Source organism: Sarcophilus harrisii, chromosome 2 (genome assembly GCF_902635505.1).
Source record: "Sarcophilus harrisii chromosome 2, mSarHar1.11, whole genome shotgun sequence".
Classification (NCBI taxonomy): domain Eukaryota; kingdom Metazoa; phylum Chordata; class Mammalia; order Dasyuromorphia; family Dasyuridae; genus Sarcophilus; species Sarcophilus harrisii.
Window position 1 is genome coordinate 351,394,599 of NC_045427.1, and position 144,179 is coordinate 351,538,777.

A 144,179-nucleotide genomic window follows, 5' to 3' on the forward strand; every position below is an offset into this window, starting at 1 on the left:
TTTGGAAAGATCATTGGATTGGACATTCATTGGCAACTCTGGAGCTAAACTTAATACATGCTAGTTGATTAAGGGAAGAGAAGACATTGGGTCCTTTTCCTAATCAACTTCATTCTTGGGTTCCTTCCTCTAGTCTCTCAATTTCTTCACTTAATTTTTCTTCCTGTTCCCTTCTCCCCATATAGACTTTCCCTTCTTTTCTAGACTCACAGAAAACGATCTTTTTCTATGTTCAGGAAGTAATCTGTTATATGGATAACATCCAAGACTTAGAAGTCAAGGGACCTAAGTGCAAAAACTACCACCACTAATTTGGCTAAGTGACTTTGGGCAAGCCATTTTTCATTCTCTTCTCATCTATAAAATAGGGTTTGAGATCCTTACTTTGCCTCTCAGGGTGGTTATGACAATTAAATGTGAGATTGTATCTTATTTTGCAAAGGAGTGCTATTCAAATAGGATCTGGTGGTATTACTCATTAGAGGAAAGACAATATTAAAATCCCTACTTTAAAATTACTGCTGCTTTCATTAACAAAGGGTCCAAGAATAGCGCCCCCTTTTTTAAAAGCAAAAAACCCCCTGAGAAATAAGTCAAAGTGAGCTGGTAGGTCTGGAATGTACTCTTTATAGGATCTGCATTGAAAATTCAGTAGCCAGCTTTCTGTGAATATAAAAATAGTTTTTCATGATGGAAAAATTAGGGTAATCTGCTTTCATAGCACCAATCTTTAAAAGTTCAGAATCTCATCTTGGTTCAAGAAAGAAAAGATGACAGAAATCCTTTTTTATATAGCTATACTGGTTCGGGGGCCAATCATTGCATGCAGGAATATCTCAATCCTCAGAATTACAGAATATCAGAACTAGAAGAGGCCATAGAGATCAGATGATCAGAGGGTCATAAATCTGGAGCTGGAAGAACTATGGAAACAAGTTCAACCTTTTTATTTTGCAAATAAGAAAACTAAGGCGTTATATATGTGTATATATTTGTGTGTATATAAAAATATATATGTGTATATAAATATATTTGCTCAATTATGCCATTTCGTGTCAAAGATGAGACTCAAGTCCAGCACTCTATTCTCTATTCCATATGCTTCCTAATCACCTAAAATATGTTTATTTCCCAGATGAAGAAACTGAGATTTAGATTAGTAGAAGTAATTGCCTGTAATCAAAAAAAATCTCTGCTTTCAGCTTCAGCTTCTCCATCTATCAAATTACTGAGTTGGTCTACTGTTATTCTGAAACCTAGACTCTCTCATTCCCTACTATACTTCAGCAGACCTCTCACTACAACCAGTTGTCAGGGCTCTACTTACTCAGTCTCTAAAGTCCAGACATCACTTTTAAGAGTTTCTTGGACATCACTTACCAGAATCTTGTATGTATTCATGGTGTGCACACACCTTGTATGTGAAAAATTGAGATAGAAATAGTAAGAGAAATAGACAAGCAGAGATAGAGACAAACAGGATAGGACAGCAGGAGGAGATTGTATTTAGGGAAGTGTCATAAACTCTGCAAAGCTGAGCAAATCATGTATAAAGGTCAGATCCTGGGAATTATGTAAAAAAAAAAATCCATGTAATCTATTATCTATAGTCAGAATTTAACTCAGACCAAATATGTTCCCTTTTCCAACAACTTTGCTAATGATTTTCTAATGTCTTACCCAAACTCTTTGATCTGTAATTAAACTTCATTCCTTGCCCTATTTTTGATGGAGATGTCACTCATTTTCCAAATTTCTCTCTCCTAGACTAGCAGCATCAATTATATTAATTTTAAAAAGGGACTCAGGTTCACTGGCCCTGAAATCTGACCTGAGTGCAAATCCTGCTTCTGATATTCACTGTGGGACCACAAATAAAGTTATAAATCTTGCTGTGAGGACAATAATACCTTAAGTTCCTACTTCTAAAGGATATGGTAAAAATTAAATGAGATAAAAATGTATGTAAAGAGCTTTGAAAATGCTGACTCTGTTAGAAATCTTTTTTCTGTTTTTATAAAAATGTCTTGGAAAGAAACTACAAAACAGAAGTTTAAAATCAATGCTTCCTCAGGTGTGATATGGTAGAAAGTGACCTATACTAAAAACTAGGAAATTAACTTTAAAATTTTAAGGGAAAAAAAAGAGCTCAGCTGAGCTGATTGGGGACACAAACCTGGGAGTAAGTCTCGTGGGCCCCAGAAGTCTTATGGAGGTGCTCCCTCCATCAGTAGAAATGTCTCTGGGTTTCGACTGCTTTGATCCAAAAAGCCCAGTACCTGACTGAAATTTTTCCAAAATACCTTAAAAAGGATTGTCTACATCAAAAACTAGGAATATTTCCGAATAAACATGTTAATAAATGCAGCACTGCTAAGCAATGTTTTGGCACCTAGCATGGTACAGGAGAGAGCTAGGTAGCTCAGTGGATGGAGTGCTTTGAGTGGAGAAAGAAAGACCTGAATTCAAATATGACCTTTGATACTTAGAAGAAAGTTGAATGATCCTGAGTAAATTACTTAAATCTCTGTTTACCTTAATCACTGGAGAAGAAAATGTCAAATCATTGCAATATCTTTGTTGGGAAAACTCCATGGAGACTATTGACGTACTGTGGTCCACAGAGTCCCAAAGTTTTGGATGCTACTAAACAATGATGTTCTGCACACATCTGGTACTCAACAATTCAATAAATATTAAGCATCTACTATGTCAAACACTATGCTAAGTTCTGAGGATACTAAAGGAGGCGAAAAAGTCCCTATGCTCAAAAAGTTTACAATTTAATGGAAGACCCACTATGATCCATAAAGAAATGTGTATAAAAAACAATGAATGCACATATATAATCAATAAAAAAGAAAAAATCAATGGAAGAAATATGTGAACAAGTATGCAAAGCAAGCCATATGCAGAAAAAAAGAAATTAAAAAAGGGAAAGCATTGGAATAAAGAGGGGTGATGGAAGGATTCCTGTAGGTGGTAAGATTTTAGTTGAGCCAGAGAGATCAATAGTTGGAACAGAAGAGAGCCATGGTTTGTACAAAGGCATGGTTTGAATCTTAAACAACTCATTTCCACCTCTTTAGAACTCCCCAGTACCAGCCCAGAGTCAAGCATGGAGTTTATAGAAGAGCCAGATCATCAATGTCTAATCTGGATGTCATTGGATAATGCTTGAATGAAGACTGAATGACTCATTCCTGAGATTGCTGATGCCCAAAGTCAGTGGTATTTCTAAAGCTGGAGCCCAGGCAGAATCCATTCAGTGCCAGGGAAAAAGTCCTTGGAGTGCCAGGGGAAAACTGGGACAAATTGGCTGACAATGTCCATGAATTCTTTATCTTTTGAAGTGTGAGAGGAAAGTCTCATTGGCCCCAGAAATGGAGCCCAGAAATGAGGAGGAGGGAGGATGGAGGTGCTCCCTCCATCAGTAAAAAGCATGGCTGAATGCTTTATCAGTCAAACTTTCCTGCTATTACTATGTAGCTTTTCTCAGGAGGTTACATAGTTGCACTGAAACAAATTTTGGACACCTGTGGCCTCCTCTTCCTCCTCTGCAAAGTGAAAAGCTGGTAGCAACCCCAAGCTGAGAAAAAAAGATTAATCTATAGAGCAGAATATGGTGCAATTTCCTACACTGGAACTTTGTTGTTGATTTTTAAAAGGTTTCATTTTCCTACTTGTGTGATTTCACAGGAAAATTTTAACCTTTTTTTCTATGAGACATTGTCTGTCCTGGAAGTGATGGATAATCAGATGGCGATGATTTTTAAAATTACAAAATCACCTTCTTTCCTTTCATTTCAGCAATTTTGAATCTATAAATACAGACATCTCAGATCAGTCACACGGTTAGCTTCTCTTGGTAAATTAATGCTCAACTGTTGTGACTTTGCTGATAGAGATCTGAGAATGGGTCTCACATTCCAACTGATACCAACTTTGTTCTGCCTGTTAACATGTACTAGTGGTGTTGTCCACGGACAGAGAAGAAACTGCCGAAGCACGGTTAGAGAGATCATCCTCTCTGCGAGCTCTCTCACCACGAAAAAGGTACCTAGGTTATGGTTATTGGGCATCTGCTCTTGTCGGTGTCTGAGTAAAAGATTCTGGTATTAGAAAAATCCAACAGCTTCTAGAGAAGACAATGGATACTTCTGGCGATAGAAAACAATTTTTAAAAAATCTAAAAGTTGCTTTCACCTAGCCAGACTAGTTTTTTTGTTTTTTAAATAACTGGGGATTCCTATAATTCAATGATTATTTCTCTGTAATTCAATGACTTTCTATTTTCCCTGCTAGTTTCTCTGCTCTGAGATGGAAGTGCTAGACATCTTTGAGGATACAAAGGTAAGAGTACTATATACTGGAGTTAAAGAGTATCCTACAAAGAATCCCATGTAAAGCTATGTAGCAAATGAATTGTGAAAAATCTGCCTTCAGAAAAAGGTGATATTTTGATTTACTAAAGGGAATGTTGATGTTTATTTTGATTATTTGGGGGAATGAGTCAGAGAAAGCCACAATAATTTATATCAGACTCAAAGTACTAATAGAACGTACTTGGTATGTTTCTGTCAATTTGTTCAATTTCTCAGACAAAATTCAACCAATAGAAACAGGTAATTATGTTACAGAATAAGAGAACTTTTCCTTTAGCTTAGCAATGGTATGTAATAATCGAAATGTTGACAGATTCTCACTTTTCCTCTTTCTTCTCTGGTCATCTAAAATTCATTTTCATCAAGGCTGGCTTAATTAGAGCAATTGCGACTTTAACTGTCTTAGCAAAACATTTTGAAGGCTTTATAGAAAAAAATCTTAAAAACTCATCATCCTAGCAGTGCAAAGTGGTCTCCTTAATCCCTCTTCTTCTATAGTGGGAGGACACAGATTTAGCAGCTGATAGTGAATTTTCTCTGACAAACACTAAAGCTGTATCAATAGTTTTGTGCTCTTCAGTTCCTGTTTTCATGGAAACATGACCAAGACTGAAAGCCCAAAAGTCTCAATTTACTATTGTTTCTTATTTAACTGCTTGTTTTCTATGCATTCCTGAATGATGGGCAGAGTGAGTCCTGAGGCAGGATTGCCTATGATTAGATAACACCAATACTGACACTTTATTCTCAACTTTAATTTGAAAGCATTACACAATCATCCTACATACAGATAGATGACCCATAACTTGGGCTTGGGCTTTGAAGGAACATTTATTTGATGTCAGATAGGTTTAGTTAAAAATCTGTTTCTGACATTTGTGACCTTGGGGAAAGACTTACTTTCCTCATCTCAAAACAGAGAGTTGTACTGCCTACTTCATAAGGCTATCATAAGAAAAAATATTATATTTTATGACACCAGTATCAAGTGATTGCATAGCTCTTGTTTCCATTGGGCTTTTCTTTATCAGATCTCAATCGTGTCATGCAAGAGGAAAAAAAACTTACTAAGACAAGGTCCCTCTACCCATCTTTGGCAGCTGAAAGTTGTTTTATAAGTCTCTTTTCAGCAACACTACAAAAAAATTAGTAACAAAATTCTAGAACTTGCCTAATTGAAGACAAGAGCAACCTCTCTGTAGCTTCAAGGCACTGAAGGAAACTTATGTAAATGGTGACAAATACTTGATGTAACCTCCTTTTACATGACAAGGTTGAAAACATATGATGGGAAGTGGCCTGGGCTAGAAAAAAACTATTTTGTTTTCATCTAAGTTCTGCCATTAACTTGTAGTTTTTAGTGAGTCGTCTCACCTCTTTTGTTTCTAAATGAAATCAGTCCTACTAAGGTACAGGGAACATGGCATAACAACATTTGTAAAGATGCTTTGAAAAATGAGCAGTATCTTACAGGAGAAGATACTCTCCCATATTGTTCCCAATAGATGTAGGCTGTGGAGGGATAATAATTAGACCAATTGGAACTTTATCTTGGGTACTCAGAAAAAAAAATTCTTTGAAGAGATAAAAGTCAGTGGAAAATAGAGAAATAAATGTGAGTGACAAAGTACCGTAACTGAAGGACAAAAGAATGTTTTAGGATGGTACCATATAATAGTCTGTCAGTGTAGAGACGCAACAAGTGTGGCAGGCAGTGAACAGACTGCATTCAAGAAAGAAAGCCATAATCTCTCTCTGATGGATTATTAGATTTATACAAATAAGTTATTTTCTAAGGAACTAAAATAAATAACAGTGAAAATTTAGGGCATTAACCAAAAATAGGGGAAATATATATATATATGCATTTATTTGGTCCATTGTAAAGAGTAAAAACTCTCTTTACTGATATGAATCAGTCAATTGTCTATGACTTAATAGTCTGAGAGACCATTAAGCTGTAACTTAATAGTTTGGGGTGCTGCATAGTTAAGCAACTTGTCCATAGTCACATGTATCCAAGGAAAGACTTGAACACAGATCTTCCTGATCCCAGTCAGCCTTCTTACCACACCATCACCTGTAAACAGTGAGCCAAAGTTAACATTTTAAAGATTAAGAGAAGCAAAACATTTACTATTGTGCTTAAGCTCGCTTTGCTCCTTTTATGTGTTCAGCATGCTTCCATTCCAATCCATGGCAAACTCCTTATATATCTTAAGTACACAATTGGCTTATAAAACTGGTACTTTCCAGCATAGTGATAATTTGTGCCTCTCATTTCTACCATTAGAAGATTAGCTCTTTTAGAGTAAGAACTATGTCTCCAAGTTTAATTTTGCATTCTTTATCTGGAAATAGGATCTGACACACAATAAATATTTTTAAAAAATATATCAGTGAAACAACTGTAAATTATTCATGATTCTAAGTCTCATAAATATCAGAGTGGCTCCATATAAACTTCTATAGCAGAGGTGGCAAACATGTAGCACGTGAGCCACATGCAGTCCACTAAATTTCCCCATGCTGCCCAAACCAGGTTAAAATGGAATTGGGAAACATTTAACAAAATAAAAATACAATAAAATAAAATGTTAATATATGATTTTCTAAGTGAATATGCAGTTCACAGGGATACTTATGTGTAATTAAATGGCTCCTGCTTTTGACAATATTTTGTTTCTTTTTCAACTATGTATAAGAATTTATTGAGTTTGGTGAGTCCAGACACAGTGGCTGTAACTCATAACCCCTTTAATATCACACTTTCGAATCTCAATGTATGATCCTCATTGTTTGGTATAGCCAGTTTGGGAACCCCTGTTTTTAACAGTCCCCAAGTTGTTGAACATCTTCTAAAATAATTTCAGTGTATTCTTTCTTTCATCCTTGTTTTATTTTTCTTCTTTTAATTGGGTTAATTTCTGGAATAAAAAGTTTATTTCAAAAAAAGCAAAATATCTACAGCTGTGTCCAAGAAAGGCAGTATTTGTAGGAAAAAGTGTTTTTTGAATACTCATAATAACTTTAAATAATTCAACATATTGGATTTGTGTGTGTGTGTGTGTGTGTGTGTATGTGTCAAGAATTCCAGTACTCGAAAGTTGTTACCTGAGATGTCCTCATGTTCTCAGCTGGCCATGGTGAGTACAAATCTCTGGTATAGAGTAATAGGTTATTTGATTTTTATAGAAAGTAGTGATCTAACAAATAGGTAGAGAAATGGGTATATAGATTGAACATTTAGTAAATGCTAGTAAAAATTTAGTAAATGCTAGGCATTGTGCTAACTACTGGGGATACAAAAATTGACAAGACAGACACTCCTCTCAAGAAGACAACATATAACTGGGGAACCTTTGGTTATATGATACATAGAACGCCAAGAAGTAACATGGAGATCTGCATCCTGGTAAAATAAGGCAAAAGCTAACATATCAGAGCCTAGGAACCTTGGCATAGGCTTGGTTACCAAATGGGGAAGATGATTATGGTCTGAGTAGAGATGTTAAGTACTTGATGAAATCCTATCTTCTACTAGAAGACTTCTCAATCTCTCTTAGTTCTAATGCCTTCCCTCAGTTATATTTATCCTATATGCAACTTATTCATTTACCAGATGTCTCTCAAATCAGATTATGAGCTGCTTGAGGGCAGTGGCTGTTTATATTTTGCCTTTCTTTGTATCTCCAGTATTTAACACAGCGCCTGGTTCATAGTAGGCACTTAATAATTGCTTACTGACTTGACTTGAGGACCAAGAAGGTCCTGGAATTCCCTGGAATTCAAAAGAAGTGAAATAAGCAAATTAGAAAGCAAATAATGACTAAATTTGTGAAAAGGTGAATTTAGATCTGAGATCTGCTTAACAATTAGAGCATTTCAAAAGAGGGCTGTTTTACTTTGGGGGCTTCCCCTCATTGGAAATCTTCAGGAAAAGCTGGATGACCACTTATCAGGGATGGTATAGAAGGAATGCCTATTCAAATGTAAGGTTAAATTAGATGAAGTAATTTTTGATTCAGAGATTCTCAATCAATATATAGTGAGCTATTCTCACTCAATATATTGTAGGCTTTGATATGAAACATAACTAATACAAACATCCTTTCAAAGGGATTCACAATAGAGAAACTCCTGTCCATAAAAGAACTGCTTTTTAAAACTCAGAGAATTTCTATTTGTTAAGCTGGCATTGATTTCACTGACAGAATGGCAATGCTAAAGTTAACTTAAGATCAGCAAATACAGATTTTAATTATTTTGGCTCTGAAATGAGATTGCAAGTACCCAAGTTTAATAAAGATATCAGGATATATGACTAATATTGGACCCCATGCCATAAACAGTTATATTTTATGCTGTCTGGCCTATATTTAAAGCTGTTTTCTTTAACATAATTAGAAATAGTATTCTTTAATGCTAATATCTCCATGATGTGACAATGGTAAAGTTCTAAAATCCCTGTCTGCTAATTACAGAAACAGAAGGCTCCAGTTTTGTTAAAGAAAAGCTAAAGATCAAAGTGATCTTTGACTAATACTTACACCATTCCACTATGTACGTCCTTGGGGGTAACATAAATCTAACAATATTTAAGAGAAATAACCTTAAAGCATGTTTTCATTTTAACATATACAATCCTTTAGCTCTATTTTTATCCAAAAAAGGCTTTAGGTAGTCAAAATATACTTGATATTTAGATAAGCAAACTTACATTCTCCTTAGAAAATGATCTCCTTAGACTTACACGAACTGATGCTGAGTAAAACAAGCAGGACCAGGAGATCATTATATACTTCAACAACAATACTATATGATGACCAGTTCTGTTGGACTTGGCCATCCTCAGCAATGAGATCAACCAAATCATTTCCAATGGAGCATAAATGAACTGAACCAGCTATGCCCAGAGAAAGAACTCTGGGAGATGACTAAAAACCATTACATTGAATTCCCAATCCCTATATTTATGCCCACCTGCATTTTTTATTTCCTTCACAAGCTAATTATACAATATTTCAGAGTCTGATTCTTTTTGTACAGCAAAATAACGTTTTGGTCATGTATACTTATTGTGTATCTAATTTATATTTTAATATATTTAACATCTACTGGTCATCCTGCCATCTGGGGGAAGGGGTGAGGGGGTAAGAGGTGAAAAATTGGAACAAGAGGATTGGCAATTGTTAATGCTGTAAAGTTACCCATACATATAACCTGTAAATAAAAGGCTATTAAATAAAAAAGAAAAAAAGAAAAAAGAAAATGATCTCCTTAGGGAAGAGGGGGAGACGGGAAGAAGGGGAGTAAGAGAGATAGAGAAACTATGGGCTTCTATGACAACTATTTCTCTTTCTAGACAGTGAATGACTTTGAAACACTATGCAGAGCTGTCACTGTGCTTCAACAGGCCTCCAACAGCTGTCCAAGACAAGAGCTAAAGAAAATGTGTAGAAACCTAATGCATTTAGTGAATCAGGTCAGTGATGGCTGCATGCATTTTTACTGCTCACCTTCATCATTCAATCTACTGTCCAATTCATCATTCAGTCAGTCACTATTTTCACAGACTCCATCTAATTATTTTCATATATTACTGTGACCCTAATTAGGCAAGCCATTTCCTTTATCATAGGTGTTATTTATTTCGTGCAAAATTAGGAATTGGGCGTAGATGATCTCTAAGGCCCCTTTTGCTCTTAAAATGTTTATGATTCTCATACCACTTCTACTGCATAGGTCCCACCTACCATCCATGCATTTTTCCTCAAACTTTTACAGCATAACAGGATAAATTATTCACATCCTCAACAGCATATTTCTTGGAATATTAATGGAAGTAGCTACGAATGTGACAGAGATGTTTAAAGTTGCCATTCAAAATGTCATGCAAATGTGAATTTATCTTCCATTGGTAGAATAGTATGTTGCTAAATTATAGCCAGTCATCTGTTTTATATGTTTGATGTAAATATGAGCGTTGTTTTCAATAGCCAAAATTGTTGATACAAAACATAAGTGAATGATCTCCTGCTATTCCACTAGTAGACATAAGGCCCAATTATAAGAAATTCATAATATCCTGGAAAACATCTACTTATAGCTTTAAATGAGATGCCATGAGGGTCCAAGAGTCAGGAGCTAAAAATATGTTTGTCCCCAAGTAAATAGAAATAGTGGCAAAAGTAGAATAATGAAATAAGCTGATGTATAATGTTTCCCTTTACAGACCAAATGTCCTGTGAATGAAACCAAGATTACTAAATTGCAAGATTTCCTGAGCAAACTAAAAACCATCAATCAGAAGATATTTTCAAAAAGCACACAATTTTAGAGAATAAATCTTAATTTATAATTTTCTAATAGTTATATATTTTAAACAATCTATTTATATATTTATAATGTATAATTAAATAAAATATACATTAAGGTTGATATTTTATTTTAATCTGTATTAGCTATTTTTATTAGTTAATGGTTTCTATTTTTTGAGAAATAAAGTGCCTATTATGGCTCTAGAATTGGATTCGGTGTTATGACAGATCAAAAAAAAAAAAAATGCATGACAGTCCCTGACTTTAAGGAAGTTAAAATCTAGTTGAGGAAAACAAAGCAGATAAAATTAGGAAACTGTTTACAAGACAATATAACCATCAAAGAATTTGGTATTGGAATCTCTGAGAAAGGCCTAATATGAATTTAAGGGATGCTAAGTCATTACACACTTGTTTAAACACACTTTTGAAAAAAAAAAATTAGATCTAATATCAGGGCTCTTTTATTTATAGTCTCCTATTTCATATACTCCCAGAGCCACAAAACCCAATTCAAAACTAATTTGTGACAGCTGTGACACATCTAGATATAATTTTAAATAAAATGCCACCAGTGGAAGTGATAAAATATAGTATTTTTAAAAAGGGGGGAATCATTAGCCCTCAAAAAAATTAGGGGAAGGGGGGAAAAAAAACCTAAAACTAACCCTTTTAACCACAAAAGATCAGTCTAGAAAGTGATTATGCAACCAGGAATTGAGAAAGTCATTCTCTTAGGGCCAGTGAGAAAGTACACAAGAAAGTGTTGTTTTTGTCTTCTAATTTTTCAATTCATCTTGTTAACCATTTAAGAATCAATATGAAAGGGAAAGAAACAAGCTTAAAAGTTAGGTGCCAGGAACCATACTAAGCACTTTACAAAGATTTTCTCAATTGAACCTTACAACAATGCTAGGAGGCGAATGCTCTTCTTATCCCTTTTATAATTGAGGAAACTGAGGCAGAAGTTGACTTGCCCAAGGCCACACAGCCAGTGTCTGAGGTCAGATTTAACTCAGGTTTTCCTCGCTCCAGACCCACTCTAACCACTGTACTACCTTAGTTCATCCAGAGATCACAGACTTGGGTCTTTATTAGGGTCTCCTAACCCAATCAGAAGCAGGGCTTATACTTGTTAGATGGAGAAAACACAACTAAGAATCACTTATGTGATAAAGATGTGGGAGAACTGAAATCTACACTAGTGAAGGATATATAGCAATCAGTTAATTCTTTAAGTCAGCAAATTTAATTGACAGGCTACGGGTAAGATACTAAGTGAGATAAAAAGACAAGAATAAGTCCCTAACCTCAAGGAGTTTACAGTGAGTAACAACAGTAAAAAGTCAGAATATAATGCCATAAAAGTTGAAAAATATTATGGTAATTCAAAGGAAGGAAAAGGGCAGAGAGGACAATCAGGGAAAACTTCAGAAAGGAGGTGGCTTTTATGCTGCTATTAAAATCAGAGGATTTTTAAACTGAGATCAATGAACTTGTTCTTTAAAAATATTTTTATAAACTATTTCAACAGATGTTAACCCTGATGGCTTAACCCCGATTTCAACACTTAATCCTGATTGCTTGTCAAAAATCAAACATAAAAACATTATTCTGAGAAGGGTGTCATAGGCTTAAACTGATTGCCAAAACATCCGCAAGACAAAACAACTTAACACCCTGCTTAAAAAAACCAGTAGGATTTTACCTACCCAGCTAAGATGCAGAGACTGGGAGAAGAGGACCCTTCATGCAAAAATAAGTGCACTAGGCACTGCACCATAGAGATGTAAATGGAGAAGTGTGGCAGCTCTTCCTCTGAAGGAGCCATTCTTGAAGTGAGAGGAGACTATACACTAAAGGACAGATGGACAACTCCAGGGACTCCTGGGGGCAGTAGTAGATAACATGACTAAGCCCAGGAGGCCTGAAGGTACAATAGGTCAAGTGGCAATACTAAGGGGTCCAGAATGCATAGCATCAGAGCATATGTTAAGGCACAGTGCACCTTAGCAAGTGATGGCAAGTTTCCCCATCTTACCAGGATTGCATTGTGACTTTCTGTTCATTTAAGCAGTGTGGCCATGTCAGTCTATCAACAAGCATTTATTAAGGACTTACTATATACCAAGCATTATGCTAAATGATGTTTAAAAAAAAAAAAAGAGGCAAAAAACAGTTTCTGCCCTCAAGAAGCGTACAGTCTAGTTGTTAAGACAACCTATTTACATGTCCCTATGAATGACTGCTGGTACAGGGCTGGACCCAAGCATTGGAGAGGGGTTCTGGGCTACCTTCAGTGCAAAGCCTTATCAGGGAGAGGGTATTCAGTACCTGGAAGGACAAAGGCAATGGGGTTGGGATGTGGGAGAGGAAGGATAACATGATAATAATACCTGAAACTTGTCTAGTGCTTCAAAGTTCACAAAGTCCTTCTGTATACATTATCTCATTTGAGAAATAATTTCATTTAGAAAAGGAGGCCAATTGACTGAATTGCAAAGTTTAAATAGGGAAAGATGTCACCAAAGGAACATCATGGATCCCCTGAACTTAAATTTAAGCAAGCAAATAGTATTTCCCCACTTAAATGGAGAACTTAAGGATGAATGGAAATGCTTTACCCACTTTCTCTAGTTTTTTACCTTTGTTCCTATAAGCACATCTTTTTGTCTATTTTCTAGATGAATCAAACTATTGTCACACAATTTTGATAAACAAAAACATATTGATCACCTATCATGTTTTCAGCAATCCAGAATTACAGAAATATATTAAGACATGGTATTTGGCTTCAGAAAATTTATGATTTTGTTGGGGGAAGACAAGCCAACTACAAAACAGTACAAGGTGGCAATGTAATGAGATACTAGATTGTTATGGTATCAGCTCTAAGTACTGCAGAAGTTCAGAGGAAAGTAATCAACTTTTGATTTATTATATAATATTTTCAATCTCACAGCATATAATTACCATAATCAACTTTTTGAGGTAGTAGGATAATCATTATAGGCTCAAACCTCTCTTACCTACACTGGAATAGAAAGCGAAGTCCCCATGATTACTCTGTAATACAGCTTGTATTTTTCGGTTAGGCAATATCCTCTTGCTAAGATTTTTATCAACTCTGATAAACATTTTATTAGTTGTAAAGTCCCAGGTAAGTGCCTTTCTACATAAATGCATCTTGTCTCCAATTAAACACTAAAATTTTCCCAACCTCCAAAAGTGGGAGTAACTGATCTTTATTAAAGAAATTCAAAGTTATACAAGTTTTGAGAATGACAATATGATGTTCAGATAACATTGATAAAAGAAATGAAGACTGGGTCACAGGAAGCCCAGCAAATGCTAAGAGGAAACTAGCTTTTTTTGAAGTAGCCTTTTCAGATTCATTTTCCCACACATTCACTTATTTAGCTTCCAAAGCAGGACTGAATTATCTGTCTTTGAGAATGGAACAACTTAGCAGTCATAAGTTCAAATAATTTTACCAAATGTGTTAGCATAAAAAGTTTTAAAAAAAGTTTTAGGTTTAGACCCTCACCTCAACTATGCTATATATATTTATAACTATAAATCTCAGTTCACTTACTGTCTTGTATAAATAATGGTAATTCTTTGTTGTTTCCAGATTTTAATTCTACAGGAAATTTTACTTATAGTAGTAAGCAAGAAAAAGTAGGATGAAGATCCATGTAAATGGTTCTCAGTTCTCAGTGTAGCTCTTTGCCTACACACTACTAGAAATTTTAATAATCTAAAGTACTTTTTAACACTTTTCAAAAATAAGATGAACTCACTAATTTCAGTGAATTCAGTAAGAGTAATAACCTAACTTATTTTGTAACTCTTTAGCTTTTCATATTAAATTTAGTAAACATTTGTTAAGTAATCAAAAAGGACATACATAGTGCTAATCCCTGAGAAAGATACAAAGTATAGGTATGTTATCATAAACTTGTAGTCTAGTAGGGAAATGACATATATACAAATAACCATAATATAAAATACATGACGAAATTAGAGAATTACAAAACTAAATATTACATAAGGTACCCAGTAAAAAAGATCAATAAAAGGGAAGTTAACTATTGAGGGATTCAACTGAAAAGAAGGAGGGAGGGTGTTCCAATCATAACGAATAGCATAACAGGGAAATGAAGCTGGGCGGGTTTGGAAAACATGTAGTCTGAAGAGTACAGCATTATGCTAAGGAAAGGAGTTTGGACGAGATCAACCAAATCATTTCTAATGGAACAGTAATGAACTGAACTAGCTATGCCCAGAAAAAGAACTCTGGGAGATGACTAAAAACCATTACATTGAACTCCCAATCCCTATATTTATGCCCACCTGTATTTTTGATTTCCTTCACAAGCTAATTATACAATATTTCAGAGTCTGATTCTTTTTGTACAGCAAAATAACGTTTTGGTCATGTATACTTATTGTGTATCTAATTTATATTTTAATATATTTAACATCTACTGGTCATCCTGCCATCTAGGGGAGGGGGTGGGGGGGTAAGAGGTGAAAAATTGGAACAAGAGGTTTGGCAATTGTTAATGCTGTAAAGTTACCCATGTATATATCCTGTAAATAAAAGGCTATTAAATAAAAAAAAAAAGGAAAGGAGTTTGGAGTTTACTTAGCGAATAGCCAGCCATTCCAGGATTTTGTTCGGCTTGAGATGACCACATCTATACATAAGGAAGCCATTCTGGAACTTAAATATGATGAATGGGAATAAAATGGAAGGAAAACATGTGAATCAATAAGGCTTAGTGACTAGTTAGATGTGAAAAATGTCAGGAGTGAGGAATCAAAAACAAGGTTTTCAACACAAAAGTGGAGGGCAATGTAAAACTGACAAATATTTTAAGCAGGCCAATTTAAAATTTGACCTGTGTGAAGACACATGTTCATTGGATGTTCAGGCTAATCTGAGCTCTTACAATTACTTTACCAGTCATTTGTGAGCACACCAATTTCTTAAAAAATGAAAAAAATCTGCATATGAATAATATCATAGGATATTAGAATCTGTGAATGAAAAGATAGCAATCTTGAATCTTATGTGCATATTCAGAAAAGTCTTAGTAATTTAGCATTTAATTCAATGAAGAATTGTGTATAGTATGAAGAATGCCACTATATTTTAATAGCCTAAAAAAGTTACGAAATCACAAACTATAAAAGATAGTAATCTTGATCCTAGAGTACTGTTGTATAATAGACCTACAGATGTAATGAGTATTTAAAGTATAATTTTCTGAACAAATTTTTTTTTGAAGTTCCACACCTTTTTGGATTTAAAACGAGTCAATCCTCTTTCTCTATAGCACTACTGATGGAGTAGCAAGGTGGCAAAGCATTGGGCCTGGGATCAGGAAGTCCTGAGTTCAAACTTGAGAAACTTATTAGTTATATCATCCTGAGCAAGTCATTTAATAACCCTTGTTTGCCTCAGTTTTCTCAACTGTAAAATCAGGATAATAATAGGACCTACTTCAAAGGGTTGTTGTGAGGCTCAAATGAAATATTTGTAAAGTACTTAGCACATTGTCTGGCACAGAGTAGATACTATTAAAATGGTTATTCCCTTGCCAATAAAATGATTTACTAAGCATAAAAATATATGGTGCCTATAAAATATCCAAAAAAGGGAATAATATGCATTAAAAGAATTGAGAAGGATCAGATCCACATTAACCTTAAGATTTTTATTCATCAGGATGAACATGCTATTATGTATACATACAATACTGGTATTTACAGCATAAATAAATTTTTTACATAAAAATTAAACAAATAAATACTTTCAAAATTAAAGAAATAATACAAATGAAGCTAACTATACAATGTTTATTTAGGGCTCATACACAGCATTGTTGCTAAAAGTTTATATATGTTTAGACTAAAGTGTAAATTCATCAAAGGCACTAAAGGAGATGATTTTCTAGCACTTTAGAACCAGGAATAGTTAAATAACATTAAAGTATAAACATACGTTAAAACTTGACCAAACATCAATATGTTCTAATGGGAAAAAAGATTTTTCCTTAACTTTAAGCCTTGAAGGGAAGGTGGGGGGAGGAAGGAAGATTCCTTAAGATATGATTTTAGGGGAAAGAGAAATTATTAAAAACATATTATAAAGCAAAATAAAAAGGCATAACAAATATTAAAACTAAAATGAGTGTTATAGATAAAATGGATCACAGAAAAAACAAAATATTCAAGGCAATAAGGGCTTTAATTGAAACTAATTTTTAAAGTATCAAAATTTTTTATTAAATAAAAAATAAAAATTATTCTCCCTCCCACCCAAAAAGTTTTCACAAACATGTCAACTAACAACTGTGATTGAGAGAAATACACATCATCTTGTGTGCATATTCAGAAATGTCTTAGTAGTTAGTTAACTAGCATTTAATTCAATGAAGAATTGTGTATATTATGAAGAATGCCACCATATTTTAATATCCTAAAAAAAGTTATGAAATCACAAATTATAAATTAATAACCTCCATCCCATCAATGCTACTTTTAATAACTAATTCTTATTACTTTTTAAATCAAAGGGAAAACATAAGAAATATTCAAGAGCCTAATTATTTATATTTTAGACCAAGTTTATCTATATAATGTATAATCCATTCATTTCAAGAATGTCTATGTGTTGTGCACTTTCATGGAATTTTCACTGAAGTCACTACAAACTCAAGCCTGTGGGTTTTTAAATGTAGTGAGCCTTATGAGTTTATTTCACTTTAGCATATTAGTTATGTAAACTTTATCATAACTACTGATTGGCCCAAAACTCAGTCCCTCTCTTGCTTCAAAGCTTCCTGGTCAATAAATCTAATGTCAATATCTTATAAAACTAAGAAAATTATGTTCATTTAACATAAGGAACTCCAGGATAAACACTTTAATTTTTCTGTATCATTGAAAACATAACCATTTTGCTTTCATAGATATGAGTTGTCTTTTGAGGGAAAAACTGACATGGTACGAAGTAATCTATGTTCTAGTTCAGTGTATTCAGGGAGTATTAAAGTCAGACATACTTGAATTCAAATCCTGTCTCTGTATGACTTTAGACAAAATACTACCTACCTCTCAGAATCTCAAATGTGTCTTCGGTAAAATGGGGATAATAATAATAATATGAATACTCCCTACCTCAAAAGATTGTTAAAGACAAATAAAAGTGTATATAAAGTGACTTGGGAATATCAAAGAACTTTATAAATGTAAGCTATTATATGTTATATACTTTTATATTCAGAGATACTTCCTTTATTAAAGCACACTTTTTTTTTTCATTGAAAAATAATGTACTCACAAAAGGAAAAGAAAAATATTAACTATACTTCTATTGGACAAAAAAGATTTCTCTGCAGATATTACTCCCAGAATTCAGAACTGTTTAGATTTAAAGCTAGAAAGAGGCCAGAGGGGCTACTTAATCCAACACCCTCATTTTATGGATGAAAAAAACTAAGGCTCAGAGAGTTAACCACTTTGCTCAAAGTCAGAAGGTGATTAGTCTCAGGCCTAGCTTTGAACCCACACCCTCTGACTCCAGATCTACCACTCTTTCCTCAGTGCCACTTGGCCTCTAGTACATGATAGGTCTCTGAAAAACAGGTAAATTTTTTTTGCTGAGGCAATTGGGGTTAAGCGACTTGCCCAGGGTCACACAGCCAGGAAGTGTTAAGTGTCTGAGTCTACTTTTGAATTCAGGTCCTTCTGACTTCAGGGCTGGTGCTCTATCTATTGCACCACCTAGCTGCCCCCAAACAGGTAAATTTTTAAGGAATCTTACTGACACTGTTTTTCAGGACACAAATTCAACTCAAAGTCTTCACAGTATTTTAGCTATAAATTCTAAATGAGGAAGGTATTGAAGATTTTAAAATTTCTCACATACTACCAAGAAAGAACACAAATTATTCTCATCACACTCAGGAACTTTAGTGCTCCTTCTTCTTGAAGGTAACTTACCAATTTTTCACCCCTTTAGGTCCAAAAAAATCATAAATGAACATCTAAAATACTTATTGAAATCATGTTAAGTCAACAAATACTGTTTTTTGAGGATTTGAGACATCTACAACCATTGGGATTTAGCATTAGCTAACAATGACTTCTTTAAGTTTAAAAATTCACACAAAAAAATTAAAATGCTAGTGGTTAGTAGAAGTTCAAGTTTCAAAAAAAAAAAAAAAAAGTAACTATACATTTTGTAAGTAGCTGACTACCATGAGGAGAATAATGAATGAGTTTCTAATAAAGTACTTTGTACATTTTTAAAATCATAACTAAAAACCAACCAGTTTTAAATAGGGAAATGACCTCACTCAAATGACTGTGTGAGAAGAGGTAAAGATGTATGCTCCACATTTCCGAATCCAGGAAATCTGAAGAAGGGAAATAAAAGTCTCCGGCTTAAAGAATGGGCTTGAGAAGGAAATCAGTTTCCTCTAAACATCTTCCAGGTGAGTGTTTTTATTTGGCTTCTAACTCAAAGGCAACACCAACTGCATCTGCAAAGCTCTCAATTGATTTCTTTTATCAATGGTTAATTTCTAAGTCTGCTTATTCATTAAGTGTGGAGGGTTTTCTGAAGAATGAGAATCTTCTTTCACTCCAAAAGTAAAGAATAATTAAAATCAAATAGACTTAGATACCATCAAAACATCAATTCACCTACCCATACATTAAATAGATTTCAAGAGAGTCAATACAATGGCTATTTAAATTATTAACTTATTTGATCTCATGATTTCTCTAAGTACTTGTTATAAAAAATGTGGCACCCTTAAATTAGCGACAATTCACTGAAAATATAAATCCACAGGCTTTGCTATTTTTATTAGCCCAAACAAAAATGTGTTTCATTTGAATTTAAATTAACAGTAAGACAATGGGGATACAAGACTGAAGAGGAGGAAGGAGTACATTGTCAGTGTACATTATTTGTTGACATGATAAAGATGTGTTCTGTTTTCGTTAGATGAGCTGCTTCATTTCATACTTTAACTACAGCAAATACTACCATTGCAATGAGCAAATATTCAAATAGTGAAAGAGAGCCATATCATAAATGAAAGCTACCACATTCAAACACAACAGTACAACACAGGATACTTGAAGCTGCCAGTTTCTATGTGCAAGGCATGACATGACATTTAACTTTTTCATGTCTTAAAATTCAGTTTCTCTCTATGAAGGTACTGGGTAAATAGCTTGTCACTTTACATATGCATTGTACACTGTCACTGTGCACTATGGTCTTTCAAATTTTCCTGCACAAAACAAATAGTAGTAGTGCACATTATGACAATTTAACAACTACTAGTTATGCTGTTTGAACACATTATATTACATAACATATACAGCATAATAGTATTTGGACAAAAGATAATTTCTAATTCTTACTCCAGAGTAAGGCATTATTTTATAGCCTTGGTTGTATCAAATTACAGAAAAATCCTCAATATTCTCAGGTAAACTAAATAGCTAGGCCAACCATTAGAACATGTACTAATTTTATTGTGATTTCAGATTTGTAAACGTTTACTGAAGCAAAGAATCAATCACAGTCTCAGGCTTCGAAGAACGCTTTCTGTTTTGGAGAGAAAACAAGAAGAAAATGAATGTTTTCTCAAAATGCCAAAATGTGAGCATTTATACAGTGTGATACATATTTCATATTTCATACAGATAATCTTTAAAATTATTACTTCTATCAAGCTGACTTACTTCTCAGGCAGTGAAGTGGGGGGGAAGGATTCTAGAATAAAAAGTAGACTGTCTATTCCTTAGAAGCATCCAGTAAGGTTAAGTCAAAAATATGTCAAAGTTAGTACTTCTTCAGCATGTATACATAATTAGCTTTATATCAAGTTCAATTCTCAAGAAATGAAAATGTCATAAAGACACAAAATCACCATGTTTATCCTTCAAAATACTGAAAAATCACGCTTCTCACTTCCTGTCTTGATAGTATCACTTATAGATATTAAAAACAAAACAAAACAGGATCATTTTGGACATGGAGTTGGAGAAAAAAATTAGAAAAAAATGAAAGCTTAACTCATGGGACTCTTACTTTTTCTTGATAAGCTACTTATCTCTATTATGCCAGTTGGCTGATGAATAATGTAGCTGCTAATACAACTTCCATTTGACACAAATATTAAGAAGATAGAAACTCAAAGAAGAAAACACATAGACATGGAAAGGGATATTTCCCTAAATTGAGAGAAAATGGGAAGAAATCTATCAGAAATGGTCTATTAAGAAATACCTCTCTTAAACAACTGATTTAGCAAAAGAGGCATCTCACCAGAAGAGATTAGTTATAAGTATTTCTCATGACTCAAAAGATTTTGAGACTAAGACAATGCAGGAGATTTCTGTGGTGTTTACAAAGAACAAAGGGAGACTCAGTACAGTCTTAAGTAAGTCAAGAGGGCTAGAATAATTCAAACATACAATAATATGTCCTTTTAAATTCCTTTGATCAGATATATTATGGCTGGAAAAATCAATGCAATATTTCTTAATGAAACAAAATTTTAAACCAAAATCTTGGTTGTATTAACAGAAATAAAAACAAAATGTGTGTCTTAATGACTAGAATAACTTAAGCCCAGGATTTATGATTCAATAATGTTCTTACCTTCTTCCAGTTTTGGGCCTTGATTTTCCCTTTGAAGTGCGTGGTCTCTCTAATTTCATCAAAGATTGTCTCAGGCTTTCTTCAGTATAAGCTAAATACACATGGGAAAGGTCCACTTCAAAGGGCTAAGTAAAAGAAACAACATGGTACAATTTTAATTCCATTTCAATAAATATACTCTATTGAATATCAAATTCTATGAAAGTCACAAAAAAAATGCAATTCAAAAAGATGTCTTCTACACAAGCAACTTGACATTCTTATCCTAAGTCTAGTGAACAAAGAATGATCACCAAGTGCTGAAGGGCAAAAAATAAAAACCTCTGATGTGTGACACATTTCTCTAGAAATAGATATGACAAATCCTTTTCTCTATCACTGTTGCATTTCCCTGTTGGCCTAAAACCAAAGCAGCAATTAAAGAAATCATTACAGACATATTTCAGATTCCAAAACAGTCTGAAGATCCTCTATCTACAGATAAACATCAGAGGAATAAAGTTAAGTCACTAAGCCACAATGAGTGTTACCTGAGTACTCGCCCTACAACAATCACTAGAATATCCCTTCGAACAATACTCTTCTTAAAAGGCCTTCATCCATAGGGTAATGGGCAACATGGCCATATGGCTGGCTGAACAATGTAATAAACAAGATTCTTAAACCAACAGTAATAGCAACAAAAGTAATGAAACCCTTACATCTTTCTCTTTTTTATCAGGTACTGGAGTCTGCTTCCTCATATTATTTCCTGTGTAGGCAACACATTTCTTGAATAAAAAGAAAATAATTAATTAGCAAACATGGGACTAACAGGTTATTCTAATGTTAATGCTTGTAAAAGTATACTTACTAGCTGCCATTCTCCAATATCTTCATTCCAGTGAACATAATTTTCAATCATTTCCTTTGAAAAGATGTAAAGATATTCTGCTTAAAATATTAAACAACTTTTTTTTAAAGTTTACAGGGAAAATGGGTTAGTTCCACCTGTACCTTTCATGAATATCTTCAAGCAACAATTCTCAAAATGCTTTATTTTCAATGCTTTCTTCAAAAATTAAAAGTATTGAAAATAAAGCATTTAAAGCATCCTCAACAAATATAAGTTCTTTGTCTCAAAGAGGACCATTACATTAGGAAAGTGATGTCATGACTTGCAAATGAATTGAATTTAATTAAGTACCCTGTGCAAGGAACTAGGAAAAAAGTTTAATTTCAACAGGAAAGTTTAATTAAAACAGGATCCCTTGTATTCTGATGGAAGTGGATTTCTTCGACAAAGAGAAGATCTAACTCAGTTTCAATTGATCAAGGATGGATAGAAGCAGCTACACTCAAAGAAAGAACACTAGGAAATGAATGTAAACTGCTTGCATTTTTGTTTTTCTTCCCGGGTTATTTATACCTTCTAAATCCAATTCTCCCTGAGCAACACATATATTGTATCTAAGATCTACTGTAACCTATTTAACCTGTATAGGACTGCTTGCCATCTGGGGGAGGGGGTGGAGGGAGGGAGGGTGCAAGGGATAATGTAAAAAATTACCCTGGCATGGGTTCTGTCAATAAAAAGTTATTAAAAAAAAAAAAAAAAAACAAGATCCCTGCTTTTTTAAATTTGAGAGCCTGGTAAAGACAGCTTTCTGTCTTTAGACAGAACACAACAAAAAGAAATGGTGAATGCATCAAAGAGCTATATGACAAGAGAGTAAATGTGATTGCAGACCTGGGGACTTTATGAAAAGTTTCTGAAAAGGCAGTATTTAAGCTAGGCTTTAAAGGATGCTTTGGAATTCAGAAATTAAGCAAGGATTGGTTACAACTGGTGGGGATTCCAGTTATAGAGCAAAGTGTGAGCAGAGGAGCCAGTAAATGCAGGTCAGGTCAATTTGACTGAGATGAAGAATAGGTGAAAGAAACAATGTGAAATAAGGCTCAAAAATAGGGAGACATCCAATTACAGAGGACCTTGAATAACAGAAAAAAAGCTGTTTTTACAAGATCTCTGATGTCAATATGTAGAAGATATGTTTAGCAGTGGCAGCAACAAGAGTTTAGAGGCTGGAAGTAAAGCGATTGTGCAGAAAAGTGGTATTGAGGGGTTATGTGGCATGAAAGCAGGAGGAGCTAGATCACATACTGCAAAAGTATAATGGAAAGGACTTGCTAACATAACACCAAGTTATTCTGAACACATGACATTGCGAATGGTTGTGCCACTGACACATACAACCAAGTTAAGAGAAGCAAAACAAAGTTTCGTGAAAGATATGTGGAATATCAAGTACTGGTGGGCAATCCATGAGCAAGTTATGGAACTGGAATGCTGAAAGCAGAATTGAAAAAATGGATTTGGGAGTTATTTGCATAAAGGTGACCCCTGAAAAGATAGGAATCAGATTGTCAAGGAAGCTTGCATATAGAGGCAGCAAAGACAGAATGTTTTGAAGGAACAACCACCTCAGAGGTCAAGAAGAACTCATGAAAAGGTCATAATGGAACAGTTCAGAAATAAGAGATCCAGATGTGAGAGTTGAAACCAAGTCCAGAAGGAGGTATCGTTTATGTCATAGTAGTCAATGACAGCAAGTGAGTCCTTACCCAAGTAACTCATTTTTTTGGCATTATCAAAAACTAGGATCCTCTGTTGTATATCTCATGTGTTACAATAGCAAGTTACAATTAATTCTGAAAATTAATGCTTTGTAGAATAGTTTGAGATGTGTGACCTTTTGAACCATTCAATGAATTTTGTTTTCTTTTAGTTCTAAAAAGTAATTCTTTGCTAGTTTAATTGGCTCAGTCTAGAAAGATTATATCTCCAATTATTTAGAATCCATATTAATCGTTAAAGATCCCTTTGTGATTGTATCCATAGTAGTTCTTACATGTGTTTTGGTGGGTAGACCTGTCTGCCAGGTTTCGGTGGTAATAAAGAGAAATGTTTATCATGTATATGATTTTATTTTATATCTTGCAACTTGGAAGAAGTTGTTTCAAGTGATCTTCAGTTGTTTGAAGTTCTCTATATAAACCATTGTATCACCTATAAAAAGCAGTAGATTTATTTATCTAAGTTTATTCCCTTGACTCCTTGTCTTAGTGGTATAGTAAGCATTTCTTTTGAAAAATAGTGAGGATAATGAACACTTTTGCTCTACTTTTGATGTTGCTGGAAAGACTTTAATTTATCCCCATTACATGTAATACTACTACTGATTTTAGGTTAATTCTACGTAACATATTAAGGAAAAATCCTTTTGTAAGAATAGAAATTCTTTCATTTGCATTATGGGCTTAATGTTTATAGGCAAGAAAGGGTAGTTAGCACATTAATTAGGATTATAATTGTTTTAATTAAAATTCTTATTGATGTCCTTGATCTTTACATCATAATCATTTCAATTCTCCCCTCCCTCTTCCCTAAATTTTATTTCACTTAGTAGTCTACTGAAGCTATTCTCTCAAAGTTCCCTCATGACATCCCAAGTCAGAAATTCTTAACTTTTTTTGTGTCATTCCTTTGGCTCTATGCTGAAACCTATGGCCCCTTTCTCAGAACAATGTTTTGAAATGCTTAAAATACATAATATTGTAAAAAAAGAATTATACTGAAATCCAGGTTAAGAACCATTAAATTTAATAGCCTGTTTTCAGTTTTCATTCCTTTTTGACCATGCTACAGCTTTTGTCACCGTTAACAACACCTCCCTACTGGACACTCCTCTGGTTTTCCTCTTGGCGGCAGCTAAGTAACAAAACAGATAGAGCAGTAGACCTGGAGTCAGGAAGACAAGTTCAAATATGCCCTCCTGAGCCATCGGTTTTCTCACTTATCATAGCACCTATCTCCCAGAATTGTGATAATTTAAATGAGATAACAATGAGATGATGTTTGTAAAATATTTAGCACAGTACTTGCTACATAGGAAGCACATACTTTTCTTGTTTCAAAGACTTGTTTGAAAGTCTGGTGAAGCTTATTGATACTCTTCTCATAATATATAGGATTACAAAGGAAACAAACTCCATTGAAATAAAGATGTTTTCCCTTTAAGTTCTTGGATCCTCTGATGTTGCAGGGGGACTTATGTGAACCTCAAGTTAAGTATCCCCAAGTCTGTCCTTGTCATTCTTCACTCTGCACTCTCTTGGCAAATTCCTTCACTCCCAAATTCAACTAAATTACTACTATAATGCAGAGGATTCATCAAGTGTATAATCTTCCAACCTAGTTTTCCTTTTGGGATTTAGTTTCCCATCTCCAAATGTTTACAATAATACATCTTTACCAAGATTTACCAAAAACACCTCAAACTCAGAATCTAAAACTGAGTTTCTTTGTCCATAAGACTGCTTCCACTTTTTACCCTATTTTTGCATAAGACCATCATTGTACCATCTTTGAAATGTAGGCACCATATTTGGTTCTTCCTTCTCTCACTTCCCATGGGGTATCACCAAATCTTACAGATTCTGCCTCAACAACTTCTCATATTCTTCCCTCTCTCTAATCCCACTGCAACTATTATAATACTAACCTCACTGCTATCTGCTGTGACTATAATAGTCTCCTAACAAATGTGTATTAACCTCACTTTAACCTGACTTTCATACAAATGAACAGAATAATCTTATGTAAAAAAAAAAATTCAGATGCTTTATTGATCCATAATAGTTCTAGCTAAACAGCGATTGGAAATAAGATCCCAGTGCACAACATAACTAAAATCCAACTACTAAAAGAAACAAATGATGTCATTTTCATCAAAGTACATTTTGCCACAGGATGATCTTTCTTATGCATCTCTTCTCTGCTTAAAAATCTTCTATGATTCCCTGCTGCCTTCTGAGTAAAATTCAAGATTCTCTGACTAAAATTTAAGACCTTACATCATCTGATATTTCATCACTCTGTTATCATTCTTCCATGCTCTCTAGCCAAGACTATTCTCTTTCTCACAAACAAAAACACCCCCCTCCTCCCTTCTCCCTTTGTGCTGTTCTCTATGGCCAGAAATGGACTCCTTCCACATCACTTCTGGCTGAAATTTTTAATTATTCCTTAAAATCTAACTCAAATATTGCCTTTTCCATGAAATTTTCCCTGAAATACTCAGTCTACAAAGACCCTCCTTGGATTGCATATAGCAATTTGTTTTGTAATTCTAATAACATACTTAATATAGAATACTATAGCGACCGTGTGTTTTTGTCTATTTCCCTATGGATAAGTTGTTTAATTTTTTTCTCTATTCTTATTACAGTGTTCTGTGTACAGAGGGGATGAGTGAATTGAATGAAGTATGACTGTCTTAATTTTTTAAAAAATCCAACTTACAACTGATAATCATAAATGTTATTGGATCATTATTCTTATCCTGCTCCCTATGGGGTATACTCCAAAATTCTGTCCTGAGTCCTCTTTTCTCCACCTTTCCTCTCCTCTTTCTCTCCAACCCCTTCTACATATATATCTGTCCTTCTAGCATTGTCCTCACCAATGGCCATGGAATTAATTATCACTTCTACGCAGATGATTCTTCAAATCTATATATTTATACCTAGTCCATTTTGCACCATGCATTTCCCACTGAATAGCCTGAAAACAAATCAAATTCAACATGTCCAAAAGAGAACAAATTATCTTTCTCCAAAATCTACTTCTTAACTTTCCTATATCTGTCTAATGTACTGCCATCTTTCTAATCATCCAGATTCACAAACTCGTAAGGAATACAGTCGCTTCTTAGACCTACTAAATTAAAAAAAACCTTGGAAAGCACAAAAATCCAACAGGGAAGATAAATCACCCTTTTGGAATAAAAGACCAACTCCTTTTCTTAGAGATTAGTTTGAATATAAACTAGCCTCAAATTCAATAGGATTCTTTCCTCCCCCAATTAAAATGAACATCAGCATTCCCAGATCAAGGTTCTTTGCTTCTTTCGCCTAATGCCTGGAGCTGCTAGACTCAAGATAAAAATCCAGTAAAAACCCACTAAACTGTACTGGTAAAGGAGCAGTGATCCCAGAAGGAAACCCAATTCCACATGAAGACCCAATAGATCTTTTTCCATCATTCTCCCTGACAGCCTTTTGTTTTGAAAGTTTCTATTCTTGGGCAGAACCAAAATGGTGGAGAGTAGACAGGATTTTGAGTTCTTCTTGGCTTCCCTCAAATCAATACCAGACCAAGCCTCTGGACAGATTTTGGAGTGACAGAACCCATGAATATTTGGAGTGTAACAAATTTCCAGCAGAAGATATCTTGGAAGGACTTCAGGAAAGATCTGTCTCAATTAGACAAGGGGGGGATACAGCCCAGTGCAGGCCCAGCACAGGAAGGCCAGGGCAGAGAGGCCCTGTGTAGGGAATCTAGAGGAAGGCTCACAGTCAAAATACAACAGTATTGACTATGCTGTCTTGGTTCAGAAGGTCAAAGGATCAGCAGACTAGCTGTGAGACTGCCAATGCAACTACAGAAGGCAAATAGTGAACCTCTGAATCCCAGCATAAAAGGCGGGACTTGATCACACCTACCCAGCACAGTGGGAAAGCTGCAACACCAGCCTCTGCGCAGCTGCTGCTGCCTTCTAGCTGAAGCTTGGGACAATTTCTCCTGTGCCCTAGGAGCACACCTTAACCTTTAAAAACGAGCAAAAAAGTCAAAAGAGCTCTCATTATGGAGACAGGAAAGAACAGAACTCAAACCTTGAAGACACTAAAGGCAAAACACTTCCAGATGAATTTTCAAAGGGGAATGTGAGCTGGTTTCTAACTCAAAAGGCTCTCTTGGAAAAATTTTTAAAGGATTTTAAAAAAGAGAAGAAAAATGGAGAAAGGAAATAAGAGCTTTACAGAAGAGTTTGGAAAAGGAAACAGAAATTAACTGAAGAAAACAACTCTTTAAAAATACATTTGATGAAATGGAAAAATATATACTGAAGAAAACCACTTTTAAAAAAATAGATTTGGCAAAATGGAAAAAGAAAACAACTTGGAAAAAACAGAACTAGTGAAATGGAAAAAAAAATCCAGTGAACAAAACAACTCCTTTAAAAGTACAATTAACCAAATGCAAAAGGAGATGAAAGATTGTATGTTACAATCTTTTGAGGGCAACGACTATTTCAATTTTGTCTTTTTATCTTCAGGGTTAGGGAGTGTGTCTTAACTACAAGTGCTCCATAAATGATGAATTTCTATACTTAATAAAGTTTCTAATAGTTTTTCCTCGTATATTCTTTACAATCCTCAAACCAAAGAGTAATGTTGTATATATCATTTCAAGACTGAATACCCTCCATTCCATTTCGACAGCTCTGCCATCAACAGGGTAAATGTACTGCAAACATGAAAGCACGACTAGGCTCACAAACTAACAAAGTAGAAGGCCAAGCATTCCCTAGGCACTGAGATGAAAGGGTACTTACTATGAGGTGAAGTAGAGAAGCTAGGGTGGTCAAATAAACCTTATTTTCCCCAAGAAGGTCAATATCCCAAAGAATATTGTGCTGAAATTTGAGCCTAAAAGAAGATCTAAAAGAATACTTGGTATCTCGTATCCTCCCAATTAAAAATGTTTATATCTTTTAATATCCAATATTTTTAATTATTCAATGAAAAGTTCTAAGTTTCATCTTTTTTCATTTTTATAATTAAAACACTTAAAATGTTAAACTTTTATTTTTTACTCTTTGATCTTATAGTTTGTCATATGGGAAGACTTGAAATTTAACCAAATTATGTGAAACTTTTTCCTGGATAGGAAAAGCTAATTAATGCTTGAAGATGTGATCAGATACTGAATCAATCTGAAATGTAATTCACAGAAAAGTGAATTTTAGTTCAAAATCCTTTGTCATTCAGAATTCACAAATAGGGATTTCTGGAGGTTTTTTAGGCTAGTATTATAGTTAAAATCACTTATTGACTGTCTACTTCCCCAGGTATATAGACATAAAGAATACAAAGTATTAAAATCAGAGGCACTTTATAATCACAGGGTTTAGTCACATTAGCATTAAGCAAATCTGTATTGAATTCATCACATTTAGGGGCTTGCCTACTTCAAAGTATTATCTTAATGAAGTAGCTATTTCTCATGAATACAAGAGTCAATGCACAAAAAGAACTACTTAAAAACAACTGAAATGGCTGGTATAGAGGTCATTAAAAAAATGACTGGTTGAAGAAGCTGATGGTGGTGCTAATTTTCTGATAAAGGACAATAGGAATGACAGCTGTTTAAAAAAAAAGACTTGTAATAAAAAAGTTTTCTATGGAGGTCACTATAATATTACTATATTTTATATAAAAATTATTTGTATACCTAATAGACTATGAAGTTCAAAAGAGCTAAGTAATGTCTGTCTTGATTTTTTTAATCTTTTCCCAGTGCCTAACACAATGTTCTTCACAAAACAGGTGCTTAATAAATGTTTTAAGTGAACTAAAAATAAAATTAGATACCCTTACTATTTACCTGATAATCCTGAGGAATAAAATTGTCAATAATAAGCATCTGAAGTCGAAGTTCCCTGCTAAGCTGTCTAATGTTTTCTAGAAGACCTTCAATTTCCCTCTGATGTTCCTGCTGAAGATCCGCCATCTAAAGTCACAAAAGTGTTAAAAACAAATTGTAATTTTGGTCCTATTTCACAGCAAAAAAATATTCTAATTATTCATTTGCGGTCTTATCACTTTTACAAAAGCTTTTTTTTCATAAAAATAAATCAAGGAAATGAGAATTAAACATTTTTAGGCTAACAGAAGGCAATAATTATACTTTAATAAGTAACATAAAAAATAAGTAAACTTCAACAATAAAAAGAAATGATTTTGTTCCTTTAAGATTAAAGGAATATTTTTTGATTCCTTTATATAAATGAGCACCATGTAAATAAAGAAGTTATAAAAAAAAGAAAAAAGATACATCTTAATAATATTATTTTTATTTGATGCACTGATTAGTTTTGCCAATTAAAAAATTATTCCTTATAACAAAAAGAGATGGTTCTCTGAGAAGTGAAAGGGGGAATGACAGAAATGTTAAAAGATTTTTAATAGCTAAAAGTAATCTGTTAAAATTGACCAATTTGCTATTTTATTGTTTCAGCAGATACTGCAAGATCAGTTTGCATTACAATAATTTCTTCCAGCATCTGTTTCTAATTGCTTTATGATTGAAAAAAAAAAAAAAAGACTTGGAAGAAGTCTCTTTATCTTATTTGACAGGGGATATATGGTTCCTTTGATCTAGTGGAAATGACTGTGCTAATAAAGATAAATTCTTTCCTCTGTAATTAGTAAAAACATCCTTTACATGACCAAACAGTATCCTTTTTCCGCACACTCTTTCTTTCAAGTAGGTTTGAAAGGTGGAATATTATGTCCCTTACTGAATTATGACAGACACTTCTGATGGAGAGTGTCTCACTCTGAGTTAATTAACTGCAGTTAATTTTTTTTGTAACTGCAGTTAATTCTTTTTGCCTCTCAGATTGGTTAATGGCAGGGTGAAGTCGATGGACTCTAGAACAACTTTTGTCACAGGAGGAAATTTAGACAATATAAAAACAAAACCAAAAAAAAGTCAGTAACTATTTTTTACAAGTTATTTTTAAATAACTGACCTCTGACTTTGCAGCCATTAGCATAGTCCAAACTTTCTTTAATTTCTTGGTCTTTCCCTGAGCTTCTTCCTGTAAACTAGTATACTTCTCTTCAATATCCAGGCGTTCTTGCTAAGGCAAAAAATATTCAAGTTCAGAAAATATTGTTTGTGAAAAAAGAATGACAAAAATTATAAAACTACTGACCAATTATTATTTTTCAATGAGATTCCATACATGTTAGCATATGTTAGCAAACTATCCAACAATGAATAAAAATTCACTATTACCTCTTTTTCTTCAAGCTCTCTTCGAAGTTGTTCTGCTCTTTTCCTTCTTTCTTCTAGTTCCATATTAGATTCCTCCAGAAGTTTCTCTTGCTCTTCAGCCTTGGCCAATAAGTCAACACCTCCAACAATCACTTTTTTCTCCAGTGCAGATAATTTTTCCAAAAGTGATTGATGCTCTTGTCTATTAATGTAAAAATACAATATATAGTTAAATATCTATTATCCTAACATTTATGATTTCCGATAAGAAATTTAAACTAATTTAAAAATTAAAAGAAGATCACAAAATTGGAATGTTAATTACTGAGCTCCTTCATTGCCCTTGCCTTTTTTGGTTCCATCAAACTTCAGTGAATCACCACCAAATTTCTTCTTCCCTGTAGTCATAGGAGAGAGAACCCTACATAATAAAACCAATTTCTTTTTTTATGTCCTTCAGCTATGTGCTTGATTTCCTGCTACCTTCTCTAAAACCTTGAACCAGCAAAGTAAATCTCCCTCACTGGCTCCTTCCCATCTGCCTTGGTTCTCTTCTTTTCTCTCACTATACAATACTGTCTCTTTCTTGGGAATCTCATACACTGCCATGCCTTTAACTATGGACTCTATGAATATGACTTCCAAATTTATTATCTGCAGCCTTGACTTCTCTTTCTAAGCTCCAAACCCACAAAGCCAAATGCTGAGAAAGACTATACATGACTATACATCAATCAATTAAAAGGCATTTAAGTGCTCCTTATATGCCAGGGACTGTGATAAGTCCTGGGAATATTTTTTTTTAAAAAAGGCAAACACATAAAAAAAAAATTAAAAAAAAGTAAAATAAATAAATAAAAATAAAAAAATTAAAAAAAAAAAAAAAAAAAAAGGCAAACACAGTCCCCAAAAGCTTGACTTCCAATGAGGGAGGACATATATAAATACCTAGGTACATGCAATACATACACAAAGCAGATGTGAAGTAATCTTAGAGGAAAAGGCATTAGTAGTAGAGGAAGCTGGGAAAGGCTTCTGCACAAAATGGGATTTGAGCTAAATCTTGAAGGAAGCCAAGTGGGCACAGGGCACAATCATTGCAAGGCATGATCATAGGAAAATTGGCTGAGGAAAAGCAAATAGGCCAATAGAACTTGACTGTAATGTGTAACAAATCTAGAATGGGAAGATTCTGGGAAGATGACAGAATAGGTCAAGCTTTCCAGTTTTCTCCCACAAATAAGACAAAACTGTGACTCAGGCTGAACACAGAAAAGTTAAAAATAAATGAGAGTTGGAGTCTGCCCAAAGTGATCCTCCTAGGGTAATAGGAAGTTTGATCCTATAAAAGGCATTTACCTCCAGGCTAGCTCTGTTGAGTATCTTGGGGTTATCTGAGTGGGGAGATAGCCTTGGCTCCAGCCACAAGAACTCTCACTTCCCGAAAGTAAGGCAAGTCTGGAATCTGAGTCTGGGAAGACTGAGAGAATCTCTGCTGATAAGGAACAGCTGACCAAGCTTCGTTGGGGGTTCTAAATTAGATAAGAGAACTGAAGGAGGACTTGAGGTCAGAGGAACCATCCCTCCACCCCAGGTCTAGAGGTAATTACACCAACAAGCTCTTATTTAAAAAAAAAAAAAATGAGCAGGCAAAGAAAAAAGAACCCAAGAAAGTTACTATGGGAATAGGGAAGACTGAGGTTCATCTTCAGAGTAAGATACTGAAGTAAAAAAAAGCCTTTCCTACCCAAAGGGTAATGTTAAATGTTACCTGCTCCAAAAAGAATTCATAAAAGAACTCAAAAAAGACTTTAAAAATCAAATGAGAGTAACTGAGAAAAAACTAAAAAAGCTAAAATAAAATAAGAACTCAAGAAAAACAAGATTATAAAAAGGTCAACCAACTAGAAAAGGAGATCCAGAGTCTTGAGGAAGAAAACAACTCTTTGAAAATTAGAAATGGGCAAGAAGAAGCCAGTGAAGTTACAAGAGACCAAAAAATAATAAAATAAAATATAAAGAATGGAAAAAAATAGAAGAGAATGTTGTTTTTCTCAGAAGAAAAACAACAGATCTAGAGAACAGATCAATAAAACATAACTGAACAACCTGAAAGCTATGATCAAAAAAATAAAATCTTAAATACAATAAATAAAGAAAATTGCCCCAAAGTGTTAAAACAAGAGGGAAAAGGAAAAATAGGGAGGGAAACCCACCAATCACTACTTGAAAAAGATCCTATGAGGAAAACCTACAGGCACATCATTGCTAAATTTTGAAATCCCCAGATCAAAGATAAAAATTTTACAAGCAACAACAACAACAACAACAAAATTAAATGTGCTAAGATTACAATAAGAATCACCCAAGATCTATGAATGGCTACAATAAAAGACAAGTCTTGGAACATTATATATTAAAGATCAAAAGAACTAGGACTGCAACCAAAAGTATTGCATCCAACAAAACCAAGCATAATCCTGATTGAAAAAAAAAAAGAATTTTCAATGAATTGCCAGACTTTCAGGATTTTGTTGCAAAAAAATCTGAACTTAGTAAAAAGTTGGAGATATGAGTCAAGAGAAATATAAAGTAAGCATCAAAGACTAATTTCAAAGACAAATAATAATGACAATGACGAACTTTATTTTTTATATACAGAAATGTAAACCTTATGTCTAAGATTGTCATTAGTAATTGGGTAGCAGGTAAATTGGGGAAAAATTTTGCTACAAGTTTCATCAATGAAAATCTCATTTCCAAGATATATATGGAATGGACTAAAACTTATTATCAGTTCATAAATAATCAAAGGATATGAACAGGAAGTTTTTAGAAGAAATCAAAACTATCAACATTCATATGAATAATACACTAAATCATGAATAATCAGAGAAATAAAAATTAAAAAGTAAGATTGGTTCTGCTTCACACTCAGCATACAGTATAACTGATAAAACAGGAAGTGACAATTGCTATAAGGGCTGAAAGGAAAAAACATACATCACTGCACCACTAATACAACTGTGAACTGGTTAAGCCATTCTGGAAAGTAATTTGAAACTATATCCCTTGACTCTTTAATACTACTACCAGGTGCACATCCCGAAGAAATCCCAAAGAAAAAGGAAAAGGACCCATATGTATAAAATTATTTACAAGAGCTTAAAATAACTAACCATAATTCCAAGAAGACTAATATTCAAACATGATACTCATCTCAACAGAAAGTTTAAGGGTTCAGAGTGAAAAATGACACAATTTTTTGCTGGATATAGCCAATGTGGAAATTTGTTTTGATTGATTTTGCTTACAAGAGGGCTTGATGGGGTTGAGAAGTATGAAAGCATAGAATCCTGCTGATTTAAAAAATGTACATATAATTTTTAAAAAATGCCTGTGTCTAACTAAGTGGCCAACAAAGCTCTTGTGAAATTGATTTAGTATATAACAGCAATGTTTTCCCCATAGACAAAATGAAAAATAAATAAATTCTGAATTTATTACATAATGGTATTCTTGTGTATAGCTAAGAAACTATTCTTTTCCAAAGAACCAGAAACTCAAATTGGACATATGAATTTTTAAATTGGAATCAAATTCTTATTGATTACAATAATTACAAACAACTGACATTTATCTAGAACTTCAAGGTTTTCCAACTGCCTAAAATACATTATCTTATTTGAGACTTTGTTACAACAGATTATATATAATACTCACTGGGCTTTGAGAAGGTCTTTCTCCCTTTTTTCCAGTTCAGCTCTGGCTTTATTTCTTTCTTCTTCTTCCATATCAAGTTTGGTCTCAAGTGCTTTCCTTTCCTCATCAATCTTTGCTTGCATTTCAACCATCTTATCTGGGGAAACTTTCTTTTTACCTATGTGAGTTTTATTCAAATAAAATTATCACTAAAGTAAGAGGGGGAAGAAAGAGTTGTAAAATAATATGGTGAAATGTTCCTCAGTTTAAAAAAAAAAAAAGAATATCGACTAGATAATTATACTTTATTTTCTATATCACGAATTCCCAGAATAGCCTTTTTAAAGCACTCTCCAAATTCAAGGAGGCAAAAAGTCAATAACCATCCAAGTTGAAAAAAAGAGGCAAGATAGATCCATCATGAAATGGGATAAGAAAACAGATTAAAAAACCAAATAAAAAATAAATATAACTGTATATATGGATGAGTATTAAATAACCTCAAACATGCAAACTATGTGCTCTTTAATTCCTTATCTTAGCATAAGGAATAATTCCAAGAAATTTCTTAATTTAGCCCGGACAAATAACTTGCTAAATTAAAACTATATTTCAATGTAAACCAATACAAAAACTAGCTAGCTAGACACAGCAACAAAACTATGTGACAATCAATTCTGATGGACGTGGCTCTTTTCAACAACGAGATGATTCAGACCAATTCCAATAAGACTTATGACAGAGAGAGCAATCTGCATCCAGAAAGAGAACTGTGGGGACTGAATGTGGATCACAACTATCTTTGCATATATTCTGAAAATAAAAAACTATTATTTTTTTAAAACTAGCTAGTTTTTCAAAACTAAATATTTTTAAAACTTTTTTTTTTTTTTTTTACCATCAACTGAACTTGTTTAATGAAAATGTAAAGTTTTCTGTAGGGGTACAATATATATTTTAAAACAGCTTATGGTAAATAAATTTTATATTGATGATACTCTCCAATGTTTTTTAAGTTGGTTATTTAAAATACTGAATAACTTTTCAATGAAGACAACATTATACATGGTTAAGGTGAGACAGACAATGAAGAAAAAAAAAAAAGAAAGAAGAAAATGAGAAAAACACAGCCAGTAAAATGTAATTAAAAGAACACTGGATTTGGAATTTAGACAGCATAACTTTTTAAAGGGAGGAACTATGTTTTATTTAAACTGTGTATCTCTCCCCCTAGGTTATAGAAAAATGTAATATATACAGGTTCCCTTCCCAGTGTATGTCTTCCAACAAAAGCCAGATAGATGACTACTTGTCAGATGATACAAAGGGGATTTCTGTTAAGAGTTGGACTAGATGGCCTCTAATGCCCCCTTTCAACTTCAAGGTTATATGATTCTATAAGTACTTCCACTGCATATGCATACATTCACAGTAACTGACTTATTAATATGACTAAACTTACCAGATAGACAGAATGGTATAATGGAAAGAACACATTAGAATCACAACATTTTGATTGAATCACAAGAGCCTAGTTACTTAAATCACTTTTTAACTTCTATGACCTTCAGTTTTCCCATCATTATTAATATAGGAATGGTAATATTTCAATGAACAACTTCATAGGGTTGTTATGAGAAACAAATGGGAATTATTATTTTAAACCAAAAATGTTATATCAATATAATCTACTATTAGTATTTTTAGGCCTTCTTAAATGACTAGTATTAAAATGTGAGCATTAAAAAATATAAGTTCAGGGAGTAGCTATGTGGCACAGTGAATAGAGCACCAGCTCTGAAGTCAGAAGGACCCGATTTCAAATGTGGCCTCAGACACTTAACACTTCCTAGCTGTGTGACCCTGGGCAAGTCACTTAACTCCAGTTGCCACAGGGAAAAAAACAAACAAACAAAAAACCAAATATAGATTCATAAAGTTCCAAGGATTCTTAAAGAGCCTGAGAGTTCAACCTCTTCATTTATATAAGGAAACTGAGGCCCAAGAAACAAATGACTTGCTTGAGATATAACAGTAACAGTAAAAAGCAAACTTGGAATAAAATCCAGATATGCTCTGACTTCAAATGCAATGCTTTATATGAAAAGAATTAGAATGAAAAATACTTTTTCATTTAAAAAAAAACTAAAGAGAAAGAAAATTAAAGTTAACTTTACAAAGTTACTTGTGAAAATGAATACAAAAAAATCCAATTCAAGTAATACAACTTTGAAATGTTTTCCTTCAGAGAATAAATACAATGTATCTGAAGATTGATTTGGGGCACTCCTAAATGCTTACCATTATTGATTTCTACCCCAAAGTTCCACAGAAAGAATGTCAAGTAGATATATAAACATTAAACAATTGACCTCTCTACCCGGAGTCAAATCACCTCTGCTATAAAAAGGAAAAAATACTATAGAGAATACAGGTAAAATATCATTGCACAGGGTACATGTCTTTACACACATATTTTCTCTGGTTTCTTCAAGGAAGTTTAAAAGAAAATCTTTAGTCTCCATGATCTCAAGAAAAGGAGTTTAGCAATCAATATAAAATTTTAAAGCAAAGATGACATTCTATTTCTACATTTCATACAGCTCATAAAGAAATTCTACTGAGCAGTAGCACAAACAGGATGAATAAGAAATTAAATAATAGTATTGATCCAATCATTTATGCTCTGGTGTGGTGTGATTAATTGCAGTCCAGAAGTTAAAATTAAGAAGTGACTTCTATTGACCTCTTTGGTCTAGTCACCTTAACTTTACTTTATGAATTCCAAAAGGCTAAAAACTTATTTTTATAAAGTAACTCCTAATTCCAAAGAATTTTTTCAAGGATTTCAACATTTTTATCACCTTTTTCTCAGAAACAAGGATGGGGAAAGAGTTGCAGAGTATTAACATATAAAGGAAGACTAAAATTTGAATCAGATGAAATTTGTGTTAATTGATATAAAGAATATTATGATAGGACAAATATTGATGGTAAAAAGGGAGTAATATGACCAATGTTTGGGAATGTATTAATTTTATTAAGTCTATATGATATTTATTTATCTTTCTATAATAAAAATTAAAACATAAATCACCTGATTTTTATAAATATAAAATCAAATAAGTGAAATAGACATAAATCATAGGGATGTGTTTAAATCATAAATATAAACTGGGCACAAAATAAAAATTAGTTTGGAAATTATATTGTATTCCTAAATTTTACTTCCAAGATTCAATTCTGTGATTGTTTCCCAAGGTAGATTTTAAAGAAAAATTCAGTGCATGCCCAGAACAAAGAGGAGAAATACATCCCAAGCTTGATAAATAGTAAAATAGTAGCAAAGGTCCAGTTCAAAACTAAGGAATAAAAAAAAAAAAACTTTAATACCTTCTTTATATTCCAATAAATGCATGCTATCAGAAGGGGAAAATAATATTGGCACTTCAGATTAACTATCATTATTACATGAATTTCATAAGTAAATATGAATCATCCAGGTAATTTGCTGAACTACATATTCAGGTAGTGCAAACTTGAGTTATACTGTGTTCTCTATAACATTTTCCTCAAGGAATTTTATGTATTCGTCTTTTTTTAAGTCCCTTTTTAATAATGGATTACTGCAGCCAAAGTTAATTTCAGTGTCAAAATTTAAATCGTTAGTCCTCAAGCAGAGAAGAAAGAATTCTGATCACCTTCCTGCATAAATTTTTACAAGCATCATATTGTTTTAAGTAAAGATGCATTTTAGAAATTTTAAATGTAGTTGTCAAAAGTCTTGTGCTAATCTATATTGTACAGTATTAGAATAAGGAGTGTTTAGTGTTTTTCTTTTTTTTTCTGCAGGGAAGAGGTACTTTCTAAGACAATAAGTTGTGGAGAAGGTACCAACTTACATTAGGTGAAAGAGTTTACTTATGTAGGATTACCATTATCAATCAAATCACAGTTATAGTTCCTAACCCTTATTCAGATGGACATGTGAAAGAATTTCATTCAAATAAAATGTAAAATGTCTGAATACAAGGATTATTTTATTTTGTCTTTAATTCAGCACTTGGAGTGATACTTTATAGTAGGCATTTGCTTAAATGTTTATTCAATTGAAGTAAAATTGGAAATAAAAATTAAAATATTAACAGTGTTTTACTCCCTCCTTACCTAGGAAAAATAAAAATATAGCTGGAGGTTATAATATTTGCATTTATAATATTAATTTGGTTTATTGAATTAAGAATTTAGAAATCAAAGGCTTAAAAAAGATTTTAACTTCTCCCTGAAAAAATTAAAATATCAAATACTTACCTTGTCAAAATAAATTATTGTCAGTAATTTCTTCTCAATTAAAAAAAAATAACTTGAACAAGTCCTTTACAAGATCAATAATTGTACCATGTGGAGTGCAAATCAATCACACCAACCTGCTTGATCTTGCAATAAGCAGAAGTAAGTAAATCGTAGACAGGAAGCATGTGCATAGAGATGAGGAGGAAAAAAAGAAACATTATTTTTTATAAAACAATAAAATATGTAAAGGTATTAATTTATATTGTAGCTATCGAAAAAAATAAAATAACTACCAAAGCAAGAAGAGATTCCCATAAGGTTCCAGGTATACCTCCCCATTAACATCCTTTCATGTTCCCAAAGTAAAACAAATCTATAAGGGACAGTTAATATCTAAAGGAACAACGTTATAGATATATTATGCATGGATAATTGGCAGTTGGATTTAATTATACTATCATTATTACAAAACAGTATTGTATTGGGCACAATTTTATGCAGAGTATGCCTGTATATACAGTTAATAGTTATAATTTAATTAGGATTAGAGAGAATAATAATTTAAGCTTATAATTTTTTTAAAAATCTATTAACTTCAGCAGCTCACTTTATCAAAAACGGTCACCAATATCAAATTTAGGATTATGTGATTGTACCTATATTACACATGAAAAAAGAAATTGTTAAGATAAATGCCCAGAAATAATCCAAAATTGCATGTTTATTGAAAACTGCCCATTTTACTTACACTTTGTTTCTATAAATTCACAATTTTAATGTTCCTTGGCAGGATAATGACCAAATGTGTGTTCCACTTGAAGAAAACCAGATATTTGAAATTTATGAAATATAAATATTAGCTTATGAGTCATCTACATTAAGAAAAGATTCTTTGTCTCACCAAGCTTTCAAGTTATTTTTGATGCACATTTAAAAAATGATTCCATTTTTCAAAATTTATCTATACAATTTTGTCCAATTACATTTCAGAAGAATATTACAGAAAGGTAAACCCCTATGTCAAAAGTCATCAAATTTACACTCAGCATATTAGTGGGTCATTAATTGTAATTGCTACAATGCAACTACAGAAGTCAATCCTAATCAGTTAATTAAGTATTTAAAACTTAAACAAAAAATGAATCTAATTTTTTAAAGAGGAAAATGCACAACAAATGCATGCTGGGGAAAACAATAAGTTTAATATTATCGTTTAACTGGAAGGAAAACCTTCCAATGTACAAATTTGTGAGAAAAAAGTTAATCTAAAGTACTTGAGTATTTCAAGGATTTATAATTTTGTTGATGTAATGTCAACACAGTTTACAATCATTATTTGCCCTAGGAGATGGTTTAAAAAATTAATCATCTGAATCATTTGATAAGCCTCTCCAATGCCTTTACATTTTGGTAGAACCTGCCAGAACTCATACTCAATAGGTATGTGCCTTGAGAACCCCAAGATGCCTCCATGTCACTAAGAGACATTGCAAAAAGAATTTAATAGAGGCTAAGTACAAAAATAAATTATAATCAAATTGATGAATTAAATATAATCCATTCCAAATGTCTCAATTTCATTAAAATTACTATTTTTAAATCCAGCAAAGAAATTGTTTTCAATCAGTAAATGAAATTAAGATTACAAATTGTGGTCTTCCATTCAGATGATGTTTTCTATTTTATTTTGTGATAATGCATAATATCATTGTTTAGTATATAGGGAATCACTCTTATACATACTAATCCAAAAAAAAGAGGTGCTAATGTTTTTGGTTTGGCAAAATGCTGAATAATTGTCAACAGAAAAAGAGCATTTCAATATTCTTGAAATACTTCTTTTAGCAGAGACCTACAACCAAGGGAACATTTATCCAGTCTTTTAATTAGTTTAGAAAAAGTTAAATCTATAGACAATGTTTTAAAAGTAAACTGCAAGCTAGTCTGAGAAAGCACTGCTCCCTCTCTCTTTTCTATGAATTTCTCTTGAAATAAAATAAATCAAACATGTTTTTCTTTAAGGAAACAGTTTCCTTTATATATAGTTTAAAGTAGGTTCTGCACAAATTTTTCCACAGCTCTAAGTCTGTTACAGCATTTTTCTCTTATATCAAACTGTCAAAGTAGTATCAGAGATCCTATTCTCGTCCACTTAAAGTTACTTTTTACCAGAAAGTTTTTTTAAACTAAATGTCAGAGGAAGCAAGATAATATTGTATACATTTCTAAATAGCTTCAGAACTCTTATACATCTCTTCTCATTTTTAATCTAGAGCTAATGCTAAGTTTGGTAGAATTCTTCAGAAGATTAAAGCACTAACAGGTTGCTTTTAATAAGCTCAATTATGCTTTTAGGGCCACGATTTGACTTACTAGTACAAGAGATTAATAAATCAAGTCATAATGGGAGTTCTAATATAGTTTCAATTTCAGATTACTTTGACAAATTATGTAAATAAAATAACCCACTAATACAGAAGAGGTAATTAACAAATTAACTTTCATATACAACTTATTAGTTCTCTTTACATTACTCATTTGTAAAACAAGAATTTATAGATAACTCAAACTAAACTTAGTAATAAGTTTAATATTATTATTTAACTGGAAGTTTATCAGAAAAGAAAAAACTCTGCATGCTTTGGTCTACTGCAAAATCCTCAGGTACTTGTTTTTGTTTGTTTTGTTTTTTATGACAGGGAGCAGTGCAGCATTTGTAATATGAAGCACAAAAGTTAGGGTAAGGCCAAAGCTTTGTTAGAGGATTTTAGGAGCTCCCACTCACTAGTCAAGGATTTATCCAAGGGTTTCTCTACGACAGAACATGTAGAATCTGAACTACTGCTCCTGCTACTGCCTGGAAAACAAAGAAATGAACCCAAGGGAAAAACAAAGGAAGAAAAAACAAGAAAATGAAAACACAGAGAAAAATTCAGTTACAGAATACAGAATGTGAAAGACCTATTAAGTGTTTTAAGACTGTACTACATATTTTTCTTTAAAAATAGTCTCAGAGAAGTATCATTCACTATATTTTCATAATACCAAAACATTGTAACACTAACCTTAGAAAAATAACCCATTTAGTAATCTACTAATACTCATTACTCACCTAAACATATTAATTCAGTAAGCTGGAATGGAGATTAGCCACTTCTGACATCTCAGTCTATTAACTATCTCTAGATTACTTTAAAAGAACCAAGTTTTAGTAAATACAAAACCAAAATTATTTTAACGTATTAACTTTCATTTTGTCAAACAGTGTTTTTGTCTTTTCTTTCTCACTTCAGAAACACTGCTTGTGAAAATCTAGAGCTTTTTACAGATTTTCATTTTCATAGTCTATTGCTGAAAAATTCTCAATTTTTCAGGAAGGAAATTATTCTCATTTTAAAAAAGTAATTACTACCTATAGAATTCATCTTCACATATTACCTGTATTAGAATTAAATGGGTTAGTTTATATATTTTAAAAAACAAAAATAAAAAATAAATTAAGATTTTCTACCTTTATGTCTTAAAAATTCATAAGAATTTGAAAGAACATAATTTTAATGATGAAGGGAAACTAGGATAAAGTTAAATTTATATTTATCAATATGATTAAGGGAAGGAAAAAAAAGCTTGAAATAATGATCAAAATAAATTTTTGGAAAGTTTTGGGATAGAAGAAGCAAAAAAAAAAAAAAAGTCTTTTTTTGTTTTATTTCATATTCTAGGAACCAACCTTTCACTTCCTGTACTATAGGCCCTTGGGGACAAATGCCAGGTTCAGATGAATACGAGGGTATAACTTAGAATTATAAAAGGAGAAAGGAATTAAGACATATATAAACTTAAATATGTATATATTTAAAATGTAAAAGCATTTAGGATTTTCACAAATATATCTAAAAGACTACTTGCTTACAAAATACTCCACCAACCCTAATTATTTTTATTAAAAAAAAAAAAAAAAAAAAACTAAAAAACCCTTGGCTTCCACAGAACAGTTAGAAAGTTCAATCAAAATTGGTTTCAGCTAAAATCATGTAATATTTAAAACTGGCACATCTTGTAGAATATCATTAACAATAAAGTATAACAAGAAAATTATATATGGGGTTTTGATTGATGCCAGTCAATATGTTTCAGTATTATAATATGTAGATCAACTTGCCATAATCATGAAATCACTGTGGTAAAACATACAAAGCTATTCCAATGTAGCATATTTCCCTAATCTCTACCTGATTTTTTTCCTTAAAAAAAGTTGTTACACACAAGATGATTAAAAAGTTACATGAATATAACATATAAAAACCAGTATAAGGAAGCGACCAACTTTGTTCCTATAAATTTTATTATTAAAACATCTTACCCCTTCTTTTTTTCCTTTTTTCTCCATGTTCTCCAACCTCAGCCTCTTCATCTTCATCATCTTCTGATCCACTGATATCAGAACCTGAAATCTCTTCCCCTGGACAGAAATATATTTAACATGTTTTTGATACTATATTCTAATTCACAGGCTATTTTGGTATTATCTATACCTACAACATGCATTTATCTGTTGCATGTAATAGGATTTAAATACAAAGGCAAGTAGTATTTTGTAACTACCTTCTAAGGAATAAAACAAAAATTTTATTGAACTTCTCTAGTTCCATTAAAGATTCCTTACCCTTCCAGTCTCTGAAGTTCAAAAAACTGGAATTATCTTTAGCTCCTGACCCTTTCTGACACCACATATCTTATCAACTACCAAAATTCATCATTCCTACCTCTACAACAACTGTCACATCCAAACCCTTTTCAAATTATTTATACATCCATCTTCCTAGTTCAGGCCTTCATTATCTTCCAGATTATTAAAAATAGCCTAGGCTAGTCTCCCTGCCTCATGTCTCTCCCCATTCTAACTTCCATATATCTCCAAAAATACAGGTCTGCTCATGTCCCTCTTCTATTAAATAAACTCCACTAAGCCCTCCTGCTTTAAATCTCATCAAATACAAATTCCTATTGGGCATTTAAATCCTTTGACAACTTGGCCCCAACCTATCTTTCCATCTTTATTCTGTAACTCCTCTTTCTACACTTTACAATCAAGTTAAACTAGACTTACTGCTATTCCTCACATAGCCTTTCCACTGGCTACCTCCCATGCCTATATGTATATCTGAACATACCTGCTTCCCCAAAAGAATAGAAGTTTTTTAAGAGCATGGACTATTTCATTTTTGTCTTTATGTTCCCTGTGCCCGGTACAATGCCTGGCACATAGCAATTAATTGCTTAATAAATACTTGTTAATCGATAACTGGCATAGCTAGATGTGCTCCATATAAACACAGATTTTATTTATAGTTTATCAGAATTCTAGAATTTTAGACACAAAGAATTGCTATGAATACTGGCTATAAATACCATCTAGTGGTCAAATTAAAAACCTAAACTTCTTATAAGTATTATTTGAAGACAGACTAGCTAAATGGCTGCCTTAATCCCATAAATCCTGTTTCTAAATTTACATATAGCTTTTTTCTACAAGATATTTGCTTTGTTGATATCTTTGATTCTTATTAGTTGATATAATTATATCAACAACTATAAACAAATAGCTCAATTCCTTCATATTTCTTTGATTAAAAGGAGCCTTATGTGAAATCTGAAGGTTTAACTTCTGGTCTCTTCCCAGGAAGATGTGAAAAGATCATAATTTGGTATCAGTTACAGAAACATTTATTCTCAAGAGTAAAATTGCAGAGAAGAGCAAAGTAAGTAAAAGAAGACTAAGAAATTAAAGAGCTGGAAAATAACTGTTTGGACATGTATACATATATTGTATTTAATTTATACTTTAACATATTTAACATGTATTAGTCAACCTGCCATCTGGGGGAGGAGGTGGGGGGAAGGGGGGGGAAGTTGGAACAAAACGTTTTGCAATTGTCAATGCTAAAAAATTAACCATGCATATATCTTGTAAATAAAAAGCTATAATAAAAAAAAAAAGAAATTAAAGGGCTGGGGCAGCTAGGTGGTACAGTGGATAGAGCACCAGTCCTGAAGTCAGGAGGATCCGAGTTCAAATCTGACCTCAGACAAGTGTCAACACTTCCTAGCTATGTGCCCCTGGGCAAGTCACTTAACACCAATTGCTTCAGCAAAAGGGAAAAAAAAATCAATGATGAAAAGGACAAGTTCCCTAGTAGAGCATGGTTTTCAGAATATAGTTTCGTTATTTTTTGGAAAGAGAATCCTTATCATCTAACATACCTAATGGATTACACCTACATTCAAATCAAGGTATAAAAAATATTTTTCAAAGTCAAATGCAAAGAACTTCCGGAATATATGCTATGCAGGCTAAAATTCATGTTTTTGTTTTGTCAATATCAAGAATAACTAAGAATTGAGTTTTATCTTATTCAAAGCCACAAATATATTTTCCACTATGTATGTACTATAGACGGTTAAAATTCTGAAGACCTTCACAGTAAATACAAGCAAACAAAAAAGCTCACAACCATCACAGGGTGATCTCTTAGTGTTAAATATTTATTTCAACTAACATGCAGATCAATTTGAAAAACAAGGATTAAATTATTTTTCTTGTGTATTGTAGAAGTATAAAAAAGCACAAATGTTTACTTAAACAATACAAGTATACACTGCCTTCTAGAAATGTTTTCTAAAGGGTCAATCTCCAGTGTAATTCAGTTCAAATTTCAAGGAATATTTTATTTATTTATTTATTTATTTTGCTGAGGTAATTGGGGTTAAGTGACTTGCCCAGGGTCACACAGCCAGGCAGGTTAAGCATCTAAGGCTAAATTTGAACTCAACTCCTCCTGACTTCATGGCTGGTGCTCTATCTACTACACTAAATAGATGCCCCATCAAGGACTATTTAATGTTATTTATATAAGAGTTCTCAATAGATATGCTAAAATGCCAAGCTCCACATGAGAAACAATGTAATTACCTTCTTCAAGCTTTTTTTTGAGTTCTTCTATTTCTTTCTGAAACTGGCGAAGCAAAGCATCCTTTGGATCTTCATTAATTCTAGCTTTATTCTTAATGTTTTTGGCACGGTTAGCATATCGCAATGTACTAATAGTCTCATCATAATTGTAGTCTGCAGGCCCAATATTTGCACACTGTTATAGTAGGAACACAAAAACCAGTTATTTGATATTTGGTACATTTAATAAAAATTTTACTGTTATTAATACCAGACTTGGAGAAAGCAAATAAGTTATATATTGTAAACAATTTATAAAATGCTAATTTTATAGCATTTTATCTGTTTCCAACTTGTTAAAAGTTACACTATCAGTATTTTAAAATATCAACAAATCTGTCATCTCATCAAGATGAATAATATCCTCCTGCCTCACATCATAACCCATTTACATTTATTTACCATGTTATCAGATTTTTTTTTTTCCACGTTCGCCCAGAGACCAGGAAGAGGAATCATCCAAAATATAGATTTTCTTTCTTTAGATCTCTTTCTATGTAGTGTAATGTTTGGGTCATACACCTATTATCATTCATTCTGTCTACATAAATTGTCCCATTTCCTTTTCAAATAAAATATCTCCTAAGTGACATCCATTATTACACATTTTGTAGAGTCATTCTTGATATGTTCAAGCCATCTTGCACCCAATATCCATCTCTCCATTTACCACTCGTTTGCCCAAAACTGTGATTAAGATTTACAACTATATGGAAAACAAATGATATGGCATTTTATACCAGAAAGCAGCTTGCAAATGTTAAAAGCATGGCACAATTTCCAGTATATTATTTATATACAACTTTGTAGGACCTGCATGACAGTAGCAAGGCCTCTAGGAAATATTAAAGTGTTTATCACTTCATATTATGCATTGCTCAATTTTAATGAGAAACTTTGCTGAACTGGCTCTTCTCTGTAATTGCATTTTATATACACATGCACAATAAAGGGTCCTTGTTGGAAGAGGCCTATTTTGCTTTTGTTTTTTTAAATAATCAACAAGTAAACATAAATGAATCTAATTTTCTCTATACCTTTCAGTTAACCATGTGGCTATAAAAATAAGCTGTACTGTAATCATTTGAAAAATCTTGTTTGTTTTCATTTCATTATTTTCATTAAGGATACCATTGATAAAATTATCAATCGTTTGCATAAAAATATATGAACATGAGAAAGTAGTAAGTAAACAATGACTTCCTCTCAATAAGCTTGTGATATTTTATTTTCCATTCTTTAAGTCTCCTCCCTAAAATAATTTACAAAAAGATCTCTTGATGCTTTCAAGACCGTACCACTTATTGTTCCTATCTCCTAGACACTATCTCTAGACTAGCGTGGCCACTCTTTCCAACTTTGTATTAAACATAACTGCCTCAGGGACTGAGGTATTAGCAGTCTAAAAGGATTGGTTCTGTTTTCACAAATAATAAAGACTATTATAGAAATGATAACAAATATGTTCAATTTTCCACTTATTGTCTTTTCTACTAGCTGCATTTATGAATGTTCTTGGGCAAAGTAGTTCCACTTAAACTCTAATCAAATATTCTGTGTTTATTTTACCTTTGCAGTTTTTTTTTTCCTACTATATGCTTATTTATGTATCCATCGTCTCCTCTAAGCTCCTGGAGGGCAGGAAGCATTCCATTTTTTTCTTTGTATCCCTGGTGCTTAGCACAGCATGTGGAATACACAAAATGTATTGACTAATTTTTAACATATTTTCATCTTTGCTATTTTCTGAAGTAAAGTTCTTTGTAATTTTCTGTAATTTCCATGATGTTTTATTAATGATTTTACATAAAGAAGCTGGGCTCTTCTGATACTGTCTTCATATTTGGCATTCAGAGCAAGTATTTGCTGGCTAAAATAATTTTTAGGCCCTTTTGACCTCCTCAATATAGAAACTATTTTGTATCTTTTGTAAGAAATGAATGGTTAACTTCATTTCCTTTCTTCTGATCTGATTCACATTTTGACTTTTGGTCCAATCAACCAATGGTGTGATTCCTATAGAAATATCTAATATATCCTATAGAAATATCTAATATCTAAATTCGCGCTGATTAAACAGACTTCATCAACTATATTAAAAAAAAAAAAAGCAATTGTAATAGGGTACCAAGAAATGCATGAGTTCCCCTCACCCTAAAAACTCCCATAAACAAACCTAGAAAATGTATCAAGGCCAAGTTCTGATTAAGAAATCAAAGAAAAAAAATCACAGTGAGTTTTTCTAGCCCAGGTTGGCAAAAGGGGATAGAAATGTGCAGACAATAAGAACATGATTTGACCAAATACATACCATGCACAGGAAGGGGCTGTATACCGAGGCAAAAAGTCCCAGATCTATTCTAGAGGGACCTAAATTATATGAATGCAGAAGAGTTGATAACTGGCAATTCTGTCATTCACTATTCATTTCTGTGTCACAGATCCAGGACAGACTGAGAAGAGGACTTGAACCCTGATGTGGACCTTCTCGGGTGAAAGTGATCATGGAACCTAGGCTGTGAACCAAGCAAAAAGCAAGTCCAGCAGCTAATAGTAGCAGAGTGGACTCCAGAAGAGGAGCAAGGTCTCAGTTCTGAATTTTAGCCTACTCTGACAATTGCTTATTTTTGCTATTAGTGGCAGTCTAATGAACCTCCAAAAAGGACAAACTTATTTTCCTGTTGCTCAGGCCCAAATCCAGGTCAGGAACTTGAAAGATTTAGACCACAGCAGCAATGATCAGACTTTACCCTAGATCAAACAATTTGGGACCTTCGAAATATTCCAGATCCTCAGCCTAAGTTATCACTAAGAGTCTGGAATGGCACAACATTCAGAATGCCCCCCAAAAAAACCCAGCAACAGGAGTAATAGCCTCCTATTAGGATGATTTTCCCTCCAGAAGTTGAAGAGTATGACTTTCAAAATCTAAAATCAGTAGACTGAAAGATGAAAAAAGAAAAAAAAAAAGAAAACCAGTATAAGCAAGGTTTAAGAGGGAAATCCAGAAAAAAATTACTCTGAAACATCCAAAAATTAAGGCTCAAAGTAAAATATAGCTGGGGAAAATACTTGGTAATCATAATCATGAAAAAAAAGTATGTTAAGTTTCTCTGATTTCTCATTTTTCAAATATATAGAGAACTGAGTCAAATTTATAGAAATAAAAGCCATTTGTTAACTGATAAATGGTCAAAGGATATGAACAAATAGTTTAGTCATATGAAAAAATGCTCTAAAAATCACTACTGATTACGGAACTGGAAATTAAAACAATTTTATCAGATTGATTAATATGAAACAAAAAGAAAAATGACAAATATTGTAGGGATGTAAAAAAACTGAGACATTAATGCACTGTTGGTGGAGGTATGGACTAATCTAACTGTTCTGTAAAACAAGTTGGAACCATGCCCAAAGGTCTATAAAACCATGCAGACCCTTTTACCAACACCTCTTAGTTCTGTATTGCAAATTTTTTTTAAAGGAAAAGGACCTATATGTATAAAATATTTGCAACAGCTCTTTTGATAGTGGCAAAGAATTTGAAATTGAGGGAATATCCATCAATTGGGGAATGGATAAACAAGTTGTGGTATATGATTGTGATCGAATACTACTGTATCATAAGAAATACAAGTAGGATGCTCTCAGAAAAATATGGAAAAACTTACATGAACTGATGCAAAATGAAATGAGCAGAACCAGGAGATCACTGTATAAAGTATCAGCAGTACTTCATGATGTCAGCAATATAGTGACCCAAAGCAATTCTAAAGGACTTAAAAGATAAAAAATGCTATCCATCTCTAAAGAAAGAACTGGGGGAGCCTGAATGTAGATCTCAAAACATACTTTTTCTTTACTTTCCTTATTTCTTTTGGATTTTTTGGTTAAATTAAAAAATTAATTTTTAATTAAAAAATATAATTTGTATATTATATTAAAATAAATTAAAATTTATTAAATTAAATGAGAATTATTAAAAATATTTTAAAATAATGTTCTTAATTAAATTAAATAATTTATTTAAATTAAAATTTAAAAATAATTTTATTTAACATTTTAAGTTTCAAAAAAACTTAAGGCTCTGAAGGAAAAAAAAAGTTTTCCTTTCCTTTTCTCCCCCAGATGTAAGCAAATATAGGCAAATCATGTGAAATTATGTAAAACAGTTCTATATTAGTCATTTTGTGCAAGAAAACTCAACTAAAAGAAAAAAAAGTGAAAAATAGCATTCATTATTCAGTCTATATTCAAATATATTTCATCATTAGCACTTTGGAATCATCTTGGATCATTGTATTGCTGAGAATGGCTTAGTCATTCACAATTCATCGAATAATATTGCTGTTACTATATACAATGTTCTCCTGGTTCTATTTGCTTCACTATTTATCAGTTTGCATAACCCTTTCCAGGTTTTTCTGAAATCATCCTGCTTGTTATTTCTTATGGTACAATAATATTTCATTACAATCAAATACCACAGCTTGTTTAGCTATTCCCAATTGATGGACATCTCTTGGATTTTCAATTCTTAGCCACTACAAAAAGAGCTGCTACATACACACACACACACACACACACACACACACACACACACACACACACACACTTTGTACAGATAAGTTCATTTTCCCTTTTTGTGGATATCTTTGGGATACAAACCTAGCAGAGATATTGTGGGATAAAAGGGCATGCACTGTTTTATAGCCCTTTGAGCATTATTCCAAATCTTTCTCCAGAATAACTGGATGAGTTCACAATTCCAAAATGCATTAGTGTCAGGGGCAGAGTCAACATGACAGAGTACAGTAAACAGATCTTTGTCTGAGTTCTTCCTAGCTTCCCTCAGATTAACACCAGATTCAAGCCTCTGAATGAGATTTGCAATGACAGAATCCACAAATATTTAGAGTATTACAAATTTCCAGCAGAAGATATTTTGGAAGAACTTCAGGAAAAGTCTAATCTTAATTGGGCGGTGGGGGTGGTGAGAGGAGCTTGCAAGCTAGTGCAGCACAGTACAGTGCAGGGATATCCAGGAAATTCTGCATACTGGGGGAATCTAGTGGGAGGCTCCCACCCAAAATACAACAGCGTTTGTTACTCTGTCGTGATTCAGAAGCCAATGAATCAGCAGATTAGCTGCAAGAACCCAAATGTAACTACAGAAAGCAAATAATTAGTTCCTGAACCCCAGCATAATGCCAGACCTGGCTATGCCCACCCAGCACTGACAGCACCAGCCCCAGGGCAGCATTAAGCTGCTGTTGCCTATACAGGAAGCTTGGGACAATCTCCCCTTTGTGCATAAAATAGAGAATGAAAAGATCAATAAATTGGGCATGCAACTAAAAAAGGATAGAAAAAACAAATTAAAACCCCCAGTTAAATATCAAATTTGAAATTCTGAAAATAAAAGGGGAGATTAATAAATTTGAAAGAAAACTACTGAACTAATAAACAAAACTAAACATTGGTTTTATGAAAAAAACCCAATAAAATAAGTAAACCTTTAAAAGTTAATTTAATTAGAAACATGAAAGAAGAAAATCAAACTTTTAGTATCAAAAATGAAAAAGTGAACTTTCCACCAATGAAGAGGAAATCAGAGCAATAATTAGGAACTATTTTGACCAACTGTATACCTATAAATTTGATAATGTAAGTGAAATGGATGAATCCTTTCAAAAATATAGACTGCCCAAATTAACAGAAGAGGAAACAAATTATTTAAATAGTCCCATTTTAGAAAAAGAAATTAACCAACTATTGATCAACTCCCCACGGCCAGATGGATTTAAATGTGTATTTTACCACATATTTAAAGAACAACTAATTCCAATACTATGCAAATTATTTGAAAAAATAGGGAAAGAAGCCCTACCAAATTCCTTTAATGACACAGATATGGTGCTGATACCTAAATCAGGTTAAGATCAAAATAGAGAAATAAAATTATAGCTCAATTTCCCTAACGGATATTGATGCAAAAATTTTACATAAAATATTAGCAAACAGATTACAGCAAGTTACTGCCAGGATAATATGCCATGACCATGTAGGATTTATAACAGGAATGGAGGGCGGTGATTACATCAATAACCAAATTTAACAAAAATCATATGACTCTCAAAAAATGCAGAAAAAGCATTTGATAAATCCAACAACACCCATTCCTATTAAATATGCTAAAGTATATAGGAATAAATTGAGTTTTCCTTAAAATGATGAGTAGTGTCTATCTAAAACCATCAGCAAACATCATATGTAATGGGGATAAATTAGAACCATTCCCACTAAGATCAGGGATGAAACAAAGTTGTGCACTATCACCATTATTACTCAATATTGTATTAGAAATATTAGCTTTAGCAAAAAGAGGAGAAAAAAGAAACTAAAGGAGTTAGAGTAAGTAATGAGGAAACCAAATGATCACTCTGAAGATGTATGATGATATAATTAGAGAATCCTAGAGAATCAACTAAAAAAAAAAAATGCAACTTTAGCAAAGTTGCAGGACACAAAATAAATCCACTAATTCATCAGCATTTCTATATGTTACCAATAAAGTCTGGCCACAAGAGATACAAAGAGAAATTCCTTTTAAAATTATTGTAGATAATATAAAATATTTCAGAGTTCTATATTATATGAATATAATTACAAAACACTTGCCACACAAATAAAATCAGATCTAATCAACTGGAAGAATATCAAGTGTTCATGGGCAGGCCAAGAAAATATAATAAAAACGACAAGTCTACCTAAATTAATCTGCTTATTTAGTGCCATAACAATCAAACTCCCAAGAAATTATTTTACAGAGGTAGAAAAAAATAATAACCAAGTTCATTTGGAAAAACAAATTTCAAGGGAATTAATGAAAAAATGCAAATGAAGGTGGCCTAGCTGTACCTGATATAAAACTGTATTATACAGTAATAGTTATCAAAACCATTTAGTACTGGCTAAGAAACACAGTAATCGATCAGGGAAATAAGTTAGGTTCATAAGACACAAAAGTCAATGACTCTAGCAATCTAGAGTTTGACAAACCCAAAGACCCCAGCTTCTGGAATAAAAACTCATTATTTGACAACTGCTGGGAAAACTGAAAATTAGCATGGCAGAAACTAAACATTGACCACACTTAACACCTTATACCAAGGTCAAAATGGGTTAACAATTTAGACATAAAGAGTAATACTATAATCAAATTAGAAGAACAAAGAATAGTTTGCCTCTCAGATCTGTGGAGAAGGAAGAAAGATCTGTGGCCAAAGAAGAATTAGAGAACATTATAGAATGCAAAATGGATAATTTTGATTACATTAAGTTAAAAAGTTATTGTACAAACAAAACTATGCAGACAAGATTAGAAGGCAAGCAGTAAACTGGGGGGGCGGGGGGGAATTACATCCAAGGGTTCCAATAAAGGCCTCATTTCTAAAATACATATAGAATTGACTCAAATTTATAAGACTACAAGCTATTCTCCAATTGATAAATATCCAAAGGATATGAACATATAATTAATTTTCATAAGAAATTAAAACCATTTCTAGTCATATGAAAAAATGTTCTAAATCACTATTGGTCAGAGAAATGCAAATTAAGACAATTCTGAGGTACCACTATACACCTCTCAGATTAGCTAAAAATGATAGGAAAAGATAATGATGAATGTTGGAGGAGATGTGGGAAACCTGGTTCACTAATACATTGTTGGTGGAGGTGAACCAACCATTCTGGAAAGTAATATGGAATTAGACCCAAAGGGCTATCAAACTGTGCATACGCTTTGACCCAGCAGTGTCTCTATTAGGCTTGTATTCCAAAGAGATTATAAAAAAGGAAAAGGACCCACATGTGCAAAAATGTTTGTGGCAGCCCTTTTTGTAGTGGCTAGAAACTGGAAAATGAGTGGATGCCTATCATTTGGAGAATGGCTGGATAAATTAGGCATATAAATATTATGGAATATTATTGTTCTATAAGAAATGACCAGCAGGATGATTTGAGAGGCCTGGAGAGACTTACATAAACTGATGTTAAGTGAAGTGAGTAGAAACAAAAGAACACTATACAAAGCAACAAGATCATATGATGATCAATTTTGATGGACGTGGCTCTTTTCAACAGCGAGGTGATTCAGGTGAGTTTTAATAGTCTTGCGATGAAAAGCAATCTGCACCCAGAAAGAGCACTGTGGGGATTGAGTGAGTAACACAACATAATATTTTCACTTTCTTTTAGTTGTTTGCTTGCATTTTCTTTTCTCTTTTTTTCCTTTTTGATCTGATTTTTCTTGTGCAGCATAATTGTGGAGATGTATAAAAGAATTGCACATGTTTAACATATATATTGGATTACTTTCTGTCTAGGGGAGAGTATCGGGGGAATACAGAGAGAAAAAAAACTTGGAACTCAAGGTTTTGCAAGGATGAATATTGAAAACTAAGTATGTTTTGAAAATCAAAAGCTTTAAAAAGAATGCATTAGTGTCCCAGTTTTTCACATCCCCTCTAGCATCCATCATTTTCCTTTTTGACACATCAACCACATTGATAGGTATATAACTTTCATAAAGATAGCTTGATTTCTTTCTCCTAAAACTGCTTGTTCATTTCTTTGGCCATTTGTTGATCAAGGAATAATGTGTAGATTCAGTTCCTATATATTTGAGAAATGAGGCCTTTATCAGAAATACTTGTTGCAAACAATTTTCCTCAGTTTTCTTTATTTATAATTCTAGATGTAATCAGTGTTAATAATTTCAAGTGTTTTTTTTAATTGATTCTCTAGGATTTTCTAAGTGTAACATCATATCATCTGCAGAGAGTCAAGTTTTGTTTCCTCAATGCTTATTCTAATTCCTTGGATTTTTTTCTTCTCATTACTACTGCTAACATTTTTAGTACAATATTAAATAATAGTAGTGATAATGGGCTTCCTTGCTTTACTCTTATTTGTAGTAGGAAGGCTTCTAACTTATACCCATTACATATAATATTTGCTGATGGTTTTAGATAATACTTATCATTTTAAATAAAACTCCACTTATTCAAAAAAACACATCTCTAGTGTTTTTAATAGGAAGGGTTACTGTATTTTATCAAAGACTATTTTTACATCTATTGAGACAATCACATGATTTCTGTTGGTATTGTTATTGATATGGTCAATTATACTGGTAGTTTCCCTAATAATAAATTAATCCTACTTTACCTTGGTATCTTCTCTTTGCTAATATTTTACTTAAATTTTTTTTGCATCTACATTCATCAGAGAAATTGGCCTACAATTTTCTTTCTCTCTTTTGATTCTTACTGGTTTGGGTATCAGCACATTTGTGTCACAAAAGGAATATGGCAGGACTCCTAAATTTTCTTTCACAATATGAAATATGTTTTGCATGACTGCACTGTATAACATATATCAAACTGCTTGCCTTCTCAATTGGGAAGAAGGGAGGGAAAAAAGGAAAGAATTTGGAATGCAAAAAAAATTTTAAAAGAAAGTTTAAATTTATTTTTATATGTAATTAGGTGAAAAATTAACAATAAATAAATATTTGCTGAAAAAATAACAAGTATCCACCAATCACCTGAAAGAAATCTCAAAATGAAAACTTCTCAAGAACATTATGGTCAAAATCCAGAACTTCCAGGTCAAAGAAATAAAGCTAAACACCGTCATAAGGAAAGAATTCAAGTGCCAAGGATCCACAGTCAGAATCACACATGACTTAGGAGCCCTTACTATGAAAGATCAGTGAGTTTGGAAAACAATATTCTAGAAAGCAAAGGATACTACTGAGAATAATATACTCATAAAAACTGAGTATAATCCTACAGAAGAAAAAAAATGAATCTTTAATGAAAGAGAAGACTTCCAAGCATTAATGATATAAAGACCAGAGATGTGTAGAAACTTTGAAGCAGAAACATGAGAGGCAAGAAAAACACAAAAAGTTAAGATAAACAATCATAAAGACCTAAAGCATATAGAATGACAGGGAAAGATAATGCAGAATGATGGAGGGGATGTGGGAAAACTGGGACACTGATACATTGTTGGTGGAACTGTGAATACATTCAGCCATTCTGGAGAGCAATTTGGAACTATGGTCAAAAAATTATTAAACTGTGCATACCCTTTGATTCAGCAGTGTTTCTACTGGGCTTATATTCCAAAGAAATCTTAAAGAAGGGAAAGGGACCTGTATGTGCAAGAATGTTTGTGGTAGCCCTCTTTGTAGTGGCCAGAAACTGGAAACTGAGTGGATGCCCTTCAATTGGGGTATGGCTGAATAAATTGTGGTATATGAATATTATGGAATATTATTGTTCTGTAAGAAATGACCAGCAGGATGATTTCAGAAAGGCCTGGAGAGACTTACATGAACTGATGCTGAGTGAAATGAGCAGGACCAGGAGATCATTACATACTTCAACAACAATAGAATATGATGATCAATTCTGATGGACGTGGCCATTTCCAGCAATGAGATGAACCAAATCAGTTCCAATGGAGCAGTAATGAATTGAACCAGCTACACCCAGGGAAAGAACTCTGGGAGATGACTATGAACCATTACATAGAATTCCTAATCCCTATATTTTTGTCCGCATGCATTTTTGATTTCCTTCACAGGCTAATAGTATACTATTTCAAAGTCCGATTCTTTTTGTACAGCAAAATAAGTGTTAGGACATGTATACTTATATTGTATTTAATTTATACTTTAACATCTAACATGTATTGGTCAACCTGCCATCTAGGGGAAGGGACAGGGGGAAGGAGGGGAAAAATTGGAACAAAAGGTTTGTCAATTGTCAATGCTATAAAATTACCCATGCATATAATTTGTAAATAAAAAAGCTATGATAAAAAAAAGACCTAAAGCATAAACTGCTTATATTCTAAAATGCAGAGATAATATATGTGATCTCTCTGAATGTTATGATCTATTCATAACCAAACTTCACTTTCACTTATAACATTCCATTTTCTTTTTAATATACTGAAATACTTGTTTTGTGATAATCAAGTTCAAAATAAAAAGAATGCCAATACTGACATGGTTTAGTTCTCTTCTTAAAAGACTTAAAGTGCTCCTTCTAAAGAGAATCTCTCAATCTGAAGTTCCAGAACATCCATGGATAGATACTTATGGAGTCTATGAAATTTTATGGGAAAAAATTTACAAATATTTCAGCAAATAAATGGCTTTGTTTATAATCCTTTATCTTTTTATTAATCTGAAAACATTATTCTTCAAAAAGGGATTCAATAGTCTTCACTAGACTGCCAGAGAGATCCATGACACAAAATTAGAAATACTTATTCTAAAAGCAGGTTGATTTTATTGGTCACAGGAAAAAGATGCCACATTTAGAATACCAATTTACTAAAGTTTATAGACTAAAGAATGGACCTGTGACTTCACAAGAGCAGAGTGAGGAAATTCCCTCTGTTCTGAATTACCCAGGTGAGCAAATTAAATCTACCAATGCAGGTCAACACCTTTATAAATTAAATCTTGAGAGACTTGTCTAAAGAAGGGAGAATTTAAAGTGCTTTTCACAAGGTTTCATAGCATGTGTCAAAAGCCAGACTCAAAATCAGGCTTTACTGGCTTCAAGACTAGCTTTCTATCCACTGGGCCATACTGCCTACCCCTCTGTTTATGGATGTTCTAAAAACAGTGATTCTTCATAGCTTTTTTTAAGCCACTCTACCATCATTACTATGGAAAGGGGATTTGCAGGACTGAGGATCACATTAATTATTTTCTGCTTTATGAGTAGCCATTGCCAAAGAACTGTCCATTAACTAATGACAAATCTATTTATGATGTACTTACTAGATTGTTCTTCCAAAAGATTCTATCACTAAGATCATATAAAAGTCAATCAGTGTAGAACATGCTAGAACTTATGCTTTGTTGTCATAATCTTTAAGAAGTTACCCTATGTTCACTTCAGCAGCACATATACTAAAAGATTACCATGTACCACACAAGGATGACATGAAAATTCAAGACACACTCCATATTTCTCTTCTTTTTCTTGCTTTTTATCTTTTGGAATATGGCTAATGTGGAAATTTGTTTTATAAAACTCTAATATACATGTAATGAATTCTATTCTTTGTAATTTTAATGGCTGGAAGAGGAGTATAGAAAGAAAATTTGAAACTAAAAATAAAATTAAATTAAATTTGGAAAACAAAAAAAAGTACACTACACCAAGAACTTAAATCTCCCAAGTCATGAGGAGAGAATGAGATTAGACTCTGTCACCATTATCAATAGATGTAGGGAATTTCACGAAGATTAAACACATGGTTAAAAAGGGGGGGATACATTTATTCACTTGTTCTAAAATGAAATTCACTACTGAATCAAAAAGTTATGTATAAATCAACACTGAGTCAAACTGATCAATCATCTATTTCTTACCATCATGGTCTTTGAGTTTCCTCCTAAAGAATCCTGAAGAAGACGAGTCAATTTTGAATTTCGATAAGGTACATGAGTGCTTTTTCCATCAACCAAGGCAGAAATGACATTGCCCAGAGTGGAGAGTGAAAGATTAATTTTTGTTGCTTCTTTCAGTCGCTGTCCAGTAGCTCCAGTTTTTGCCTGTCTTTCTGAACCCTAGTGAAAAGAAAGGAGTTAAGATGAAATAACATAGTAAATTCAGAAGAAAACAAATTTAAAAATTATCCATTGAAAAATTAAGTGAACAAAAATCTGAAAAACTTAAAAAGTAAATTATATCACTGACTCTTTTCATTTGTTTAAGGAATTTTGAAAATTAAAGTGGAAATGATCCATTAAAATTACTAGAGAAAAATCTCCTCCTCAATCAGCATCATAATACTTACAGCAAGATCTACAAGGTGTAGTTTGCCCATCCGAACATGCATATTTCCATCAATACCTTTTTCACTACATTCAATAGTAATTGTAAATATAGCATGGGAACGGGAACTGTGTTCATTCATATTAGTTGCACCAACCGAACCTTTAATATAAAAAGAAAATCACTAAAAAAGGTAATGTTAAAGTTTATCTCAAAAACAGAAATAAAATTATTAAATAATAATTTAAAATGCATAATTTTATTAGATATATAGCAAAACAAAAGAAATCCACATTTCTGAATTACCCAGAGAACAATGGATTTATATTATCATTATTAGAAATCTGCCAAGGGTTTCGATGTTCATTTTGAAAAAAATCTGTTGTACCATTCATGTTTGAAGTAAAATTTTGAAACAAAATACTTAATTTTAATCACAAATGTCATTCACTGTTTATCGAAGTGTCAAAGTTTAAAAAGTTATATTGTACATAAAAATTCAACATCCCAACTAATTAAGCTGTGCTTTTAAAAAGTATTAAAATTATGTTCCTTTTACCAAAGTAACAATCTCATTCTAAGATCTCATTTCATAAACTCAGGCAGAAGTAACCTACAAGAAGATATAACAAAACTTAAGAAAAACAAATGATAAGTGTTTTAACCAAAGGCCTACTTATTATATTATCTTACTATAAAATGGAAATGACATTTAGTATCCCAAATACCTAAACACCTAGCACCAGCAGAACACAAACTTTTGGAAGTTCTTATGTCAAACTGGAAAGGATTACATACATAGATCAGAAATCAATTGTCTAAGAAACAAACAATTTAATTAAGTCAGTCTCAGTCATAGAAAATCATTAAGCCATCTACTGAAACACAGAGAAATTGGGATTTGATAAAGAGAATACTCAAACTAGATGAAGTCACAGATGTCTGAGATATTAAGGAAGGCAAGTATTTGATTTATGCCATAAAATGAGAATCTAATAAAGTGCTATTTCCTGGTCTACAGTCATTTCATAGACTAATGTACACATAGAGCAAAATGTAAACTTACGTTCTACATAGTAGTGAATTGGATTTTCTTTAAAGCAAAACAATATAGATATTGGCATTCTCAATTTTTAAAAATTAAATGTCCACCTTTACTAATAAAATGGCTTTAATTTTAAAATGAAACTAATATTTAGGCAGGAAATGGAAAATTTTAAAAGCTTGATAATGATTTCATGTACAAATTTCATAAATTATCTTCTGTTATCTTTCTTTTTTTGATATTACAATTATATGGAAGTTTTTAAGGGATATCATGATTTGTATGTAATAAAATGAGACTGAAGACTGAAAAGAATCTGTCTCCTCTTTTACTCAAATATTTTGTTCACTGCTAGATATTCCTAAACAACTACAAAAAGAATTGTTAGAATATCTCAAAATCATGTCTCTTTTACATGGTATCAAATTGTGACATAATTTAATACCTTCACACTAAACTAATCTACTCAACATTAAAATTTATTGCTAATTAAGGGCTATACTTACGATTTTTGTGGCCTAATGTCATAATTCTATCCATATCATCTGCATTATTTACTACATAAGCTGACAGATCTTTGATATAAACTCCCACATCAGGTCTTTCCTTAACCTAAAAGATAAGAAGATTATACTCTGATAATATAGGATACTTTCTAAAACCAAAAGATAAGATTAATATGATAATATGTAATACTTTCTAAATCAATATTCCTTATATTTACTTACAGATTACTATAGCAATGATGTAATATCAGTGTAAGTAATTTATAATAATCCTTAAAATAGGAGGAAAATATTTTTTAATCTACCTATCCCTTCATTAGCTTATTCTTTATTCTAAAAAAAAAGCTGAATAAAAGAAAAACAAGAAGTATGTTGGCCTACTTTGGAAAACTTGAATATTACACAGCTTGCTATTTCTCTGACTCATTTGAGAATAGATTTTTTTTTTAAATCACCATCATAGTCATGACATAGGAGAAAACACTTCCTCATATTAATGTAAGAATGTTGATTTCATCTAGTCAGCATTCCTAGTTGAATCCAATATAATACAAGCAAGTGGGACAGGCAAATGGAAAAATGATTGATTCTACACAATCTTATTGTTATTACTTAAAACAAATTGGGCAGTCCATCCATTATAGAACAACAATTATTAACTATGAAAAGTATAGCATTCACAAGGAAATGGTATGAGACATTATTTTAACAAATTTGATCTGTAACTATCAGGGCAAGTGAAAAACATTCTTTACAAATGAACCTCTTATTTAAGAGGAATTTAAATAATTTGCAGGATAAAGTAAAATGCCAGAAGATGTACTATAAAACAAATAAGAAAACATTATTGTAACATCTTTTCAATTTTAACAGATATAGTTTCAAATGATTTTGGATACTGTTTGTAAAGGGAATTAGGCTAGATTAAACTGAAAACAATTATATAGGCCGGTACAATGTCATAAGCTAAATTTTAAGCTAAAACACTAAAACTCTTTATACTAAAGTAGCTAAAACTTTAATTTATTTAATTGTCCTCTTAAAACTTAGCAAAAGGAAGATGCTTGGCATCATCAAAAGAACACCAGACCTAGAGCAAGGAAAACTGAGTTGGAGTCCCAACTCTCTTTCTTATTAAATATATGATCTCGAGAAAATCATTTGACCTTTTTGTTTCTAACTTTCCTTATCTCCTTTATATCATACAGGGATTTCTGATGGCTCCCTTTAGCTTTAACATCATGACAGTATAACTCTGTGGAAAGATAATTCTTACCTGAGAATATTCAGATTTTCAAAGTATCCTCACCTCTAATCTCTGTGTCTGATCCTTTCCTAGAAGGTCACGCACTTCTTCATTATAAATTTCCAAATAAGATACTCGAACCAAAAACCTAAAAATAAAAAATGTTTTAACATGTAAAAAATGTGACTTCCTTTTGCTGCCTCTATTTCCTACAAATACTTAATCATTTCTTGGGTTACTGCGATCTGGCTTCCAACACTTTCTAACAAAAAGGTTAACTATGATATGATCTCAACTGCTAAATCCAATTATCTTCCCATTCCTCATGCTTTCCTGCTACATCTAACATTGCTGAATATCCTCTCCTCCCAGTTATTCTCCTAAAATTTCTTGACTCTGATTTCTCCTGGCTATCTACCTGACCAATATCCTCCTCCAAATCCACTGTGAAGTTTTATGATCTTTCTCTGTGGTTGTACCCCAGGGCTCTCTGTCCTAGGATCTCTCTTTTTCTCTTTCTCAATGATTTCATCAGGTACCAGAAATCCTGATACAGAATTGAAAGAAGCCAATGACAGGAAGCTCAATCTCCCTTCTTCCCAATTAATGAATACACATTTTTAAATGCCTATCTTGTGCCAACCACTAAGCTAAACTCTGGAGATATAACAAAATAAACAGTTCCTGCCCTCAGGAAGTTTACCTTCTAATGAAAAAGATGTATTTTAGAAAGGAGAGCATTAGCAACTAGGGAGATTAAGAAAGATTTTTTGTAGAAGATGACTTGAATCTTGATTAAAACCAGAGATTCTAAGAGGTGAAGAGGTGTAGGCCAATATGCCTAGATTGTAGAGTTTATAGAGAAGACATAACATGCACTACAAAGGTAGGAATGAGCCACATTGTGAAGAACCATTATTAAACACAGAACAGTTTATATTTGATCCTAAAGATAATTTCACTTTAGAAAAATCACTTTTAGAAAAATCCACAGGTATGTGGACGATAATTGGAATGGAAAGAGACCTGAGGTAAATAGAATAAATTAAAAGGTTTTTCTACATTGAGTGGGCTACATAGAGAAATTATATTTATGAGATAAATCATGTTAGTCAATAAATATTTACTAAGTGTCTATTATACACCAAGCACCGTGCACTGAGGATACACAAAAGAAGCAAAAGACACAATCCTTATCCTCAAAGAGCTCACAATCTAATGGGAGAGATTACAAATAAGTATGTACAAACTATATAGAGGATGACTAGAAAAATAATTAAAAGAGGAAAAGCACTAAAATTATTAAAGTTTAGGAAAGGCTTCATGTGGAATTTTAATTGGGACTTAAACAAAGTCACAGAAGTCAAAAGGTGGAGATGAGCACTCCAGATACAGGGGCAGCCCATGAGAAAATCCCTAAGCTAGGAGATATTTATGGAACAGCCATGAGGGCAATGTTAGTAGCAAGAAGAGAACTTGCCAGCAAGTGAAATGTAAGAAGCTGGGGCTGGAATACAAAGGGCTTTGGAGCAAAAGGCACTGGAAAACTAGGAACTTGCCTGGAGGCCATAAAGAGTCATTGAAGTTTTTACAAGAGGGAAGATGTTGAGAGTGGAAGACATGAAGATATGTAGAGATAAGAACAAGATCTGGTGATTGACTGGATATGAGGATATAGTAAGAAGAGCTTTAGATAACACTGGCATTTCAAACATAGCCTGGAAAGATAGTGATGCTATGAAAGGACAGAAGGATGTGTTTAGAAATGGCAAGGGGGAGGGGAGTAAGGAGAGGGTAGAACAGGAAAAGAAAAAAAGGACATGCTGAATGAGATTTATACATAATATCTGATTCAAAATATTCAACAGAACTAGTTGGGAAGAGGTAGAGACAAGATGATGGAGTAGAAGAGCAGGAGCACTTAGCTGAACTTTCCCAAATTTCCTTCCAAGCAATTCTAAAATAATACCTCAAAATGAATTATGGAACAGCCCAACCAACAAAAGGTTGAAAGAAACAATTTTCCAGTTCAAGACAATTTAGAAGGCTGTCAGAAAAGGTCTGTTTCACCAGAGTGGTGGTCAAGCCTGGATTATGCTTGAAGCTTAGAACAATGCCTCCTTCACCCTAGAAGAGCCCAACTTCCATTCAAGAAATAAAATGAAAAAATGAGTTAACAACAACAACAAAAAGAACTAGGTTATAACAAGTTACTATGATAACAGGGAAAATCAAGATACAAACCCAGAAGAAAACAATGATGTCAAGCTGTACAGGCAAATCTTCAAAGAAAACTGTGAATTGGTTACAAATCCAACAAGAATTACTGGTAGAGAGTCAAAAAGGATTTTTAAAATCATGTAACAGAGGTAAAAGAAAAATTAGGAAAAAAATTAAAACAATGCAAAAAAATTATGAAAAGATTGTTGATAGTTTGGTAGAAGAGGTACAAAAAAATACTAAAGAAAATGATACTTTAAAAATAGAATTTTGGCCAAATGATAAAAGAAACATAAAAAATTCACTTAAGAGAACTACTTGAAAAACAGAATTGGACAAATGGAAAAAGTGGTACTGAAGTTCACTGAAAAAAAATCCCTTAAAAATTGGAATAGGGCAAGTAGAGCTAATAATTCCAAGACATTAAGAAAAATTCAAATAAAATCAAAAGAATGAAAAAAATAGTAGAAAATATGAAGTATTTCAGTGAAAAAACAACTGACCAGGAAAATAGATCAAGTAAAAATAAAATAAGAATTATTGAACTACTTGAAGACCATGATCAAAAAAAAGAACCTAGACATCTTTTAAGAAATTATCAGGTAAAATTGTTGATGGAACTGTGAACATATCCAACCATTCTGGAGAGCAATTTGGAACTATGATCAAAAAGTTATCAAACTGTGCATACCTTATGATCCAGCAGTATCTCTACTGGAATTATATCCCAAAAAGATCTTAAGGGAGGAAAAGGGACCAACATGTGCAAAAAATATTTGTGGCAGCCCTCTTTGTAGTAGCAAGAAACTGGAAACTGAGTGAATGGCTGGATAAATTATGGTATATGAATGCCATGGAATACTATTGTTCTGTAAGAAATGACCAACAGGATGATTTCAGAGAGGCTTGGAGAGAGCTACATGAATTGATGCTAAGTGAAACGAGCAGAACCAGGAGATCACTAAACATGGCAACAATAAGACTATATGACAATCAATTCTGATGGACGTGGCTCTCTTCAACAATGAGAGGATTCAAACCAATTCCAATTGTTCAGTGATGAAGAGAGCCATCTACACCCAGTGAGAGAACCATGGAACAGGGTGTGGAACACAACATAGTCTCACTCTCTCTGTTGTTATTTGCTTGCATTTTGTTTTCTTTCTCAGTTTTTCTTTTCCTTCCTTCTTGATCTGATTTTTCTTGTGCAGCAAGATAGCTATATAAATATGTATACAAATATTGAATTTAACATGTATTTCAACTTATTTAACATGTATTGAACTATCTGCCAGCTGGGGGTGGGATGGGGGGAAGGATGGGGAAATTTGGAACAAAAGGTTTTGCAAGGGTCAATGTTGGAAAAATTACTCATGCATATGCTTTGTAAATAAAAAGCTTTAATTTAAAAAAGAAAGAAAGAAAGAAATTATCAGGGAAACCTGCTGATAACCTAGAAGCAGAGGGTAAAATAGAAATTAAAAGAAACAATTCACAATGTGAAAGTTAAAGAAAGTATGAAAGGAAGAACTTTTATAGTAGAGGGGAAGATGGAGGGAGTAGGATGGGGGAGACCACTCAAACCTTACTTTTCATTGGAATTGGCTCAATAAAGCACATACAAGCTCAGTTGGGTATTGAAACCCATCTTACCTCTATACAGAAGCAGGAAGGGAAGGGGATAAAACAAAATGGGGGGGGGGGGCTAATAGAAGGAAGGACATGCCGTCGGGGGGTGGGGGGGGGGGGGTAAGAGGTGAAAAATTGGAACAAGAGGTTTGGCAATTGTTAATGCTGTAAAGTTACCCATGCATATAACCTGTAAATAAAAGGCTATTAAATAAAAAAAAAATTTCCAAAAAAAAAAAAAAAAAAAAAAAAAAAAGGAAGGACAGATTGGGAGAGAAAGTGGTCAGAAGCAAAACAGACTTTTGAGGAAGGACGGAGGGAGAAGAGATAGAGACAGAGAAGAGAGAGAGAGAGAGAGAGAGAGAGAGAGAGAAAGAGAGAGAGAGAGAGAGAGATATGCCAGAGCTAAAGCCAGAGAAAGAGACACTGACAAAAGGACCTAGACCAATAAAATAGGTATTAACGATTAGATATTTTTTAAAAAAGAAACTCAAATTACTAGTATCAAAGTGAAAAAAAGGTGAATTCACCACCAAAGCAATAATTAGGAGCTATTTTGCTCAATTGGATGCCAATAAATCTGATTATCTAAGTGAAATGGATGAATAATTACATATGGTTTTACTTGATAAAACAAATGATTAGAGGTCTTGGGAAAAGAAAAAAATAAGGTTAGGATTCTATCATTGTAAAGGGCTGAAACTCTTAAAAGGTGTGCTTGAATCAGACAACCGAGCACTTAAGGCTAATTACCTATTGGACAATGATTCTATTAGCATGTTTGGGAAAATGACCCTTTTCACTTTTCTGCTGGCTCAATGTTTGGCGTATACAGATAATTGTAGGTAAGGATTAGGGGGTGGGGTGAGAGGCTAGAGAACTTCACTTTGCAGCAGGACCAGGAGGAGGGAAGTTGGTAGCAAGCTTGTGGCAGTTTGTCTGTCTCCTTCACTTCTCCCTCTGAAGACCAAAGACTTTTACTTATCCTGATTCCAGTTATTCCTGAGGCCTCCAGGGAATTTCCCTTCTTTTTAGACCTTTTCTTTTCATATTCCTTTCATTTTCTGACACTCAAAAAAGAGATCTGGTTCCCCTCAGAAGATACAACTCTGGCCATCCTCTAGAATACACTTTCCCACAATTGATTAAGGAAATGGAGGCACATCTTTGCTATTAACATTTACTGAACAGCCTCTCATCCTCTGAGGTTAGCTTCATCCACAATTGTCATCTTATGCAGATATTAATGGCAATTATCTACCAGCCCCTAAGATATTCTCCCTCCTTTCTTGAAGAGATCAATGCATAGTCCACAGTCTCTGGTCATCAGATTCTGCCCTTATATTAGGGAACTTCAATATGTAAGTTGATATTCTCACAAACATCCTGGCTTCCCAGTTCTTCTATCTTCTCAACTTCCATGACCTTCAATTGCACTCCTTCCATGACCTTCAATTGTACTCCACTTCATTTATATGAGGACAGACCCAGCATTACCCATAAGTGGTCCACTTCCACGATGGAGAACTATGAAAATCCTCTATCTGACCATGATCTCCTATTTTTCTCTGCTTCATTTCTTCTAAATCTGTTCTTTATCAGTCTTCCATTCCTCAGTAAACTCACCCATCCCATCACCTCTGCTCTGACTTCACTTTCCTCTCTTTCCAATCTTGATTTTATGGTAAACAATTCAAATGTACATGGTCTTTTACCCCCTTACCAAAGCCTAACTAAGCTTCCTTTGCTCCTATTAAAATGAAGCTTAAGAAGGCCAGAATAAATTACACTGAATCATACTGAATGGGGCTATTAAAAATTTTATATCTCTGTTTATTCTTTTTACAAAGCAAACCTTTTACCCTTGCTTAACTTTCACATTCTAAAACTTCTCTTTTCACTTCTAACCTCCTGCATACTCTCTCTCTCAGAAGACCACTTATCATACTTTACTGAAAAAACTGAGGCCATCTGCCATGAACTACTACCTTTTTCCCCCTTACTCTAAATCTCAAAATTCCTTGTCATCATTCCTCCCCCCACTTTTTTCTCTTTTATTCCAGTCTCATATGGAGATAGAACCCTTTTCCAGGTGAAGGTCAATCTTTTTACTTAGCAACTTGGTCTCATATTTTCCCATCTCCTCCAGTAGCCTGCCCCTACAATCACTTCTTCTTTCTCTCCCTAAACTTCATTGTTTCCCTATCCACCAGTTCCTTCCAAGACATCTACCAACATGGTTTATACTTAAAAACCCCTCAAAATCTTTCTACTCCCAAAAGCCATCATCCCACAGCTCCATATAAGCTACAATTGTTTACATTTGTTGCCTCTACTTCCTCTCCTCTCACTCCTCAAATCCTTGCAATCTGGCTTCTCAACATTATTGTATCAACTGAAATTACTCTCTCCAAAGTTACCAATAATCTCTTAATTGTCAAATCCAACAACATTTCCTGTCTTCTTTATTCTTGATCTACAGCATTTCCATGGCTACACTTTCCTCTGGTTTTTCATGACATTGTTAATTTGGTTCTGTCCTTAAGTCTTCTTAACTTCTCAATTAAATTACTGCAATTACCTAATTGCTATAACTGCCTCCAGGATCTCTCACTCCAATGGATCCTCCACAGAACTGCCAAATTGATATTCCTAAAATATAAGCCTATATAACTCCCCTGCTCAAGAAGTTTCAGCGGCTTCCTATTGCTCTAGAATAAAATACAAATTTCAAGCTTAAAATTCCCTCACAGTTTGGCTTTACCAATCTTTTCAGACTGATTTCATATTAATCTTCTTCATTCTCCTGTATTTGATGGTCTATCTCCCAAATGCCTGTCACTTTAGTAGGACTTAACATATGGTGGCTAAATTGAAGGCCAAATAGTTGAAAAAATAATCAGGTTACCACCAAGTACAATAACATCTATGAATGACAACCTCAACATCTATCTACATTTTAAAAATTATTTTACTCAAAAATAAGTAAATGTGGAAAAATGGTCTTTTTCATTTTTACCTTGTATCTCCCTCTGCTTTTGCAATATGACCAAATATATGAGCAAATGAATTTGGGATAATTCCTCTAAGTTCAGGTACAGCTCGTACACCTTCCATGGTAAATGTTTTTCCAGTTCCAGTCTGTCCATATGCAAATATAGTACCTGAAATATAAAGAATTTACTCCAAACATATTCAAATTTAAAATCAATTAAGATTTTATTATGTATCTAAAGTATATACAACATTTCATTAAGCACTGAAAGAAACATAATAACTAAGTTATAAGATAAGTTCTCTGCATTCAGGAAACTTACAATATAGTAAATGCTTCACATGATTAATAAACATTTATAAACTAAGTCCCTATTACTTGCCTAGCGATGTGCAAGCATCTGTTGATGGGTCATTCTTGCTAACACTAGCCATATTACCAAAGAAGACATTTTGAATAGACACATTCCTGATGATGAAAATCAATGTCATTCTCAGCCAGGGCCTCATTCAAAGCTTCATAGTACACTTCAAAAGGCTTTACTTTAGTTGCAATATTGACTGAAGCAAAAGTCACTACTATGCTTAGTTTTACAACAGTGTCTTCACATGGCCAACAAAAGATAGTACCAAGTCCACCAATCTTGTAGATATCTTGGAGGACAGACCACAAGGACTTGTCTGTTGGTCAAACTGACAGCAGGACACAATCAATCCAAAGCTTCAAGTAGCTATTCTTACAAGAGATATTCCATTCCTTGAACCTAAACATATCAAAGTTTGATTCCAACATGTCACCATCATTCTAACGTGAAACTAACACAAAAATCGCTGTCTGGGTTGTAGCGGATTTTTTTTTAACTGCAATACTTATTTGTTTGATAATTTCCTCATTTCTTTTCTGGTCCTAGGGAGGCTTGGTAGAGTTCATTTTATCATTAGCAATGAGATGTCTCAAACCTAGTGTACAGACCAGAAGGGCATGCTCAAAGGTCTTACAATCCTTTGAGACACCAGCTTCAAATTTACCCCAGCAACAACAATCAGGACAGTAGCTAGAGATCATGTTTGCAACTGTGTTCTTGATAAAGACCATCAATGATGGTCACATAAAACTTGCTAGTCTTAAATTTCCACAAAGAGATATCAATGTCGATACCACTCTCATGTTCAGCCTTCAGTTTATGCAAGAGTAGGTATAGTTGAAGGAATTGTTTCTCATCTCAACTGCCTCTTTTTCAACAACTTTCTTAATCTCATCACACTTATGGGCTTATATTGATCAGTGGTCATGAATTTCCAATAATGATCAAACTTATGTTTTTATCTTACCCATTTTTATTAGCTTTATCTAAAATTCTCATGACACCTGTGTTCTAGTGGCAAACCCATTGTGGGGAAAAAAACCCACTAAAATACTTTTCAAGCATTGTTCATAACTTAGTAGAGTGATAGTAATGCAATTCTTACTAAAGCATCTTTCTTACTATCTCTAAATGAATTAGGTTCAAATGAAATAAAAAATTCAACCTGTTCTATGATAACATCACCAAAAAAATACTAAGCATATGTAAAGTAAGACAGTAGGTGAAATATTGGTAGGAAATTACTATAATACTTCAAGTCAACATATCCAGTGATAACACAAAAATAACTAATAGTAAGGTGTAGAATGAATCACAATTTTTTTTTCCAAATAGATTTATCTATTTGAGATAAGCCTTTGGTAAATCTGATTAGAAAAAGGAGGGAGGAAAATGAAATTAGTAGTCTTAAAAATGAAAAGGGAGAACTTTCCACCAATGAAGATTTGTTTTCTTCAGGATAATCCCAGAATCTTAGCATTTTCTTTACAGATAAAGCAATGACTACTACATATCAAGATTACCATTAACACTTATCAGCTAAAGAAACTGAGTCACCCAAGAAGTTTACCATCTAATAGAGGAAAGTCAGTTGAGGATTATATTCTAGCTATGCATGATCCACAATATGGATAATCTAAATGTGACTAATATAAAATACAATATACTAATTGTGAGGGGCACAAGTTTGTATTTTTTTTCTTATTTATTAAGCAACTGTTGATATATATATAGGATTAGTATATATGTAAGAAAGAATTTAATTAGTTATTGAATAATAATATGCTGGGTTAACAACTAAACTCAATAGGTTTCCTCAATAGATCCTTTTATAATACTCAAATACAATTGCAAGCATCTATGTTTTAAAAATTGAAAATCATCTTAAATTCAAAAGTGAAATGAGGTTATTACCATTGTAGCCTTCTAGAACAGAATCAATAATGGGTCTTGCTGTTAAGTTATAAACATCAAGTTGTTTACTTTCTGGTCCAAAAACTGTATCAAATGTAAATGTCTTTGGAGGTTCATTTGAAGAATCTGTTTTATGTACTGTAATAGTTCCTCTCATCTCATCCACAGTAACAGACAATTTGTAGCACATTGCCTTTTCTCTTTCATTGAAGGGTCGACATCGAACAACAACCTTGACATTGTCACAGCTTTCAGGCTTCTCTGATTTATTGATCTAATAATCAAAAGAAAACCGAAAAGAAAAACAAAAACAATAGCCAACATTAATCTTTACACACATTAGAATAATTTTCAATGAGAGACTTTCTTGTCATTAAGATAAATGTTTCCCCACAAATATCATGCATGTATTTTCCAAATCTTGTTTGTTGAACTAAAAATAGTTTGAGTACTCTCATTTTTTATGCAAAAAAAAAATGACTCTCTCTTCATCAGTATTCTTGAACACTTAAGCTTCCTTCAAGGTTCAGCTCAGATGCCACCTCCAAAATTTGGCTCAGAAGCCAAATTCCTCCAGTTGTTAACATTCTTTCCCTCTCAAAATTATCTGTTTCATTTTCTCTCCCACCTGAGAAGGTAAGCTTTGACCAAGACTTTCAATTTTGTCTTTGTATACACAGTAGTGAGAACAAACATTAAGTACATACTACTACTTAATTCAAAAAAAAAAGAGTTTCTGGTCAAGATTTTTTAAAATTGCTGACATCTGAACAGCAAATTACAGATCACCTTTTTTTTTTTTTTTAAATACACTGGTATGTCCTTTTAAATCTCAGTGTTCTTTATTTAGCCTCAAGCTCAAGGCTTTGTCTATCTGTCAATAAGCATTTATCAAGAACTTACTATATGCCAGACACTATGCTAAATGCTGAGGATACAGAAACTACCTTGCTGTCAAAGAAGATCATGGCGAAATGGGCAAGACAACGTGCTAATCATTATCAAACAAGATATAGATACAGAATAAATTGAAGATAAACAACAGAAGGACGTTCCCTAACATTAAGAAAGATTACAAAAAATCTTCTAGTGGGGTGAAATTTTAGCTGGAACTTGAAAGATGCCAAGAGGCAAAGAGGAAGAACAACAATATTCCAGGCTTCAGGGAAAGACAATGAAAATGTACTGATTTCAGATATGGAATCCTACTGAATGAATCAGGACATCGGGACCTTCATTTGTCATTTTCTGGCCAAAAAAAAAAAAAAAAAAAAAAAAAAAAAAATCACACAATTACATAGTTTTGCGTGCATAAACATGTGTGTGTGTGTGTGTGTGTGTGTGTGTGTGTGTGTGTGTGTATTTTGTTTTGAAGAAGAACTGGGATTTTATTGGATAGGAAAGTCTGGAGTCAATGCAGGTAAGAGATAGCAAATTAAGAATCTCAGAATATTGCCAGGGGCACTGAATGATTAAGTGACTTACCCAGAGTCACAAAGTTAGTTGTCTTTAGAGAGATGGCTTATAAATTCATGTAAAGAGATCTGAAAAAATTTTTGAGGTCATCTAGTTGTATAATACCTCTTTTTTTTAATACTGGAAATTGGAAAAAAACTACCTTCATTTATTGCATTTATTTCCTTACCTGACATTCCAAAATCCTTTAAAATCTGTCCTGTGATATCACTACCAACTGAAATTGCATTCAAAGTTACAAAAGATCTATTATTTGTCAAATCTCATGGATTCAGTACTTATTCTTCTTGTTCTCCATACATCATTTGACATTTTTAGATAACCTCCTCCTCCTTATCCCTGGAATTTCTATTTCCCTTCTTACAAGTCAAGTCTCCTTTACACAGGGATCAACAATCTTTATCCCACCCTTATACATGGATATATATATTGCAGAGCTCTGTCCTTAGCCTATTCTCAATCATTTTCTCTCTATATAAATTCTCATGAGTTTAACTACAAAATTTTCTTCATCTCTGAATAAAATTCCTCTCACACTCCTATCAACAAAAATCTCATCTTCTCTTTCCACAAGTTCCCAGATCTATACTTGCCTTTCCAAACTTCTCTTCCTACTGTATTAAAAAGATGAAAATCACACATCTTAAGCTCCTCCTCATGTCCAAACTTCAATATCACTGCCCAATCTCTATTTTTCTGCTCCAGTCTCAGAAAGATACATTGGCTCTTTCTGTCATCAGTCTCCTTTACTGGACCATCTCCTAAGCTAGTGTGTATAGCATTTATTATATATGCACATATAAAAGTAAATACAAAATATATCTTCCTGATTCTTAAGCCAGTTCTCAATTCACTAAAACACGCTTCCATAAGATCACAGAATCATTTACAATTAATTTAGTTTCACATTATGCCAATTCTATTCCCAAACACAAAAGCAGGCAGGACTCCAAAGTGGCCCAGGTTTCCTGCAGGTTGTTGCAGCTGCAGCCAGAGCTGTAGTTTTGTGCCAGGGGTTCTTGATTCAGCTTCTAGGCTGCAGTGTCTCAGACACTGATGCCCCTCTGACTTAAGGATAAAAGAGGGGCTAATCGTGAGGCTAGAAAAGTATATGGTCTATGGAAGGGTCCATTTATTTATATTTATAAGTAGTTTTAAGTGGAAGGCACCTTAGATTAGTATAGTCTAGTATAATCCTCTTAATTTACAGATGAGAAATCTGAGGCCCAGAGAAATCAAACGACTTGCCCAAGGTCAAACAGGTAAAGGGTAGAGAAAACCAGTGAATTAGATTGTGACTCCAGAAGCTTAATAATCTAAAGCATCATTTCTTCTACTTTCTGCCATAGTAAATACTGTAGTTACGTGGAATTCAATCCCTTAGTTTTCTCCACTTTCTAACCCTTCATTAAGAATTCAGGATTTCCCCTTTTAGGGTTAGCTGTGAAAGTCAATGGCATAATTCCACTTCTTTCTTCTTAATGGCATTTTCCCCCTGGTTAATTGTTATTCTGCTAAGGAACCTCTTTTCCATTCTAAAAACACTTAAGCATTTTTCCTAGCAAGCTTTTTTTTTTAAATAGAAAAAAAAGATTAAGGAAGCCCAGTTCCAATCTGATTTCTTATAGATCAGTTCTGTGACTCTGGGAAGTTCCTTATAGAATTACTTTAATTATACTTCCTTTTAAAATTGGCTCTTAGTGTAATAAAATCTTTGCTCTTAGGGGGAAAAGATAGAGGATTTTCTCTTACACCATGCAGATAGAGTGAAATGGTTATTCCATATTGTACAGTATCCTTAAGTCATTTCTGTGACATTCATTCTAGAAAATTATAAATCTATTTCAGGAAAAATGAAGACTTCAAGTAGTCTTAATTTTGGGAAAAAACAATAATTTTTCACATTTAAATAGAGCATTAAAATTTACAAAATGCTTGACATCTAGTTTCTCATACATAAAAAAGCCTATATAAAAATTTTCAGTTGCTGAATTGTTAGGAATCAAGAGCTTACAGTGAACATGATCCCAATCCCCTTGTTCAAACTGTATATGATTAAAGGTGATGTAGCATCTACTCTAAGTTTAACATTTTTACCACGTTGTGAAATACCAAGATGCACATGGTACAATGAAATGAATCCTTCAAGCTACAGAACCTGATTTTTAACCCTAGCTATGCCATTGACTAGCTGTGTGTCTATCTCCTTATCAGTAAAATGAAAGGGTGGCCTAGACAACTTCTAAGATCTTTTTTCAACTACTGATCTATGAGATGAAAAATCATGGAGAAATTGCAACAGCGCCATCCTATGACATATTCTGTTAGCAAATAACTGACTGGAAGTTAAAGACCACTAGAAACCACAGTTCCACAGCTAAAGGAACAGGGATAGTCCTCTAAAGAGAACAGGGACTTGTCACTAATTTGGGTCCATGGCAGCAGCATCTGGTTCATCTTACTCTAGATAATACAAAGAAATCCTCAAAGGAGGTAAGTCGGAAGGAGGCTCCGACCGCAAGGCCCCGGGAACTGGGAGTTCCCAAGAGCAGAAGGAGGTCTGAGGCAGGTTCCTCTCAGCCCGCCTCCCTCCATCGCCGGGACAGCGCCAAACCCCGCCCAGGCCAGCGCAGGGTCACCTCCAGCATCCCTTAAAGGCTTCGTTGGGAAACCTCGGGCATTCTCACAAAGAGGCCAGGCCGTTGTTTCCCCGACCTCTGGTTCCGAGCCCAACCGAACCTTCGTCCCTCTAGAAGGCCGGGCTGGGTTCGCCCCCCCCCCCCCAGAAGAGGCACCTGGGCTGAGCTGGGCCTCTCCCATCTACGAAGGAAGCAGCAGCTTGGTCTGGGGCTCTTTCGGCCTTCCCGAACGGCCCCCCCAAAGAAGCGGTTGCTGCGACAGCAACCGCTACCGCTGCTGCTGCCGCCGCCGCCGCCGCCGCCGCCCCGCCCCGGTCTCTCCCATCCTTCCCAGAGGAGGCCTCTGAGGAAGCTGCCGCTGGGGCCGGGGCCGAGCCTCCCTCGGTCTTCCCTGAGGGGACAGCGGAGAAAACCTCCGCCGAGGCCCGGGCCTAGGTGGGTGATGGAGCCCGACCCGGACCGCGGCCGCCCCTCCCCGCTCGGTGCCTCCATGGCAACGGCCCAGGCCGCCGGACGGGGCGGGGCGAGGATTCGGCTTCTTACCGGCATCTTGGCCTCGACAGCCCCGCGCGAGATGGCCGGTTCCCCCGCCCCTCCGCGCCGCTGAGCGAGACCTCGAGCTCCAGGGCAGAGAGTCTGGTCCGGGGTGCTCCTCCCTCTGCTGCCAGGCCAGAGGCTCTCGCGGCGAGGCGGTGGCCAGGATACGCGTGCGCAGTCTGGGCTTCCTCCTCCCCCCCCCCCGCCAGACCCGCCTTCTTCCCACGTTCCTTCGGATGCACCTGCGCGCCGGCGCGCTCTCTCTTTCTCTCCCTCTCCTTTCTCTTTCCTTCCCGCTTTCAACGAACAAAAATATAACATGCGGGACGCTCTCCTCCCCAAACACTTCCTCGGGCTTGATCTCCTGCCCCCAAACCGCGCCGCGCCTTTGCCGCCACCTGGTGGGCGCTGGACTGAGGCCGAGATGGGCAGGGCCCCGGGAGCGTGGGGGGCGGGCCCTCGAGAGCCTCCCTGGGGGTCAGTCTGTTCCTGCGTGTCTCAGCTTCATGTTCGCCCTCTTCGGGGCTCGCTGTCGCCTCCTGAACCGTGCCAGGCCAAAGCCCGGGAGACTGGCCCCGGGCCGAGGGGGGGGCGGGGCGTGGTCTAGGGTCCTCCCTGGTGAGACCGACCCCTCCGGCTGTGGCCAAAGGAGGCCGGGGTCTGATGGAGCGAAAGTGAGGGGCTGCCTGGCCCCGCCGCTTCCCTCACTCCGCTTTCCCCTCTGCAGCCCCACCTTCCCCCCACTGCACAGCTTCCACCAGTCTTTGCATAACAGACGAGAAAATTAGGATGCGCGGACTGATGGAGCCTTTCTCTTTTTTTATTTTTATTTATTTTTTTTAATTTAATAGCCTTTTATTTACAGGATATATGCATGGGTAACTTTACAGCATTAACAACTGCCAAACCTCTTGTTCCAATTTTTCACCTCTTATCCCCCCACCCCCTCCCCCAGATGGCAGGATGACCAGTAGATGTTAAATATATTAAAATAGATACACAATAAGTATACATGACCAAACCGTTATTTTGCTGTGCAAAAAGAATCAGACTCTGAAATATTGTACAATTAGCTTGTGAAGGAAATCAAAAATGCATGTGGGCAAAAATATAGGGATTGGGAATTCAATGTAATGTTTTTAGTCATCTCCCAGAGTTCTCTCGCTGGGTGTAGCTGGTTCAGTTCATTACTGCTCCATTGGAAATGATTTGGTTGATCCCCTTGCTGAGGATGGCCAGGTCTGATGGAGCCTTTCTCTAAAAAGCCTCTAGAATGTCAGTGCTTGTGCTTGCTTTTCATCTCAACGTTGGAGACTCCTGAAGGAGCTCCTTCAAATGGTCTATTTACACTACAGTAGCATCTGGTTTTATTGCATTTGCGTTTGAAATTTTTTATCGTTATATGTTTATTTTATTATTTTGTTGCTTTTTAAATTCTTATCTTAATTAAATACCGTGAAAAAAGAGAACATTTACATATACACATAGGAAATTGCATCCCACACAATTGCATCTATCTCTTGAGGTAACTAAGGATAAAATGAGATAATACTTGTAAAGCTCTAAGATTATATAAATGCTAGCTATTATCATTATCATCATTATTGTTACTGTGCAGCTCCAGCCCATAATGCTTTCATCCCAGTTGTTATTGCTGACTCCAGACACAGATCCCTACAGGCTACATTTGGCCTGTCTCTGCTTAATGTTCTAAGAGACTGCTGGTTCCCTGCATTGTATACTGATTTTGCTGGAAGCCTCCTTTCCTATTGCCTTTGAGCCTCAGGCTGACTTTTTTATACATTTCTGAAAAACATCTTTTACTGTAGTTTCTTAATGAATCAACTAATCTTTTTAGATTTTACAGGAGTAGGTATAGGGGAGCTAATCTGCCTGCCACCCATTCAAGGCAGCCATCTTGGATGGAAGCTCTAATTAACTTGTTTTAAGCTTAGGAAACAGTATAATGGTTCCTTAGGTTCACTTTCTTTCCTTTTCTTTAGTTTTAAGGAGTTTCTTTTTTATGAAAAATGATAACTTCTGTCCATAATTCTGAACCTTTAATTAGGAAAAATTCCTAACACATAGGCAGAGGTTGTCATTTCTGCATAACTTTATATTCATATCTATAGCTAATCTATAGTCCTTTTGTAATTGAGGCAAATCTCAGTTTACTGCAAACATTTGGATAACAAAACTGCAATTATGATATCTATAGACTTTGAGAAGCTAAAGAGAATCTACCTTTATGGGGCATCTTAGCTTGCATCCTCATCTCCTAGTGATACCAATAGAGTTGATATTGCCATTGTCTTCTATTATTGTCTTCCCTTTGCTTTGTGCTTACTCTAACATCATAAATCTCTTTCTTTTCTCATTCTGATATAGTTCCTCCCTTATATACAAATGTCTAACCCAGTCCCTAACCCAATGGCTTTCTACTGTTTAAAAGCCAAGTTTCAGTTTGGCACTGAAGTAGCAATTTGGGGACTGAAGATAAATTTACAATGGATGAAATGTACTAAAAACAGAGAACACTTTAATACAGTATAGTGTTCTCTTCTTTTCTATAATATGATCATTCTCTGGGTGCAGGTTTCTTGGGAAGCTTCTGGAGGCAGCCTTAGTTTCAGTTTCAAGTAATAATCATCTCAAATGCAGCCAGGAATTAAAATCCAAATCTTTATTGTCTCCTTCAAAATAGCCTGGTTAGCTTTCCTTGGTTCCGAGGGCTCTCTCTGAATCTTGGTTCTCCTCTTCTGAATCCTTCGTTCTCAGTCTCCTGACTGAATTCTGGCTCTGTCAATCTCCTGAATTGACTGACTTGTGGCTTTCCATCTCTTCAACTGAATCTTCACTGACTTGTGGCTCTCAGTATCTCCAACTGACTCCTCCCTGAGACTGAGAGCTTCTTATATATGATCTCTTAAAGGTGGGAACCTAAAGGTTGACTCCTCCTTGGAGAGAGTAGGATTGTGGGAGGTGTAAACTTGTCTCATACTGAATACTGACTTGTGAATCTCCCAAACTTGTGAACTAATGTGTGACTTAACACCTTATTAAACATAGGTTCGAAAATCAGATGGTTCCACACTTCTTGAATGAAAATATTTATACATTCAATTGATAGTACAGAGGTATTTACATCCTTGCATTTAAAGAAGGCAATATTTACATCTTTTCATATAATGAAGTAGCCACATGTAAACCCTTAATCTGGTTTGAAAGATTAGATTTATTAAGCCAAAATTATTCTCTTAGCATCTTTTAGTATAGAAAGATAATATATTTAGAACTAGAAGTGATGAGATTAATAGCAAATGATGAGATTGAGGAGAACAATTTGCACCAAATGATGAGATTGCTGTAGGCACCAAAAGATGGATGATGAAGTCCTGGACAGATAGTCTGTTTGCATCACAGGGGTTTAGTCATGTGATGAATTCACAATGGCCGTTTTCTTTGCCAATTTTTTAAATTTTTTATTTATTAAAAGAAGTTATAGACTAAATGAAGAGGTATAGCAAGAATGACAAATATGAAAAAGATTTGGGAGAGGATATAGTTAGTAAGGAAAAAGGTTTTAACAATTAACAATGGAAAAAACAAGTTTCCTAGGGGAACTCACAATTAAGAAAAGGGAATTCATTAAGAAAGGGAATACATCTTGAGGCTGGAGTACACCATTGATTGGCAGGCTAAATCCATAGAAGGGGTTAGCACTCTAAAAGAGTTAGCTATAAGAAGGAGAAAAACACCATGAGGTATGCATGGTACGCATGGGGGGGTGGGGAAAGGAGAAAGGCATGAGGAGACATGAGGGAGGAGATGGGAAGAATGATACCACAAGGCAGATAGCCAAGGTGAGCTAACCCAAAAGGGATTCAGCAAAGATGGCTTAAGCCATGAACAGATTAGTGCTACTACTGGGCTTATACCCCAAAGAGACACTAAAGAAGGGAAAGGGACCTGTATGTGCCAAAATGTTTGTGGCAACCCTCTTTGTAGTGGCTAGAAACTGGAAAATGAATGGATGCCCATCAATTGGAGAAAGGTTGGGTAAATTGTGGTATATGAATGTTTGTTCTGTAAGAAATGACCAGCAGGATGAATACAGAGAGGCTTGGAGAGACTTACATGAACTGATGCTAAGTGAAATGAGCAGAACCAGGAGATCATTATATACCTCAACAAAGATTCTGTATGAGGATGTATTCTGATGGAAGTGAATTTCTTTGACAAAGAGAAGATCTAACTCAGCTTCAATTGATCAATGATGGACAGAAGCAGCTACACCCAAAGAAAGAACACTGGGAAATGAATGCAAACTGTTTGCATTTTTGTTTTTCTTCCCGGGTTATTTTTACCTGCTGAATCCAATTCTTCCTGTGCAACAAGAGAACTGTTCGGGTCTGCACACATATGGATATACTGCGACATATTTAATATGTATAGGACTGCTTGCCATCTGGGGGAGGGAGAGGAGGGAGGGAGGTGAAAAATTGGAACAGAAGTGAGTGCAAGGGATAATGTAAAAAATTACCCTACCATGGGGTTCTGTCAATAAAAAGTTATAATTATTTAAAAAAAAAAAAAAGCAATGAGCAGATTTATAGGGGAAATTTAACCTTGGGATTGACATAACTTGGCTTTCTGGTTGGATACAGTAAGATGGGGTTTCCCAAGACCTCTACAGGGGATAAGACTTTAAGGCTGAGCTGATCCCTGTCAAGGCCCTTCCCTATGTGCCTCAGAAATTAATCTTATCAATACTATCAATACTTCAGGCTCTCCTTGTCAACCCTACCTAGTGACTCAGGACCTCATCAGAAAAACTCTTCTAGGTGGTCTAGTCCTATGCTCTCGTTTTACATTTGAGGATACACAACATTCCCAAGATCACATAGATAGTACCAGAATCAGGATCCGGACACAAAGGAAGCAGAACTCAGTAGTGTGCTCCATAGAATCAATGGAAGCCAAAGCAGGACATAGGGCCAGTTCAGTGCCTGACCTCCAGAACCAGGCCTAAGATCTACAATGCATGGCCTATTCTTTCTTCTGAAATCTGATCAATGAATTAGGTAACCAACTTCCCAATCATTCTGGGAAATTCTGCCAAAACTGACATCATGCTCAAATCTCCTCACTGGTACTTTGGACTCTATCCCTGGAACATTAGGATCTGATACTTGACCTTTTGCTTTACCTTTCCCAGAATCAGGTGTTTATGACATGTTGAGGCCATTTTCATATCAAGTTGTACCTCCTTAACTCTTCTCCTTTCTAGATCCCTTTTATGTGTTGTCTTATACCTTTAGAATACAAAAACTCCTGGAGGGCAGAGACTGTCTTGTTAGCTTGTGTTTGCTTCCCCTGAACTTAGCACAAGGCTTGACCAACAAGTAAGCACTTACTTGATGGTAAATAGCCAGGTCTGGAGTCAATAAGATTCTTTTTTGTGCATTCAAATCCAACCTGACACTTACTATGTGATCCTGCTTGCCTTAGTTTCCTCATCTGTAAAATGAGCTGCAAAAAGAAATGGCAAACCACTCTAGTATCTTTGCTGAGAAAATCCCAGATGAGGTCACAGAGTTGGACAAGATTCAACAGCAATCTATCAAATATGCAATGATTTTCTTCCTAAAATAAAGTTATCTCTCCATCTTACTAGAAAAACGCCTTTTGTAGATTACAGAACATTAACAGATCTTTCCTTCTGATAATTTTTTTTGTTCAGATCAATCAAAAACCCAGAGCTGGAGGGAACCTCCAAATCCTCCTCTAATCCAAGACCATTAATTTGGCAGATAGAGGCCCAGAGAAAATAGATGATTTAGCTAAGATCATGTGAAGCATGTTTTGAACCTATCTTGACTGTAAACATTTTTAAACTCTTATTGACTTCAGTGAACATTACAAGATTTGCAGGGTAATTCTTATTTTTCAGGACTTACTTGAATATAAGGACTATTTTCCCTCATATTCCCTTATACTTTTTCCTCTTTTCATTTTGCCCCCTTCAATAATTTTTTTATAAAGAAGGCATAGAGGGGCAGCTAGGTGGCACAATGGATAGAGCACCAGTCCTGAAGTCAGAAGGACCTGAGTTCAAATCTGGTTTCAGACACTTAACACTTCCTAGCTATGTAACCCTGAACAAGTCACTTAACCCCAATTACCTTAGCAAAAAAAAAGGGAGGGGGGAGGGATAAAGAGAAAGAATCTGTTCAACAGATTCTGTTCCTATTCCTCTGTTTTTTCCCATCTCTATCAATCTAGTCTCCAACTCTGTTTCGTATGTTTTCTTAATTTCTTTTGTATTACCACTTATGATCAACTCTCTGAAGTTGAAATTTTGTTTGCTGGTGATCATTCCCTCTACAACTGTTCTCCTTAATCTCCCTCTTCCCATTTCCCCATTTGCATCTATTTTACTTTTGAGTTTAATGTTTTCTACACTAAATTTCTGTGTGTATTTGTGGGTCTTTATGGTCAACCCATATTGATATGTTTCAAATAAGGGGATAAGATGCTTGTTTCCATGTTCTTGTATTTCCCACTCAAGTGAAATAAATTGTTCCCTCTTCTTCCTTATTTCTTCCATAAGATATTCTTTCCCCTTCCTTTTTATTTACTATCTTGATTAAAACCAACAAAACCAAACAAATCCAGATCCTGGTCCTGTGTTTATCTTATTTACCTCATTCTGTGACGTGATTGAGCTGATCCCTATCAGGGATTCTGAAGGGACCTTATATAGCTTTTTCTTCCATTATAATGAAGTACTTCATCATTTATCCCCTTTCAATTGCTAACTATATTTAGTTTTCTTGCTTTTCTTGACTCGTGTTTGAATTTCCAAATTTCTACTTCTATTCTGTTAAAAATTCATATTTTCACATATAGGATCACACTTAGTTTTTGCAAGATTGTTATTCTGAACAGTTATTGTGAGATTTTCTCTTTAGTTACTGCTAAATCTTATGTAACCGCTAGATGGCACAGTGCATAAAGTGCCAGGCCTGGTGTCAGGAAGACCTGAATACAAAATCAGGCTCAGACTCTTATTCTGTCTGGGCAAATCACTTAACCCTGTTTGCCTCAACTTTCTCATCTGTAAAATGAGCTGCAAAAGGAAATGGCAAACGACTCCAATATCTCCACCAAGAAAATCCTATGTCCATCAGTTGGAGAATGGCTGAATAAATTGTGGTATATGAAAATTATGGAATATTACTGTTCTGTAAGAAATGACCAACAGGATGATTTCAGAAAGGCCTGGAGAGACTTACACGAACTGATGCTGAGTGAAATGAGCAGGACCAGGAGATCATTATATACTTCAACAACAATACTATATGATGACCAGTTCTGATGGACCAGGCCATCCTCAGCAACGAGATCAACCAAATCATTTCCAATGGAGCAGTAATGAACTGAACCAGCTATACCCAGAAAAAGAACCCTGGGGGATGACTAAAAACCATTACATTGAATTCCCAATCCCTATATTTATGCACACCTGCATTTTTGATTTCCTTCACAAGCTAATTGTACAATAATTCAGAGTCTGATTCTTTTTGTACAGCAAAATAATGTTTTGGTCATGTATACTTATTATGTATCTAAGTTATATTTTAATATATTTAACATCTACTGGTCATCCTGCCATTTAGGGGAGGGGGTGGGGGGGTAAGAGGTGAAAAATTGGGAACAAGAGGTTTGGCAATTGTTAATGCTGTTAAAGTTACCCATGTATATATCCTGTAAATAAAAGGCTATTAAATTTAAAAAAAAAAAAAAAAAAAAAAAAGAAAATCCTAAAAGGGGTCACATAGAGTCAGACTTAACTGAAAATGACTAAACAACATTTTGGATGGTTCATTAGCATCTTTCTGGCTGCCTGTATTATTATTATTATTTTGAGTGAAAAGCTCTTCATTTAGGCTATGACATTTCTGTGTAGTTTCAGTCTGAAGTTTCAGGAAGTGATTGGGGGATTCTTTATTTTTTTCATTCTGGTTCTAATGGATCCAGGCAGTTTTCTTTTATGATTTCTTGAATTATGGATTCTAGGTTTATATTAGTTCATGGTTTTCAAGGGTTCCATAAGCATATTCCTGAAGAATACTTATTTCTCCTCAACTCCTCAACTCTTATTTATGAGAAGAAAGACATCCCAACAAGATTAGGGCTTTCCTCTGGTTAGTGTTGTGGGTTTGGCAAAAGAATTCACACACTCAGTTTGTTTCCAAGTTAGGGGACAAAGATTTATTATAATTGTAACACCAATTGAAGTGAGCTAAAATTCCAAGGAAATCTAGCAAAGGGAATTTAGCAAGAAGCTAGAAACAAGAAGACATTATTATACTGCTTGACAGCTGGCTAAAGTTCCAAAGGAATTTAGCAAAGAGATAATCAAGGAGATAATTTTGCTGGAAAGAGAAACAAAGATTAAGTTGATATGCTAATATTGTGATTTAGAGGTGCAATTGAGGAATGGGGGTGTGGGAGAGAGGTAGTTCTCATCATTGAGTTCTACAGTTTACTAACCAACAATTAGTATGAAATTACTGCTATTGGCCAGCATTGTTTATGTCATCCCAAAACCAGATGGCCTTAAGGCTTCTCAGGTCTTGCAGTTTCCTCATACCTCACTAATAATATACACCTTGCATTCTCTTTTTTTCATACTTTTTTGTCTAAGCTCTTGATGAGGTTAGTGGTAGTGAAGAGATGCGAGAATTGGGGTGGGGAATCCCCTCTGCTCGGTGCAGGTCCAATGTGAAAGAATTCACAAACCCGAAAAGTCTGTATGGCAAAAGAGATTTATTGTCAGCACTGAGAAGCCAGCTTTGCTAGGAAGACAGACTTCTTAGTGGGTAAGGTCCTGTCAGGGAAATAACAAAGGTTAACACTGAGAAGAGAATATTTTCACAGTGGACAAGAGTCCTGGCAGGCAGCTTTGCCAAGAAGAGAGTTCTTAGCAAGCATAATCCTGTTTTGGACTTCTGCAAAGAATTGAGGTTTGGAGTTATCTTTTACTAACCTTCTGAGGCTTGGGCTTCCATTCAAAATTGAATGAGATTCCTTCAATGTTGTCCAGGGCTTAGATATCCAATTGAATAAAATTTCTTAACTGGGAGTTTGAAGGCTTCTTCCCAGAGTCTGGGAACCCCCTGAAGGGGATCCGGGTCACCCCAAAAAGATCTCACTTTCAATGGAGGGTGATTTGACTAAGATCTCCAATTGAATGAAGCCCCTTAACTTGAGAAGGGCTTATCTGGGAAAGGCATGCTTTTCCCAGGGGAGACCCTGAGACCCCAATCTCCCTTCTTTTACAGATTAAAGAGGACATAGTTTCAGGGTTCACCCCCATTACTCTTAACATTCCTTGTCACAGAACAATCAATTTATATTTATCCCATTCAATTCTTTAGGAAAGAAGTTGGTACTGTTTTCTTTTGCCCTGACAGGCCCTGCTGAATTGCTTACCAGAGAACCTGCAGGTCCTGGAGCTTCCTACACTGCCTCTGGTTCTGGAGGCCAGGCACTGAATTAGTTCTGACCCCTGCTTTGACTTCTAGTGTTCTATGGAACATAGTACTGAGCGCTGCTTCCCTGAACTGTTATCTGTGAGGTATCATTACTTCAGTTTTGACAGGCAAGATCTAAGATCTGGCTTCAGGTTCCATTATTGGAATTGCCACCAGCTTATAACACTACTCTTATTCAGAGCCCTGGCCCATTTCAGAGCTATTTATGGGAATTAGTACTGATTCATTTTGCTGACCTCCTCAGTTTGGTCACACATAAATATGAGTTCATCCCTTTCTTATTATAGTTTCTCCTCTTTTTTGCCATTTTTTTAAAGAAAAAGCTTAGGAAAGATAGGGAATGGAATCAGTACTAATAATCTATAACTGTAGTACTAATTAGTACTAATAATCTATAACTGTAACTGTAGTAGCTTTATCATGCTTCTCTGACCTCTCTCTTTTCGTTAATACAAAAAGAAGCAAAAGACAGTCTCTATCTTCAAAGACTTCAAAATTTATTGGGGGAAATGAGCAAACAAATAAGTATATTTGTATAAGCCATATACAGAAAAAATAGGAAATAAAAGAGGGAAGGCACTAGGAATCCTTTCTCTAAGAAGATGGGATTTTATTTAGGTCTTATAGTAATACAGGGAAGCCAGGAGGTAGAGATGAGGGAAAGCATTCCAGGCATGGGGGACAGCCAGAGAATATTCCTGAAGTTGAGAGATGAAGTGTCTTGTTTATGAAAGAGCAAGGAGGTCAGTGTCACTGGAACAAAGTGTATATGGAGAGGAATGTTATTAAAAAATAAAAAAGGTGAAAGGGTCTAAGTTATGAAAGGTTTTAATGTCAAACAAGAGATTTGTATTTGATCATGGAGGTGATAGGAAGCCACTGAAATTTATTGAATAGGGAAATAATAGAACCTATGCTTTAGGAAAATCACTTCAGTGGCTGAATGAAAATAAGTTGGAATGGGCAGGACCTTGAGTCAGGCAGACCCATCAGCAGACAATTGTAATTACCTAATTGTAAGGGGATGGGGGCCTCTGGGAGAGTGATAGCAATTATTATGAAAGGAGAGAAGGGCCATAGTGCAAAGATGTTGTAAAGGTGAAACTGGCTGACCCTGGCAACAGACTGGATTTGAGGGATAAGATATAGGAATGAGAGATGAGGGATGATTCCTAGGTTGTAAACCTGAGGATGATATTGCCTTCACCAATAAGAGAAAAGTTAGAAGTAGGGAGAGTTCAGGGATAAAGAAAATGAATTCAGTTTTTGTTATGTTGAGTTTAAGATATCTGCTGGACATCCAATTCTAGATGTTCAAAAAGGAGTTGCAGATGGAACATTCAAGATCAGCTGAGAGATTAGGGTATGACAGGTAGATTTGAGAATCATCAATTCCTATATGTAGCTTTCTATGCTTCTCTGCACTAATCATATTCATCCTTTCTTACAGCACAATAGTACTGCATGTACCACAATTTGTTTAGCCATTTTCTAATCAATGTACATTTGCTTTGTTTCTAGTTATTCTAGAACACTAAACAGTTCTGCTATACATATTTTAGTGTATATGGAGTATTATTATTATCAAGGACACCCTTAGGATATATATCTAATAAAAGGATCACTCACTGGGTTAGACAGTATGGGCATTTTAGTCATTTTGGGGGATAATTCCAAAATGCTTTCCAAAATAGTGTTCTAATTCACAACTGCACCAATAATATATTATTGTGCCTATCTTTCCACAAACTTTTAACTTTGACTATCCAGACTTTTGCTACCTTTGCCAGTTTACTAGGTATGAGGTAAAGTGTCAGGGTTGTTTTGATTTGCATTTTTCTAATAGTGAATGATTTCAGAGAAGCTAGGTGGCGCGGTAGATAGAGCACCAGCTCTGAAATCAGGAGGACTTGAGTTCAAATTTGGCCTCAGACACAACACTTCCTAGCTGTGTGACCCTAGACAAGTCACTTAACCCCAATTGCCTTAGCAAAAAAAAAATATATATATATGTATATGCTGAATGATTTAGCATTCTTCATATAGTTTTTAATAGCCTGAAGTTTTTATTCTCAGAATAAAATTTTATTTTATTCATTGTTTGTTTATATTCATTGACTACTTACCTGGTAATTTTACAAAAGTCTTCGCCATCATTATGGATAATATCCAGTAGAGGATCCAAATCAAAGAGTAGATTCCTGATAGGTGATGAAATACTCGAAATGATGAACTTATGCGAACTGATGCTGAATGAAGTGAGAAGAACCAGGAGGACACCGTACACAATAACAGCTATACTGTGTGATGAGCAACTGTGACAGACTTATCTCTTCTCAGCAATATAATGATTCAAGACAATTCCAAAAAACTCATGATAGAAAATGCTATGTCCAGAAAAAAAAACAAACTATGGAGTTTGAATATAAATCGAAGCATACTATTTTCACTTTTTTGTTGCTTTTTGTTTTTTGTAGCTTTCCTTTTTGTTCTGTTTCTTCTTTCACAGCATAACTAATATACAAATATGTTTAACACAATTGAACATGTATAATGTATATTAGATTGCTTGCCATTTTGGGGAAGGGGGTAGGAAGGAGAAAGAAAAATTTGGAACTTAAAATCATAAAAAATGAATGTCAAAAATTTTACATGTAATTAAAAAAAATAATATTTACTAAAAAAAAATTTTTAAATACTCCAAATGTTCATGTTTTCAGGTGGCATTGTGTTGATTGCATCAAGAACAACCAAATGAGTCTCCTGAAAGTAATCATTGGAAATATTTTGATCCTCCACAATACTAGCCACATTATTTTTTCTACATGTATGTTCCCCATGTGTTTCACTCTTCCCTATTGGTGATATTGTGAAATTGAAAATTGATGCCCCACTTTATTTTGCATTATTAATTGAAAATTGTATATATTACTGAGATCAGTTCTTGTGAAGGTTTTCTGGAGGCAGCCTTAGTTTCAGTTACAATCAATAATTACTCCAAAATGCAGCCAGCTGGTAAAAATGCAAATGTTTATTTCTCCTTCCAAAATAGCCCGGTTAGTTGAGGCCTAACTCTCTGCTTGGTTCCAAGAGATCTTGCAGCTTTGTCTTTGGCTTCTGCCTCTGCTTTCTTCAGCCTCCAGCCAGCACCAAGGTAGAAGATACGATGAATCTCTCTTGCCTCGAAGATAGGGCTTGTAGGCTTTCTTCCAGAGTGCTCTGTCTCCGACCCCAGTTGATGTTCCCCCAAAACTCTCTCGAGTGGCTCATTGGAACTGTATTTATGCTACTTCTCTGAGAGTGGGATTATGGGATATCTCCCAGCATGCTCTCTGAAATCTCCCAAACATGTGAACTCCATTGAGTATTTAGATACTTATGAGCTCTCTAAAGGTGTGAACACAAGCATTGTTTCCATCAGTTGTACTTAGTACCTAGTTTCAAATTCTGGCCCAAAATATCTTCTTCTAAGATCAAATCAACTCCAATGGCTTAACAGTTTGTAACGATTCCAACAAGTTCTTAAAGATTAGAATTAGATTTCATCTTATGGGCCTTAATATTAGTGTATATGAGTTTAACTTCCCCATTTCTCTGGAATACTGCCTGGATTCAACCTATGTAATCCTAGAAGGTAAAAGAGAAGTGATATATCGTGGTTCCAGATCACACCGTTGTGTACATGACTTTTTCGAAAGTGTTGATCAACATTGTGTTTTCCCCACTGCCGTGGTACATGGAGATTCTCTTATGTGAGTCAGGCCAAGTGTCAGCCCATTCTAATCTCTGATATAAACCAATAACTGTCTTAGTTTAGTTTTTAACTACAGAATTATTTTTGGTTCCTCATATAGGTTGTTATTTTTTCAACTGCATAAAAAAGCTGTTCTGACTAAGGGATCTTTGACTAATAATTTGTATAGGTAATTACTAACTTTGCTAATAATTTGATCATGTTTGGTACCTTGTGCCTCAACTTCTTTTTATCACTGATTTTTATCACAACAGTGTATTTTTTCCAGGAAGAGTCATAGTGGAAATGTTTTGTTGCTACTTTTTTTATTCTGCCTTTTCATGAACTGGCTTTGTTTTGAACTGTTAATATCTACCAGCTGACTATTAAAGGTTCTTGGAGCTTTGGATTTAACAAATTCACGTTCACTCTAATTTGAAACTAAAGTAACTGGAAGGGGGAGAGGACCTGTAAGTTGGGGGCTGTCTATGGAATATATGTATAAGAATAGAGAAAAAAAGGAAGAATATGAAGTATGTCCATGCTTACAATAACTATCTGCTGTTGGAAAGCTATTTTTATTGTGTGTAATATCTAAAAATAATGGATAGTTACTGCATTTATAATGTAATATCTGATTATTTTTCTTTATAATATTCTTGGCTGTCTATGTGTGAGATAAATGAAGGGTTTAATGTGTTAGGTAGATAAATTTATATGTAAAAGATTTCTGTCCTCTATGATTGTTAGCCTTGAAATCCATCTGATTACAGACAAACTTGATTTACAGAAACGAGTCCCAGAATGGAAGAGCAAGAAATCCATCTAAAGACAATCTGACATTTCTAATGGAGCAGTAATGAACTGAACTAGCTATACCCAGAAAAAGAACTCTGGGAGATGACTAAAAACCATTACATTGAATTCCCAGTCCCTATATTTATGCACACCTGCATCTTTGATTTCCTTCACAAGCTAATTGTACAATAATTCAGAGTCTGATTCTTTTTGTACAGCAAAATAATGTTTTGGTCATGTATACTTATTGTGTATCTAAGTTATATTTTAATATATTTAACATCTACTGGTCATCCTGCCATTTAGGGGAGGGGGTGGGGGGGGTAAGAGGTGAAAAATTGGAACAAGAGGTTTGGCAATTGTTAATGCTGTAAAGTTACCCATGTATATATCCTGTAAATTAAAGGCTATTAAATAAAAAAAAAAAAAAAAAAAAAAATAAAGACAATCTGAGAGAGAAACTCATTAGTTCAGATGAGAAAAGCCAGCCTGCAATGGCATATAAATGGTATTCTTGTTGAATGTCATGGATTTTCTTTTTTTTCCCCAATAAATATTTGTCAAATTTAATGAAGAATAATTGCAAATGGACAATAAGATAAGTTCTTGATTTAATGGAAGATTTTTTTAAGAATTTATTTTTTTTAAATTTTAAACTTGGCAAACACCAATGAGTATTTCCATATATCTATATCTATATATATATATATATATATATATATATATATATTAGAACAGAGAGGACTATAAATAAAACTGAGAATCTAGTATAACTTGTTTTTCCTTTTAAATACTTCTCATTTCCTTCTGGTCTTCCTCTTGTACTTCCACTGTGTACTTAAAAATGCTTCAATGACCTACTTTTCTTTCTTTTTTTACTTATAACTTTAAATTTAGTCCCTCTCTTTCGCACCTCCCTCAACCCCCCAAAAATGAAGGAAAAAAAACTCCTTTGCAGTTAAGCAAAACAAATTCCTTCATTGGCAGTATTTGAGTGCATTAATTCTGTCAAAAGGTGAGTACCATGATTCCCCATCAATTGTCTGGAATTATGGTTTGTTAAGTGTTCTTCTAGATCTTTCAAAGCTAGTTTGCAATACTATCATTATTGTATAAAGTGTTCTCTGGGTTTTGCTTACTTCACTATGCTACCTGAGAAGACAGCAAAATGATATTCCATTACATTCACATGCCAGAATTTATTCTTTACCTTTTAGAAGTTGTACAATACTTTAATGATTCCAAACAATTCTCTGAATTGGGATGCCAGTTTAAAAAAAAATTTACAACAAATGAAAATCCACTTTTTTCTCTCCCACATGTTCCTCCCCCTCCCTCCCCCCCACTAAAAATAAAGAAAAACAAAACTTCTGTTACAAACATGTGTGGGCAATCAAAAACATTGGCCATGTTCAAAAAAATTATGTCTCAATCTGTACATAGTCAATAATTTCTTTGGAAAGAGATACATGGCATGTTTCATCCTAAGTCTCCTGGAACTGTGATTATTCATTGGGTTGATTAGAATACTTAAGTCTTCCAGTTTTTTGTCTTTATATTATGTTTAATTTCTCTATTGCTGATTGAAAGAAGAGATATCAAATATACAGCCAAGAGGCCACATGTAAAGTCACATCACTCTTGTGTATGAACTCAATCAGATTAAATTGTAACTCCCATCTAATTTTAATGTGTTGATGTATTAATAAATATGTATGTTTTTGATATCTTGGATTTTTTTCCTCTGTAAACTGCTGGTTCAAATCCTTTAACCAATTATCAATTACAGAAGAACTTAATCTTATAAATTTCAGTTTCCCATGTATTTCAGAAACTTTTCTGCAGGGATTTTTCCCCCATTTACCTGCTTCTCCTCAACTTTAGTTACGTGGGTCTTGTTTAAAATTTTATGTTTAAAAAATGGTGTATTTCTACCTCTGTGGTCATCTCTATTCCTTATTTGAATCATGAACTCTTTCCCTCTTCATAGATCTGACAGGCAATTTCTTCCTTGCTTTTCTAATTTGTTTATATCTTTTTTTATATTCTAAGTCATTCCTCATTTATAACTTATCTTGGCATATGGTAGTAGATATTGGTCTAAATTTCATGTCTGTCAGACTACTTTCTAATTTTTCTAGCAGTTTTTATCAAATAATGAGTACTTAGCTCAATAACTGAGATCTTTGGGATTATCAGACATTAGACTTTCATGCTCATTTGCTTCTGCATAACTAACCTGTGTAACTAATCCATTTCATTCATTAGTGTAACCAGTATCAAACTATTTTGATTATTATTGATTTATATTATAGCTTGAGTTCTGCTAAACAAAAGTTTCTCAAATATGAGTCACAACTCACACGAATGTGGGGGTTGCAAAAATTTTTACAACAATAAAAAGTACCAAATATTCCACCAAGATTTAATTCTTTATGTAAAAATTAACAAGTATTATATATCTCATTAATAAGCAAATTTGCTTTTATCTTTAATAAATGATAAAATTATATGTTTACCAAAGAATTGTTTTAGAAAAAAATTTCATTATGACATATAAGTAAATTTTTATTTATATACTTATTTTATATACCTATATACTCAGGGTCACATGAAAATTTGAGCAGAAAGGAGTTGAGTGGAAAAAGTTTAAGAAATACTATGCTGGACAGAATCAGCTACACCCAAAGAAAGAACACTAGGAAATGAATGTAAACTGCTTGCATTTTTGTTCTTCTTCCCAGGTTATTTATACCTTCTAAATCCAATTCTCCCTGAGCAACAAGAAAACTGTTCGGTTCTGCACACATATATTGTATCCAAGATCTACTGTAATCTATTTAACATGTATAGGACTGCTTGCCATCTTGGGGGAGCGGGTGGAGGGAGGGAGGGGAAAAATTGGAACAGAAGTGAGTGCAAGGGATAATGTTGTAAAAAATTACCCTGGCATAGGTTCTGTCAATAAAAAGTTATTTAATTTAAAAAAAATTTTTTTAAATTAAAAAAAAAAGAAAGAAATACTATGCTAAATCACCTTCCTTCCCACTTTTTTTCATTAATCCTCTTGAGATGCTTGACCTTTTGTTCTTCCAGATGAGTTTTATTGTTTTTCTAGCAATGTAATCCTTTGGTAGTTTGATAGGGTATGGCACTGAATAAGTAAATTTATTGAGATGGTATTATTTGTATTTTATTTGCTCAGTTTACCTATGAGCAATTACTATACATCCAGTTATTTAGATCTGTCTTTGTATAATGAATGATTTATTCCTTATATGTTTTTGTAAATAGTTCTTGTAAATGTCCTGGTAGTTAGACTCACAAGTATTTTATATACCTATAGTTATTTAAAATGGATTTTTTCCTTTTGGTTTTCATAAAGACAAAAATGCTGATGAGTTGTTTGGGTTTATTATATATCCTGCAGTATTGTTGACATTATTTTAAATCCACAGATCTTCTATTGTACTATATATATGAAAGCTCTGAGAGCTTTTAGGCAATGTTGCTTAGTAGATAGAGTACCAGATTTGGGATTAAGGAGATTCAAAGCCCACTTAAATTCATTTTGAATTCTACCTCCTCAAACCCACAACCCACAATAAATAGCAGACAAATGCTGTCCAGTCAAATGAAAGAAAGGTTGAAAGAAAGAGATTGGGATGAGGGTTGTGATGTATGGATTTACAAGTAGTTATGGTCTTACATCATTTCCCTCTTAGCTGAACTCTGGACTATATCATGCCCCAGGGACTAGTTCATAACTGCAAAATCACTTCACCTCTGAAACTCAAAGGTGTCATCAATAAGCATGTAATAGTAAGCTCTGCCCCAGGAGCCCCTCTCTCTGACTTGAGGATGAGACCTCATCCCCAAACCACCCTTTAAGGAGGGTTCCCAAGGCAGCCATACCACCAGACTGTAGAGTTCCAACATGCTGCCAGGTACCTCCACATCCCCCCTCCTTTCAGCTTCTTTTTATACATTTGACTTCATTTTTCTTTACAATTAAATTATAAATCCCTTGAGGACAAGGACTTCTTTTTCCAAATCTGTGCTGCCACTATTTAACACTGTTCCTAGCACATAGTTTACTATTAATAAATGTTTATTGACTGAGCGGTATTTTGTTTTGTCATCTTTAATAAAAATTACTGTTTCTATGATTTGTTCCTTTGACTCACCCATACTTTAGGATTGTCACTTAGTCCCCAATTAATTTTAAATAATTTATTTAGTAGCTCTTCAATAAATATTATTTTATTGCATTATAGACCATAAACTATGAAATCATATTATGCTTATTCTGTATTTATCTGTGAAATCATTTTACTGACTACAGTCAGTTTTTGTGAAGTTGGCATCCACAGCTGAGAAGTATGTGAGCTACTTTTTATCAATAATTTCAAGTGATCTATATATTTAACTTTTCTAAAATTCTTTTCAGATCTTTTACTTTACCTTTTGGATTAGCTTTATCTTGGTCTAAGATGACCTCAAAAGGGATACCTGATTTAAACATAAAGGGAAATACCATAAGCAAATTAATGGAGTATCCAAAAAATAACCTGTCAGATCTATGAGTTGAAGAAGAGTTCATGAACAAACATGAGCTAGAGAGGTTCATAGGAGGTAAAAATGGATAGTTTTGTTTATGTAAAATTAATTTTTTTTTCATAAACAAAATCAATGCATCTAAAATTGAGGAAAAAAAAGAAACTGAGGAAAAATCATCACAGAAAATTTCTCCAAGTGTTTTTAAACTTAATTTAATTTTATATTTTATTTTATAAGGAATTAAGTCAAATTTACAAGAAAAAAAGTCATACTCCAATTGATAAATGGCCAAAGGAAAGCCATTTTCAGAGAAAGAAATCCAATCTTACAGCCATATGAAAAAAATGCTCTAAATCACTAATGATGAGAGAAATGCAAATGAAAACAACTCTGATATATCAACTCCCACTAATCAGATTGGCAAAGATGACAGACATGGAAATGCTAGAAGAGTTATGGAAAAACAAGTACACTAATAATAGGGGAATTGTAATGTAGCCCAGTCATTCTGGAAAGCAGTTTAGAACTATGCTTTTAAATTGTCCATATCCTTTAGCCCAGTGATTCCATTCTAAGTCTATACCTCAAAAGAGATCAAAGAATGAGGAAAAGGATCCATATGTACAAAAATATTTATAGATGTTATTTTTGTAGTGGCAAAGAATTGAAAATTAAGGTATTAACGGGATGTCTATCAGTTAGAGAATAACTGTACAAGTTAAAGAAATATGAGCATGCCCTATGCAACAAGAAAACTGTTTGGATCTGCACACATACATTGTATCTAGGATATACTAGGACATATTCAACATATATAGGACTGCTTGCCATCTAGGGGAGGGGATGGAGGGTAGGAGGGAAAAATCGGAGTGCAAGGGATAATGTAAAAAAAAATTACCCTGGCATGGATTCTGTCAATAAAAAGTTACTATAATAAAATATAAATAAATAAATAAAAGAAATATGAGCATGATGGACTATGCTAAGAAATAATGGAGAGGGTTTTAGAAAAATCTAAGAAGACGTATATGAACTAATGCAAAGTAAAATAAGCAGAACCAGGAGAAATTTTTATAAAATAAAGCAATATTGTGAAGATAATCAACTTTAAAAGATTGTATAACTTTCTGATCAACACAATGACCAAGGACTATCAATGAAACATGCCATTCACCTTCAGAACAAATGGCCTCAGAATCCAAATTAAAGCATATTTTCTTTTCTTTCTTTCTTTCTTTCTCCTTTTTAGCTATGGCTAATGAGGAAATTTGTTTTGAATGATTTATACATATTTGTAATGAATTTTGTTTTTCTTGACTTCTCAGAGAAGGAGAAGAAGGGAGTTAAAGAATTTGAAACTAAAAATAAAACTGAACTAAAAACAAATAAATCAGAAGCAAGGACTAGAATTCAGATTTCAAGTAAGTATAATTTCTTTTAAAAAATTATCTTGGGCAATTCCAATAGGCTTGTGAAAGAGCCATTCACATCCAGAGAGGACTCTGGAGACTGAATGCGGATCACGGCATAATATTTTTACTTTTCTGTTGTTGCTGCTATTTGCTTGCTTGTGTTTTTTCTTTTTTCTTTTCCCCCTTTTGATCTGATTTTTCTTGCATAGCATGACAAATGCGGAAATGTGTTTAGAAGAATTGCACATGCTTAACCTATATTGGATTGCTTGCTCTCTAGGTAGGGGAGGTAGAAGGTAGGGAGTAAGTAAAATTTGGATACAAGGTTTTACAAGAGTAAATATTTAAAACTATTTTTGCATGTATTTTGAAAAATAAAAAGCTATTATTTAAAAAAAAAAAAAAGGAAAAAATCTTAGTCTAAGGAGGATAAATTGAGACTTCCACTATTTTAGTTTTACCATTTCTTCTTGTAACTTATTTAGTTTTCCTTTAAGTTTTCAGATGCTATGCCATTTAGTTCATATAAATCTAATATTAATATTCTTTGTCTATGGTAGCTTTAAGCAATTATCTTTTAAGTCTAGTTTTCCTGTTGCTTTGAGATCATGATTGTTACCCTTGTTTTTTTCTTTTTACTTCAGCTGTCACATTTTTCTCTAAGCTCTTTTTTTTAACTGTTCATTTTTCTGTTAAAACATCATTTCTGGTAAACATGTTGGATTTTGCTTTCTAATCCACACTACTATTCTCTTCCATTTTGTGGGTGATTTCATTCCATTCACAATTATGACTGTTAATTGTATGTTGTTTTCAATGCTATTCTTTTTTTTTTTCTTATCCCTACTTTATAAAGAAGAGGGTGAGCTTCTAACCCTCAGTGAAAGGGTGAGAAAGAGCACTAAGGCTCTGAGTTTAAGGCAATTTTCTCATTCCCTGCCTCTCTCTTTCTTGTTCATCTTGAGCCAAATCACACATTCTTTTCCTGTTTTTTTCAACTCCTCTTTGTGACCCATCCTTCTATAATTTGCTTTGCTTAATCCTTAAATTTGCTTAATCTACTTTTCCTTTTATTCCACTCATTCTCTTCCCTCTTTTTCCTTCTATTTTCTTGTTGAGTAAAATCTATTTCTGAACCCAATTATTTGTATATTCTTTCCTCCTTTTGCCAATACAGATGATAGTGAAATTCAAGTGGCTCCACTCTTTCTTCCTTGTTTATATGGTCATCTACCTGCACATCCTGGTTATATGAGATAATTTCCCCTCATCCTTCCTGCTTCTACCCTCCATACCGTGCTTTTCTTCTCCTCCCTTTTTCAAGATCATCCAGACATAATAAAATCATCTCCAGGCTTTACATCTCATTTCCTCTACAATGCCTGATTAAGGCTCTGAAGGAACATGTATCATTTTCCCAATTAGGGATGTAAACAGTTTGTCCTTGTTTAGTTGCTAATGATTGCTTATATTTGTTCACCTTTTTATGTTTCTTTTGACACCTGTGTTTTTATTTCAAAGTTTCTACATAGATCTTATCTTTTAATTAAGAATGCTTGAAAATTCTCTATTTCATCAAAGATACATTTCCCCCATGCATGGCTCTTCTCTCATTTCTTTCTCCCCCTATTTAGAATTATTCTCAGCTTTTCTGGGCACATTATTCCTGGTTGAAATACTATATTTTTTACTTTTTAGAAAGTCATAATCTAAGTTCTTGGCTCTTTTTTAGTAATAGCTGCTAAATATTGTGTGGTCCTTACTGTGATTCCTCAGAATTTGAATTCTTTTTTTTCTGGCTGTTTACAGCCTTTTTCCCCTGCTCTTTGACTTAGAAGCTTTGGATTTTGGTTCTAATATTAATGTGTTTGATTTAAGATTTTCTTTAAGGAAGTGAGTGTTTTCTTTTTATTTTCACTTTGTCCACAGGTTCTAAGAAATCTAGACAGCTTTCTAAGGTTTTTTGTTTGGTTGAAGTTTTTTGGTCATAGCTTTAAGTTATTCCAGGCAGTTCAGTTCTTAAATTCTCTCCCCTCAAGGTTTTCCAAAGCAAATTTTCCTTACTCTACCTTGCATTTTGTTTTATTTCTTTCAGTCCTTCAGCCTTTTGATCTTGTTTTAATATTTTTGCTGTCTTGTGGAGTCACACAATTTTCAGTCTGTTGCTTGAATAAAGTTTTTTCCTTTTTTTTTTTTTTTTTTGCTGAGGCAATTAGGGTTAAGTGATTTGCCCAAGGTCACACAGTTAGGGACTATTAAATTTTTGAGGTTAGATTCGAACTCAGATTCTCCTGACTTCAGAGCCAGTCATAGCCATCTAGCTGCCCCCAGTTTTGTACTTCTTTTGCCAAACTGTTAATTCTCTTAACAATACTTTCTTTCAGAAGGACTCATTTCTTTTCTCCAATTTTTTACTCCAGAGCTATCATTTATAAATCTTTATTTTTGTAATCTTTTGCTTCAACCCCTACAAGAATTTTAATTGAACTAGTGCCAAAACTATGTTTTCCTTTGAGGTTTTTGCTTATATTTTGGACTCATTCTTTTATTTTTGGTTGGGGTAAGGATTGTGGATTGAGTATCAGTGTCATCATAATAAATAGCTTGATGGTATTTTTTTTTTAATTTGCTCATTCTTTTATCCTATTTCTGAACATAGAACTCTTTTGTTAGAGCCAAAATACATTTCTAGAGGCACTGTCTAGGCCATACTTGGGTTCTTGTTGGTCCTGCTGTTGCTTTTTAGAGAAAATGAATGCTATGTTATTCCAGGATCTCAGGCTAGGGACTTGTAACCTTTAAATGCTTTAAAAGTGGTCTGATATGGGGCAAAATCTGAGTGCTGCTTTCCTGGTCTGAGCTCAGCAAATTCTTGCCCTGGGTTTTAGTCTAAGTAACAAAACTATGGGTTTGTGGCTGGTTGAAGTGCCAATAGACTGCTGCTAGTCTCAGCCATTTTCAGGCAACTAGAAAGCTCTGCATGTTCAGAATGATAGAATTTCAGGGTGTTCCTTGTTCTGGGATTCCAGCTCTGGTCTCCTCATATAGTCCAGGACTAGAATTCAGATCGTAGTCTTGATGTTTGAGCCACATAGGTGGTGTTTTCTGTTAGCTCACAGCCTCTGACCAGAGAGCATTCCTTGCCCTCAAACCTTCCACAGGCACAGATCCTCTCCTGAATCCTGCATTGGATCTGTGACCCAGAACAGGGCAGTGAGTAACAGAGCTGCCAATTGTCAATTGTTTCTGTTCCCTAAACAAAGTTACTTCCCTGTGTATGGGTCTAAGACCTTTTCTTGTGAACAAATATAGAAAGTTCCCTCATTCAATCCCTATGCAGAGTTTTGCTCCTAGGGATTGCTCCTGAATACATCAGTATTCTTAGACCTGTGTTTCTGTTTTGAACTGGGCTGGGAAAATAACTCATCTCAATTTTTTCCCCAGTATAATCTCTGTCTAGCATGTTTCTTGTATCTTTATGGAATAACTATATGGGAGAACTCAGCTATATTCCTTTCTGCTACTGTGTTATCTTGGTTGATTCTTTTTGCTCTGAAATTTCAACACAAGATGGTATGTATCATTGAATTACCATAATTTTTTGAGCTCTTAAGAACTGATTTTGGCAATGGAAGGCAGGTATCCTTGGTAGTTTTAATCTTAGACACAAAAATGAATAAAATGAGAAAAAATATGGAGAACCTACTTCCTCTCAGGAACTGGTGCTCTCTTGCCTTCTGTCTCTGCTCTGCTGCACTGCCCACATCTCCACACATGTTCCAGTCCCTCTCCTTTTCCGCCCCTATCCCAACTCTCCCTTCCTTTCATGCATTTGGTAGGATGACTGCTGCTGCTTCTTGTGGGTTATGGGTGTGAGGGGCAGTGTTCAGGTAGAGCTTGACCTCAGGTCTCCCCGACCCCAGGTCTAGCACTCTTATCCACTATGTAACCCTGCCTAAAAACTCTGAGGGAACTTTCAAACCTACAGAGTTGTGGGAGATCACAGGATTTGGAATTAAAGGACCTAGATTTGGATCCTGGCTCTCATACTTACTATTCTCTCGCCTTTGGACATGCCATTTAACGTCTGTATGCCTTGTTTCCTCACCTGTAAAATGAAGGATTGGACTAGATCACCTCTGACCCCCTACAGTCCTAAATCTGCAACCCTACAAAAATTAGGAAGACAATCATGGAAAAGTCAAGATAATTTAACATAGCTGGAGGAATCGGGTTTTTTTTTTTTGAAAACCACTACTTGCCTGAAAGCAAAGGAGGATCTGGTGTCTTGTCATAATGTTATTCAGAACTCTGATATGGCTCAAAGAAATCAGATGCTATATATAGTTGGGAAATTGCACATCTGTTAAATGGCAGACCTACCCATTAACCCAAACCAGTTTTGGTTTTTCTTTTTAGGAAATTTAAGGCAGAGAAAGGGTGAGAAGAGAACAAGTTTAGATATGTTAAGAGAATTGAGTTTCCTTTGCACACGCGTTTAAATGGGGGAGGAAAAAACCAAACTACCACAATCCCTGGTAGGAATTTGTCTTTTTTATTTTCATCTCTTTACAAGTAATATAAATACCACCTGTGATGATATTGCTATGTATCATCACTGTACTCCTATAGAGCTGCTGAGAATGCAGGAGGGTCATCCTAGATAATCTGCCCTAAGATCATTTTTTGTCAACACTGGTGGACTTCTTATTCCCTATAAGCAAGGGAATTTGGGAAATTCTAGAATGATTTGTTTAGGTTTAAGCAGCTATTTACCAAGTAAGACTACAAAGCACAGATGCACACAAAGGATCTGTCTGCACATGAATTAAAACTATCTGCATGTCTTATGAAGAATGCAACAGTGGAAAATAGACCTTAAATATATCAATATTCAAAATATTATTCAACCAGAAACCCACTTTTAAAAGATGATTAAATTAACTTTACAAATATTTTAGACGGCACTATAATGATCAATTTTTCTCTCATTTTTTAAAATACACACTGCAAAAATATTTCTACTTTTCCATCCTAATAATACTGTACATAAAAAGCTATCAGATTGCTATAATTTACGCACACATTCTCTCAGCTGTCTTTTTACTCACTCTATGTTTAACCTTTATTCAGGCTTTAGACCATATTGATCTGGCACTTAAAATAAAAAGGTAGTGTGTGGTTTTTTTTTTTTAAGGGGCATGATAGTCTTCCTTAGGGGAATGATTTGTTAGTAAGGCAAAATTATGCAACATGAAAAGAACAACAACCAAAAAAAAAAAACTCTATGGCATGATGATGAATGATAAGAAGTCACCAGGAGCAATTTCTCTTGGGGATAGAATCACAACCAAGCTAAGAAATTTCTTGCCATGTGAAACTGACATATATAACTTTTCTTTTAGCTTGGAAGCTCCTGTTTGCTCTTTAGCAATTTTGGCATTTCAGGATTGTGAGGTTATAAGCTTGTTAGAAAGCAAAGATTCTTTAACTGTATTCGAATGATTTGTATTCCACATTTGTACATCACGATGTTGTTGCCTTTTGTGATAGGGGTTAGGCAACACCTGAATTTCCCTGACGTGAATCTGAACTAGTTTGTACTTTGGGTTGATGAAAAGTTTAAAGTAAAGAATTTGCTGATGTTCTAATTTTTTTTTCTTTACTTTTTTAGAAAAAAAAAAATCTTTTCACTCCAGTTCCACGTTATGGTGCTATCCAACTGTCCCCGTCTACTAAATGAGCTGCCTCAGAGGAATCGTTCCTGCCCCGTCGGATTCTTGACCAGGCAGTTGCAGCAGCACTGTATGGCTTGCCACCAGCTACTGTACTTTAAGGGCTCCACGTTGGACTTTGTGATCATCCCCTTAGAGCTGGAAAGGTAGAAAGCACAGGTAGGAATCAAAATCACCCCAGACCAGCTTCTCAACAAGTTGCTCTATGGCCCTCACCCCCCCCCCCAGTGGCATGCAAGCTTCCTTTGTGTTCTTCAAAATGCTCATACCACAAAGGTGTTGATGCATTAGGAAATTTAAGTCTAAATTTGTTCTCCTTGAAATAGACTGTTCCTCTTCTAAGGGGCTAGGAGGTCAGACAACAGGACTAAAACAGCTCCTTTGCTATTATAGTATGTGCTTGGGGTCTTTGTTTCTCTCTTGGTCAACAATTCATCCTAGATGAAGGAAAGTTGTGATTGAGATACTTGTCTTGTTCAGAGTAAGGCATTATCTGACACTGGATTAGGACTGGAATGTAATTTCTAGATTCATCTCCCTACCCCCAGGGATGTGACTGTGGGAGCTATAGGACAGGAACGAGGAAGCAAGTCTGACATTTTCAAATTCCCTTATGTAACCACATGTTAAGATGAAATATGCACATTAAGCTGATGGTCATTTTATTGATTTTGAAAATGAATGTACTTAAAATGAAAGATTAATTGCTTTCTTTGGTTAAAGATGAAATGAAACCCCTTAGTGATATGGGTACATGTTTCTTTTCTGAAAGATGGCATAGCTGTAGTTATGGCTGCTCTATTTCTTTGTCAATCGGTAGCTAAAAAAAGCTTTCCACCTAGTAAGTATATCTGACTGCATATTTAACTTTCCAGTTATACTTCTTGCCCCTATTTCACAACTACCTTCTTTTATCATTGCCTTAAAGGGCAGAATTCAGATCCTAGGGTCTAAATCTGTTAACTTCCAGTTTTGATGCAGCTCTGTCTCTTTCCATTTGAGCATTTATGTAATAGAAGCTGGATAAATTTAAGAAAGCTATTTTACTCTAAAACAAACTAGAAAATTACAGGTAGGGAAAAGGCTATTATCAGAATTAGAAATAAGTAGGCCAATAAAGCCACTGAAAATGCCATTTAACTGCCCCCAAGAGACCCTGAGAGGTCTCACTTTCTCTATGCCCTAGATTCTTCATCTATAAAATGAGGAAAATAGTATTACAGGATTATTGGGAAGATCAAATAAAATGTATGTAAAGGAAGAGCTTTGCAAACCTTAAAAGTGTTATATAGGTTACTTGGTATGATTATCATTATTAAATATATTATATACCTTTTGCTTAGTGTTTTCTTTGAGGAAATTTGAACATAAAGCTAGAGTAAACAAAGTCCTATACAGAGTAGAATGACCACAGCCAAATATTCCTAAAGGCAAGCAACAAATGGCCTTCTTAAGTAATTTTATCAGATTTTGAAGGTCTCTTTGGGGTCTCTTGGCCTTTTGAGGCTGCTGCAACACTTTTTATGCTGCCTGTTTTTATAGGCAAACTACATGGTTATAGAAATACTTATAAAAAAAAAAAAGTCCCAATCATTCTAAGAGTGAGATCTAAAAGAGATGTAAAAGATCAAACATTAAATACCTTGGTAAATTTGTTCAAATGGGACCAAATCACAATGGATAGATACAGTATGCCCTACCACTTGTTAAGTAGTGATTTATAACCTCACTTGTCACTAAGGCTGGATTATACATTATGAACAAGGAAATAATGTAATCACTCTTATAAAAACAGAAATGAGATTTTTTTATGAATATTTGCCTTTGTCACTAATTGTGTATCATTCCTTGATTGAGTTCAGATTACTTAGTTTATAACAACTGCTCTAGCTAACACAAAGGGGCATTATTAAAAGATATTAACTATGTGTTGACAGAATTTGAAAAAAAAAAAAGTAGCATATAGCATGCATTTACCCAAAGGAAAAGAATACTATTTCTTTTTTTCTTTTCTCTCCCAAACCCTATTGCCTTTCTAAGTATTTAATGCTGAGGCATCATTATTTACTTGTTCTCTATTAGCCAGTGATGTTTTTGTTTTTGTATAAAAGTAAATGAATTTCAAATATTCAGTGGCTATTAAAATTACTGGCTACAAATTGTCCTTTTGTACATGTAAACTCACAAATATCTGAACCAGGAGTCATTGTAGTACTGAAAAAGGCCATAATTTACCTGTGCTTGAGGAGCTGGCCTATAGAGACTTATCATTCATCATTCACTAGAATATACTCTAGGATTGGCCAATCTTTTCCCCCTCCATTCCTCTCTGGAATTTTATAGTTTTATATGTTCAAATGTAAATATATCATAATTTTTCAAATTGATCTGATTGTAAGGTCTGTATGATGTTTTTCTTTAGTTTTACACCAATGTTTTTAGGAAAACAACTTCTATCTTGATGCATACACTTAATGAATGAGTCCTGGAATATTGGGGCTAGACTGTACCCTGAGAAATTATCTGGTTTAACACTTCTTTATAAATGAGGAAACAAATCTGAAGAGAAGAAGTGACTGATCTCAGTTTAGGGTCAGTTCGTAGCAAGGGTAGAATGAAAACCCACATCTCCTCATGGCATGTCTATATTTAAAGAAAGAACAGTGGTTCTTTCTACTGAATTGTGTATTCCGTTACTGAAATAGCCACTTTGTGTAAACTTTAAATGTAATGAAATGATATCTGAAATGACTCATTATTAAGCAATTCAAGCAATATATATATAAATATGTAAATATACATATAACTGTATATGTTATACAGATATACATATGGCACATATTTATGTAAGTTTATATAAATATATAAAAGTATAAATAAATTTATACTTATTTCTATATTTTTCCTGTCTGGCTGTGAAGTAGATAGATAAACAGGTAACTAGATAGATATCTATCCATCTACATCTCATAGTTTGGCAGAGAAAACTCTTTCATCTCCTCTTTTTTGATTTTTGATTATCTTAAATCATTACTCATCAAACATGCTCTGGTCTCCAGCTATCTCCATTAGAGACTCTATAGAGATAAAAATCATTTGTGACTTCTGTATTACTGTTTGGGATCAGAACCTCCCTCCTTCCCTCCCTTTTTCTCCCTCCTCCCCACCCCCCTGGATCCATTTAAGTCTCACACAGAACATTATTGTGAAGTTGTTGAACAAATCACTCTTCCATAACTATCTAGGCAATGAAAGTGATATTGTAGTCTAGCCTTGTATCTCTGGCTCTCTTGATTTAAGGCTATCCCAATACATCTGCTCAGGAGGGATGAAAAGGTCCAGTCAAAATGTCTTCCTAGTTAAGAAAGCTCCATGGCTTGGTTATATAGCTAAATGATTCTTTGGATAAATTGTCTATATTTAAATACAATGGACTCAAAACTCAGTGCTTTGGGAGTGATTTTTCCTGCCCTTTTGGTGTCTTCAAGCAGTATCCCCATAAAAGGAGGTATTAAAAAGTTTTATCTTTTTCCTGACAATCTGTCTTCCATTCTCTTGAATGGCTTCCTTTTCTGCAACTCCTGATACTCTCCTAGGATTGTTTGACCAGGAAACTACACACTAGGGGGAGTCTCAAGCCATTCATTTATAGCTATACCCTGTTTTTGTTAATTTCTTAGCCGTTTTACTTCTTGCTGAGGCATCTCTCACTCACAGCTAACAGGTCTGATGGCAAAGTGTTCATCATGTAAATAACAATCATACTTGGGAATACCCTCAACTGGTCATGACAAATCATCAGGCAGAAAAGGAGAATCTCTAATAGAGTCTGCATTGTATGGAATTGGTCACTACCATCAAACAGTGTAATCCAGATTGATTTGCCAGCTTCAGAAATTCTCACTGAAACTAAATTAACAGAGGAAACTAAATTATGTAAACAACCTAAAGAAGCTACTGGGCTGCTAAATAAGCTTTAGAATTTATGCTCAGAACCAGATGTACTGAGCCTACAGAGATTAAAAAGTTTAGTGATCATGGAATATCTATAATCCCTCTTCTGTACTCTTTTCTACCATGACATGACAAACATTAATTTTACTGTCCAATCTTTAACAAATCTTGCAATTGACTCTTCCATCTTCCTACTTCCTCTATAAAATCTTCCCTAACTCCATAGAAGAGACTGGTCCCCCTCTTTTGTATGAATCTATTATTTTTAACACTTAATAGTGTTTTACAATATTCTTTACTTAATGTATTTATATATTCTTGGAGAGCAGGATCTGTGTTTTATCCTTTAGTCTGGACCTTAGAGCTTAGTGCAGGTCTAAGGACACAAGAAACAATCAATAAATACTTGGGGATTGGTTGATACATTCAACTATTTCCCATTTCCTTCCTTCAACAATGAGGGAAACAGCTAAGTGACACAAAAGACACATACAGCAGGGATCTCCCACATCCTTTTTTGCCCTTAAGTATCCAACACTTGCAGCTTTTATATGGCTAGGCAAGCACATATTGTCTAACTCAACACAAATGCCACTGCTCTTGGCTTTTATAGTAAATAAGCATTTCTAGTAATGCTGTTAGGTTGGAGAAGGTTATTGCCAAAAAAAAAAAAAAAAAAAGACACCACAAAACTCAAAAAAAAAAGGTTAAATTTAATAAGAAATGAGTACAAGGTAAACAAAAAGGTACAACAACAGTCAAAAAAATGAATGTATGAATGAAGCAGTCTGGAAAAGCATGTTAATGTTAACAATCAGAAAGTCATTCTCCTTACCCAATAACATTCATAACATTAAATGTAGACTGTGTCTCATTCACATTTACACAACACACATGTGTAGAAAGTCTGAAAAATTCAAATCATCCAAAATAATTTTACATGTAAATTTATGTCATAAAAGACATGATAAGAAAAGCTAGGGTGATTCCCCCAAAGTATCCTTATAATGTCAACCAATAGATATATGCAGGGAGAACCCTGGACATTCATTCCCCACAAATGATCCTTTGGAAGGGACAGTCATACTTTTTATGTCAAGAAATAAGAGTCATATGGATAAGTGACATACCATAATGATAGATTGTTAAATAAATCATAAATTTTCAACTCACCTCATGTGCCAAGGGCCACTAACTAGTCTGGTTTCAGTTAACAAACAAACCCAATCAAAAACTCAGCAACAAAAACCCAAACCCAAATAAGCATAAAAAAATTAATACACGTATAAGCTTATGCTGATATGTATGACTTGCTGAGGGATAGGTAATAAGTAAGGCTATTAATAAGACTGAGATTTAACATTTTGTAAAACAAAGACAGCCTAGATGGAACCTCAAAATTCCCTTTTTTTGTATGTCAGAAACATCTGGAATTCATGTGCTTGTGGGCAGCCAATCAGGATACAGTTATTTATATCTCCATTTCCTTGGATATCCACATTCCAGACCTCAGTATTTCTGGCCTCAAGGGCAGTCAGTAGTTGCTGACTGATCTTCTGGCTCTTTTTCAAGTCCCAAGATTCACACCCACTCTCTATCTAGTAATAAACACATTGTTCTATTTTCCTATGAACCTGTGAATGTATTGAATCACTGGGCCTCCTACTTCTCAATAAATTTAGCTGAGAGAGGCAAGCCATACTGGTCTTTTCTCAGCAAACTCTTGAATTGGATCTAATGCATTAAAGGAAAGGCAACAAACCCCAACCTACCATGATTGTCTAATATAAATTTGCCCTAATTTCTCATAAGGTTTCTACTTTCACAACAACGTGAATTTAATAAATTCATAAAAACAGCTAACCTCTCCTCTCAGATAACTTGAGAATTAGAACATCTGTTCTATCCCAGGGTGAGCTTATCTCTCAATACAAAGATGCTACTTCTGAGAACAGATATACCAAAAGCCAGGAACTGTTCATACCACCCCAAAAGTGAAAAACTGTCCTGCCTAGGAGCAAGGGGGAACCCAAGAAAATGTTCTGGAAATTGTTAAAATAGACCAGATGAGTGTATGGAGTTGGGGAAGGGGAGAAGGCAAGGGGAAATAAAAGAGGGAATAATAAAGACTTTATTTTTCTTTAAAGATGATACACTAAAAGTTATGCAATAAACCCACGTCTCTACATTGGCAAAAACAAAACAAAACAAAACCATCATTGCCCAAACAATAAATGAAAGATTCTAAAGGCACCAAGGAGAAAGGACATTTGTTTCCTTTCAGCATAATAACCAAGAGCATGTGTGAGTGCCTTGCTCTTTAGGGTTTTAACCCCAATCTTTCCAATATCTGGCAAACTAAATTGCACTGTCTTCACAGCTAGCTGAGAAAAATAAGTGCTACTAATTATTCCCATACTATTTGTATAAGTCAGACATCTTCATAATTTTTCTTCTTTATTTCAGTCAGGAAAATTAAATTATAACTTTAGAAGGAATGTTACTGAAATACTCTTCTAGCTGACCAGCTTCTTCTCTATAGGTGTATATGGAGAGCAGACTTTGTATTTCAAGTGACAAGAATTTAAAAAGACACAGGAATAATTATTTTTCCATTCGCAGTAAGTACCACTGGTCACATACTATTATTATCTGCCATTCCATTTACACCAACAGTAAAAACTACACTACCCGTAGTAGTATGTATCATTTTTGTCAGTAAAGAAATTCCAAGTACTGTCATAATATAAGTTTATTACCCATCTCTTTGTGTATATTTTAATAATACAAAGGAAAGGTTTAGAGAATTTTAGTGGTGTGTTTTAACGGGAAGTGTATTATTTGTAAGAAGTAATAAGAAATTACTTGGCTTTATTTGCATCAAGATACAAATTTAGTAGTGTTTAAAAAAATTCTTAGGAAAGTTAAACTATGATTAAAAAAATTAAAGCAATTCAAGTGAATCTCACAGCACAGCGCATATACCAATCGTTTGGTTACACCTAAGGCAGGCACCTTGTAAGTAGCCATCTCAACTCTGAACAGTTAAATACAACGTAGCTGGGATCGTGGGGCTTCATAAAATCGGCACAAACTGCTCCATCAAGAGATGGTGACACTATAAATGGAAGACCAACCACTGGTTCTGAAAAAAATAAACCTTGTCAGTTTCAGTTCCAACATTAGATTATTTTTTTTGTCTTTGCATGGGGGTTGGGGAGCAGCCCAGCCTGTGGGGTCTGACAGGCCACAGCCCCCATGAGGAGTATTCAGCCTTTGCTGTAAACACTGGAGTCTGTATTGGCTCTCAGTTTGTCCTCACACCATGTTATGGGAGAAGTATCACAAGGTGGTAGGTAACTCAAGCAACTTAACACATGAAAGTCTAAAGTCCGTTCGACATGTATATCTGTACGTGCTTTAACTGAAAAATAAAAATAAACAAAAAAAACACACACATTAAAAGATATGCACAGACCAAATCAAAAAGAAGCAAAATATGACAAGACAGACAGTGGGAAAGAGCAGTCAGTTTGGCATCTGTGACAACCAAATCAGAGAAATAGCTTTAGTTTTTAATATTCCATGCTGAGAATCATCATCTGGTTGGAAGCGGCTTTGTAAAAACAGATTAATATTTAATAAGCAATTACAACTAAACAAAACCTTTTAATACATTGTCATTAAACAGATAAGCTTGTGTACTGATTGTGGGGCTCCCAGTACTCCCTGTTCCCCATAATGATGAGAAGAATAGCATTTTCCCCAAACCCCTTAGGCATTCCCACATCACTGCTCAGACTGACTGAAGCTTTCTAATTAACAATTAAAAAAAAAAACAAAAATCAACCTGGGCTTCAAAGTTACAACCCAAACGAAAAGGCAAATTAGCTGAGTAAGTTATAAGGTATGAAAAAGCAGGAATCAATACAAGATATTTGTACCTCCTTATAAGAGCGTTTTCTTTTCCCAATGTTTTCAGAAGGGCTCATGGTTTTGTCTAACCAGATGGTCCAAGGAATCCTCATCAGCTATTCCCCTCAGAAAATAGCATCATGCTAGCTAGACCTGACTGCCCAAACTTTTGCCCTAGGTCAACCTTCTTCCCAGCCTGAGTCCAGGGCTTGAATCACTTTCCAAGTTCCCTTAGTTGATAATTTTTTGGATGAGTTTATATGCTTTTTCTTTGCTATGCAGGCATTACCCCAATTTCCTTTTTAGCAAAGTTAATCTAAGAATCTAAACTGATTATCACCCAATAATTCCTCCATTTCCTCTTTCAATAGCAGAAGTAAAATAGCTTCCCTTGATATACCTTCAATATATATGGATTATGGAAGAAATTAGAATTCTGTAAGCATCTGCTAGCTAGACAAACAGAATGCAGACACAAAGACCACAGTGGTAAGCTTCATCCAAATTAAATGTTGAGGGTAAAAGGCTGAAATGAGGTAACTATGAAATCCATATGAGAGAGGAAAAACTGGAAGTTCTCCTTCAGACAGTATGTTTTAAATAAATGCCATCCTGAGCAAAAACAGAATTAATTTGTCCTGTAAGGGAACAGCAAATAGGATAGTCAAACAGGAGAGAGATAGAGAAAGAGACCGAAGCAGAGAGAGAGAGAGAGGGAAAGAGAGAGAGAGAGAAAGAGAGAGAGAGAGAGAGAGAGAGGCGGAGGGGTGGGGGGAAGGGGCACAGCTTATCCTTGAGCAGGGGTATCTTCTCTAAGACAATAGGTGCTATGGTAATGAAATTCTCCCTCTGAAAAATTGGGGTGGGCTTCTCTAAGCTTTCCTGTTTCCCTGTACCTCTCAGGTTCTAGCCCAAAGCTCTTTGATATTTCTTCATACAGTAAAGAAAGTTGGAGAGCAGAAGAGCAATATAAATAAAAATAATGATAGCTGACAGTTTTATAGTATGGTAAAGTTTGCAAAGCATTTGCAAATGTGTGATGGAGGTACTACAGGTATAGCATTATCATCCCTATTTTATAAAAGAGGAAACCAGCTCAGGGAGATAAGTGACCATAAGTTTATGGTCAAACCACTTCTAAGTAGCCAAGGTAGGATTTGAATCCAGGCCTTCCAAAGTCCAAGCCCAGCCACTCTTCACTGCAACATGTGCCTTCCATGAAGAGGTGTTTACCCCAAGACATTTAGCAAGTTTATGATCAATTTGAAATTAAAATTATCACTTCAAGGGCTCAAACCCTAACCAAGGTCAATAAAGAAATGCAGAGACAAATGTTTCCTAAACATATAGGATGAGCAATAATGTTTTGGCATCTGGAGGCAATGGATGGCTCTGGGGATCAAAGGGAGTAGAGAAGCTGGAAAGTGAAAGAGAAGACAAGGAAATGTCTATCCCTCATTACTAAAAATACCTGGAAAATGGATCAACAGGTTCATTTGAGAGGCAGAGGAAAGGGGAAAAAAAAGCACAGAAAAAAAAAATCTACTCTCTATTATATCTTTATTATATTATATTATTATAGAATATCTGTAACAATAAAAGTGAGCCTGAATGATCCCATATATCTTTTTTTGGGGGGGAGACAAATTGCTAATTGTGTCAGAATCCCTGAACTCACACTGACTGGTAGTAACTCTACTCATGGTCCCTTTTCTCTCATTTTTCAAACTCCTCATTTTTCTTCTCCCCTCAAACATGTATATCCCCTCAAGGTTCAGCACTATCTTCAGTGTGTACTCAGTTCTCTCCCTTGAGATCATCTTCCTGATCCATGTCTTCAAGTCTATGCTCTCAAGCTCTTCCAGAATCTGCCTTTGAATTTCCTATTAATGTTCAACATTTCTACCTGGATATTCTAAAAATACCTTAAAATCAAAATATTCTAAACTAAAATCATTATCACCTATCTACAAGCCATCTCTCCCTTCTCCTTACCTTCTCTGTTACTTTTGACGGCATGCCCATCTTTCTGATCTCTTTACCTCAGAGTCATATTTAGCTCCTGTTCCCCTCACTGCACATAACCAATTAGTTGCCAAAATATATTCATTCTACTTCAAAATACTTTTTTTATAGCAAGGCTCTCCTCTAAACTCCTACTACAACCACAGTGGACCTCAACTCTTTTCTCCTACATATTGGAACAGCCTCCTAATTGTTCTTTCTGCATCCTATCCATTCCCCTCTCTGCCACACATCTTTCTCATGGGCTGTTTGAATGTCAATCTTCTATTCAGAAATTTGGGAATGGTTCTCTCATCACCCTATATGAACTCAGTGCTGGAATTCAAGGCTCTATACGCTACCTTTTTCAACCTTATACCATATTACTTCCCCTTCATATACTCTATGTAAACCAGACTATCCTCTATTTCCTTCTTCCTCCGATACTCTCCTATCAAGACTTTTGCTTATATTGTCTCTCCCATCAAACTTAATAAATATTTGTTGTTTAATATATGGAAAAGATTCTCCCTACATCTGGTTATTGAAATAGATCTGACAGGCTCAAGGTCTGAGATATCATGTCTTCCATAGTAACTTCCTTGCCTCCTTGACTCACTTTCCCTCTCTCCTCAGCAGAAAGGGATCTCCCCCTCCTCAAATTTCCCATTGCTCTTTGCCTAAACCGCTCCTTTGCTCCTTTCTTCCCTTGTATCACAGTATTTGGAGACAATTCCCCCCATTCTCTCCATTAGGCCACATGATTCTTGAGATCAGATATCTTTAATATCTTTAATATCACTAGCACAGGTCCTTAAAGATACCAGATCTTCGATGAAAGTTTAAAGTTTTTAAATAAGAGTTGATATTGCCACAATGTGTTTGAAGATGTTGCATTTTATAAATACTGCCTCATTTTATTTTTAACAGAAATTCTTTAAGAAATGTTCTACATCCCTACCAATAGCAGAGGAAATGAAGGTTAAAAGAAAATTAGCTTGCCTGTGTTCACATAACTACCTGTGTCTGGGGCAGGATTCAAATCCAAGTTTTTCCTTGCTAAACTGAAAAGACTACTTAGAAGCTTGGACTGTTACTATAGTCATCACAAATGTCAGCCAAAAAAATGGACAACCCAAATGCAAACAGAAATCTGAGTTAACTAAAAACTTAGTGGGTTAAAGAACACGGAATATTTAAGAGTCAGATCCGATGAATTACAAAATCTCAAAGGAGAAGGAAATACATTAAAGAGAGCAGCGGTAGCTAGTATCCAGCCAATATCCTCTGATACTCTCCTGATCCTTTACAACTCATTTTCTCAGTGCTAACACTGATTTCTGCCAACTCAAGAGTTTCATCTCAGTTCCTTCCCCACACAGCAGCTACCTATAAGTAGACCTATAGGTCATGATACCTGCCTCTGAGGACCTTCACCTCCTGTTTTCAGCTTCTCAGAGGCACAAAAAACCAGAAAAGACAGACATCTGGTTCCTGAGATCAAATCTGACATCCCAGAGGCTGAAATTGTAAAGAAACTTTGTCCATTTCTACCCTCTTTGAAGGATCTTTTATTCCAAATCCTAAGTGGGGGTGGAGGGTAATGTTATGCTGAGACTCCAGATCTGGGTAAGGAAATTTATTACATTTGAAACACTAAGGAAAGTGACTCTAGAGACACTCCTAGCTTTTGGGGGAACAGGAGTCACAGATGATTTTGAGATTCAGTGAATTTGAATATTCTAGAATTGGAATAAATCATTTGGCTGTTCCAAGGGATCTTCTAATTAGGACCCTTCATTGGTCTTTTATCTCCTAAGGAATCCTTGCACATACTCCTCCTTGAGGGGACAACTCTCTGTCTATGAGGCCAAGTTTTCTTGTTACTGATTCTCAAAGACCTAAAGATAGGGTCACCACATCCAGTTCTAGAACCATGACTACCTTTAGAGCAGCTAGGTAATGGCTGGGGTATTTAATAAAGAAAAATCCTGACTAGACACAAATTTGAAATGGTTCCTACTCACACATTTTCCAGTTGACACTGAAATTTATGTCCCCATCCCCATTTCTCAGCTACAGATCATCAGTGATTTGCAGATATTATAAGAATCATGGGTTCATAAAATGCTAGATTCAAGAGCTGGAAGGGACCATGAAAACCAAACTCTTTCTCTTATAATTGAAGACTCTGTAGCACAGGCATGTTCAGTGGTTTGTTGGGGATCCTTCGGACACCAACTGTGTGAGGCAAGCTTTAAAGACAGACTTCCCTTCCTGACTGCAGTGCCCTCTTCCCTCATTGTGCCGAGCAACAGGACTAGTGTGTAGCCACAGAAACCATGAAGTCAGCCGGCACCATCTGGAAAACTACATATTCCTCATTTTGTCTCCTCTGGACTAAGGCTATCTATCTTTCCTTCATTCTGTTTGTTCTTTCCCCAAAGTCGCTCTTCCACCCACACAGTCCTCATTATACCCTGGGACAAAACAGTTTAGTCTGGGACATCTGGTAGGAAAAGACAGCTTAACTTTGACCTCCTTTCTTAAATAATCAAGCAAGGGGAAAAGGGATGAAAGCAGGTGGGTATTCCCTGTGATACTGCACCATTGAAATGCCTGAACTGTGGTTCTGGGCTTGAAGTCAAGGCCATTTACAACTGCAGGCCAGAACCAACATTAGCCAAAAGGGGTGATCCCGAACCCTGTAATGTACAGAGAGAAAAGCAGGAAAGTGAGAGGGCCAAGCATCAGCTACTTACTTTTTCTTGTCTTTGTCCCTTCTCAGTGGCTGCTGTGAGGTGACCTGTAAGGCTTGGGCCTGCATGGCCTCGACAGCTGCCTTCCTCCGGTTGAAGGCAATTTTCTCATCCTCCAGTTGCCGTCGCTTTTCTTCCACCTTCCGCTTTTCTTCCTGGTGGGTCCTCTTTAAGGTCTCAAATCTCTCATGAAGCTAGAGGGGAAATCTGCTTATTGGAAGAAATGTCCTCCTCCAAAATCCTATCTGGTTCTTGGGATGTCCCCTATTCTCCCAGGTTGATTCTTTTGTGGATCTTAACTCTTATGCCCAATCTCTAGGCCCTAGAGTGTGTTTCCAAGGATGCAAGAATAAGACAGAAGTATTTCTGGGGTACCCACCACCTCAAGAGAGCATCCTTTCCCTCCCACACTCTCCCATCCTTTAGTCAACATCCCACTCAGGGACCTCTGGCTTATTATTTACCTCCTTCTCCTTCTCCTTCAGCTCCAGCTCTGTCTCCTTCACCTTATTCACAAACATCTGTCTCATCTCCTCTTCTTTTTTCTGCAGCTCACATAGGAACTCCTTTCTCCTAGTTTCATAGGTCTCCTGGAGGCTAAATAGGCCCAGGCAGTGCCCAGGGAAAGGGGCCAAAAGGGAAGGGTTACAGAATGATGGTAGATGAATGAAAGGGAAAGTTCTAACAGTGAAGAGAAGGGTGGGCAGGGTCTGATGATTACCAGTGATTTGGAGCATTAGGCAGCTAGTAAGGAAGTAGGTATAGTGAGATTGGGGTTGGGGAGAGGGAAGGGATTGCAGAAACTCATTTCTAAGGGTCCCACAACCTGAGACAAAGTAAATACGGATTTAGGAAGTCAGCCAAATTTGATAAAACCTACTCTTCTACTGAATAAAGATGACCAAATCTTCCCCCCATTAACAGAGATAATCTAGGTTCATGGTCCCTGAAAAACAGGGGCCTACAATAGGGTTTTGGTCTCCCATGGGAAAAGGGTCCTACATGGACAGTCTAGGTGTCACCTAATGGGCTTGCTCTCTGCAGCTGTGTCCTGGAAGCCCATTTCTTCAAGCTTATGACGCCGGTAAAGTTCATAGTGCCTGTTGTGTGTCTGTTCTCGGAGATCCTCCATGTTCACACGGATCAGCATCTCTCGAAGTTTCACAAAGTCACAGTGACTCTCATTCTCCACTGAGGGCATGGGACAGACACAGGCACTCAAAGGGGACAAATGGACAGACACTCAGGGATTACAGAGCAGACAGATGGGGTACCTGCTGGGTGATCATAGGGCAAACAAATGGGGCATGGATGGGGTTAGAGCCCTGTGAGGTATATCCAGTGAGGGAGAACCTAAGTTCACAGACTCACAGAACCTCAGGACTGAAGAGCTCCTTAAAATGCATATTAGGTGCATAGTCTATATCCTTCTATTTTAGAGATGAGGAATCTGGGGCCAAGAGTTACAAAATTCACCCCAAATCATGCTAAGTTCATTGTTTTTATTTTCAATACCACACTGTTGTTTTAGTTCTAAGCAGACACAAATTAAATTTGCCCACTACAATTAAGACACTTTCATTTGAGTCCTAACTCTATGAACCCCTGAATACCTAGTTTAAGAGCATCCAACCAAGATCTGAAGAACAGTACAGTTTGGGGGTTGAACAAAGAATTCATTCTGCAATATAATCTGATAAGTTCTGTAGTTTTCTTCTCAAATAATTTCTTCTCCCCTTTCTCTTTCCTAGTGCAAAATGTCTAATCCTAATCTAAACTTGGAGACACACACACACACACACACACACACACATACACAATGTGTTCAAATATTCAAGGAATAAAGAGACTCTGGGAATGCTACTTTTCCAGCCACCAAAATAAAGAAGGTCTTTCAAGTATATATAATAAATCTATTTACACATCATTAAAACAGCTGATAGAGAGAAACTTTAAAAATACCACATGAATATACATGCACCTCTTTTTGCAAAACAAATATGCTCCTGAAAAGAGGTGAATAAATTAATTTCTTCTAAACTGAACAGTCCTCCCCAAACCCACATTCCTGGAAGAAAGAGGGAGAAGGGGTCTAGAGGTTTGCTGCCCTCACTCACCTTGCACGATACCCCAGGGGTACTGCCGAGCACGAACCAATTTGTTCCCAACTTTAATCTCATCAGTGCTGCCAACCACAGCAAATGGTAGATGGGCCTGAAATAGAAATCAGGATTAAGTAAAAATTCAGAGCAAATAGATTTTCTGCCTCCCTCAAAAATCCAGCTTGCAGAGTTACAAGGAAGAATACCAATGACATGAGATCTAAGCTTCTCAGCTTGGTGTCCTCCAGCAAAGCAACAACAGGGGAAACTCCTAGGGTCAATAAGCCCAAACTCTAATCTGCACTGTAGGCCTCAGTCTCTCTTCTTGAAGTTGGAGACAATAAAAACCTCATCCTTGGAATGCTCAGACCCACCTCCACCCCCTAGGTCTCTACCAACTATCTTATGAAGCTTATGTGTCCTGTCATAGCTTTGGCCTGGCTCAAAGGACTAAAAGTTTAGCAGTTAAAGTCTACTATGTGTCCCACCCTTATCCCTGCAGCAGTCCCCAAATCTAGGAAGCATAGGATTCCACTCACATTCATGACAGCATTGATCTCTGCCACTGCTTCATCATCTGTAGGAAACTGGTAGATCTGGACCCCATTTTTGTCCAGCTCATTCATGATCTTGTTCTTGAACTTGTGTAGTTCACTCTTTGAAATGGTATCCGCTTTGGCAATAATAGGAATAATGTTTACCTGACAGGAAGAGAGGCAAGGAAGATAGGGTTTGGAGGGGAGCTCTGAGAGGGGCAGCAAAGAGAGCCACTGAACGTTCTGGGATCATCAGTAACACCATAATTCGGCAGGACACAGTTGCTGAATAGCTTGGCACCAGAAATAGAAGAATGCAATGACAAAAAACATATCAGATCCCCCCCAGTTGCAAAAGAAGTAACTGTCATGCCTGAAAGAAATCATTCTTCAGAGAAATTATCAACTAAGTGAGGTCCAAATGTAGGAACAACTAAGCTCCATGCAGGATTTCTCTAGCTGAGAAGGAAAGATAACCCTGAAGAACTGCCATGTTCTAAATGGAATCCCTCCCCAGTTGCCCAAATAACATTAGATTCATAAATACCCAATTATCTCACAGAACAAGCAGCATGGCAGTAGATCTGGGACCAGAAACTTCAAGTTTGAATCTTTGTTCTACAAGTAGCAACTTGTAATCTTTGTGACCTTGAAGTCATTTAACTGTCTTAGAATTCAGATTTCTCATGCTTAAGATGAGGGAACTGGTCTAGATCACTCCTGAGGGTGATTCTAGCTGAGTTCTAACTTGGTGATCCTGCAATCTATTTCTCACACAGGTAAATGGTGATACAAGAACCTTCCTACACCTAGGGCAAAGGGCAAAATGAAGAGGTTCTACTTCTGGTCTTTCATACTGATGATCAGCAAGCACCATTGGGAGCAACCTTTCCCAGATATTTTGTGTGTGTGTGTGTGTGTGTGTGTATACAGATATATGCATAGATGTACATGGTATATATGTACACATGAATATATATATATATATATATATATGTTCTTATTATGATCAAGGACTCTCATGGTCCTAGTCTTTATGCATGCGTGCACTCACACACACACACATACAAACACACATCAGGATCCTTTATTTATGTTCTCTATCTACTAAAATATCTTTTTTTCAATGGGGTTGGGGACAAACAATGAGGGATATTTATGGACAGATAAAAGAAGGAGCAAAAAAGAAAAAAGTTTGAGAAGAAGACAATAAGCAAAAGATATATTGTGATGGATTTGGGTGGGTGAAGGGGAATGGGGAGATTTCTGAAAGAGGTTGTTTCAGACACACAGAGAATAAAAGAATAGAGCCAAGGAAGGAAAGAGGAAAGCCAGAAAAAGGCAGAAGGTGGTGATAGATCAACCAAGTATGGAGTACAGAAGCAGAGAATGGGTGAATTGAGAAATGGCATCAGCTGAGAATACTTATTAGAAATGGAACTGACTTGGGGAAGGGTCAGTGGAGAAAGAGACAAAAGGGTCATTCAGTAGCAGAAACTGGAAATAGGGAAGATGAACAGTGGAGAGCACTGTGTAAGCAACTGTGTGAGGAACTCAAAAACAGGACTGAGGAAGATGTCGAGAAGGTCCCCTCCCTAAGCTATGCTCAGAGAAAATTCGCCCAGTGGCAATGGAGGGACCTTCAACTCTGGGACAACATGCCTATAATCAGACTCCTGGAGGCAAGAACCACTGGGCAGAAGCAGCTGGATCCTCAGCCAACTTGAGCTCAGATTCCCTGCCTGGAATGGGAACATTGCAGAGCAGGAGGGGAGAAAGATGCTTCTCACCTTGCTGTCCAGCTTCTTCATGGTCACCAGGTCCAGGGACTTGAGAGAATGTCCAGTAGGAGTGATGAAATAGAGACAGACATGGATCCTTGTATCATGATAGTCAAACAGAGAACGCTGAATCTTCAGCTCCTCCTGCAAGTAGTTTTCAAACTGCGTATCGATGTAGTCAACTATAGGCCTGTAACTACAGACAGATTCAGTCAGGCCTAGGGATGGACAAACAAATAGGCCAGGCCAAAAAGGCCTAAGAAACCCTAGCTGTTTATTACTCTCTTAATAGAACTAGGACTTTGCTTTAAAACCCTTGGGGTACATTCCTCCAGCAGCAGTTAGAAAGATGTTTTTCCTAACTCTAAGATGGAAGCCAAAGAGTTTGGGGTCCTTATTTCCTCTGCCATGTCAAAAAATAATCCCTGTTAAGTTTGTGAGCAAAAAACTCAGCTTGACTTACTGAGAAAGGAAGTGAACAACTAGATTTTGTCATCAGACTGGCCCAGAATCGAGTTGTGTCACAGGGACTGGAGAAGCCTGTTCTAGGGATGCTCTCTGCAGGCTAGGTCCAATGCCAGTCTGTGACCAATAAGAAAAAAAATCCCTCCCAAGCAGAAGAGACCAGTCACTTAGATATTCACATATAGAGTCTCTTCAGGAAATGCTAAGGCTAATTCAGATCAGACATTATCTCCTTGGATTACAGGATTTTAGGATTATAGATTGGAGCTGAAAGGACCTCAGAGGTTAGACTTCCACATAGGGGAAAACTGAGGTCAGAAAAGTTAAATTATATGCCAGTGTCACATAGGTAGAAAGGGGCACAGCTTATATTTTAGTCCTGTGCCTCTAAGTCCAGGACTTTTTGTACCTCTCAGGCTCAGTTTTTTCATATGCAAAATGAAGAGTTTGGATTCTATGAGCTTCAAATTTGTAACTCTAAAATTCTATAAATCTCTAAATCTAAGCTCCCCTTAGCCTCTCATGTGAAGCAAATTTCTGTTGTTCCACTAAGTTCAGGAAAAAAATTATGGAATTGAACACAGAAATGTGCCACATGAAACAGGTGATTTTTACAAGATGGATTTCACAGGTCAAACTCCAATGAAGAATTTACGTGGGATGGACTACAAAGTATAATTTTGTATGAAAAATCCTCTAGGACATTAAGATAAGCCACTATCGAACCAGCCCTAGTCAGGTGAAAATTTGGTTCCTTGGTGTCCAAGAAAAAGGACAGAAATGGCTTAATTCATTGTGAGTAGAATATGGTCAAAGAGGCTTTCCCAAATTGTCGTCACTCTACTTTATATGGAAAAAAAATTACACTGTCTGTGAACTGGTGAATTTCATATCAACTCCTGGAAAGGCAGAATCACATAGAAACTATTCCCTTCAACAAAATATTTACAAAGAGGAGACAAAAGCTAAATTTTTATAGTTCCATCATATACAATTCTTGTCATATTGAATTTTCCCAAAACTTCGTATCCATCTAGGGATGAGCTGTCCTAGACACAAATCCATAGCACAGAATGCTGTCAGGGGCCCTGTGTGTAGCTATAATAGTAAAGAACTCCTATAACTTATCTAACTAATCAGGAGAATGACAGTACAGGAGAGGACTTGACACCTGGGTGGCCAATGTTTGACCATGGTAGACACTGTTTATTAAAATATGATGAAAAGGGGATGAAACAGAATCAAACATCACACCACTTGCCTCTCATCCTTATTGATCTGGTCTCCAAAACCAACTGCATCCACAATGGTCAACTTGAGATGCACATTGCTCTCTTGGAGGTCATAAGTACGTGGCCGGAGGCGTACACAGGCCTCATAGTGTCCAGACTCTTCTGTCTCAAAGATTGTGTTGAAGAGTGTATTCATTAGTGTAGATTTTCCAATGCCTGTCTCCCCTGGGGAAGCAGAGAATGCTGTCAGTGGGGGAAAAGGAATTTTTGCTCTCCTCTTACCTTAAAAATCAGATTTTGAAGGTATCACCTAGTCTGTTGTAGTCTGGTAATTTTTTTCCTAGGGATTCAGGAAGCTCTGATTAAAGCTAAAACATGAGAGGTGAGGGGAGTAGGATGGTCAGGTCATATCAGGACAGAAGCTAATTTGTGGCAGAAGTTCTTCCATATGTTGAATCTAAACATCTCTCCCTGATACTTAAGTCCATCTATTCTTGATCTGTCTTCCACAGCCATCTATCTGTACAATAACTTTCAAATACTAAGAATTTCCAAACAATCTTTCCTAACCTATCCTAGATTTCTCCTCTTTAGACCAAGAATCATAACTCCCCTCCAAACTCCCTCTACTCCCTGATATCCAGATGTGATTATGATGGTCATTTTTATTATATCCTAACTCTGGCCTTCATGTCATCCTGAATTCTGAATCCAGCACTACCCTCCAAATTTCTTTTGTTATAGTCATACTTAAACCGTCCCAGAAGTGACCAGACCCTGTATCTTCAGGACCCCTAGAGTCAAGTCCTCTAATTACAGTGCAGACTATTTCCTTGCCAGGTTTTCTCAGAGACTTACCCACACAGAGTATATTGAAGCTGAAGCCCTGAGACACGGACTTACTGACCAGCTGGTCTGGGAGACTGTCAAAACCCACATGGCCCCCCAGATCGAGGAGGCGCATTTCTTCTTTCTGCCAAAAGAAAAAGACATTAGGGCTACAGACCACTGGACAGGAAGAACAGTAAAATCTGCCTTACAAAGGACTAAAATCCTGCCCTTGCCTACCATTTGAGGTTCATGTCATAAAATTCCCTTATAGATTCAGAAACCTGGAAGTCACTGTTTTGGACAGAACAAAGACCAGAAGCTGTATTTTATCCCATGGGGAGAAAAAACAAAGCACTATAAAAATACCATAAGGTACACAAGAAAAAGAAAGGGATTGGGGCTGGGGAAGATTCCTTTATTTATATCAGGAAAGATTCCTTTATTTATATAAGTTTGTTTAAGATTCCTTAACTTAGATGAGCTGACCTCCAATTTAGATGGAAGTTTTCTCCCAGGAATGGAAAAAAAAGAGATTATTCCCAGGCTTAGAAGACCATGTTTTTAGTGATTCTGTTGATGAAACAAACTACTCTCCTGCCCAACAGAATCTTTCTTTCCTGGGAATCTGTATCCAAAACTACCTTTTCTCCTGGTCCCAGTACACTTCTAGTTCTCCCATTATTTTCCTCATCCTCAGAGATTAATTTATTGGGAATTGTATTAACAAGAGAAAAGAGATCATCGGTAAAAATAAGCCTACCCACACTTCTTCCATCTCTAGGGAGGAAGCAAACAGTGTAACTATTGATGGTTGTTAACTAGAATAAAAATGTCTCCAGGAACTAGGGTTTCTAAGCAACAGCATCAACTTTACGATTTCAGAACAGGTTTTCTAGAGAGAAAAGAAACAGGAGTATGCTCAACTGAGGAAAGGAGCAACTCTACAACAGTGGTAGAAGTATGGTTGGGGGTGGTGAGGAGGAAGCTGTATGGCAACTGGCTTTCACAGCACAAAATCATTAGGGCTTTCATCAGATATCTTGGTTTTGTTGTTTGGTTATTTTGATTGTTCCTGACATTTCATGACCCCATTTCGGGTTTTCCTGGCAAAGATACTGGAGTGGTTTGCCATTTCCTTGTCCAAGTCTAATCTTATAGATATATAATATATAATATAAGATTATATCTTAAGATTAAAGAGTTATATCTTTAGCATTATTCTCTAATGTTTGGGTCAATCAGCCTTCATATAAGTTCTTTAAAAAAAAAAAAAAAAAAAAAAGAAGGCCCTCATCTAACTCTATTAGTTACAATTCTATTTCTCTCCTATCTCTCATGCCCAAAGTCTCTTGGGCTCCACTTCAGCCTTCACTTTTAAATTTCCCATTCTCTCTTCAAAACCACCTGCTTTTCTTCATCTTCCTGAGTATATGTGCTCAAAGGTCAGCAATGGCTTATAATGGTTAATTTCTTAGTCCTCCTTGGTCTTTCTGCATTTTGTGGCACTGAACCTTCACTATCTCCTGTTTTCTCTTCTGTTCCTTTCAAATCCAAAAATGATTCCCCAACTCACCTAAACTTTTTTCTCTACTACTCTCTTTCTCACATACCTCGCTCAACCACCTACATGGCTGAACTCCTATATCTCATGATTCATGTAGGCATAATGTAGCTATATGTAGCACCATCAGTTCAAATTCAGTATGTCAAGGACAAAATCCAATAATCACCAGCAAAAAATTATCCTCTTGTCAATATTTGTGAATGGTATCTACATTCTCACATGTATATTTTCCTTTCCATCTCCAAAGCCACCATGTAATTCAAGTACTCATAACTCACACCTAGGTTACTACAATGGACTTCTACCTATTGTCTCTACCTTTAGTATGTCCTCACTCCCAGCTCCACTTGTAATAAAACCAATTCTCAAATCACAAAATTTCCTCCTTAAAAAATCTTCAGTGGCTTACAATGACTGAATCTGTAGCTTTTCTTTTCTTTCTTTTTTTTTTTAAAGGAGGAGCTAAAAATGCCCAGAATTAAAGATGTGTTATATTTGCACAGATGGCTGCTGTGTTTGTTCATCCTCCTTCTTCCAAGGGTGACACAATCGGGACATGATCTAACGTCCTGTAGCTCAGCCAAAACCCAAGAAGCCAGCTGTACTGAGAATCCTCCCCTCTCTGCATCCCTCACTAATCCTCCCTTCCTCCAGCTCCTTTCAGTACTCCTTACTTCCCAATCACTGAGCATGAATGAAAGAAAAGATAGATTTTTCCCCCCTATAAACTTTAATCATAGATTCTGGGTCCACCTACAATCATAAAAAGTACTCTCAGAGCCCCTTTGGCACGGTACCTCAATTCTATAAAGGGCTTGGTTAATAGTAGACTTTATAGACTACACAGTAGAAATATAATGGCAAGAGATTGCTCTATGCAAATGTACATGGCAAGGTAGATACGAATGGCCTTGAAATTGGGAAGACTCATCTTCATGACTTCAAGTTCCACTTCAGACCTTTACTAACCATGTGACCCTGGGCAAGTCATTTAACCCATGAATAGGAAATGACAAATCACTCCAGTATCCTTGCCAAGAAAACACCAAATGGGGTCACGGAAAGTAAAACATAATTGAAACAATTCCACAACAACATAACCAAATGGCAACATTTAGTTATACATACCTCAAAGCAGGGATGAAGACAGAGGAAATGTTCAGTTCAGGCTTAGGGTCAGAGTATAGCTATAGTTAAGACCATTCTATATCTTTAGCATTATTCTCTAATGTTTGGGTCAATCAGCCTTCATATAAGAAACAAAATATCAATAGCCCTTGTGATGTAATTCCTGACTACTTTATATACACCAAAAGCTTTGCCAATACTTCCCAGGGATTCTAGATACTTTTTGGACCTGTTGCTGTGGACAAAATCAAAGGCTGCCCCTTTTCCAGTCCCTAAAACTACATGAATAGCAAAACTGTAGTAGCAGAAGAGAGAAAAAATATAATTCAAGTGATGCAGCTTCTTTGACCCCCCAGCTCAAACCATTCTGCCTCCTGGCATTCCTTGATTCTTAAGGGTACTTGGCTTCTTGAGTTCATCTAAATCCCAATTGCTGGTTCTCTTTTTTGTTGCCTCAATTACGCTGCATGTCCTAATCTGATATCTGTTTTTTATGTCCTTCATAATTCTGACTGCTATCCACAAAGATAGACTACAAGAATGGGGTTTTCCAGAATTTATTTATAAGGGCAAAATCTCTACTATTAACTACCTTTTTGGTAAAACAAAGAGATCGGAATGGTCTCCAAAGCTCTTTCCCAGCTCTCTAAATCTATAATCCCATTATGAGCTATAACATATAAACTTAGAAATAATACCCACAGGATAGTTAATTACATAAGGTCAGTGTTGAAGCTTTCTAACAATCTTGAACTAAGGCTCTACACCTAGTTTGGGCCATTCCCTTCTCCTAACCTGCTGATGATCCATAACCTCATGATCCCAGAGCAAATTTGGTATTGCCCATCTGGGTGATTTTGATCAAGCTTTCTACTTCATTTTATAATACTTAATTCATTCTCAGTCAGTAAGGAAGTATTCTGATTGCATGATAGGTTTTTGGTGTCTCAGCTTTTTCCCCAAAGAATCATTAGATTGTTAAGTTCTTTGAAACAGAGACTGTCTTTTACCTCTTTTTTTATCCACAGCCCTGAGCATGAGGCTTAGCACCTACTAAATGCTGAATAAATTTGGTAACTGACCGATTGATCGCCTGACCTTCCTCTGCTTAAAGTGGGGAAATGGGTGAAAAGAATCACTGAATATTATTAAAATTCATACCTCAAAATAAACCATACAAAGAATACAGAAATCAGACTTTCCAAAAGTTTTTTTGTATGTTGTATGTTTGTATGACCATATAATTAGAGATGCACCATAATATATAGATGTGTACTTAACCTCTTGGCCAGAGTTCATAACTCTCTGACTGCCCCACAGGGTAGTCAGATCAAATGAAGTGGCCTGGTTACCCAGCAGATAATCTCCTCCAATGATAGGTATATTGTCCCATCATCTGAGTAGCATCTCCAATTCATTCTTAAAATTACTTTGAATATTCCTTTTATTTACTTAATTGTGGTCATATTATATCTGAACCCACTTATCTTCCAAAGTCAAGTATAAGTGCTTTGAGGACAAGATCTATTTTATTATTTGCCTTTGTGTCACAAACCCTTAGCACTGAGTAGATACTGAATAAATGCTTGAGTCAGCTGAAGAGCAAAAGAAAGTAGCAGTCACAGTCAGGATCTGTCATACATTTTGGCCCTAAAAGATGTAGCTTCACTAGCCTGACAGAAATTAAGAAGAAAATGAGGGCTAAAGATTCAATTACTAATATAGCAACTCAACAGCAAATTCAAAAATAAATCCCAAGTTGTCAACTGTTTCTCTTAGCCCTTTTGCTCTCAGAGCCTGGAGATTCTCTCAGTCCCTAGATAACCTTAGTCATTTTCCAAACACTTATTTCCTAGCTGTGCCCCTACTAGTCATTCCAACCGGCCTGATCTCAATAGGAAAGTCTCTAGCCAGCAAACTTCTAGACTGAAATGGTACTCTCAGACTGAGGGGTCTGGGAAGAACTCCAAGTATTTTCCCACACTGCCTGGACTCCAATCCAAACTTTCCCAAGCTAGGCTAGGTCATTAGATTTATTAATTCTGGAGTTATCCAACTCATGTTGGAGCCACCATGAGAGTTTCTGGGCCACTGAAGCAAGTTTAGCATTCTCCTTTATCTTCCTTATCTTCATTTGGGGACAAACAAATTATCTTGCTGCATGCTACATCCTTTTCCCTTAAGCATTCAAAATCATTTTGCATTTTATTAATTTGTCATTAAAAAAAATAACCAAAATTTATATCAGGCAGAAAGTTTGCAAAGGGGTGTCTGTGCGTGTGTGTTGAATATAAAATTTGACTGAAGCTTCACAACTCTGTGTAAAGAATGTATGATAGGTACTGCTATCCCCTTTCTACAGATGAGGATACTGAGGGTTAATTGACATGCCCATCATCACTAGTTAGTGACAATAGTGGGAGTAAATCCCAGCTCTTCCTAACTTCAAGTCCAGTATTTTACCTACTATTTCACACTGTCTCCTTTTTTTAGAAAGTCATTTTAAGTTGATTCCATACACACAGTTCTGTTTCCCTAGTTTGTGGATGACTTTGTTAGGAATATCATGAAGGGTATTCTTTCCAGGTATGGGTTGGCCTCCAAGATACCTTCCTACTGAAATTCTCTAAATTCTGCTAAATGATCTCTAAATAGGGAAGCGCTTTACCTCCTTCAAGACCATCCCTTCTATTTCAATATCATTCTGGAAGTTTTTCATTACACTAAATCGTTACACTAAGACCCTAGCAAGAAGTCCAATTCTTTTTCCATAAGACAACCCTTCAAATCCTTGAATCAGGTCCCTACCTAAAACTTCTCATATTCAGGCTAAATATGTTCATAGGTCCCTCAACAAATCATTAAGTGATGAGGTCTTCAGAGCCCTCATCAATCACTGCAGCCCTCTTATGGATGGCTTCCAGTTTATTAATATCCTTTCTAAAGCACAGCATTCAGAACTGAGCACAATACTCCAGACATAATCTGAGTAAAGCAAGGGCCAGCAGGACAGTCATTTCCCTTCTTCTGGTCACCTTACCTGTCCTTATTAAAGCCTTAGCTTTTCTAGCTGCCATATACCACCATTGACCCAAACTTGCAGTCCACTAAAAGCTCCAGTCTTTTTCATGTGAACTGCTGCTAAGCCTTCAGTTCCTTCATTAGACAATAAGGGATCTTGTCATGCTCTTGCTCCCCATGTAAAGTTTGCCAGAGTGACAAATAGGACTTCTAGGGAAGTGGGTTGTTCAACAAATTTAGCCACCAATGATAAAGCACCTCCTACATAGAAGGCTCTGATAGGTGCTATTGACAATAATTATGCTGTCTGCTACACTTGAGATTAGAAAATGAAGTGCCTGTGATCCATGCTTCCATTTCCCTGGTTAGGATTTCTTTTTTGGGTTCTCATTGTCCCTGCCTAGCCAAGGTATCTGTTATAAATGGAATCATGCAAGAGCTGCCATAATATTGAAGTCTGAAAGTAAGTGGCCTACCCTGGAGCTGGGAAGACAAGGAGGAAGCTCTTAGTCCTTTGGGATCAGGAAAGCAATACAGAAATTATCACATCTCAACAGAAAGGTAAACTGCCACACTCAATTCAGATGTCATCACAAGAAGGAAACGTGTGACTAGTTTTCTTTTACTCATGTTCAATTTACCAATCATTCTAAAGGATACAACAGAGCTGTCTCTCCCAAGCCCACCACGAAGGATTTCAATACTGAATTAATATGGTATGTATAAAAGACAATGTGGGTATATCAAGCTCAAAGTACCTCTACCCTGCATGAAGCAAGCTTTCCCTAATAGTAGGACAAAAGGTAAAACTTTTCCTTCAACCCTAGGAAATAACCAAAAGGGCAGAGCCCTCCCTCCAGGGTCTTTCCCATCTTCTGCCTCCTCAAAGGTCCAGGAACACACATGGACACAAATAGACCTACTGAATGTTCTGAAGTTTTCTGATTTCCTCCAGGTTTCTGATCAGTTGATTCTTTGCAGCAATTGTGCTCCGTGCTAGGGGTGCAGTAAGGAGCAAGGAAAACTCATAAAGTGATGGGGAAGAGAGATGATGTTCTTTTCTTAATGTGTCACACTAACTAGCAGATTAGGTTTTCAAAAAAAATTTTTTTTTATTTTGGGGAGGCAAGACAATTGGGGTTAAGTGACTTGTTCAGAGGCACCCATCTAGTTAAGTGTTAAGTGTCTGAGGTCCGATTTGAACTCAATTCCTCCTGACTCTAGAGCCGGCTCTATCTACAGCACCATCTAGCTGCCTATAAGTAGGATTAGGATGAGAGGGCAGCAATCTCTCTGTCCCTCCCCTCCTCTCTGTCTCTTTCTTTTTGCTTTGATCCATATTTATTCTCATAGTTCTCTCTTTAGATGTGGATGGCACTTTCCATCACAAGGCTAATAGAATTGGAGGGTAGCAATCTCAAAGAGAGGTGAGTCCACTCCACTTGACTATCCATCACCCTCAGGGCTCAAAGCTTCTCAGCTGAACCACAACAGCATCAGCCAGGAAGTGTATGTAGGGCTCCAACATGCTCTAACATGAGACTTTACCTATTCTGACATTCCCAAATGGTTACTCTCCCAGACGTTGAAAGTGAAATGTGAAACATTTAATCAAGTGAGTACTACAACAAAGAACACCAGGAGAATTGTAGCTAGTCATATATAGTACTTGCCTGTACTATAAGGGAATCTTCTACTCAGGTTTTCAACCTTTTTATTATCAGGGATAGGAATCTGTAGAGTTCAAAATGGCAGAACTAAAGCCTCTACCATCTCTGGTTTCTGTCACATCACCCTAATAAGCATGAATCAGTAAGCTGTCCACAGAGTGGCTCTACAGTTCATGGCCTTTGAACTTCTTGCTTGGCAGTGGTACCTAGTACATCAAATGTCCTTCTCCTCAACCCCTGAGAACTCAGATATTCTAGAGAATAGGAGGAGCTGAGGGCTCAAAAATGAAAGAGATCTCTTCCAAAGGGACCTTGAGGAATGAAATATGCAGTCATTTGAGTCGTGGGAGTAGTTCTAGAACAGGGCACTTTAGATGCCTTGATTTCCATTAATAACTCCAACTATTTGTTTATATTTCTCTGGTTGGTCTAATCATTTGCCCTAGGGAAAGGCCCCAAGGGGCCCCATGGGGCAACAAAGAAGCAGAAAGGCTGGGAATGCTCAAGGCATTTTTGAAATAGGGCAACCCTTAGACCCTTTCCTCTGTGATTCTGCAGCTGTTCCTTATTCTAATGGACTGGACATGGGCCATGGAGGAGCTTGTTTTAGTTACTACTCAAAACATGTACTTATCCCCTGGTTCAGAGATCCCAGGCTCAGATTCTCAACCCTGACTCCTCCCTATCATCATTCCTACATCCAGTTTGACTAGGACTTATTGATTTCTTCTTTGAAATATCTTCCCATCTTCTCCTTACTTTCCATTCTCCCTTTAACCCTTTATGGTAAGCAGGTAGGCCCTTACCATTTTATATGTGATTTCTCCAAAGCCTAATAGTCCCTTTGTTTCCAGCCCTCCCCCAGTCCATCCTACATTTGCTGCAGCAAGAATAGTTAACAACCATTTCATTGTCATTTTCTCAATGAAAAACTTTTTTTATTTATATTTTTTTGCAACATGGCCTTTCTACATTTATTTGAATATTTCACATGGCTCACCAAGCTCACCATGTCATTTGTTTGATAACTATTATATAATACTTTGATTTTTATTGCTACAATAAAGTAATATTCTACATAAAATAACTTACTGATGAGTTTTTTCCTCATTCTTTCTAATAGTTGGAGAAATACAAAGGTCATTCAATCAAATTGGAACACCTGAATTGAGGAAACAATTTTTTTTCTGTCTCAACAACCAAAGAAATACATGTTTGCATTATTTGTAACATATTATGTTTTTTCCCTTTGTCTCAACAAAGAAATACATTTTTGTGTTAATTGTAACATATTATGTTTTTTGTAGTATCTACTATTTAGAGATTAGTTTAAGGAGAAGCATATTTAAAATTAAAATTAAGCTTTTCCATTAAAATTCATTATTGCACTTCTAAAATTACATGAGTCCAAAACTGGTTACAAAGTTTATATTTGGGAAATGTTTTGGGTTAATCAGTCTTTTTAAACAAATCAATCAAAAAATTTTAATGACTCCCCACATTGGCTATCCCATCTGATACAAATAGATCTATTTTATTTTCCACGTTGTAATTTATTAAGCTAGGGATCTTCACAGTCCTATTCACTCACAGTAAATGTTGGTACTAGAACATGTCTTGCTCATTCCTGTCTTTGTACTGATCACTTTGCTTTCCCTGACCAATATGCCTTCTTTGTTTCTCTCCAATTACTCATCCTTCAAGATCTAATTCGGGGGCAATGTGGAAAGACTTCATCTCTCTTATCATTGGATTAGATCTTCTCCAAGAATCCCTCCAGTTCCAATGACTTGATTCTAAATCTGGCCTCCTTCATGACTTTGCTTCCCAATCCCCTCTATTGATCTTTCTCTGCTCTAAAAGTCTACTCCATGACTTGTCTCGCCCAATAAGAGTTTAAACTCTTTAAGGTCAAGGATCTTCTATTTTATATTCTCACCTCAATTGAACTGCTGGTTGACTGATAATAACAATAGCTAGCATTTATATAAGTCTTAAGGTTTTCAAATTGCCTTATCTATGTTAATTCATTTAATCCTCACAACAATCCTAAGTGATAAATTCTATTATTCCCATTTTACAGATGAGGAAACTGAGGCATATAATGTTTAACTGACTTGCCCAAAGACAAAGTCAGGATTTGAACTCAAATCTTCCCACACTTTTGTCTAGTACACCACCCAGCTGCTCTGATTAGTCCTATGCTCATTTATAACCAATTCCATCTATTAATGCTTTCTGGGGGGCTGCATGGGGAACATACTCCAGGTGGGATAGGGCAGAATAGAACACAGTCTTTACTTTTCCTGGAGCTCATCCCCTGAAGCACTAGGTCTTCCCTTAGTAATAATGATTCCTCACATCTGAATGGCACTTCTGATCGTCATTCGAGTCCTGTGAGATAGGAAGAGCAGGTGTTATTATTCCCTATTTGATACAGAAACTAAAGTACAGGGACTACCTCAGGTTATAGTCAGTGGGTAGAACTGAAAGTCAATCCCCAAATTATCAGAGTTTTTGGTTTTGATGGGTTTTTTTGTTTGTTTTGTTTTCTTTTTTAACAGTGATTAATGATGCTGTCTTCATTTTTTAGGAGGAAGAGTGGGAAAAATGATCTGTTTTACCCCAGGTACCAAAAGACAATTTATCAAGATGGCTGGGGAGAGTTTGTACAACCAAAGGGGAAAACATCAGAGAAGAAGACAGTGGGCCACATTGGCAGAGAAAATGGGGAAATAGGAATGGAATTGTGGGACCTCTTTGTTAATGGTAAAGAGCAGTCCCCACCTCTCTCCATCCTTTCTCCTTTTCTTCTCCCACTCACAGGCTTCAGAGTGGGAACAGGAACTCCAAGAAAACACTGGTGCTTTAGGAAGTGTTAAGATTACCAGGGCGACTACGGAAGTGGCAGATGGTACTAGGGATAAAGCAAAGATGATGGGGGGGAGGCTTGCTAGGAGAGATGCCAGGCAAAAGACAGTCATGCCAAAAAGCAGAATTATCCCCAATCTCTGAGCTTTCCCACATGCCCAACTCAATTTTCTCTCTTGTCCAAATCATAATCGTGGATAGATTCAGTGATAGGTAAAAACCTGATAAGTTCTGATAGACCTATATTATCATGTAAACCTGTGTGACATGTCACAAAAAGTCACACTGTGTCAACAGCATAGTACTAGGTACCAAGGAGCCAAAGAGACTTCATTTTTTATCTCTGAGAACCAGAAGAGATAAGCCTGGCCTGAGGGACCTGGCCAACCAAAAACAACTCTATCTCTTCCAGTTCTCAGAACAGAAACACCAGATTCTGATGTTCTAAAGAAGTCATCAACCCAAATCCATCACAGCATTAAAGCAAAGAACTGTCCAACATAGCCCTAAATTGCTACATCTTCCATAACAAATACCTCCCAGCCCCAAGGGTATCATCCAGTTCAGCCTGCCAAGCAGGGTTTCCTGAAAGTAGAGTGATAATCACAAAGCTGATCTACAAGGCAGCTACTAAGGCCACCAGGCTGCCATTTAAAAGAAATGGCCATAAAAACAATAATATTTTCTGGGATTGAGGATGTTCATAAATGCAGCTCAAAGTATTTAAAAACAGTAATTTAACTTTCTTCAAAGTCCTATTCAAATGCCTCATTATGGTATGGACAGAACCCTGGATTTTTCTATAAGGCTACTCAGTCTTTAAAAGGCCCTATAAAGCTGCAAAAGCTTTGAAAACTGGTCCAGCAATGACCTACCACAGAAAGACAAGTGTAGCTAAGTTCAGAGAGGCTCACCATCAGGTCAGCTGCAAAGTGATGTACCTGGGTCCACAGCAGCCCTCTAAGTCACAGAGGGGCTGTCATTTACACTCACAAAAATCACATAACCTTGAAGCACTGAAGTAATTAACCTTTAAGTGGCTCAGGGAAGATAAGGAGCAATCTGAGGAGGGTGAAGTGCCTTCAAGATATGTCGGATGAGACTGGAGTAAGATGCCCATTGCTCAGGCCTAGTTCTATCCATCACTTTCAGAAGGCTCAAGGCAGGCATGCATCTATTTTCCATAATGCTCATTTTAAGCCCATTTAAGAAGCCCATTTTGTAAGTTCATAATAGAACACAAACAACTCAAATTTAGGTCATAGCTTTTTGTTATATGACCTCATATAGGCCACTCCCCTTCTCTAGGCCTCAGTCCTCCCCAGTAATTATCTGAGTACAAATGGCACCATCATGGTATAAACTGGGCAAAGAGCCCTATATCTTAGTTTGGGGTCCTTCACTTACTAGATGTGTAATATTGGCCAAGTCACATCACTCATCCAAGTCCCAGTTTCTTCCACTTGTAAAATAGGAGGAAAGAAGCTAAACTAGACTGCATCAAAAGTACTATCCAGCTCTAAAATTCAATGATTCTAAACCCTAGAAAAATACTTTGAGATCACTTTGCCAAGTCACAACCTAGTAAGTGATACCTCATTAGTTTTCATTGTGAGGATGCTAATGACATCACTTACTAGGATGGGAGGTGTCTCTGGACAGGAAATAAAGAGCCTGGAGAATTGGATAGAGATAAGCATAATCTAATAGAAAAAAGTGGGGTTTTTTGTTTGTTTGTTTGGCTTGTTTTTGTGGCCTTTCACATGCAAAGGGACAATTTTCACAATCATGGTAAATCACATTTATAAATGTTCTTACAAACACAATCTAGTAACCACTGGATTTATTTGCAGAGATGAGGCAAGTGGGAACTCTGGTCACAGAACAACTTCTCTATTATTTTTAGGCAGACTAATCACATACAAAAACACATTAGCTCTCACACTACAAAAAAAAAGCAGTAAATCTACTATCCATCCGCTTGGGGTTGCCACTTAGTCTTGTGGTTTATTTTGCCGATCAAATTTAAACCAGTGTTGTCTCATTAAGACCTGGGGTCAACATTCTACACAATGATACAAAGTCTCCAGTGAATTCTGGAATCTTCTGAGTCAGCCCCTGGGCTTTCACTGTAACAGACATGTATGCAGGATCATACCTAGACACACTTCATAGACAACAAGGGAAAATTCCTAACGAGGCGCTGGCATAAATCCAAGTCTGGGTGAATTATAAAAAACCTTTTACAGGGTTACCTGCCGAGACAGACCAAAAGCAAAACTCCACCTATTCAAAACTGGGAGGCGCTTTGCAGCCCTTGCCTTCATTCATTCTAAAGTTGGAATTCACCTGACTTAAGAAATTGACACAGACCTAAAAACCCGAGGCCTCACCAGTCATTCAGCCATATCTATTTATCCACATCCATCTGTGGATCCCACCAACTCCATTCTCATCCCTTCCCAGGAGACAGGGACAGGAGCTCTCATTACCTGGGTGACTGCTGCTGTTCTGAGTTAATCTGTTTTGGGGTTTTTTTTTTTAGGGGGGAGGGGTCAATTCAAACCATAGAGGCCTTCATCATATGGTTTTTCCTTCCCACACACAGTGACACAAACATGGGGAGCTTCATCACATGGGCCGAGAAAAATGTCCCAATAGAAAAAGGTGCAGCTAAGGGGATCTGGGGGTCCCTGGAGCTTGTCGGGATGCCAAAAGTCTTTGCCAGTCGCTGACTACAAGGGGCAGGGTGGTCATTTCACCCATGGCAGCCTTCTCTCTCGGAGCCCCCTCCCGCGGAGTCTGCCGTTCCGAGGGTCTCTGGGTGTGCCGGCCAGCGGCACCCTGGGGGCTCGCCCCACCCAGAGGGTCAGACTCGCGCGTCCGGGACGTGGGCTCCGCAGCTAGGAGCCAGCACCCATAGGAGGTTCGAGAGCTAGGCTGGGTGCCGCCCGCGCAGAGCCCCGCATCCCGGCGTGGACAGCGGGCGGCAGTACCCGGCTCCGCTGCAGTACCCGGCTCCGCAGCGCTCCCTCCCTCCCTCCCCTCAAACTTTGCCGCCCCCCCAGCCGGGGAGCCGCGCACACATCCCGCCAGTCCCTCACCGAGCGGCGCTCCAGGTCGGGAGCCGCCATGGACTGACTCGAGGGAGGCCAGACGGGAACCGTGGAACTGGAGCCGGCTCCGAGGCTCGCTCTCCACTCGGGTCGCTGCGGCTGAATGGATCCAATATGGCCACTTCCTGGAAACTCCCCTTGGACAGGAGCTACGGAGCCGCGGTTCGCCGCCGCTACCCACCCTAGCCCCGGGGAAACCGGTCTCCCTGTCGGCTCCGGCCTCCGCCTTCTTACCGAGTCGGAGTCCGGGCTCTGCCTAGCCTGGGAGCCCACCCTGTATCCAGCAATTCGGCTGCAGCACGGAATGTCGGGACTTGTAGTTCCCGAAATTTGGGGAGGGAAGGAGAGGGGCAGGGCTAGGGAAAAGGAGGGCGGGAAAACCTGTCATCTCCCTTCAGGAACTGGGCTTTCTGGAGCAATAAACCAGAAGGGGGCTGCCGGTTTGCTTTATGTCTTAGGATCGAGAGCTAGTGAAGAGTTTTTAGATAATCTAGTGGAAGTCCCTTATTTTTACTGATAAAGAAACTGAGGCTCAGGGAGAAGTGACTTACCCAAGACCATACAAAATAATAGTAGAGCCAAGATCCAGACTGGTGTACATGCCAAACTTGTACACCATTACTCTCTCTCCCTTCACTTGGAGCAGAAGAGCCAATTTTAGTTCACACATTACCTTTCCTTCTGCCTAGTCACAAAAATTAGACTTTCAAAATTGGAAGATATCAAAGAGATGATCATCTAGTCCAACTTGTACCTAAAGAAGAATTTCCAACATGCCATTCCTAACAAGTAGGGATGAAGACCTTGGGAGGAGATCTGTCTCATCTCTCTTGCTCTTCCCATGGCTTTATCCAAAGGGCAGACAACTCCATGTTTCTTCAGAGGATTTCTGAACTTTCCAGTGCAGCTGAAGAATTTTCAAATAACAATGGCCCAGGTACACTGATCAAATTTAGATATGGCCTATACAGGGTACCTAATAGCCACTGGCAGACAAACCATTGCAGAACTGCAGCCTACGTTTCCATTTGAGGTCCATGGATTCAATCCTGCTTGCTACCTACCTGTTACCCCACACCTGAACTGCCACACTCATGCAATCATAAGAAAGGTAACTCTGATAGTGAAGAGATTAGAAACCAAGGGGTCTTTAGCTTTGATATAGGAAGTCAGTCAATAAACTTTTTATTAAGCATCTACTATGTGCCAGGGACTGTGCTAAGCAGGGAGAATGCAAAGAAAAACATAAGGATAGTGCTGTTCTCAAGGTCTAATGACAGAGACAACACAAAGAAGATATATGCAGATAAACTGGAAACAATCAATAGAAGGAAAGTACTAGAATTAAGGCAATCAGGAAAAACTTCTTGTAGAAGGTACCACTTTATCTGTATCTTGAAGGAAGCCAAGGAAGCCAGAAGGCAGCCATGGGAAGACATGGGGGACAACCAGAGAAAATGCCTAGAGTCAGGAGATTGAGGGGCTTATTCAAGGAATATTAAGGAGGCCAGTGTCACTAAATCTCATAGCAAATGGTGGAGAAGGGTTGTAAGCTATAATGACAGGGAAGATAATGAAGGATATTATCACAGAGAATTTCAGATTTTGATTTTTATTCTGGAGGTGAGTGCCAAAGGAGACAATTCTTAATCTTTAGTTAGCTGAAGGGCTGTCATGTGCTACTTTGAAGAATGAAGTTAAAGGAGTAGAAGATACATGTAGCCAAATTTTGACTCTTATAAGGGAAAAACTAATAAGTGAAGCTATCCATAAGTAAAATAGGTTTCCTTTAAAGATTGAGTTACTTATCAATGAGGGTTTTTCTAGTAGAGGTTAGACTAGCTTTCTGAGATCTTTTTCACCTTAAAGATATTATAATTCTATGATGTTTGATGTTTGTCCTTTGTTTTTGAAGCGGACCAATGACATCACTAGTGACATCACTCTTCCAAGATATGTTGACTTGCTAGTGAGTCGGATTCAAATGAGGCAGAGTTGCTCAAAGTCATCAGTCTCACTGTCTACCAGTCATCAAAGTCCAATACCAGGACAAAAGTAAAGATAACTGACAATGGTCCAGGATGCAGTGGATGACTCTTGGTGTCTTTGATGCCTGACCAAGCTTTAAGTGCTCCACAGTGTCCCTTTCAGCTGCCTTCATGGCCATTGGAACAAACTGTCCTCATCCATCCATCCCATCAGGGAAAGCCTTTAAATGCTTGGGGCAAACATCCCCCTGACACACTGACAGATTTGAGGCCAGTCACTTTCCCTTACTCTGATTTACCTTGTCTGCTGAGACAGTTTTACTGAGGTGTGGCTGCTGTGAATGTTATATAGTTTCTTGGAGCCAAAGATGAGAACTGGGTGAATTGGATGGACATCAAAGGTGGATAAGCAGCCCTGAAAAAGGGTTCAGCAAACCCTTACACCAGGAATTCTAGTGCTCCTGAACACCTCATACACATCTCTGTTAAATTTAATTGAATTTTAAATCATTAATTATTCAAATACATTTAAAAGATTCTAAGAAGCAGGCAAAATGAAATGAAATTTATAAATAATTGTCTTGTTTTTTGTGTAATTACTATTGTTTACCACATCCCAAAAGATGTATATATTGATTCTCCGCCCCCCCCATGGGGGTTAAGTGACTTGTCCACGGTCACACAGCTAGGAAGTATTAAGTGTCTGAGGTCAAATTTGAACTCAGGCCCTCCTGATTTCAGGGTTATTGCTTGATCCACTGCGCCACCTAGCGGCCCCTGTGTGTATTGATTTTAATAAAGTAGACTATATCATACTGTTTTTCTTATTCTTTGATCTTTAGTATATATCTAACATAGGTTTACTGCTATTATTATTGTTGTCCTTAGTTGCTGGTCAATGTGTGCGTATGTATGTATACATATATATGTATATGTCTGTGTGTACACACACACACACACACACAGTTCTAGTTTCTTCATTCTTAATGACCTTCACCCCATCTTAATCACACAAAAAGATGGTCATAAACTTCATCTTAGCATCATTCATAAACCTTTATCTGATCGCCTTCTGACAAGTGTTATTCCACCTATCCTTCTGGTTTGCACCCCCAATCCCTGGTTTTTACCACACTATGATTTCTAATCCCAATCCTTCAGTCTTTTCCAAGGTCCAGCCCTATACTACTTACATTCTCCTTTCCCAATATTCATTGGTAAACCAATTTAATCTCCACTGCCTCCTCCACAAGTAAATTGCCTCCTTGTTCTATAACCCATCTTGAGCCTCAGCCTTGGGTCACTCCTACCATCTACTACTTTTGCTCCTACAAATCTGCTCATGAATGAAGCTGGAGAAATCACAAAATCATGCTCACGGGGTCCAATAAAAATTTATTTTATAATCTAACTCTGCATTCACTACTTCAAAGCAACACTTTAATACTTCCCTAATTAAATTATCCCATTAACTCCAATGATTCTTTCCAACCTTTTCATTCTTTTCAACCTACCATGAATTTTTCTCTACTTGCCCTCTTAGTTGAAATTGAGGCAATCTGCTGAGATCTCCCTCTTTTCATTTCACATTACCCAGATGCCTTCTGTAAAAAAGGCATCCATGTCTTCCTTCATCCATGTCTTGAGTAATGAGATAGCCCTTTTCCTTTCAAGGCAAACAAATGCCAATGTATGCACAAGTGATATTATTCTATTCTGTCTTCTTTAGTAGATTGTCTCCTCCATCATCTCCACTCTCTTACTCCCAAGACACTTGGGGTTTACTGGCTAAATTGCTTTCTTAACGACCAATCCTTAAACCAAAACCACAAGGATTCTTATTGATTAGCTACCAAATAGGTCCCAGGCCAAGCCCCATGTGGTCATTGGGTCCTGATTGACGCAGTCCTTCCTCACTCAAAAGGCAATCACCTCCCTGATGTCATGGTCTTCTTCAAGAATGAAGGAAAACAACAATCTCTATGAGTAAAACTGTCCCATAAATTGGAATTGGCCATTTGGAAGACTTCCTTTTTTCCTTCCTTCCTTCCCTCATTTTTTTCTTCCTTCTGTCCACATAGAATATCATATCCTTACTTACTGATGCTCTTAAAAGTATTGTCTTTCTCTTTTGCACTTTTGAACCCTCCCAAGATATCTTGAGGTTTACTGGCTAATTTATTTCTTAAAGACCATGCCTTAAACCAAAACCAATCTGATTCTCATTGGCCATCAATGGGTCTTAGGCTAAGTGTCATTTGGTTTTTCTTTGGGCCTTGATGGACTCAGATTGAATGTAAGTAGCAATCGTTTCTGCTTTGTACAGAAACCTTGAGGTTCTTCCCCTCTCAGATTCATTCATTTATTTATTTAGATTTTTGGGGGGAGGGGCAAATTGAGACCTGTTGAAGATCTTAGTTTAAAAAGTCCTAGGTCTCCCACTTCATCCAGAGCCATATCCATTGCCCTGATGGATATCTGACAACTGAACCCAGATGGCTCTGGAGGGGAAAGTGTGCCAGTTAACCTTGCACAGCCCTCCCTTACTCAAATCCAATTCACTTCATGTCATGGAATAACTTCCCTGATATGATCTTCTTTGAGAATGAAGGACAAACAACAACAATAACATCAACAATTTATCTTCCATCTCTCCCTCTCTACTAAGTTGCTTGTTTCCTCAATTCTCTCTCTTTTTTTAATTATAGTTTTTTAATGATAGAACATATGCATGGGTAATTTTTACAACACTGTCCCTTGCACTCACTTGTGTTTCAACTTTTCCCTTCCCTTCCTCCACTCCCTCCCCTAGATGGCAGGCAGTTTTAAACATGTTAAACATGCTAAAGTATATGTGTGCGGATCCATACAGTTCTCTTGTTGCACAAAAAAAATTGGATTCTGAAGGTAAAAATAACTGGGAAGAAAAACAAAAATGTAAGTAGTCCACATTCATTTCCCAGTGTTCCTTCTCTGGGTGTAGTTGATTGTGTCCATCATTGATCAATTGGAACTGACTCAATTCTTTTTTTTAAGTTTTAAAATTTATTTTAAACTTAAATACAAAATAAGAAAAGAAAAAAACCATTGTCATGAACACAGCAAAAAATAAAAGAGGATTCAATATAAAACAATAAATTTCCATTTCAAGAAAACTTATGTAATAAATACTACACGTTTTTACAGCTGTTTAGCTTCCTGGTAGGCTTTCTTTTGTTCTCTGCTGTTCACTTTTTACTTTCTTCCCCAGCCCAAGAAGGCTATAATTAAGTGTGGACATAGATAGATAGGTAGATAATCTTTTATATATATATATATATATATATATATATATATATATATATATATATACACCCATTTGCACTATGGTACTATGTTTATTTCTACTCATCATCTATTTCTCTGATAGTTTATAATCTCTTCTTTCATAAGTCCTAGTCTTTCCATGTTTTTCTAACTGAACTAGCTCACCATTTTCTATGTCATAGCAATATTCCAACCCAATCACATTCTATCCAAGAGATGGTCTATGAAAGACTTAAATTTGTGCATTCCTTATATTCTTGGTTGCATTTGTTTTGTCCTATTTATAAAATTACTTTATTCATAAAATTTTTTTGATTGATATATATATGAAAATATATATTTATTTTACATAATTATACATATTTTTAAAATAATCAAAATAATTCATTTTACACCTTAAACAATGCTCTCACCTTATAATATGCTTTAAGATTTTATACTATTGAAATTGCTTCCTTTATATTTTTTTTCTCTTGGTTTCTTTAAAATTCTTGATCTTTTATTCTTCTAAATGAATTATTTTTTCTCAGATAATTTTTAAAGTTTTTATAAAAGTTTTTTTTTTCAAAATATATGCATGGATAATTTTCAACATTCACCTTTGCAAAACCTTGTGTTCTCTATTTTTTCCTCCCTTCCCCCTACCTTCTCCCCTAGATGGCATGTAATCCAATATATGTTAAATATATGCAATTCTTCTATACATATTTCCACAATTATCATGCTGCATAAGAAAAATCAGATTAAAAAGGGAAAAAATGAGAAAGAAAACAAAATGTAAGCAAACAACAACAAAAAGAGTGAAAATATTATGTTGTGATCCACACTGAGTTCTCGCAGCCTTCTCTCTCTGGGTGCAAATGGCTCTCTTTATCACAGGATCATTGGAACTGGCCTGACTCATCTCATTGTTGAAAAGAGCCAAATCCATCAGAATTGATTATTATATAATCTTGCTGTTGCCATGTATAATGATCTTCTGCTTCTGCTCACTTCACTTAGCATCAGTTCATATAAGTCTCTCCAGGCCTCTCTGAAATCATCCTGCTCATCATTTCTTATGGAACAATAATATTCCATAGCACTCATATACCATAACTTATTGAACCATTCTCCAGTTGATGGGCATCCACTCAGTTTGAAGTTTCTTCCACTACAAAAAGGGCTGTCACAAACATTTTTGCACATGTGGTTTCCTTTCCCTTCTTTATGATCTCTTTGGGATACAAGCCCAGTAGAAACACTGGATCAAAGGGTATGCACATTTTGATAGCCCTCTGGGGATAGTGCCAAATTGCTCTCCAGAATGGTTGAATCAGTTTACAACTCCACCAACAATGTATTAGTGTCCCAGTTTTCTCACATCCCCTCCAACATTCATTCATCATTATCTTTTCTTGTCATCCTAGCCAATCTGAGAGGTGTGTAGTGGTACCTCAGAGTTGTCTTAATTTGCATTTCTCTGTTCAACAGTGATTTAGAGCACCTTTTCATGGTTTCAATTTATCAGAAAATTGTCTGTTCATATCTTTTGACTATTTATCAATTGGAGAATGGCTTGAATTCTTATAAATTTGCCTCAATTTTCTATATATTTTAGAAATGAGGCCTTTATCAGAAACCTTGAATCTAAAACATTTTTCCCAATTTATTGCTTCCCTTTTAATCTTGTCTGCATTGGTTTTGTTTGTACAAAAACTTTTTAACTTAATATAATCAAAATTATCTATTTTGTATTCAATAATGTACTCCATTTCTTCTTTGGCCCCAAATTCTTTCCTTCTCCACAGATCTGAGTGGTAAACTATCCTTTGTTCTTCTAATTTGCTTATAATATCACTCTTTATGTCTAAATCATTAACCCATTTTGACCTATCTTGATATAGGGTGTTAGGTGTGGGTCAATGCCCAATTTCTGCCACATTAATTTCCAATTTTCTTAGCAGTTTTTGCCAAATACTGAATTCTTATCCCAAAATCTGGAGTCTTTGGATTTGTCAAACACTCTATTACTATAGTCATTGATGTTTTGTCCTGTGAACCTAACCTATCCACTGATCAACTTCTCTATTTCTTAGCCAGTACCAAATAGTTTTGATGACTGCCACTTTATAATATAGTTTTAGATCTGGTATAGTTAGGCCACCTTCATTTGCATTTTTTCATTAATTTCTTTGAAATTCTTTACTTTTTTTGTTCTTTCAAATGAACTTTGTTATTATTTTTCCAGCTCTGTAAAATAATTTCTTTAGAGTTTGGTATGGCATTGAATAAGTAGATTAATTTAGGTAGTATTGTCGTTTTTATTATATTAGCTCAGCCTACCCATGAGCACTTGATATTTTTCCAATTGATCAGATTTGACTTTATTCATGTGAAAAAAAAGTTTTATAAATGTGTTCATGTCACTCCTGACTTTGCCTTAATAGGTAGATTTTCAAACATTTTGTATTAGCTACAGTTATTTTAAATGGAATTTATTTTTGTATCTCTTCCTGCTGAACTTTGTTGGTAATATATAAAAATGCTGATGATTTTTATGGATTTATTTTATATCCTGCAACTTCGCTAAAGTTGTGAATTGTTTCTAATAGTTTTTTAGTTGATTCTTTAAGATTCTCTCTGTATATCATCATATCATCTGCAAAGAGTGATAATTTGGTTTCCTCATTACCTACTCTAATTCCCATAGTCTATTTTTCTTCTCTTATTGCCACAGCTAACATTTCTAATACAATATTGAATAGTAATGGTGATAATGGGCAACTTTGTTTCACCCTTGATCTTATTAGGAATAGTTCCAGTTTATTCCCATTACATATGATGCTTGCTGATGGTTTTAAATAGATGCTACTGATCATTTTAAGGAAAACTCCCTTTATTCCTATAATCTCTAGTGTTTTTAATAGCAATAAGTATTGGATTTTGTCAAATGCTTTTTTAAGATAATTTTTAATAATTTAATTGGGATGCTATTACATGAATAGATTGGTAAAATTGTCATTTTTTATTACCTTGGCTTCACCTACCCATGAGCAATTGTGGAAATTAAAATTATCCCACCTACAATAAGAGAGACTGAGGCAGAGGTCTGAGACAATGGCACTTAATTAAAGGGTCCATAGATCCCTCTAATGAAGTAGACTTCAGATGTTCCTTACAATCTGAGATTGTCACTTCCTTCCTGGAAGGAATTTTAGCCCTATTTTTATAGGGCTAGATGTTTAGTCATTCCAGAACAGCTATATTTGATATAATAATTCCACTGAATAAGCAATATGTCAGCAGGCCCACAAGTTGAGTGAAGCAAAGAATATCTCCATGTAAGATAGACAGGTTTCTCCTTAATTTGGGCAGGAGAAAATAGCACAAGCCAATACAGCTAGTGATCTAAGTGGTTATAAGATGATCATCTGCTCCTATTGAACAAGTGATTGGTCCAGATACACAAAATTATTTTCGAGGACTTTCCATGTAGTTATCACATCTGCCAAGTTGGGCTTAATCATCATTACAAGGCAAAACAAGGGTAAAAGAACTTTAGCTAACTTCTTGCAGTTAAGCAAGTGAACTTAGAAGCTGCAGCTCTACACAGCAAAAGCAATAAGATAATCAATTCTAATAGACATGACTCTCTTCAATAATAAGATGACTTAGACGAGTTTCAATGGTCTTGTGATCAAAAGAGCCATCTACACCCAGAGAGAGGACTGTGGGAACTAACTGTGGTTCACAACATAGCACTCTCATTCTTTTTGTTGTTTGTTTGCATTTTATTTTCTTCATCATTTTCTTTTCTGTTTTGATTTGACTTTTCTTGTATAGTAAGATAATTGTATAAATACGCATGCAAATATTGGATTTAACATATATTTCCACCATATGTAACATATATTGGACTACTTGCCATCTAGGGGAGAAAGGTGGGAGAAGGAGGGGAAAACTGGAACACAAGATTTTGCAAAGACTAATGTTGCAGAATTATACATGCATATGCTTTGAAAAATTAAAATCTTTAATAAAGGTTTTTTAAAAAGAATCTGCAGCTCATAGCTCTGGGGCCTTATATACAGAATTTTGATTGCTTAATGGTGATTGGAATAGAGCAGGGATACAAAATGAATTATTTCTCTCACAATAAATACTCTTTCAACTATTTAGATCTAATTTCATTTGTATAAAAAGTGTTTATATTCATATAGTTTCTGTGTCTGTTTTGGCAGTTATAATCTCAGATATTTTATACTGTCAAGTTATTTTTAAATGGTGTAAAACAATATTGAATAATAGGGCTGACACAGAGTATAGCTATCTATCATTCTATTAGTTTCTCCTCCCTTTTGTGGCAAAACTATTTAAAAAGGCTGTCTACAATAGGTGCCT

General features: G+C 35.6%; 3 protein-coding genes across 16 annotated transcripts; 1 reads left to right on the plus strand and 2 right to left on the minus strand.

The window, feature by feature from the left end:
* The first annotated feature begins 3,915 nt into the window (after positions 1–3,915).
* On the plus strand, positions 3,916–10,826 carry IL4 (interleukin 4). Its single transcript, XM_003756491.3, has 5 exons — positions 3,916–4,056; positions 4,306–4,353; positions 7,475–7,531; positions 9,751–9,870; positions 10,621–10,826. The coding sequence occupies exons 1-5, from the start codon at positions 3,916–3,918 to the stop codon at positions 10,723–10,725; spliced, it is 471 nt and encodes a 156-aa protein (XP_003756539.3). The 3' UTR covers positions 10,726–10,826.
* On the minus strand, positions 6,236–76,241 carry KIF3A (kinesin family member 3A). Of its 5 annotated transcripts, none has more exons than XM_031953104.1 (19): positions 75,372–75,722; positions 71,101–71,374; positions 68,847–68,991; positions 62,042–62,126; positions 60,733–60,838; positions 59,204–59,343; positions 58,776–58,973; positions 46,262–46,436; positions 43,652–43,750; positions 42,074–42,145; positions 39,423–39,431; positions 35,017–35,173; positions 31,315–31,495; positions 31,046–31,156; positions 29,896–30,021; positions 22,258–22,311; positions 22,106–22,174; positions 21,405–21,529; positions 6,236–6,465 (listed from the first exon to the last, which is right to left on the minus strand). In XM_031953104.1, the coding sequence occupies exons 1-19, from the start codon at positions 75,705–75,707 to the stop codon at positions 6,462–6,464; spliced, it is 2,466 nt and encodes an 821-aa protein (XP_031808964.1). In that variant the 5' UTR covers positions 75,708–75,722; the 3' UTR covers positions 6,236–6,461. The 5 variants fall into 5 exon arrangements, with proteins under 5 accessions (XP_031808964.1, XP_031808967.1, XP_031808963.1 ...); XM_031953107.1 differs by lacking the exons at positions 6,236–6,465; positions 75,372–75,722 and adding exons at positions 19,567–20,345; positions 75,759–76,241; XM_031953103.1 differs by lacking the exon at positions 6,236–6,465 and adding an exon at positions 19,567–20,345.
* A 24,117-nt stretch (positions 76,242–100,358) lies between these two features.
* SEPTIN8 (septin 8) lies at positions 100,359–134,827 on the minus strand. 10 transcript variants are annotated; one of them, XM_031953114.1, is made up of 12 exons: positions 133,879–134,199; positions 131,303–131,432; positions 130,817–130,909; positions 121,160–121,274; positions 120,331–120,526; positions 118,614–118,800; positions 116,827–116,988; positions 116,303–116,399; positions 115,208–115,376; positions 114,650–114,782; positions 114,189–114,379; positions 100,359–101,691 (listed from the first exon to the last, which is right to left on the minus strand). In XM_031953114.1, exons 4-12 carry the CDS (start codon positions 121,263–121,265, stop codon positions 101,568–101,570), a joined length of 1,365 nt encoding a protein of 454 aa, XP_031808974.1. In that variant the 5' UTR covers positions 121,266–121,274; positions 130,817–130,909; positions 131,303–131,432; positions 133,879–134,199; the 3' UTR covers positions 100,359–101,567. The 10 variants fall into 10 exon arrangements, with proteins under 10 accessions (XP_031808974.1, XP_031808973.1, XP_031808975.1 ...); XM_031953113.1 differs by lacking the exons at positions 131,303–131,432; positions 133,879–134,199 and adding an exon at positions 134,491–134,816; XM_031953115.1 differs by lacking the exon at positions 131,303–131,432.
* Between the last annotated feature and the right edge of the window lie 9,352 nt (positions 134,828–144,179).

Excerpts from the sequence above, each read along its gene's own strand:
- SEPTIN8 (XM_031953109.1), bottom strand. The coding sequence starts at position 134,520 with ATGGCGGCTCCCGACCTGGAGCGCCGCTCG. Across the intron at positions 120,527-121,159 it reads CTTCAATATACTCTGTGTGG|GGGAGACAGGCATTGGAAAA; the intron begins GTAAGTCTCTGA and ends CTGCTTCCCCAG. Across the intron at positions 116,989-118,613 it reads TGAAGAAGCTGGACAGCAAG|GTAAACATTATTCCTATTAT; the intron begins GTGAGAAGCATC and ends TCTTCCTGTCAG.
- IL4 (XM_003756491.3), top strand. The coding sequence starts at position 3,916 with ATGGGTCTCACATTCCAACTGATACCAACTTTGTTCTGCCTGTTAACA. Across the intron at positions 4,057-4,305 it reads GCTCTCTCACCACGAAAAAG|TTTCTCTGCTCTGAGATGGA; the intron begins GTACCTAGGTTA and ends TTTCCCTGCTAG. Across the intron at positions 9,871-10,620 it reads TAATGCATTTAGTGAATCAG|ACCAAATGTCCTGTGAATGA; the intron begins GTCAGTGATGGC and ends TTCCCTTTACAG.
- KIF3A (XM_031953103.1), bottom strand. The coding sequence starts at position 75,707 with ATGGAGGCACCGAGCGGGGAGGGGCGGCCGCGGTCCGGGTCGGGCTCC. Across the intron at positions 60,839-62,041 it reads ATCAGACACAGAGATTAGAG|GTTAAGGAAAGACCTGATGT; the intron begins GTGAGGATACTT and ends CTTATCTTTTAG. Across the intron at positions 59,344-60,732 it reads GACATTAGGCCACAAAAATC|GTTCGGTTGGTGCAACTAAT; the intron begins GTAAGTATAGCC and ends TTTATATTAAAG.